This window comes from Anastrepha ludens, chromosome 2 (genome assembly GCF_028408465.1).
Source record: "Anastrepha ludens isolate Willacy chromosome 2, idAnaLude1.1, whole genome shotgun sequence".
NCBI lineage: Eukaryota > Metazoa > Arthropoda > Insecta > Diptera > Tephritidae > Anastrepha > Anastrepha ludens.
In genome coordinates this window covers 14541375-14685553 of record NC_071498.1, presented here as the reverse complement: position 1 = coordinate 14685553, position 144179 = coordinate 14541375, and the positions used below count along the sequence as shown (strand labels likewise).

At 37.6% G+C, this 144179-nt stretch overlaps 2 protein-coding genes across 2 annotated transcripts in view; one reads left to right on the top strand and one right to left on the bottom strand.

The window, feature by feature from the left end:
* Positions 1–29227: 29227 nt before the first annotated feature.
* LOC128855229 (fibroblast growth factor receptor 3-like) lies at positions 29228–97728 on the top strand. The gene is made up of 5 exons (XM_054089949.1): positions 29228–29282; positions 43357–43592; positions 43855–44065; positions 77106–77363; positions 97595–97728. The coding sequence occupies exons 1-5, from the start codon at positions 29228–29230 to the stop codon at positions 97726–97728; spliced, it is 894 nt and encodes a 297-aa protein (XP_053945924.1).
* Positions 97729–143068: 45340 nt separating this feature from the next.
* Positions 143069–144179, bottom strand: part of LOC128855200 (uncharacterized) — a 1251-nt gene continuing 140 nt past the window's right edge. The window contains exon 1 of the mRNA XM_054089917.1: positions 143069–144179. This exon is cut by the window's right edge and continues 140 nt beyond it. Coding sequence (XP_053945892.1) covers positions 143069–144179 — 1111 coding nt within the window.

The following is a 144179-nucleotide window of genomic DNA, read 5'->3' as shown; positions in this document are numbered from 1 at the left end:
CGCTTAAATTTTTTGAGCTATCGTTAGCTCGCTTTTACTTTCCGGAGTAGTTTTTTTTGGCGTCAAGAGTTATAGACTTAAGACTTCCATCAATTGTTTCTTGTGCGAAAGCTCACTCTATTTTGTAGAACCAGAGAATGGTCCATGACCATGACCATTAACATTATCTGGTGACCATGACTATGGCCTATTAACATTCTCTGGTGGAACAAGCCGACAGACGGTCCGTATACAGTGGTTAGTTACGCATTCCGGATAGGTGTGCGGCTGAGGGAGTGAATAAGTAAGAGCGGCTGGCCGCCAAAGTAGCTCAGCGAACTCATTTATGCCTTTGACTGCAGCTTTTGCTTGAAGAGGTCAGAATTTTATTTAATGGGTACGAAGGTGTAACTGTCTCGGTGTTCAAATGGTAGATGGATGACATACTGGAATTTTAAAATTCGCTTTGTTGTTAAATGGTGTAGATTTGGAAGCGGAATTTTAAAGTACTTCCTTTCAACAGTGACCATTTTAAAGTAGCGAAATTTTAATGACGCAAAATAACATTAAAAAAGACTGCGAAAGTTAAAAGGGAAGAAAAAGAGGAAGAATCATAGTGCGATTAGCTTCAAATGGGCACTCTCTTATTTGAAAGCGAACTTAGGGAAAAAAGAGTATGAAAAAGCTCAAACAGGAATTCGTTCGAACTTTTGCTGTTGAAGCAGCACTGCAAATATGAAGAGCTGCACAGAAATCTTAAATTGGCCAAGGCTATGTGTAATCAATTTTGTTTGTTTGTAAATTAGAAATGAAATGCAAAATTTCTGGCTTAGATTAGATTAGATTAGTTTTGTGAGGGGTTGGACAAGTCCAAACACTCAGTCAAGAGACCATTTTACTACACCCGAATAGATTTCAGTGGAAAGAATAGATATAGGAGAGATAAAATGTGGATGGTAAGACGGATAAATTAGTTTTAAGTCACTTATCCACAAATCTCTTGAATTCATTGTTGAATCTTAACAGATACGGAAGAGGAAGAGTATGAACTTTATCCATACTCAGTATATCGCAACCCAATATCCTAAGTCTGATTCTGAAAACGCCGTGCAGCTACAAAGAAAATACTCTGCAGTGTCGTCATTTTCAAGACAGGATAGGCATATCGGGCTATCGACGCCCCATTGGCAGCCGTATGCTGACAGACGTTGTGCCCTGTGATTACTCGCACCAGTACTATCAGGCCGTTTTGCTGAGTTTTAGGAGAAAGGTCACTATTTTCCTGTTGGGGTCTTTCGCAAAGCACTTGGCTACTCTACACGAGTTCAACCCAGACCGACGTCCCCTATGGGGAGACCTCATGAAGTCGTCAATCCATAGTTGAATCGATGCGGAATTGACACCTAGAAAGGTTTCGGGGCCTAATGGCATACTTGCAGAGGTTTCATTAGCCAGCTAATTAGCTAACTCTTCCCTGTAATACCCCAATGTATAGGCACCCAAATAAGACTAAATTTGTTGAGTTTTGCAACACTGTTCAGTTTTGTCTTACATTCGCCGACTAATTTCGAAGAGCAACGTGGGTTCGCAAGGCCTTTCAGTGCAGCTTGACTGTCACTACAAATTTCAATACTGCTACCCTGCAACTTTTTCTCAATTATTCAGTATGCCACGTTCAAGGTGGCATAGACTTCCGTAAAGTATAACATGGTCATGTGTCTTGTGGCAAGGAGTACCGAGTGTCTTCGTCTAAGTACCATCCAGCTCTGCTACCATCACTGATTTGGATCCGTCGGTGTAGAAAGTGTGCTGATATCCCGTTAATAGGTTCTCTGGACTAAACCATTCATCTCTATCTGGGATCAAAACATTATACTTCCTACCGAAGCTATCGATAAGCACCCGATTGTCCACTGGGATCGAGAACAGTGTGCACCGCTCCGACAACTGGTGGTATATCTGACAGTGACCAGATTCCGTTTAACTTGAGCCTGACGCCGCCTTCATCGCTTCCTCTCGAATTTGAAGATCTAGAGGTGGCAAGTTCAGAATGGCATTAAGGGCATCACCAGATGTCGTCCTCATAGCACCAGTAATACCCAAGCACACACTTCTCTGTAGTCTGTTTAGGGGTTTTACTCTGGAATTAAAAATTGTAGCCTTCCACCGTACTACTGAGACATATGTAATAATGAGTCTAATCAGGGTGATGTACAACCAGTGTACCAGGTTGACTTGCCAAAGGTTCACTTACACTGTCAGAAAACTTTTGGTCTGCTCGACATGCTTCTTCCAGGTAAGCTTACTATCTAGGATTACTCCTAAGTATTTAACCTCAGAAGACAATTGCAGTGTTTCTAATTTTAATGTGGGTAGTAACAGGCCTTCTATATTGCCTTTCCTAGTGAAAAGCACTAAGGTATTTTCTATAGGATTCACCGAAAGACAATGCAATTCGCACAAATTCCTTAGAAGTTCGATCTGGAGCCTCCCAAAATAATGCAGAAAGGGGTCCCTTTGAAAGGGGGTCTCCCTGGAAGATTAGATGGGATTGCTTTAGTGACCACATCCCTCAACGCACGGCTGCTGGAAATGCAAAGGCCTACCTCACACACCATAAAAAAAAATAAAAAATAAAAAAACATCTAGAAGCATTACATTTACCTATTGGTAGTTATAACGAGCTCTGAGCGCACTATCGTTATGACTAACTGCAAAAAAGGGTGTTCGAACAGATTTTGCCCTATTTGGGTCTAAAATTGTAGAGACATAAAATTGAAAGAAAATTGCACATCAGATAAATTTACAAAGGAAGAAGTAAATCACAGGTGAGGCAAACCCGTTTCCTCCTTTGCGTCTTGATATTGTTCCACAAATGAAGGGACCTACAGTTTCAAGCCGACTCCGAACGGCAAATATTTTTTATGAGGAGCTTTTCCATGGCAGAAAAATACTTCGTACCTATAGCATTATCAAAAGACCCGGAATGTCAACCGATGTACAGAGGTCAATTTTCTTACCAACCAACGGCTTTTCCATCTTAATCGCTAAGCTATGTATAGCAGTTTCAGTAAAATCTCCTGGCTGGTACGGTATTGTACAATAGGGAGAGGCGAGTCAATAAGATAAGCGTCTCTAATATTTTTGATCAATTGTTTTTCCATAGCTTTGAGCAGGAAAGAAGTTAAGATTATGGGTCGACAAGCTTTTGGGGTAGTGGTTCTTACCAGCTTTGGGAATAAAAGCTAATCTAGCTTTACTCCATCTCAGGTATTGCGGCTAATTCCGGGTTTATGCTCAAAATATTTGTCAAGACCGGTGCAAATATATTCACGCCATACTGAAGTAAACACCGCAGTATCTTATTAACACCTGGCAATTTAAATGGACTAAAAGTGGTGTGACGCCCACTCAGATTTGTTTGTATTGTCATTCTGAACCGAATGTTCCCGATGTCTTCTCTGTCCTCAACAACACTGCTATATTGCGGAAAATAAGTATCCAGCAAAAGCGTCGCATTTCCTGCAGACTCTCCATAGATACGAAACTATAGCAACGCATTAATAATTTGAAAACTGCACTATGAACTCACTTTGCTTTGAAACTAGTCACACAATTTTAGGGCTACGCCAACAGATTTTTAAATACTTTTATCGGTCCCATAGTTTATTAAACGCTTGTGGAAACGAAATTGTGAAATGTTTGAAGTGAAATTTTGCCGATTTTTTAAATTTCAATCATCAAACAAGTGTTATGCTGGATCTCTGATACAAGCTACACCAGTTTTATAAACAAATATACAAGTATTTAATAAGCGAACACGTTTGAAGTTAAACGAAAATTTCTTCTCAGAAAATATTAATGTCGCTTCAGTGCTAAATAGAAATATATCCAGGAATTGAAAAAATTTACACTTTAGGCGATGTCTCACATCCAATAAATGTTCATGATACCTTAACAAAAATAATGAATTTATCTAAAATTCATATGAGAAGTAGAATATGTAAAAATAGCTGTCACATACATAAGTATTTTTAAGAAAAATGAAATTCTACCTCCTCCTCCACGAGTGAAGAATTATGACAAAGTATTCGTACCTATTTCAGATGCAACTCAAGTCTCAGAGGAAAACTAAATATGAGACTGGAAGCGAAATATTCTCAACGTATCTTACATGCGACATACAACAAAAATAACTCTACTTTTTTTTCTTCTTGCGGGGGATGAGTATCGGATATATAGTCCTTTTGACTTTGCAACCTTCTGGCATTTTTATCAATGTTTCCTTTTTCAAAATTATACCAAGAATACATCAACATTTCATGTTGGGACGAGTGGGATATCGGCTTCCAGTACTTCAATGTTGAATTTTGTGGTCTGTAACAAATGTTAACTTTCTTTCTGCTGCTTAAAATTTCTTGAGGTGCTGTGCATTTAAGGCATTACCTGTGTTTTACTTATTTAATTTTGTATCAAGTATACGAGGAATTAATACGATTAAAGCAGCTCTCTATATGATTGAGTGAAACATAAGTACATATGTACACAAATAAAACGGTTTTCCGATTTTACAGTCAAATGGAAAAAATTTGCTTCATAGCTGCCTGGTTGAATATTTTAATGCGTGCGTACACAAACGTATTTTCTTTTGCATAATTTAATACCAAATTTTTTTTTCTTGTCCATAATTCTTTATTGTGCACACATTAAATGGTAGTTCTAGTTGATTAAGGCAACAATAATGCTTTATCAAAATTTCTAAACAGAATTACCAGCAGCTTTCGTATTCGTAATTTAATTTGAGCTGCAAAATATAGATAGAAAATCATGCTCTTAAGTTTAAATTTAGGCCGGTGAGGGCTTAGCTCAAAATTCACTGACATACCTGTACTTATACGTATACTTATCTGTGCACATACATACTTGCTATGTATTTGTATGTAAGTATTTAGTTACACCATCCTATGCCCAAACATTTGCTCGCAAAATCAAACAATGAAAATCTTTGGGTTACACGAGAATAGCAGATTTTATTTCATTTTGTATCTCCCTTGAAAACCTAATTTATTTTCAAATCAAAGACAAAAACCGCTTTGACAGCATTTCTCGCCTGAATCGCGGCATATTTCGCAGTCGCCGAGTCGCCGTGGCGTATGATTAATGTTTGAAGGCTGTTGGGTAGGACTTTGTTTTCTTAGCTTTCGGAATCAAGCGCTGACTTGCAATCATAAATCTATGTTAAGGTAGGTCGGTTTTAATAGAAGAAAAACTTGAATTCTCACACTGTAATGATAATTTAAAGAATATATGCAGATCGTCGTCTAAAAATGTAGGACGCATTAAAGTTCAGTTTTAGACTTAAATGTTGCGCGAAAGGTTGAAAGATTTTTCAGGTATTTAATTTCGGTTTATTGAACGCCTTTACGGATATTTAACCTTCATGTGCCCGGGATATAAAACTTACGTACCCGGTCGGCTTACTACATTTGTAGTAACTACGTAATTGCATGCAAAACCAATGTAATGTTAAGAAAAAAAGACTTGTATGGTGTTTTTTTTACTTGTACGTGTGTAATAACCTTTTTATTTAAAAATATTGAATTCAGGTGATAATTTTAATACAAAAAATGGTTTAATTTTCCGGAGTTGAACAGCATTTTCCCAAAATATATGTTTCGGCATGTGCATTACACACTGCTTTTTTGCACCAACTACAGATTTTCGGTGTTTTGTTACGACTTCATATTTCACAGTATTGACAAGGTACAGGATATTTTGGTTGTTTATAGTTGGAAATATCAGGTAAAATAGATGAATCATCATTAGATGTAGCAGAAAGGGATCGATCCAGTGCCATTTCGATAGCTTTACTTGTTTGATGGAATCCCAGCACCCGGGGAACTTGAGAGCGCTGTTCAATTGCTAGCATAAAAAGCTGCTTAGACAAGCTCCGCAAGAACTTTCGTCGCGCGTCTGTGCGACGGTTATATGGATTGTTTTCCGAGTAAATGGTGAATGAAACAAAAGCACTTATGTCCAGCATGTTATAAAACATGGCCAAGGGCCAACGCAATGTTTTGCGTTTCGTTGAATATGCAGAAAGAATTTTATCCATTGCGTCGACGCCTCCTTTGTTTGCATTGTAATCAAGGATGTATTGCGGCTTGTTTTTCCTCTCAGCTACAATTGAATTTGTCAAAGGTGTGCTGGCAAGTATTATAACTGATCTGCCTCGTTTTGGATCATAAAATACCAAAGAAAACTTTCCATCGAGAAACCCGAAAATGGAAGATTCTTCAGCACGATTGCGGTCAGCCTTCATTTCATATGGTACAAACGAACAGTACCAAGAATAGCAAGACCTTTGGACATTAAATATTTGCCTAAGTTTAGCGATGTAAAAAAATTGTCACAAATAATAGTCCTTCCGGTGTTTTCCCAATGGCATACTAACCTTTGCACAACACCTTCACCTACGTTATTTGCTCGACCAGCATTTGAGTTTTGTCCAGTATATATTTCCATGGGTGGATAGAACGACTTAGCATCGCATGCAAACCAAACCTTTATCCCATACTTGGCAGGCTTAGAGGGTATGTACTGAGTAAACCTAGTTCGACCGCGATAAGCAAATAATTGTTCATCCACAGACGGTTGGTAATATCTGCGCAGATTTGCGTTCATTTGTGTCCACAATTCAGATATTGGAGCAGCCTTATCGGCTTCTAGCCTAACTGCTCTTGTACGCTCGCTGTCAAATCTAATGAATCGAAAAATTCCTTTGAAGCGTGACTTAGGCATTACTGCTCGATAAAATCAAATGCATTCTTGGCTCCATAGCACATCCACATCTTCGTCATTTGATTTATTTACACCTGCTAGTAACACAAGACCTATAAATGCTCTTAGTTCAATTAAGGTTAATTTCTCCCAGATTATTTTATCTCCTTTTCGCGCTTTTTCATTCGTATCTACTAGAATTTGTTGAAGCATTGATGGCTGAAGTCAACTATAAAATACTATTTTGCTTACATTTTATATGGTTACTACAAATGTAGTAAGCCGGCCGCAAGATGATGTTTTTTTCAAGTAGGGTCTAGAGGTCAGGCAAATAATAGTTCGCGTATTATTATACTCTTAATTGACTTTGATTTGATAATCAGGAAGCTCCTAAAAAAATCGGGCATTGTTGTTTCGGAAAATTGTTTTTTATCTCACTTTTTTTCACAATTTACTACAAATGTAGTAAGCCGGGCACATGAAGGCTAAGAAAGCAGTATATAAAGCAGAGTATTCAGACGTTTATTTTCCATTGTTCTTCTTAGGTTACTTGTGAAAATTCTCAGCGTGGAGATTCAAGTATTACTGGCACTACTGATAAAATTCAGGACGTCTCTCCATTTACTAACTTGAAAAAAAAACATAATATGCTTAGGATTTTATTAAAAACTAATATATTTATTTTTTTCGTTCATTAATGATTTGGCGGCAAGTGAAAAATATATCCGGGAATCACACAAAATGGAAAAATTTTACTCTGGTCCTATGCTCCGCAACGGAGACGAAGGAATAATGATGATGATGGCATTAATTCGTAATTGCAACAATGGTGGTTTGTATATTTTGATGGAATATAAGATGACTAAATATTTTGACTCCAGATATGATATTTTTTGTTGGGCAATCAAATTATTGTTCAAAAAATCTAAATCCACATTTCTCTGTATCGAATTTTGCATTTTTTACTTTTGCGAAATAGCTGTGAAAAGCTTTAAAAAATTTAATTATGTTTCTCGAGCCTTGACTGTGGATGGAAAAGGTAAGTGTCAAGACTTAAAGTTGAGATATAAAATGCTATTCCACGGTACCCCTGAATTGCTTAAGCCTCAACGCCGCAACTAATTTTCTGATATTCTAATCTTCGTGTCATTTCCAAGTTTTTTTCTTACACAAAATTAATTCCAACAACTCTTTCATTGGGCAACAATTTGCGGATCATTGGCTGGCGACGGAATCATTCTAACGCTGAGTAAAAAACCTAGGCCCATTTAGTAAAATCTCAGAATCGTTTTTCATTCTTTAGAAGGTTAAAATGTTCCAGAAAATTATTTGTCAAAAAATCCATTAAGGGTCTCCTCAGGCATAATCTTCGTTAAAACATCTATAAGTCCACAGAAAATGAAAATGTGCAAAACTTTTTATGCTTAATTTTATTTGTAGGGGCGCTATCGGCAAAAGATGGGGTCTTTTGCCCAAAATTAAATACTTTTTGGATTTATAACGCAATTATAAAGCCAATTCTGCTTTAGGGAGTCCTTGACTGATAAAACTCGCTGGAAAGGATAACATCAGTTTAGAAACTGGCGAGGGTTCAAAGGTTTGCCCTTCATTGGGGTCAGTGGGGTGCTTCGGACCAAACCTATGCTAGCATTCAACGTTATGATGAATGTGACAACCGTGAACAATGCAGGAAAAACTGCTGCTGCACGGGCTACTAGCTATAAGCTAGACTTATGTTACGAACCCTCCAACATTCTTAACAACTGTGAGTTCATCGCCATGGTTGTACACCCTCGCTAGGTCCGAGCGGAGCTTTTTCCATTCATATTCCTTCAAGGAAAGAGTGGGCGGGGTGCCACATTTGGAAACAGGGCATGGTAAATATGTTAATGGATGGCTTGAAGTTGGACGGCAGAGTTGGGGGAGGGGAGTATTCTGCAAGGAGTACCCCGTCAAACTCAGATTTAGGCTTTCGGACCACTGTAGTGCTTTCCAAGCAGAAGTAGCCGAAATTAAGAAAGCTGTGTATTAGCTGCTCGCTTCTGTAATTAAAGTAAAGGAGGTAAATATCTACTTCGACAGCCAAGCGGCAATTAGAGCCTTAAGCTCGCTGTTTGTGCGTTCGAAAGTAGTCGGGGAATGCTTGACTTCCCTATCGATTGCATTGGAATACTTCGATATTAGGTTCATTTGGGTTCCCGGTCACAGCGGCATAGAGGGAAACTGCTGGGCCGATGAGTTGGCTAAACAGGGAACCCTTGAGACGGCTTCATCGCAATATGAGAGCATTGAAGTTCCTTTAAGAACCTGCGGTCTGCTACTTCAAAGATGGACCTCGCGCCAACTCAGCGAGCGCTGGGCTGGGGCGCAAACGTGCAATGTCGCGAGTAGGAGCGGGAACGCTCAAGAGAACTTCTATAGAACAAAGCTGCAGCTGTCGAATTTGGTAGATGTCCTCACCGGATACTGTCCGTTAGGTGTAAGTGAGGTTTGACATTGCATCAATACCTTTCTGCAGAAGATGTCTGGAGGACGAGGTGGAATCATCTCAACACTTTCTTCTCAGCTACTCTGCTCTCGTCGGGCCAAGGTTTAAACATCTGGGCTCCAAATTTTTCGCAACATCAGCGGATATTAAGTATCATAAAACTGGTGAAATTCATCAGGAGCTTGAAGCGGTTAACACAAACATAAATCGCCACTCGTTGATCGTCATCCTCAAATCCTTTCATCCAAGCCCTGGACTCTATTTGGTTCCTCCCCCTCCCCGTTCCCGTCCCTTCCCCCTGTCTGATATCACAACGGACAAATTTTAATTTTTTGCCCAAGTGGGGCCCTCGCAAGGGCAGCCGTTTAACTTAACCCAACCTAACCTATAAGAAACTCTAACAGCATTTTTTTAAATCCCTTGAAAGCATCAACTGATTAACTTCGAGGCTTAGGTGAAGATTTAAAAAAAAAAAAAAATTGAATTTAAATCCATTGGAATAATTTTATTGTAACCCTACTCTACTTAAATATAAGTTACGCCTTGATCTGATATAAATCCCAATGAAAATTTTTGATAATTATTTTTACTAATAAAAAATTATTATTTCTTAATTTTTTTGTTTTTTCCTCCTTCACTCCTCTCTGGAGCATAGGGCCTCGACAAGACGCATCTTGCGTTGGTTTCGTTAATCTGTTTGATTTCTGACAGGGTAGGTGATTAGCCTGCCTCTAAATATTATCATAATGACGGTATATAAACGGAAAAATCAATTTCAGTTAGGCACATCTTGGATTATCTATTACAGGACAAGTTCATCTGAATAGACTAAAATACTGCCAAATTTTTTAAGTTTCAAGAATATAACTACCTTAGAATTTTAGGCGAAGATTTGAAAATTGTCATCAGAAAGTTGTTTTGCGGAGCATCACAAACTTTCGCATTTTGTACCTCTAAAGCTTCGATGATAGCCAGTTGAAGTTCCAGATATGCTGAATAGAGATATAAATGTCTACTTATAGAATTTAACTTTCCTCATCTCCTCACTACTTTTCGTCTATTTTGAAATTAATAAAAGTCTTTTAGATCGGTGAAAGAAAGCTTTGATTTCCCCTATGGTTCCCAGTGAATTCTCTAAAGTTAATATATCATGGGCACAAATACTAGTATAGCTTAATATTCCATGCCAATGCCGGTGTGGAAAGATGTTGTTTTTATTAGTAAACCGAATAATTCTAATTTTTGTCGATAGAAACTATCAAAAAGTAGAGCGTACTTTTGGGTTCGCAACAGACGATATGTGCCGAGGCTACCTGCCAAAACGGTATCTTTTTTCAAATTTCTAAGCACCTCACTTTATTACGCATATTCATATTCATCTTCATATTCATATTCATATTCATATTCATATTCATATTCATATTCATATTCATATTCATATTCATATTCATATTCATATTCATCTTCATCTTCATATTCATATTCATATTCATATTCATATTCATATTCATATTCATATTCATATTCATATTCATATTCATATTCATATTCATATTCATATTCATATTCATATTCATATTCATCTTCATATTCATATTCATATTCATATTCATATTCATATTCATATTCATATTCATATTCGTATTCATATTCATATTCATATTCATATTCATATTCATATATATTGACTTTATTACGCATATTTAAAAATCGCCTTTCAAATAATTAAACTCTAAAATTATCTCAAGTTCCTAAAATTTTCACTACAGAATCCTGAGTACTTTCGTCTATTTTGATAGTTGAAAATCCATCCCACCTTAATGTATATGAGTGCACATTTTCTGACATTAATTTTTTGTTGAAGTTTTTCGTTAGTCTTTGATTTATTACCAACAAAATTGTCAAGCTGTAATAAATTTAACCCACTCATACACCTCTGAAATTTTTACTACAGCTAATATTTCTAGTCTACTGATATTTTTCTATAAAACAATCTTCAAGACTTTATTGTAACTTTATACCGCAAAAGTGAAATGGTGAATAATGGTGATGGGCAGAACTTAGGGAAAATTTAGTGTATTGATACTTAAAATTTTTTATGCCACTTTGAATGATTTTGCTGATACATGTGCGCACATAATTATGACTACCCAACTGCTTAGAGCGACGAAAAGATATGATTAAAGTCAAGCCATTTTAAAGCACCAGAAAGTAGCGTAACTTTAAGAACTTTTAGGAGAAAAGAATGAAAGAAGTGAAAAATATGTTTATAAGTCTTCACTATCTACGTTTACTTATGCATATTCTTCTATTTCCTGATTTTGATAGGTAGCTTCTTTTTTTGTTTTATTTGGGACAACTAGCAAGTACAGCACTCAGACAACATGAAGTTCATTGTACTACCCTCGGGTTCCCTTTTTAATATTTTCTTTAAATCTACTCGATCTAAGAAGAAATCTGAGTAGATCTTGTGGTGCCAAGCAGCCAAGGTGGTCGCTTCTTAACACATCAGTGCCAAAGACATCAAGCCTGATTCGAGCTAAGGCTGGGCAGACGCAAAGAAAATGGTCTGCCGTCTCATCATCCCCTCCAGATGCTGGGCAGAGTGCACTGTCTGAGATGCCTACCTTCGCCCACACTTACATTACACTTCAATACAGTTTTTTTAGAGATTTTTTTGCTTTCTTTTTTGGTTGGTAAAGCCAGTTGTGTGTCATATTTTTCCAAAATAAAATGGAGTGGAATGATATGAATGCCGAAATGAATGTCCTAATAATCTCAAGTGTTCAAATATCTAAATTTCTCACTCTTACAAGCGACAAGAAAAAATCTAATTTATTTTCACCCAAGTAATAAATAGCGCTTAAAGTCGTTTAAGAAGCGAAGGTAGGCAAACCGGCTTTCAATCGATTACATTTCCGCACGTACAAGTATGTGTTCCTACAAATTGTTTTTGCGTTTACAAAAGGGTGAACATATCCGAGTGAAATAATTGCTGCCTACAGAGAAACCGCAAAGCCAAAAAAAAGTTAACGCTGTTGGAAAGAAATTCCTGTATTTAGCAGGCAAGAGCTCATAGCTCAGTCATTTGAACTGCGGTTGATCGCCCCAAATGCTTTTTTTGGTTTCCCAATAAAACCTTCGTTTTTCACATGAAATTTTCTTGGATCTTTTTTTTCATTCTTTGCCCGGAGTAAAGCCAAGAGTTATGGCGAGTAAGCAATTACAATAAAAATGTGCACACGAATGCATTTGTGTTGGTCAGCTGCTACTTAACCCATTCGATCCCATTGTACTCGCTTGAGTACAGAAAACGCATCTTTTTCGAAACGACGTCAAAAGCCAACGCTTACAAATTTTTAAATGTACTCGCCACTTTATAATACAGAGCAATGTCGAAAAGGAATACACATGTTTCTCCTTCTTTTATTTGAGTCCCGTTATCCGTTATTCACTTGTCTTTCCGTGCACCTTTGCCATTTTTCTTCTTTTCATGGTTTAGTTTGCAATAAGCTCTCTGTTTGACAAAATCTAAGTTATCACGGAAAAAGTTCAGTGTTGTAATATTCATAATACATATAATTTGTATACTTTATACCAAAAAAACGAAAAAAGTTGTGGAAAAGTGCATTTCGGTAGGTTTAAATTCTAGTGTACTCGCATGGGTACAGTGGGAACATTCATATATATTTTGTGTGCATATTTCATGTAGATTTGGTAATGGATGTAAACAAATTTTACGGAAAGAGGTTTCATAACCTTTCTGCGGCCACCGACTATATTGAATCAAGCGACCGTAGTCACTTCGACTTCGCTATTATACCGCCAAATACCCACTGTGACACAGACGAGGAGGACATTGAAGAGGATAATATATTGCGTGATGATATTCCAACCTTGGAATCGTATTTTTCGATTCTTCTTTACGTCATATGACCTTCTTAGAATTTTGAAAGAACAAGGATTTAAGGCTACTGGGACTGTTCGTGAACGGCGGACCAAAAAATGTCCTCCGAAAACGAACAAAGAACTACAAAAGAAGCAACGGTCTCCCCGTTTGATTTTATGTAAGTTTATCATAATGATTTATTTGAATAGTTGTTTTGTATCAAATTTTGTAGGTTTTCTGACTCAGGAATACTTTTTGTGACGTGGAATGACAATAGCGTTGTGACAGGGGGAACAAACTTTGATAGAATTGCACCTTTACATACCGTCAAACGATGGTCAAGACAAGAGAGGCGCAAGGTGAATGCCCAGCAGCCGAAGTTGATAGCGGAATACAACTCAGGAATGGGAGGAGTTCACCTCCACGACCAAGCTTTGAATACTTACAATATAAAGTTTAGAGGAAAGAACCACCACCATGGCCTCTTTTCACCACAATGATAAACTCGTGCGTAGTAAACGCATGGAAGCTTTATAAAATGGCAAGTAAGAGTCAATGCGACTTGTTGCAATACCAACGTGAAATTGTGCGATTTTATTTACGCAATTATAATATCCGGGACATATCTTCAAAACGATCGACAACGGCATCAATAGCTGGTTCCTCATATAACCATTTTCCCAAAAGGATATCGAATCAGCTGAGGTGCAGGAAGTGTCACCAAAGAATTCGATGGATTTGCGAGTTATGCAATGTAGCCCTTTGCGTAGAGAGAATGTTTCAAAAACTTCCATACTGTTAACCGAACTAATAACCAAGGAAGTCTTTGAAAGTGTCTTTTTATTTAATACTCCATATTTTCATATACAGGCAATGTATATACATATTATCCCATTGTACTCGATTGGGTACAGCCCAAAAAATGCATTTCTTTGATTTTTTTTCGTGTTTTTTTTTTTTAAGGAGCTTAATTACACTATTTCAATAAACGTTTTATAAACGCATTTAAAAAAAAATTGTTTTATATAAGGTTGGGATTTAATGGGTTAATTGCAATTGCGGTGCTCGAAACCAATGGATAGAGCCGTTGGTCAGTTGGTTTTTCATTGCAATTGTTTTTATTACTGTAATTTCATTTGATTTTGCCAGCACGCCGACTTGACCAAAACGAATGCAGTCCATAAGAAATAAGTAAAGCACACTTTTGGCATACCAAAATGCAATAAAAAGCGAATTACAGAAGAATTACGCGAAGAGTTGTGAATAGCAGAGACTCAAAGACCGTAATTTTATTTGATTCTTGTTGCATTCGTGAGTGTGAAAGGCTCTTGTGATTGCTACTGTTAGTGCAGTAATTAAAACCTTTTTTTTTTGTGTGAAACTCGCTTTTATGCATAGAGCCTTTTAAGTAGGTGAGAATGCTTGCAGTAACAGTGTACAAAGTTTTCAATACACGAGTACATAGAACAACAAGGCGCGAATCTTTTATTTCAATGGCTTTCGTTTAACATAATGTAGCCACAGCCTCCATTATTGTGACACCGTCATTGTGTATGGATACAATTTTTCGTTATTGTTCTTAGTTTTGTTAATTAGTTTAAAGGCACTTGAAGGTAGAAGAATAATCCAGCCGCTTATGTTTGCTCACGACGTAGTCAGTGGTTCTGTAGACTGTTCTGAACTTTTTGTGCTGATTAGCTTAAATAAACCTAGCAAAGCCTCTGGTATTCAAAACCCATTTTATCTTCATGTGCATTCAGCGAATTAGCTCTCTCTTGCATCTTCAACATAACCAAAGCACTTTTGGAGTATAATATAATAAAATCTCAAAATAAAAAAAAAAAAACATAAAAAATAAAAATATTGAATAAATTTGTCAGTGGTGAGAGCCACAAATCGAGGTTAAAACTCAAATAACCAAACAGTAGTCGATTAAATTAATTTTAATTGCAAAAACAAAAAAAATTCATAATAAAAAGTGGAAAAATATGTACTACTTGAATGAAACTAAACACCACACAAAATATAGTTCATATCACAACAAAAACCAAGTAAAGCAAAGTATCGAATTAGTATAAAATTTGTGTAAATTTGACAAACTTCCATCAGAGTTTCTAACCTTTTTATTCAGAATTTCTAAAAAAATTTTATGTATGCAATTTTATAGGCCATTGAATTTTGTAATAATGATCTGCAAGTTTCAAGTAGCTTAAAAATCGCGCTGAGTTTTAATAATTTTTTCGGCTGCAGGAGGCTTTAAATAGCAAATGTGCACAAGCCTGTGACCGATACAAATTCTCAAAAATTGGTGTGATTTTTATATAGGTATATACTAGGTATGACTAGCTGAAAATTATGAATGAGAATAAAAATTAAAAAAATAATAATAATTAAGTACTTCAAAAACATGCCAGAAAAAATTAATTGAAAACTATGTTGTGCAGATTGGGATACACTACAATTAATTCATTAATCGGATTTTCATTCAACCACCTTGTGGTAAACGACATTCTTTGTTTTTTGGTCAGGCGAAAGAACAAATAAAGCGGATGGTTTGCCGACACGTGAGCATGCCACGTACAATTGACCATGGGAAAAACATGAATTTTCCAGATTGAGGCCACAAATAGTCAAGGATTGGCCCAGTGATTTGTTGATCGTTATGGCGAAGGCAAGACGAATCGGGAATTGAATTCGTTTAAACTCAAAGGGCATATCCGTTGGGATCATCGGAATCCTTGGAATAAGAACTTCCTCATCTTTAAATTTTCCTTTAAGTATCGACGCGTGAATCACATTGCTCATCAGTTTTCTTATCACCAAACGCGTTCCATTGCACAGTTTTGGTTGGTTTAAATTTCTAAGCATGATGACTTCCGAGCCAACCTTCAGTTGTAAATTGTGCGGTGGTAAACCAGGCACATCCAGAAGTTTAAAAATTCTGTTGGATAATTAGTGGCTTCTTCTTCGTATGTTACACAGTCGATAGATTTGAATGAATACAGAGTACCTAAGATTTGATTTTGAATTATAAAATTGAGGTCATCTACATCTTTAATTTTAGCCGCCAAAATTGCTCGTTCACTTAACCATTTAGTATTTTTGTGGTTAGCAATGCCGCTTGATTCGTCAACAGGAACACGGCCATTACCGATAGTCAGCAATTGCTACGAGAACTCATCAGCAGATAGATCGTTCAACAATGCAACTCTCATATTTACAGACAGTTGAAGTTTCTTTACATATCGCCACAGATTTGATGCTTTGAGGCAAGCGTATATTTCGTCGGCAGCAATAGATCTTGGAATGACTGGTAGTGTTTGTCGGAAATCGCCAGATAATAAAATCATTGCACCACCAAAACATCTCGAATCATTGCGCAGATCTTTTAATGTTCGGTCTAATGCTTCCAATGCGCGTTTGTGCGCCATTGTGCATTCGTACCATATGATGATTTTTGATGCTACTAAAACTTTGGTCATTGCGGAGTGTTTCGAAATGTTACATGTCGGTTGTTCAGTAGTTTGAAGGTTTAATGACAATTTTAACGCTGAGTGAGCCGTACGGCATCCGTCTAACAATGTGGCCGCTATTCGAGAAGAAGCAATAATGGCAATTTCACTTTACCACTTAGGCAGCACAAACCAGGCGTTTCACCAGCAAACTTCAATGCGCCACAATTCTGGCAAACAACGTCCATTGGACCAATGCAAACTAAACGATGTAAACTGTAGTCGATGGTGCAGTCATATAGAAACGCTGCTCGATTCAAATCAATACTTGAACCATTTCTTCTTGCACTTCGCAGATTATTCCCCTGTTCATCTGTATGCTTAGCTCGACGATTTCTCGTTTCTAACCTAGCCGTTTCACTGGCTGCCTCCCTTTGCTCTTTTGTTTGAGAAGCACGAATTAAGGCACTTCTTTGCTCCATACTAACGCGGCGCTCTTCTCGTGCACTTTCTCGTTCTTCATCAGACAATTGACTCATGATATTCCGTTGCCTAATTGCATTACGACTCCGCTGGGAAAGATTAGATCTTCTAGGACGTGGCATTGTTATTAATGGTATTACTAAATATGCACTCGCACAAAACCACATAAAACAACCAAATATACCAATAGCTTATCAAGAAAAATTATAGACAATAAAGACAATTTGCAAAAAGACATTTACACTATTGACAGGATTTGACAACAAATGTTTGACATGTAATAAACAAATGAGCATTTATTGAAATGATTAAATATTCATTACACATATCGAGTTTTCAGTGTTTTTAAGATGTATTCTGCTATTCAGGGCGGAGACAAATCCAACGAGTCAATAACCATGAAAATTGGTTCAGCAGATCTCTAGTTATAAGTGTTGTAACAAACCCGACTTTGTTTTATATATTATATATAGATAAAGGGTGGTTAAATTTTAATAGCCGATGTTGAATATGAACCACACCTAAACGTCAAGCTTTTGTCTGCATTTCATTTAACATTTTTCAATTTCAGACTAACTCAATTTAAACTATGGAATGATATACAATCGAACAATGCGTTAAAGTTATTCAGGCTTATTATGAAAACGGGCGTTCAAATCAAAATGCATATCGTGCACTTCGTGAAGAAAATCTTCTTCAGTGATGAGGCACATTTTCACCTCATTGGATTCGTCAATAAGCAGGATTGCCGCATTTGGGCGAATGATAATCCAAGAGTGATTGCCGGAGAACCAATGCACTCACAAAGAGTGACTGTTTGGTGGGGTTTATTGGCCGGCGGCATCATTGGGACATATTTTTTCCAAAATGAGGCCGGTCAGGCAGTTACTGTGAATAGTGTTCGCTATCGTGAGATGATAACGAACTTTTTGTGGCCCGAATTCGAAGATTTGGAGGGGGATGATATGTGGTTTCAACAGGATGGTGCCACTTGTCACACAGCTAACGAAACAATGGCTCTTTTGCGCGAAAAATTTGATGGCCCAACAATCTCACGTCGCGGTGAGGTCAATTGGCCGCCAAGCTCATGTGATTTGACACCGTTGGACTTCTTTCTTAGGGGTTATTTGAAAGAAAAGGTATACATCGATAGGCCAGCAACAATTCGAGAGCTAAAGAATGAGATAATTCGACACATTAACGGCATAGAACCTCAATTATGCCTCAGCGTCATCGCAAATTTGGACCATCGGTTGGAGGTGTGCCGCCGAGGCCGCGGCGGTCATTTGGCCGATATTTCGTTCCATGCGTAATTGAGCCATGCCAGTATTATCATAGTAAAGAGAAATGACAATAATTTCCTAAAAAATGTATTTTATTCAAAATCAACGCCGACCCTTGAAACTTAACCACCATTTATATAGATATATATATAGGAAAGATTTAGATACACCAATCATAACGTGGATTCTCAACATGCTGCAGAATAGGACATAATTTTTGAAACTGGGTCGAAAAGATTGTGCGTCAGGTCAGCCAAAGGATGCCCGTAAGCAGTTGTTTTATCACCACTCCTTTGACTAATAGTTATTCCCCTCCACCTTCTAGCCAAACGGTCGGCAGCTAGAACAGCCCCAAGACTTCCTAATCTATTTCATCCTGAGGAAAGCAGTCTTACGGGACATGTAAAAGTTCTGGGTTGAATCCTGAACTCTCCATGCCTGACGGTATATGAGAAGATGGAAAGAAAGCACGAGATCTCCAAGAATTTTATCAAGAAATTATCAACAACATATATTTTTTTGTTTATAAGGCACAATTTTAAATGTTATAGGTTGTACTTACTTTTTCGGCCCCCTTTTATTGTTTTCATTGAACTTTGCTAAATTACACCACCAATAGCTCTGATAGCTAGTGCTGTAAACATATTAATTTATAATTTGGCTTATAATTCAGTAAATAAATATTAATTATAAAAATTAAAATTGTTGTGACTGTTGTTTTTCTTTAAGGGCTTAAGGGTAGTCAGAATTTACAAAAAATCGGATGTGTTTTTTGCACTTTCTTAAAGTGTGATATCTTAAAACTATTGTGTGAAAACTTGAAGTGAATGCGACGAATACTTTTTGAGTTATTCAAAAATTAACAACGGCCCTCGGGCGCTCCGGAGCGTTCACAAAACTTTAAATGCGATTTTCTCAAAACTATGTTTTGTGAACTGGTGATCACTGTAACTTAAAAAACCGCTTGGTAGATTTCAATAAAGTTTACACTGCTTTTGAAAACGTGCCTGATCGAAGAATTTTTTTTCGATTTTTTTTTTAATACACAATTAATTGCCGGTTTTTCTCGAAAATCTGAAAATTATTTTCTGAGGCCGCAATATTGTTGATTTTGACAAAAAAAAGCTTCGATTAGGCACAAGATTATCTTTTAATAAAACTAATTTCTCTTGTCCGATTAATTTTAGATGAATCTCCAATGACTTATGATGATCCCCGCAAGGGACTTCTTTAAAAACGGGTTCGACACAAGCAGCCATAACTTTTACATGATGTATTAACGGTATTACGAAACATGATGTATTAACGGTATGTTTTTATTTGTGTACAATGAAGCAACGTAAAACAAACTGAGAGAGAATGAGACGAAAGCAGCATTAGGAGCGGGATAATTATAGGTTCATTATAATATTGCTATAAAGTTCATATTTTATTTGCTTCATTTTATTATTATTCATCCTCAATGTTTTCAATTTCAACAAATGATACGTGTGGCTTATGATAGCTAAAATATGATACAAATGCTTTGGTTTCGATGTTGTCAACACATCTTTGAAATACCGCGTCAATTGTTGTTTTTGATCCTGTTGTCGATTCAGTGCAATTGTTACACATTTTGACGTGATAACGTCTTATAATTCGATTTAACAGGCTGCACGCACGAAAAAATGTGTCGTTACCTTGCTCATTAGTGTTACCTTGCTCTTTAGTGTTACCTTGCTCATATGTAGTTACCTTGCTCATTGCATTGAATGAACTGCAAATTCTTTCACCATTCGAAAGCTACATCCTCCACGAGTAACATGGATTATATTTTATTTTGGAAATAGGGCTTGAGATATAGGTCAAAACGTGGACCCGGGTAACCTTCGGATGTGTATGTACAATATGGGTATCAAATGGAAGCTGTTGGTGAATGCTTTAGTTCAGAGTATTTCCATCCGCTCCGTGACTAGGGTCTCGAGATAGAGACCAAAACGTGGACCCTAGAATGTGTTTGTACAATATGGATATCAAATTGAAGCTGTTGGTGAATGCTTTAGTACAGAGTATTTTTCATGCCGCTCCGTGACTGGGGTCTAGAGATATAGGTCAAAACGTGGACCCGGGTAACCTTTGGTTGTGTATGTACAATATGGGTATCAAATGAAAGCTGTTGATAAGTGCTTTAATACGGGGTAATTTGTTATGTTATGTTATGTTATGTTATTTTATGTTATGTTAAGTTATGTTATGTTATGTTATGTTATGTTATGTTATGTTATGTTATGTTATGTTATGTTATGTTATGTTATGTTATGTTATGTTATGTTATGTTATGTTATGTTATGTTATGTTATGTTATGTTATGTTATGTTATGTTATGTTATGTTATGTTATGTTATGTTATGTTATGTTATGTTATGTTGTGTTATGTTATGTTATGTTATGTTATGTTATGTTATGTTATGTTATGTTATGTTATGTTATGTTATGTTATGTTATGTTATGTTATGTTATGTTATGTTATGTTATGTTATGTTATGTTATGTTATGTTATGTTATGTTATGTTATGTTATGTTATGTTATGTTATGTTATGTTATGTTATGTTATGTTATGTTATGTTATGTTATGTTATGTTATGTTATGTTATGTTATGTTATGTTATGTTATGTTATGTTATGTTATGTTATGTTATGTTATGTTATGTTATGTTATGTTATGTTATGTTATGTTATGTTAAAGTATATTATGTTACGTTAATGTTAACTCATTCTCTATATCCATACAAAATATCTATCAAACAAATAAAATTAAAATTTTCTTTTGAAAAATGCAACCATTCAATCAGTATTTTCTTATGACGTTATCACGTTAAACTATCGTCAGTAAACCGACTTTACAGACAACCTCTTTTTTTTTAAATTGAATAATATATTGAGAAAGGCAATTAAAGGAACCGCTGTGTCCAATGCAAAATTTACGTTAAAATCGCCACTTAAAATCATTGGAACTTTATTGTAATCTTTTCTAAGTATCCGCGATACTTCTGGTGTATACTTTATTAAATTTTCGTGAATGAATTCCGTGATGCTATTTATTGATTGATTCGGTGAAATATAAATTGCCACAACTAAAACTGTTTTTCCATTGCTCAATCTGGTTTCGCATGCACATATTTCTCCCACTTTAGAGAGCTGAACAGACAGTGATTCTAGTTGCTGTGCATTTAGATCTATCTGTGGAGTTACAATACGAGCACCGTCATTTTGAGTGTGGTATATTGCAACACCGCCTGCAACTGCGGTAAATATTTAAAAATGAAAATATTTAGGAATATAAAAATACGGACGCAATACAGCACACGCGGTTGCTATTATGAGCGTCATAATGCGTATATTACACAGACGTACTAACATACACACAAACATTCGCAGGACGCTTGGTCTAAGCAAGTATTAGGTAGTGTAGTATAGGTATACATAATGCCTTCTCGCTCACCGTGGCTCCGTAATACGCAGGCGCGCACACATACGTACTAGCATACATACAAACATACATACGTATGACGCTTGAACTAAACACCAAAGCAAGTAATAGGCGGTGTAGTATACATACTACAATACTCACTATACTAGCGTGGCTCAGCAGTACACAGCCACACACATATACGTATGTATATCAACATATAACGCTTCGTAGTGTCGCTTTTTCGTTTCATCGAGTCTCAAATCACTCCCAACGATTCTAAAGAAGTTTTCACTTCAAAAACTTATTGAAGTCGTCATTTTTTCGGGCCTCTGACTAACTCTAACCACTCTACGTTCACTCCCAGGAACCACTTGATTCAACTTAATTATGTGAATCACTAGAATGATTTAAACCATATGTATATCACTTCAACCTTCGAGAGATTAATGCAGAAGCTTAGCGTTCACTCCCCTCATACTTAAAATGAAGAGATTTATGTAATATAGTTCCAGTGTTTCATGATATTCAAAACTTACCTGTTTTCGCGAAATAATATTAAACTTTAAGATTATGAAAAAAATATTTTATTTGCATTTTTTTTATGGTAGTCCAAGGGTTTTTTTGTTTTTGTTTAAGGGGCATATAACAACAAAAACGTGACGACAAAAATTATTCTGCAAATTATTTGTACATTTTGAGCTATCTTTTGAGTATTTTTACGCCTTTTGAGCTATCCGGGAAGATATACTACTTAAATTAAAGAAATGTACCCAATGGCGGATTGTGGTCTCAATTAGTAGAGCGTAAAATTTCATAGAAAACAACAATCCTAAAATTTTTAAATTTTTAAAGCTTTCGTTCTTTTTTTTTGTTTTTATTCCAAATTATTCTTTTGTTACCTAAATTGTGGTCTGTTGCTTAAATTATGCCACGTAAAAATATATAAATATATATAGTATTTAGAGGCTATGTTTCGTTAAGTTAAACTACTTGCTGGGTTAATTCAATTATTTTTATAGTAGAATATTATACTTTTTTTGGATACCTAAAAAGACGTAACAGTTCTTACAATCATTTTCAGAATAGGTCCCATACGTTTTGTGTTGTTTTTTCGATGATGTGTGTGAAAAGTAGTTGTGCCGTTTGTCAGCTGATTTGGTGATCTAAAAAATTGTGGTCATCAAAACTCAAAGCTGAATTTTGCTCAGAGAAGATGAAAAGTGTTTTAGTGTTTTTGCCTCTGCTGTCTTTCAGCTTGTTTTTTTCCTATGTTCTTGTTTTTCTTTTATGACGAAAACCGCGTCTATTTCCTTGACTCTTTATGATTATGACTTATTAAGTCCATGACGACTTGTTATTGTCTCATTGGTATTAGATTCCAGCCTCCGTCTCTGAGAGTTCAACTTTATAATTAAATTAATTAAATCCAACCAAATCCAAATCCAATTAAATCCAATTAAGTTTTAGTCACCTCCGATTTGATGTCTAGAAGGTCGTGATTCGGCTATAGTTTCAAGGCATATAAAATCACTACTCAGTTAGCAAGTTGCTTGCACCATACCAAGGCTTTTTTGCAGGGAGAAACTGCTTTTTCTCACCTGTGATTTACTTCTTCCTTTGCAAGTTTATCTGATGTGTAATTTTCTTTCAATTTCATCTCGCTATGATTTTAGACCCAAATAGAGCAAAATCTGTTCTAACATCCTTTTCAGCAGTTAGTCATCACAAGCTCACTGCTCAGAGCTCGTTATTACTACCGATAAGAAAAAGTGATGGCTCTAGATGGTTTTTTTTTTGTTGTTTTTTTTTTCTTTTGTGGTGGGTGAGGTAGGGTTCAAAATGCCTTTGCACTTACAGCGGCCGTCGCCTATTGCGTCGAGTGGTGTGGTCTCTGAAGTAATCCCATGTCCTCTTCTAGGGAGACTCCCTTCCCAGGAGCACTTTCAGCATTACTTCGGGAGCGCCCAGATCGAGCTTCTAGGCCATACACGTGCAACATACGGGTTAAATTAACAGGAAATATACATTTAAATTTTTTTTATTTTGTAAGTTGTGACATATCTGTGTCTCAGTAAGCCAGAAATTTTGCATTTCTTACCTAATTTACAAAGAAATAAAATTGATTACAAATAGCCTTGGCCAAGCCTTGCAGGTTGTTGTTGTTGTTGAAGCAGTAAATTTCCCCTATCAGTGTAGTATAAATCACCAGTCGTCTTCGTCTAGCTCTTCTAACGGTAGGTCTAGGAAACTTGCTGTTTCGACAGGTTGGGTCCATAGGGAGAGGGGTGTTAGATGAGTGGGCTTGATGGGGCACTTGGAAAGGTGGTTAGTGTCGTGCGGGGTGCCTTCACATGCCGGACATATGTTTAGTATGTCGGGGTCGATTTTGGATAAGTAGGAGTTTAATCTGCTACAGTATCCAGAATGTAATTGTGCCAAGGTTACGCGGGACTCTCGGGGAAGTTGGAGCTCTTCGTCTGCTATTGGGGGTGGTTGGACTCCTATGACCGCGATCGGGGGTCGGGAGTTTAAAAAGGCGGAAGAGTCTCCTGATGAATGTCGTTGATTGTCTGTCTGTACACTATCCGATCCAATAGTTGTCGGTCTGTTTTGTCCTGGAGCTCGTCCGCGTATTTGAGGAAGTGCCTCCTAATGTGCCTGGGAGGTGGCTCAGGCTTAAGCGGATGTCTGCCTGGGTTGGACCTGCGGTAACACCCTAACAGGAACTGCTTGCTGTGCAGTTTTTTGTGCTCCTTTACAGAGAGCATATGCGCCTCGTTGCGTAGATGCTGAAGTGGGGACATCAGGAGACATCCTGTCGCAGTCCTAGTGGCAGTATTTTAACAAGTCTGTAGCTTCGTCCACTGCGAATCACCGGTCTCAGGCGACCAAACAGGCACAGCATAGTTTAAAACCGGTCACTCTATTCCCTTAAATGTCTTTGCAGGTATTCATATTTGTAGTGCTGCTTCAACGGAAAAACTTCGATCCAATTCGTGTTTGAAAATTTTCGTTATTTTTTTCCTAAGTTTTCTTCTAAATTAAAGCGTGCCCATTTAAAGCTAATGGGACTATGATTCTTCCTCAAATTGCCTTCCCTTCTAACTTTCGCAGTCTTTTTTAATGTTATTTTGCGTCATTAAAATTTTGCTGCTTTAAAATGTCGCTTCTTTAAAATGGTCACTGTTGAAAGGAAGTACTTTAAAATTCCGCTTCCAAATCTACACCATTTAACAATAAAGCGAATTCTTAAAATTTTTGTTTGACATCCCTCTACCATTTGAGCACCGAGGCAATTACACCTTCATAGCCATTAAATAAAATTCTGACCTCTTCAACCAAAAGCTGCAGTCAAACGCATAAATGAGTTCGCTGAGCCACTTTGGCGGCCAGCCACTTTTACTTATTCACTCCCTCAACCGCACACCTATCCGGAACGCGTAACTAACCACTGTATACGGACCGTCTGTCGGCTTGTTCCACTGACCTCTTTGACACTTGAAATATGGAAAACCAGCTGCAAACAGCAGGCAGTAACATGAATGGACATTTTCCTGTGGAAATATGCATGTGTATGTGTGGATAGCATGCACCTGTGTGCTGAAATCACAGCAAAATCGATTTTTCACGGTGCATCTAATTTTGAAGCAACAAGCGCTGAAAGCCTTGGAATATGCAATGAGGTAATTGCATGAGAGAACTGGTTTTGTACTACCTACTGGACAACAAGTTTGAAACTGGTATGAAGTAATGGTTAACTAAAGGAGTCATCGCAGCTAAGTAGGTGACAGGTATATATTTCTTTTACCTACAAGCACAAGTGGAACTTCTCAAGCATTAAGCCAATAGTCTAGCTCGGCGACTCCTGCCTCAGCTAGCTTACAGATTTTTTTAATAAGTATTTAGTGTAAAAAGCATTGAACACAAAATCATTTTAGAAAGCATTACCAAGTCCTGCAGGTCACAACAATTTCGCTGCCCTGCAACGCAGTCTTTTGCACGGTGATAGCGCGCGAACCAGTATTGTGCCCAAAGAAACCAGTTTCCCTTTAATTCAGAATTAGTTAGATTTACTGCATGACTTATCGCCTTCGCCCACGAAAATTGTTTGTGATTTAGTGTTTCGCGTGTATTTCCATGAATGCACGTAAAAGTGTTAAGTGTGGAATTTGCGCCTAATGGTATGCAACATTAATATCTAAGCCTTTCATGTTGCCCATGTTGGCAGTGCTACATTTGCAACATATGAAACCACTTTCCACAGATGCGCACACATACCTATACGTACACTTACTCATATACATACACACAACCACACACACACACACTAATGTATTTTGTATTTATTTTGTAGCCAATTGTAGGTGCACATTGTTTGGCTTATGAAGGTTTCCTTTTGTTATTGTTGTTTTTGGTTATGGCTTTGAAATCAGTGCACGCTGTAGCAAAACAAGAATATTCACACACATATGTACATATGCTTGTTTGTGTCAGTGTATATAGGTATGTATGTCGGCAACCACAGCTGATGTTGCATTCTTAACTGAATCCATTATTTATTCGACTACTTTGGTACGGCCGCAATGAACTGGACGTGCTTTAGCGTTTCAGGCGCGCACTTTACTGACTGGTGCATTTTGTGGAGTATCACCGTTGTTATCCGCTTATCTGAATGGCAAATTTTGAATATTTCCAGTACGTAAGTGGTTTTGAAAGACAGTCAAATAGCGTTGTTCAGTGAATTTTGTGAAGTCATTGAATAAATTTTGTGCATCAACATCCACGTGCACGCTCCCAAACACACACACAAATGCAAAGCGTGTAAATATGCACTTGTACGCATAGTTTACATAGTCAATTTATAGATAAATTTATTGAAATATTTTCACATTTTGTAATCGTGGCTCAAAAATTTCAATACTTGCTCCTAAATTTAGGTTGTGAACATTTTAAGGGTTTGTGATGGAAAATTGCTTTATTTTGCTGTGCTGATTTGGTTTCTGGTAATTTTTTTATTTTTATTTAAAAGTACTTCAATGATGCATGCAATATTTTAAAAATGTTGCTAAATATCAGGTCAGCCCATAAGTTCGTGCGTATTTTACCCATAGTTTCACTTTGGTACGATTTTTGAATACAAAAAATTATTCGCGGAATATAACGGAACTATTTATATTTTCTTTGATATATTGTGCATTCAACAAGTGACTTTAATAGCGGATAGAAGCACGTGTTGTTAAAAAATAGAATGGAGTCTTCGAACGCGTATAAGAGGCATATTTTGTATTTTTTTATAAAAGTGGTAAAAATGCAACAACTGCTGACTGCTGCTGCAGAAATAAACACTGTTCACGGAGAGGATACCGCGAGTGTAAGAATTGCGCAAAAGCGGTTTCCAAAACTCCGAAGCGGTAACTGCGACACGGAGGATGCCCTGCGCGCTGGTGGTCCTGAAGTCTTTAACTCCAACGCCTTGCTCGAACTCGTGGAAGCTGAGCCAAAGTTTCAGTCGATATGATAGCTCAGAGGTTAAATTCATCGCATAGAACAGTTCACAGGCACCTGGTTCAGTTGGGAAAGGTTTCAAAGTTGGGAAAATGGCTTAATGGGTTCCGCATAGACTTTCCGTCGCCAACCTTCAGCAGAGAGTGAAAGTGTGTTCTCACTCAGCTGCTGCAGCGGCTTGAAAATGAAAGTTTCTTGAACCGTATCGTTACTGGTGATGAAAAATGGATCCTTTGCAATAATCCTGCTCGCAAACGCCAATGGTTAGATAAAGATGAAACATCAGACCGACCTCTAGAGATGGCCTTCACCCCAAGAAGGCTCTCCTGGGTGGCGCGATGTGCGCTAATCACCATTTATTCTAATAAAAAATACGAAACGTTATGTTACAACAACGGCTTTATACTAAAAATCTGGAGCGTAGAAACACCATATTTTATGAAAAGAAAAGAAAATACTGAATAAAGCCACGTTATCAGGGATACAAAATGTTTTCATGGCATCCGGAATTAGAGGGGGAGACATTTGCCCAAACATAACAATGGTGATCCTGGTCTAAGTGGGTCTCCTTATAGTTTAGTGGTGAGCACTGAGTGGCTTAATGTATTTTTATGCCTTACGTCCTTGGCCTTTCGGTCAGTATGAAAGGTATTAAAGTAATTGGTCCGAAACTTTTCGCCTGACCTTAATCGTATTTTTCTGGTTCGGGAATGAAAACTACTCTAACTTTACGTCAAGGAACGACACACAGTGCGGCCGATTCCCGAAAAGCTGGCCAAAACTCAACAAATTAAGTAATTGATTCAAAATTTCTTACTCGGGGGTTGTCGGGGTCGCTGATTACGAATTTGATCTTAAAATTTTGAAAATCCACCCCCTTCCACCCCTATTGGCCACCCCCTCACGTGAAATTGCGTATATTCAAGAACATAATCAAGATGCATGTAAATTTATATGTTTTCGGGGTCGCTGATTAGCAAGTGGTAGCAACTGAATCTTGTTTTATTCAGTAACCATTACTTTTTTGAGTAACCTTTAATAGGTTTCAAAGCAGCATATGACGGCGCTGTATTACTATACAGTTTGAGAACTCAAAATTTATAAAAAAAATTGCAAAAAATGTATCTACGTATTGCTGCAGCTAAAAATTTTGCGTCGAGGTATTGATATGTACTAAAGATTTCTCGTATTTTACTAATCTTCCGAAGATGATTCCATTTGATTTTGTTCAATTTACTCCATTCCAAAATCTTTCAAATGTGTACAACTTTCACTATTCATCGACAGTAATACGATGCTCAAACGAAGGCCACGTTGCGACTGAAAATACAGAGGATACTTAGGGTACAGGACGTTGCTATGAACGGTTTTCACTACTCAAGGCATTACTGTAGCAAACCCAAAGACAAAAAAACTCTATCTAGAAACTTTTTTTTCGACTTTTGGCCAGCTTTTTGGGAATCGGCCGCACTGTGCGACAGTACAGCCAAGAACCAAAAAACAAAAAAAAAACGTTCAGTTTCTAACAAGTGGTTTAATCAGCTTATCTCTAACTCTTTAGCAATCTCAGATACCAATCATCTGGTCCGACAATTTGCAATCGCAAAACAAGCAAACATTTCACAAGTTCTTCAGTCATAACTCGCGTTTTTATATACCCATTAAGTGTAATGGCTCTTTCTATTGTGGAAACTGCATACATTTCTCCATCTACCAGGGATAGGGTTATCCATGTGAGTATTGGGGGCATATACATACGTATTTCTACGACATGGTGTATACTCCATTGAGCTTCAAAGGTAGTCAGTCAGAGTAGACGGGCACCTGCAACAGCCTACATAAGTAGGTGGATAAAATGGTTAAAGTGCCAGTCGGACACTCAACAAGTAGCACTAAAGCGCCGATCCGATACCATTATGAGACCTCCAACAGGCAGATATCCGCAGCCAGTCTACTTCTCCATTCAGATTGGTGAGATTTAGGTTGGCACACTACCCTAAGCTGTCGAAGAAAAGATCACCCAGTGACCTTAAGCGTCTAGCTTTCAAGCCCGGACATTTACAGAGAAAATGCTCAACAGACTCCTTCTCTGAAAGGTTGCCGCGTTTACCATTTTTGGGTGTTTGGCCGAGCTCCTCCTCCTATTTGTGGTGTGCGTCTTGATTTTTTTCCACAAATGGAGGGGCCTACAGTTTCAAGCCGACTCCGAAGGGCAGATATTTTTGTGAGGAGCTTTTTCATGGCAGAAATACACTCGCAGGTTTGCCATTGCCTGCCTAGGGGCGACCGCTATTAGAAAAATGTTTTTCTTAATTTTGGTGTTTCACTTTGGAACCAACGTTCTCCCTGTGAACCCCGAATGATAGTTACGCACTAACCCATTCGGCTACGGCGGCCGATCGCCTAGTGACCGGTAAAAGCATCTACGAGGATGGAAACAGAATGGCGTGGAGTCTACAGTACTATCTGCGATCTGCGTCTATTGTGCTGGGGCCAAAGTTTTTCGAAAAAGCACTAGAAGAATTGGAGCTCCGTCTGTCCTGGGCTTTTCTGAGAAGCAAGTTGTAGAATTTCCCTTTAAACTTTGTTAAAGGGATGTCGGTGACATGGGCAGAAGATCTCTGAGACTAATTCAGTCTTGGCAAGTGATCAAAAATCCTAGGTGGTCATCAGAGATTTCATTTCGCTCTATCTTCCTCTATCTTGAAATCCAGATCAGAGAAATGTCGCCTGCATACCCAAGGGATTTGATCTCCTCTTTACAGAAGTTGTTCAGTTTAGATCTGCAACATGTCGTCGTCAGTGCCAGTGCTGTGCCATTACCTGCAGGAACGCAAAAACTTTTGCCATGAAAAACTCTAGCGATATTCGGAATAATAATGGAAATAGAAAATAAATATGAATTGCATGATTTAGAAAAAGTTCTGCTCTAACTGCCTATTGGATTTTGGAGTCGTCATTAAAGACAGAGGTACCAGCATCGGTATAAATTTCCCTCTTTCCATACCTGCCTACTTAGAAAGATTGCCCTGGCACGATCCTCAGACTCCACTTCGCGGATGGAGAGATCTGTACAAAGCTCGGGTGCTGACTACCTAAAACTACTACCACGTCCTTTGAGAGATTGCGTCCCGAGGCCAACCTCATTTAACCTGGTTGCACCTTGAGCATAAATGGAAATAACGTGAAGTTAGATGGAAAGTAAGTGCAAAAGGACATTTAGGGCAGCACTGGAGCAAGTGTTATATGCTCCGGTGATGCCAATAAAAGTAGTCCTTTTCCCCCTCCCCACTTTACTGATACTACAGCTCCTCCGATGAGCTTCCTTGCACACCATGCGTACGTTAAAATTAGCATCACCAGTACGTTGTACAGCCAAAGCACGACCTGTAGATTGAGTCGCCATTTTTTCCGAACATACATAGATTTGTTACAAAGCACTTGTAACACAAAGGACCCTAGAGGTGTAAGTGAGATCTTTTTATAGATCAGCCAGCACTACCTAATCTAGATTTGCAGGTGTAGGAAGTTATGCTGGCCTTCCTTAACTGATTTTCAATGTGTAGCTTCCAATGGAGTTTGGAGTGAAGATCACTTTAAGATTCCTAACTTCCGATAAAAGCGGGAGAACATAGCCTCCTACTCAGTCAGTATAATTCACGTTAATCTTAGTCAGTATAGTTCGCATTAACGTGTTGGTTAATATTTTTGAGTGTAAAAAAGTCTTTAAAGTCTAAAACACCGAAAACTCCTAGCCAAAACACAATAAGTCGATGGTTGTTAAAATGAAATCAAACACCGCTTGCCTTTGGTTGGTCCCAAATTCAGTTTGTTACTAATATTTTGTATAGTCAAACCAGGTCGCACAATAAAGAGGAATTATTTATTCTATTTTTATAAACTTATATGACAGAGACATCAAATAAAGACAAGTGTTAAGGGAATTCAAATATATTTAATTTTTTCAAAATAATCCGTGCCAAAAAAACAAAGGAAAAGGTGTTTTCGAAATGTTCGTCTTTCACAATCCATGAAGATTGTCTTGGGACTTATTCCAAAAAATCGTGGACGGATTTCACAGTCCACACTTAACTAATAGACTAACGGTAGCCCAACTTTTTTTATTTCAAAGTATCAATTTGATTAAGGGTTCACTGTAGTTACCCAATGTATTATTAATTGGAGATTAAAACAACTGTAGGCTGTGTAATAATATAAGTCTCATAATTTCGTTTTATCCATCAAACCGACTCGAGTGGTCACATTCCTCAAGGATCATTTCTAAGTGGACAATGAGTCATGAACATCTGTAGGAAAGTGCAGAAAAATCTGGATATGATTGACATTTGGTGCTGTGCGAATGGGCTATCACCAAGCCCCATCAAAACAGGTATTGCCCTCTTCAGCAGAAGAAGGAAGCTTGACGAACTCGTGCGCCTATGCTAAAAAGAGTCACAATTAAGCTATCCTGTATCACTTTTTGTGGAAAGTGAATATCATGGATTAATCCTTTGGAAGTCAGACACAAACATCTAAAAGCACTGACAGCTTTCTGGCAGTGCAAAGGTGCCTTTGGAAAACGTGGGGTCTTTCTCCTAGCAAGGTCCTATGATAAGACCTATTATCACCTATGAATCAGTGGTCTGGATACTCTCTTTAGTGGGAGTCAGGAGGACCTTATCGAGACTACAACGCACTGTGGCCATCTGTTGCGTCGGAGCTATTCCTACTACTTCAGGCCCGGCATTAGATGCTCTGGTTGGTCTACCACCACTTGCTGTTTTCATCCGAGGACAGGCCTTGAAGGTCATCTAAAACTCAATGGAAATTGGTACGGCCCCTGTCCGGCATTGAACAACCGAGTAGGCGTGGACTTCGACCCAACGATGCTCGCCGTGCCCCTTGACTCCATGCCATCAAGAGTCGTGCTTGACAAGAGATACAGCGTGGTGCTGCCAGAGGCTCAACCGTGGTCAAACTCAGAAAATGAGCCCGCAAACACTGTTTTCGCATTTTCACGAATGACTCCAGGACCGAGCACGGTTCGCACTCTGGTGTGTACGTGGAATCAAGTGGGACAAAACTACACTTCGCCCTTGGAATGCATTCATCTGTGTTTCAGGCGGAGGTGTATACTGTTCAAGAGGCGATGAACTTTTTTGTGCATAACAGATGGAGAGGCAGACCTATATGTGTCTGTAGCGACAACAAAGCTGCGCTCATGGCCTTAGACATCCCTTCAATCACTTCAAGGGTAGTCGAGTACTGTACATTCATGTTAAACTAGGTCGGCAGATATAATATCCTGATGTTAATGTGGGTCTCGGGACACGTGGGTATCGTGGGTGACGAGATCTCTGACTCTTTAGCCAGAATGGGCACTGAGGTCAACCTCCTTGGCCCGGAGCCCGTTCTGCTACTCCCTTCTGCAGCCATCAAAGCCATGGTTAGCAAATGGGTAACTACAACCCCCAAACTTACTTAGCAGGCTGAGAGAGGATGCAGATGGGCAAAACTGATGTTACCTGGCATGTCCGATCGAATGTCGCAAATCCTCCTGTCATTAAGGGGTTATACGCAGTTATGACTTTCAAAAAAATCGATTTTTTTTATTGCATTTTTGTAATGTACATATATTCAAAAGTATACGCACGAAATTTGAAGTAGATCTAAGCAATACTTTCGGAGTTATACCTAAATATGTAGAGATGCCTCGGCACGTTTTAAGGTAGGTATTGAAACTTTAAACGTGTTTTTTTCAAGACGGCATTTTTCAAGTCGGTGTACACGATATCTCGAAAACGGCTTGTTTGATCGGTCAACCGTTTTAACTCAATCTTTAAAGATACATTTTCTAGTAATTAATCGTTCCTTTTGTAAATCTGATACCTATTTTCCATTTTATAATCAATTTACGGCCAAATTTTAACGTAAAAATCGAAATCATTTCTTTTAAAAGCTGCCATTTTGTGAAAATTCACTATTTTGATTAGCCGAACGATTAATTACTAGATAATCTAATATATTAACAAAATTTGTTAGGTTTTTTGATTTCAGATAATCCAATCCTGAGTTACGATGTACACCGTAAATCGTCTTTTTTTAAAGGAGGTTCCAGAAATCGCCTGCAGCGCGCTCTATAATCAACATTTTCATAAATAAAAAATTTTGTTACGTTCTTGAAGGATGCTTTTATAACCGCCAAAAATTTTCAAATTAAAATATTCTGAAGTTTCTTCAGGATAAATCCTTGACAACCCGTCTTTTATTTGCTTCATAACTGCGTATAACCCCTTAAGCAAACTGTAGGCAGCTGGTTGAACTTATGACGGGCCACTTTGTATGGGCAAAGCACATGGAAGAGATGGGCATCTCAGACAGTACACTCTGCCTAGCATGTGGAGGGAAGGATGAGACAGAGGACCACTTTCTGTGCATCTTCCCGGCCTTCGCTAAAATGTTAAGTAGCGACCACCCTTGCTTATGGAATCCGAGTGCAGTACAATGGACTTAATTGTGTCTGAGTGCTGTACTTGCCAGTCTGTCCCGACAAAAGAAAAGAGTAATGAAGGATTAAAATTTGTTAAGCGAACAAATTTAAAATTATTCAGCTATAGAAAGAGTTTATCAGCTGGATTGAGAGAGGCTAGTGTAAATTCGAAAATAATTTAATATGTTCTCACGAAAAAACGCCATGAGTTTCTTAATAATCCAGGTGGAAAGTTAAGAAAAGGAGGGGTAGAGTTCAAGTGAAGAAATTAGGAACTTCGAAAAATGACATTCAGCGTGTAATTTTTGTGATGAAGCCTCAATAATACCTAACTGTCGTAGAAAATTTATTGTAAAGCTTCTGCTAGGCATACATGCATACCCATGCAAATAAGCAGATAATGAGTTTCCATTTAAAATATTTGTTTAACTTCAACTTCAAAAAGAAACTTAAACTTGAGATACCAAACGAGATACCACGAAAAGCCTTTTAGTACCTTCAGATTAGCAAACGCTTTGAAGTTTATTTGAATTTACGCATTGAATCTGGTTGTATACTGAAAAGTAGTTAATATCCGATAGTTGCCTTGCGGCTCCTTCTGCGCTTATAAACTTTTTGATGAATTTCCAATATTATGCTTTTGTGCACTTATGCGTGTAAGTGTGTGCACAAGTAAGAACATTTTCTACATTTTACAGCTTATCCGATGAAATATGCAAATTTTCGGTTTAATTAAAATAATACGATCGACCTTCAAGTAGATTTTGTTATCATGATGTAATGGGATTTTACCTTTCAATTATGATAATACGATGGTTTCATGTGCACACATACATATGTACGAGCACACTCGTGTACATACCCTAGACAGACCCCCACATATACCTTAGTAGGGAAATTATCTGTGCACGAATTAAAGACAATAAATTATTAAAATTAGAGCAGTTATCAAAATTTTGTATTTTTCGTTTAGTTATTGATTTTCAAAGTAATATATTGGAAGGGAGATAGCACTTCAGATTACATTTATACGTTAAACAAAATTAAGGATAAAATACTCTTTATAAATTATTCATTCTTCAAAAATTATTATATAAACAAAGATTTCGATAACACTGTGCGACAATTTTGGGGTCATCAAAATCAAACCACACCGGACCTTTTTTTTCTGAAAATATACCTATTCAATAGCAAAACCCTCGCTGTGTTTTTAAAAGTTAGCTCGATTTTTTTTTTTATAGCGTTTTGAAGTTTTCTATTTTCATGAGATTTTGGAGTTTTACCTGTACGCTAAATTTGACTTATAAATCGACCTTTGTTTGATTTAATCAATTTATTTTGTCATAGCTTGATGCAGAAATTTCGTACATGTACAAATAAACTTATTTTGAGAAGAACATATATCTCAATACGCAATTTTGAATACCAAAATTTCGAAAAATTGTATGTTTTTACCATTTTTTACTGTAATTATGAAAATAATTAAAATTTCTCACTATTTCTTCTAGCAAAAATGTTGCAAAATGTACTAAAAAAGTCATTTATAAGATAAAACCATAAAACTGAACTTTAAGTTTGTTATTTTCTAAAAAAATAAATTTTTAACAAGATTTTTCTTCATAAAAATAATTTTTTTATACTCTGCTTTAAATTTTTTTTAAAATATCTAAAAACTCTGTAGGTAAAAATATTAAATAGATTAAGTAAAAAGAATATAGACTTGAATTCTTATAATTTTTATTTTTTTTTATTAAAATAAAGAATTTTTACGTACTAAAACCTTAGAGACGAGCTCTTTTCGACAATGATTGAATTTCAACATCATCATTATCAGAGTAATCAGATTCATCAGTAAAGAATTCCATGCCTGTCTCTTCTTCTTCTACCTCATATTCTTTTTCCTCCTGGTTACTCCATTTTCCTTCATTTTCTTCCTGGTCGTATTGAAAAATATGTTTACTCCACCATCATATTTCGGCTAGTATGGCACCTGGAGCTCATTTTCCTTGGTATCTTGACTCAAATGGCATCGCAGTTTGATGGTAGCGCTCTCCTTGCTCATCTGATTCTGTCGACAATTGTTGACTAAAATAGTCCAAATGTTGGTGAAGAAAATAGCAGAAAACGTTAATATTTGCAGGACAATTGTACATTTTTTATTTTCTTAATTCATAAAAAATTGACGTAAATGAAATTAATAAATTCAAATATGTTAACAAAAACCGTATTGTTCACAAAAAAATATTTCACATCAAATTAATCTCATGAAAATAGAAAACTTCAAAACGCAATAAAAAAAAAAATCGAGCTAACTTTTAAAAACCCAGCGAGGGTTTTGCTATTGAATAGGTAATATATATTTTCAGAAAAAAAGGTCCGGTGCGGTTTGATTTTTGATGTCGCACTGTGTAATTAATAAATTTTTCTTCTTGAATTTTAAGATGGCATCAATTCAACCAAAGATTTTAGCAAGGGCGTGCTGATAGTCTACATGTATTGTCACTTTAACTCTGTTGGGGTGTTAAATTTAAGTTCATTCTTAAAAAATCTAGTATATGTACCTATTAAATGAGACTTTTTTTCAATTTAAAACGTTTATTAACAACAACTAGCGACACATTTTTCCCATTTCTCAGGCAATTTGTGGATGCTGCGCCAAAAAAATTGGCCGTCTTAGGCCGCAAACCAATCATCGAGCCATTTTTTGGCTTCTTCGTGAGAATTGAAGCGCTGCTCGGAAAGTGCGTGGCCCATCGATGCAAACAAATAATATTCGGAAGGCGCCAAGTCTGGGGAGTAAGCCGCATGCACCAGAGGTTCCCAATCGCACGTCTCCACCAATTCCCGAGTCGCTCTTGTTCGATGTGGCGGTGCATTGTCATCAAGAAAAATTACTTTGTGACGCCGATTGGCATATTCTAGGCATTTTCGGTGTATAGTGCTGTTCAAATCGGCCAATTGTCGTTGGTAGCGTGCACCGTCAACTATTCCACCTGGTTTTAATAGCTCGTACCAATTCATACCACGCTGATCCAAGAAAACACACAGCATTGCCTTGCGACCGAAGCGATTTGGTTTGACCGTTGTTTTTGGCTTGTGACCGGGCGGATCGGGCGGACCATACGATCGTTTACGCTTTGGATTGGAGAAATACACCCATTTTTCATCACCCGTAACGATTTGATGCAAAAAAACTTCCTTGACGAACCGGGAGAGCAGCATTTCACAAGTAGTTTTTCGGTTCTCTTGCTGCCTTTCAGTCAATTCATGCCCATGTCTTTTAAACGTTAGGAAATGGTTTTTGGGTCACTCGCAACTGCTCTGCCATCATTCTTCCGCGCTAAAATCACCACTTCGGAATTCTTCAAACCACCTGAAGCACTGTGCTCTACTTAGAGCATGCCAGCGTTTGTTTTTTTCAAATCAGAAATCAACGATGTACGGAAATCGTAGTTTGAAGGCACGAAATTCGACATTTTTCAGAGGGACAAAAATGCAATGTTGTATGAAACGTAACAAACAATGAACTGAATATTGTTGACAGATGACAGACGAAAAAAAACAAAACATTTGGGAAGGTTTAAAAATACTCCTAGCGACATCTATGGACTAATAGCTGAAACTCTCATTTCATAGGTATCTACCGTGTTCCGAACTCCCCTCATAGTGTATGCATTCGCCCGAATGCCGCCCTTGCTTTGTTTAGCCCACAGATAGTGTTCCCCACAGATCGTCAATAGAATTCAAGTCCATACTTTTTGCTGGCCAGTTCACCAGAGGTATTTTTCTGTACCCTAAAAAGCTTTGGTAAAAGCATCCTCTTGTGGAATTGTGAGAGGATGCAGATGTCATTGGCGAAGTCCAGTCTGATGAAACTCCATATGATGGCTATTTTGTACAGGGTTAGTTGGTTCATGACGTCATCAGGGACGATGTCGAGGAAAAGAGCCTTACGCCACCGTTGGTAGTAACTCATATCGCCTTTTTGAAGCACTGCTAGTTCGGGGTTCTCGTAGAAAGCTTCGATGAGGCGGATTATATTGGCGGGAACTCCCTTTCTACTCAGTGCCAGCTATATTGCGTCTCGTTTGATAGTGTGGAACGCCTTCCTAAAGTCTACGGACAGCATGTAGAGCTCGGAGCGCCACTCAACTGATTGTTCTATTATAATCCGAAGTGTGTTGGTTGGTCAACACAGCATCGATGAGGGCGAAAACCATTTTTTTCTTCCCTTAGAAAGCGTTCGATATCTTTGAGCCTGCTTTGTATGATCGCGGCTACAGTTTTGTAGATGGTGTTAAGTAGGGTTATTCCCTGCCAGTTGCCGCAGCCACGCAGGTCGCTTTTCTTGGGCAGCTTTGCAATGTATCAGGACACGAATAGCACAATAAACCACATACAGCGGTGAAAAAAGAAATCTCACTGAGACATTTCAAACTCTCACTTCATTACACTGCCATGCATGTTGGTGGCAGACACCATAGTACTGCTATTTTTGTGTTCGCATCTATACATACATATAGAATATGAATGAAATAATACTCCGTTCACTCGTTTCAGCATAGAGTAGTTTGTTCTATGTTCACAATGCTGCCTGAGTCAATTAAGGTTAAGTTCTTATTGAAAAATTAAAAATAAAACAAAAAAATCAATACCTTTTAATCATTCACTGGATTAGCGATGGTGTAATATATTTTACCATCCTATCTTAAATATTTCCGGTTTAAAATAAAGTTTTGAACAGTTTAGTGAAGAGTTGCTTGATACCCGCAGTAACTCCAAGTTACTCATTCCCAATACTAAAAGGAACCAATCAAAGCTTCAATTTTTAAAGTTGGCTAATAAGAAAAGCAAACCTACTGCCCATCATCAAGGCGAAGTCACATATTCACACGTTTCTACGTTATGTACAGTTGTACGTACGTGCGAGCCTTTATTTATGCATCGAAACGAATGAAATGTGCTGATGATTTGCTAAAGTTAGCAATTCCTATGCAAAACTTTGCCCGCGATTTTCTCTTACATGCACCACTCATAGGTGCTGTCTGACTATGTAGATAGCACTTGTGACATATGTATGTAAGTACACCTAAGTTCGCAATAATAGCAGCGCAACATATTATAAAGTTTTTACTATTTATTTATTTTTTATTATTTTATTTTTCATATTTTTTTGATAAAAACACTTTATAGAAAAATCAAATGACTGAAAATTGTTCGAAATTAAGAAAAAACCAAGAAATTTCTTTATACATTAAATTATTAGGGTGGTGAAGTTTCAAGGGCCGGTGTTGATTTTGAATAAAATACAATTTTTTAAGAAATTATTGTCGTTTCTCTTTACTATGATAATATTGGTGTGGCTCAATTACGTACGGAACAAAATATCGGACAAATGGCCACCGCGGCCTTGGTGGCACACCTCCTTCCACCTCGCTGAGGCCGGTTCTATGCCGTTAATGTGCCGAATTATCTCATCCCTTAGCTCTTGAATTGTGGCTGACTTATCGACACACACATTTTCTTTCAAACAACCCCAAAGAAAGAAGTTCAACGGTGACGTTGGCGTTACGGTGTGGTTCACATTCAACATTTCAACAACCTTGAAATTGAACCGCCCTTTACAAAATTTTAATCAAAAGCTTTAGAAAAATTCTGGGTGTACAGTTATGTAGTCCTTTTATTTAAGTGTAACATTGTGACAGTTTAACGTAGCTCTAGACTCGCGTTGATTTTTTGGGTATTTTTTTACGGTGTTATACAACTTTTTCCTTGTAATGAATGTTCACAATTTTTTTTATACGCAGAAACTACACAAGACCGCAAAAAATACAAATATTGCCAAAACCCAAAGCAAATTTGGAGCCACTTCAAATTGGAGCTTTGTTATTGCCAAACTCAATGGGTTATAAAACTGCGTACTTTGAAAACTCTCTTTGGAAAGTTTGAAATTTGAAAAAAAAACTTTAGTTTTTGAAAAGAGAAGTTTGAAATTAAAAAAAATCTTTTTTGAGTTTTTCTTTAATTTTGTGGAAAATTTGAAATTTCAAAAATTTGTTATATCAAAATTCAATGGGTCATAAAATTACGTACTTTGAAATTTTTGTTTGGCAAGTTTGAAATTTAAAACAAAAAGCTTAAATTTAAAAAAAAATATTTATTTTCAAAACAAATTTAACTTTTGAAAAAAAAAAAATTTAAGTAAAAAAATTTTTAATTTTTGAAAAAAAAATTTAGTTTTTGAAAAGCAAAATTTTGAAATTTGTGAGAAGTTTGGAATTAAAAAAAAAAAAGATTTTAAATTTGAAAAAAAAAATTTTAATTTTTGAAAAAAAAAATTAAAAAAAGAACTTAGTTTTTAGAAAAAGAAATTTTGAAATTAAAAAAACATTTTTTTGAAGTATTTTCTTTCATTTTGTGAGAAGTTTGAAATAAAAAAAAAAAATTGGATTTTTTTTTAGTTTTATGCAAAGAAAAGTTTGTTGAAAAAGTTTGTTTTTATTTTTTTTTATTTTGTGCAAAAAACTAAATTTTTAAAAACTATTTGTTGAGTCTTTTTGCAATTTGAAGCAAAATTTGAAATTTTTGAAAAATATTTTTTCAGTTTTATTTTTAATTTGTGCAAACTTTGAAATTTTGTTTTTTTTTTAATTTTGTGCAAAGACTTGAATTTTCAAAATAATCTTTAGTATTTTTTCAGTTTTGTGCAAATTTTGAAATTTTTAAAAATAATAATATATTTCAGTTCCTTATTAAATTTTTTGCAATGTTTGAAATTTTGAGAAAATAGTTTTCGAAGTTTTTTTAATTTCGAAATTTGGAAAAAAAAATTTAATATTTTTCCGATTTTGTGCAAATTTTGAGATTTGAAAAAAGAAATTTTGAAATTAAAAAAAACATTTTTTGAATTGTTTTCAACTTTTTTCTTAATTTTGTGAGAAGTTTGAAATTTAAAAGAAAACTTTGGAATTTTTTTTTTTTTTAATTTTGTACAAAAATCAAAATTTTCAAAAAGTTTGTTTTTAATTTTTTGCAAAGATTTAAATTTTTAAAAACTATTTGCTGAGTTTTTTTCAATTTAGGCAAAATTTGAAATATTGAAAAATTTTTTTTTAGTTTTAATTTTAATTGTGCAAACTTTGAAATTTTGTTTGATTTTTTTTTTAATTTTATGCTAAGTTTAAAATTTTTATATATATCGTGTTTTAGCTTTTTTTAAATTATAAAAAATTGAAAAAAGTATTTTTTGGAATTTAATGAAAAGATTTAAATTTTCAAAAAAATCTTTAGTATTTTTTCAGTTTTGTGTCAATATTGAAATTTTTAAAAATAATTTCTCAGTTCCTTATTAAATTTTTTGCAATATTTGAATATTGAGAAAATTTGTTTTGAGGTCCTTTTAATTAAAAAAAACAAAGTTTTTAATATATTTTAAATTTTGTGCTAAGTTTGAAATTAAAAAATATATATATTTTTCGTCTTTATTTTCAATTCTGTGCAAATTTTGAAATTTATAAAAAATATTTTTTCAGTTTCTTATTCAATTTTGTGCCAAGTTTGAAAAAATATTTTTTGAGTCTTTTTTTAATGTTTTGCCAATTTTGAAATTTAAGAAATATATTTTTTTTTTAGTTTTTTGTTTTTTTTAATTTCGCAGTCTCCTGTGAGCAAAGTTTGAAAGTTAAAAAGAAAATATTTTTTGAGTTTTGTTTCTAATTTTTGTGCAGAGTTTGAAGTTTTGAAAAACTATTTTTTTAGTTTGTTTTTTAATTTCGCTGTTTTTTTCCATTTTGTGCGCAAAGAAAGTTTGAAGTTAAAAAAAATGTTTTTTGAGTTTCTTTCTAATTTTTGAGTAAAGTTTGAAATTAAAAAAAAAATTTTTTGAGTTTTTTTATTTTAATTTCGCAGTTTTTCTTTAATTTTGTGCACGGTTTTAATGTTTGAAAAAAAATATTTTTGAGTCTGCTTGAAATTTTCTGCAAAATTTATTTTTTATTTTTAATTTTAAATAAAGTCTAATATTTTTGGCTTTGTTTTCTACTGTAGTAAGTACTGTAGTAATTTTGTAGACAAGCGAAAAAAGTCGAATAAAAAGTAAATAAATATCGAAAACAGTGCACGAGGTCGCGCTGCTATTATTGTAAACACAGTTGTGAGTCTGCATATGTATAAGTATATATCTTTAAGCTTATGTACGATATATGCATCGCAGCATAGAGAATATCATCAAGACCAACTCGAAATGCCAACTGTCAGCGCCTATCAGTAGCTATTTTACTACTTTCGCTGCCGGCTGATTTACGTAAGCACAGTCTCTTACTTCCTCCCATCCACATGCTGATTATAAACGTATTAGTGTGTGGAGGTAGGTGGTTTGTTGGGTATAAAAGAGGCGACAGCGTTTATTAGTAGCTCTCTCGAGCCAACATACCAACAAAATGGCATACAAAGGCTGGTTGCGGCGGCCAAACGGAAGGAAGATATGAAAGTGGAAAAGGAAAGTAAAAGTAAAAGTGGAAAACAACTGGCAGCACATAAAAATAAAACAATTGAGTGCGGAAAGCGCCGCTGGGCAACAGCCAGCCGGCAAATGACATCGAAACTTTTCAACGACAATGTCGTCGCTATTTAGTTGTATTGGGTTGTAGGATTTTCCGTAGCGAAAATTATTCATTGAATTTTTGTTGATTTCATTTCTCTACTTTGATTGGTGTTGTTGCTTTGCTAGTTAATGGTTGTTGTTGTTGTGACAATTGTGAAATTCGTTTATGTCGTCGATGCTCATGCTTCTCCATACTCTGCTCTGTTGGGCCTTTTTGGCAAGTACGTACATGCATATGTAGTAGTGCATGAAAGTTATTGTAGCATACTTTAAGGCGTGCCCATTTGGTGTGAATATAAATAAAGATTTACATATAAAAACGATCTGCATTTGCTTGTTACCGAACAGCAAGAACAACAAAAATATCTCATATACATACACACACACACACACATGAATGCATAGCTGTCATTTGCGGTTTGTGCTTCGATTTTGCTTAAATTGTATTCTACTTTTCTTCCATTGCCTCGATTTTCATTGGCGCTTAATGGTATTCATTACAAGACAAAACAATAAAAGTCCAATATAGGCAAGGAGAAAGTCACTCCAACGAAAATTGCTAAGTTGGACACTGGCTTTCGGGCATAGACACGCACACGCACGCAAGCACACAGGCAAGGCATATTTTTTGTAATGACACTGCGCCACATTTTGCGCATAAAATTTTATTATCGCCCAACGCCATACACACGAGGCGTTGCCATCGTCAATGACATAATAAATAAACACCAAAGTTACTGGTGCATGAGCGAAGTTATGGTGACGACTTTTCGAAGGCGTTAAATGGAATTATATATTTATATTGCAGCATTTCCCCGCAGGCATTAGCATTTATTGCTAAATTCAGAAGAAACCAAAAGATTTCATTGCGCTTTGCTTCCCTAATATCACTAATAAAATTTCAAGTAGCCAATAATTTATGCCTACTTCAACTTCTCTCCCCTTTGTTGCAGCTCCTCAACCCAACTGGATGGACACCGATGAGTTGCTGCATAAAATTTTCACCAAAAAGCAGCAACATGAATACGCACATCGACAGCAACAGCAGAAGTCAGACGCAAAGCACAATAACAAAGCTTCCCCGGGGCCGGCGCCCTACTTTGAGAACTCCACACAAAGAAGTGTTGTTGTAGCTGTTGGACGTACTGCGAAATTGCACTGTCGAGTACGAAATTTGGGTGATCGCGCGGTAAGTTTACCATTGCCAACATAAAGTTTTTCATTTTCCTGTTAACGTTCCCGCTTCCCCGCCACCCTCCTCGCAATGCGGCATAAATGCAATTTTCTCATTTATTCCCGTTACACTCAACCTCAAGTCTAATTAACTTTTGACCGCCTTTGTTAACTTGTCTACCGACTGTCTTCCTCCTCTTTTGCTGTTGTTGCTAAAGTTGTTTGTGCTCTTTTGTTTTCATGTTTTCGCATGCGCAACGTATTTGTAATTACTGCAGGTTACTTGGATACGTCAACGTGACTTGCACATCCTGACAATCGGTGTGATGACCTACACAAATGACCAGCGCTTCGAGGCTTTACATTGCGATGACTCTGATGAGTGGCTGTTGAAAATTGCATCCGTGCAGCTGCGGGATACCGGAGTTTATGAGTGTCAAGTTTCTTCTGAACCGAAAATTAGTCAAGCCTTCAAGCTGCACGCTTTAGGTGAGCACTTATTTGAGCGGAAAGGTGGAATGTTGTATGTGTGTCAGATTTTGAAAAACAAAGAGAAGAAAAAAATGACTTTGTTGAGGTTAGTTGCATGAGACAAAAGACTTGCAATGATGGATTTCCGAGTTCATTTGACAAAATCATGACTTTCGCTTTACATTTTTCCTATTGCAAAATATCGAATTATTGAAGTGACGCTTTTGCGTTCTTAAGGTGATTTCGTTACTTCTTTATGATTTTGATGCTAATATTGCCTAAATAAATATTGTTTAGAAAATTAAAAAGAAAACAACTTTACACTCAGACATGCAGATGGCAATTCTTAACTTTAAGTGAACGTAAGCCTTTTTACATTATTTTATAACCTCATCGAACTTTTACTATCTGCAGTTGCGAGGATAACTGATTACGTGGTAGTTTCTGTAAATATCTGCAATGTTTTTCGAATACAATTTTTTTGTAATTTTTTTTTAATATTTTATCTCCCTTAACCAAAGTCTTATAAATCACACTTTCAAACTGTATGCAAAATTTAGAAAAAATTAACAAATCTTCATCTGAAATTTTAGTTTAACCTGGATACCAAAAATTTCGAAAAAAATCAACAAATTTGCATCAAAATTTTAGGTTTAATCTGGTTTTCTAAACAGCCTTCGAGTATACCATTTTTTAGCCACTTGAATTTTGGTATAACAAAGTGCAAGCTCCAGGCACCTAAAAACTTGCTTGGATTTGTAATATCTTTTTTTTCAGACGGCTTTTTGTATTGCATTTCATATGACAATTAATTTCTTGTGGAAGAAGATGCGCAAGACTATTTGCAAAAAACAAGTTGCAAAAACCAACTCCCATCCATATAAATTGCATTCGCTCCATGACACAAAAACAAACGCAAAAGCGGCCCGTCCATATAAAATAATTAACTTCTTTAACCCTTTTGATCCGAACGGGACCTATGTGTCCCAGTATATGTTCGAGGATGCCTAGCCTGGAAATTAACAGACTAAAATGGGTTTAGCTTATCCCATTTCGTAGTTTATGGTATTCTTAGCGGTATTTCCTTCCGTTATTTGATATTTAATGGTAAACACGTGCTCATAAGTTGAAAAAAGAACGCAAGTTTGGACGCGAATCCCGTAAGTGACACTATTTTTTGCAATTATACGTGGTTTTTGAGTAGAACCAACCAAAAGTATAGTAATTTATTGTGTTAGTGGTTTCGTTATATACTGAGGTAAGTATTCGTTCTTTTGTTTATTTTAAAAATCATTAGCATTTTCATTTTACTGGGATGTGTGTGTCCCACCAGTATTCATGGTGTCCCAGTCAGTATTGAACATTCTTGGAAATTTATTAAAATGTAGATACTGATATTAGTTTTCATTTATAAACTCACACTGTTTGTACAGACTCCTAATGCCTAAAAACCTTGATAAGGATGTCATTGCTAATATTTTGGAATCATCTAATGAGGATGACGACTTTTCAAACGGTAGCAATGATAATTATGGGCCTCTTATAGTGAGGTTTCATCTGCTGATGAAAGAGATATGGGTGATAGTAATGAGGAGGATGCAGAAAATATTTTGACAGTAACACGTTCTACAGCTGATTCGGCAAATATTGCCATTACGAGGGGTGCCTTTTATATTTCGGGATTTGGCAACCCTGGTGTTGCAATCTGGCAACTGACAGCTGTATCGCAAAGTTTGACATTTTTTTGGCTTTTACGTACTCAGAACGTTTTGAAATACCAGCGCTATTTGTGTTGTTTACAGTAACTTAAAAGATTCATCTCGGTCCAAAAATGGAATTAAATCGTGAACATTTTCGTGCTATTATTTTTTACAACTTTCGACGAGGATTAACTCAGCAACATTGCATGGATGAACTTAATTCATTTTTTGGCGATGAAGCTCCATCAGGGACCAGTGTTTATCGATGGTATGGTGAATTCAAGCGTGGTCGTTGTTCACTCCAAGACGAATTTCGTGAAGGTCGGCCAAAATCAATTGTTGTTCCGAAAACCATTGATGCTGTGCGCGAACTGATATTGAAAGATCGTCATGTGACCTATCGTGAGATTGAGACAATCTTAGGCATTAGTGGGACCAGCATACATTCAATATTGCAAAAACATTTGACTGTCAAAAAAATTTGTTCGCGTTGGATCCCACACAATTTGTCAATTGCTCAAAAAAAGGCTCGTGTCGATTGGTCGAAGGAAATGCTCAAAAAATACAATCGCGGGGCTTCGAAACACGTCTATGACATCGTGACAGGTGATGAATCATGGATTTACGCGTATGAGCCCGAAAGTAAACAGCAGTCTGACTGTATGGGTGTTTCAAGATGAGCCAAATCCAACAAAAGTTGTTCACGCACGAAGCACTTCCAAGCAAATGGTCGCCTGTTTTTTCGGAAAAACTGGACATGTCTGAACCGTACCACTAGAACAACGCAGAACAGTAAATTCTGAGTGGTACACAACCATTTGTTTGCCAGTTGTCTTCCAAGAAATTAGGAAAACCAATCGCCAAAGACGGATCACTCTTCACGACGACAATGCGAGCTCTCACACATCGACTCAAACAACTGCATTTTTGAGCACCCAAAACATTGAATTAATGGGACATCCGCCGTATAGTCCTGACTTGGCACCGAATGACTTCTTTTTATTCCCGTACGTAAAAAACAAACTGAGAGGTCGACGTTTTTCGACACCTGAAGAAGCGGTTGCGGCATTCAGAATGCATGTTTTGGAGGTACCTCATTCAGAGTGGCAAAAGTGCTTCGACAATTGGTTCAAACGCATGCAAAAGTGTATAGATCTTCATGAAGAATATTTTGAAAAACAATAAAGTGATTTTCGATTATTAAAATTTGTTTTTGTTCTCTAATCCCGACATATAAAAGGCATCCCTCGTATATGGTCTTCTCCCTGTGCGGAGTTTGTACCAACAAAAACAATAACTAGCTATCGACTTCCCGATATTGCTCATAGTTTTGAGAGGACGACAATCCTTACAATATATTTATGAAAGTTTTCCCTGAAAGCCTTTTTATGCGTATTACCCAGTGCACGAACGAACGTATTGAGATAATGCGAAACTCAAAACCAGCGTACAAAAATATAAAGCTAACAGATATTGGAGAAATTAAAATCGTTATTGGTTGCATGATAATTATGTCAAATAACCATTTGCCATCTGCAGGACACTATTGGTCAAAACGTAAGTCTATGGGAAACGATGCAGTAAAATGTGCTTTGCTCCACCTGAAAAGCCTGAGGGAGCATCTAAACTTTATTACGTGGAGGATATGGTTGAGTGCCTAAAGTCTCGATTTGCAAGTGCACGGAACGAAAGTGCTTACCAAAGTATCGAAGAAAGCATGACGAAATTCAAGGGACGCTCCTCTATGAAACAATACTTACCATGGAAGCCCACTAAATGTGGTATCAAAATGTGGCTCAGATGTGATGCTCTTACTAGCTATACTTACGATTTTAATATCTATAGTGGTAGAGAAGATGCAAATGTCGAAGGAACTCTAGGCGAGCGCGTGGTAAATCAGTTAGCGGCAACAATTCGAAAAACGGATGTGACTCTGTGTTTCGATCGTTTCTTCACAAGTATCAATCTTCCAGAGACTATAATTTACGCAGCGTTAGGAACTATTAAGTCGAATCGCAAACAATTGCCAGTCAGCAGCACAAAGCTAAACAGAGGTCAATGCGTTTCCCGAGAAAGCAATACTGATATGCTAAATGGCAAGATACCAAGGAAGTAGTAGTTGTAAGCAATTGTCACTCCTCTGAAATCTCCATAATAGAAAAGAAATTAAAAAATCTTCAAAAAGTTAACGTGGGCTGCCCCGAAATGATAAAATTTTACAGACAGATAATGGCGGGAGTTGACCGAGCTGATCAAATTGCAGGGCAATATGAGTTGGATCGGAAGTCTAGTAAATGGTGGATAAAAGTTTTTTACCGATTGTTAATGGTGTCAGTAGGAAATTGTTGGGTAATCAGTTCGCAACTTTGACGGAAACAAAAACCACTTACAGACCGGCGGAACACATGATTGCTGAAGGGAAGGAAAAAGCAGCTGTTCAACGCAGTGGCACGTCAGGAAGAAAAAGGAAGCTAGCCGCGGGTCACCTACCCATTCCAATTCCCAATCGAAGACGTTGCACAGGCTGTGCAGATAAAAAAAAAAGACAGGAGAATGAAAACGATTTGCGAAGAATGTCAGATTCCTTTCTGCAAAGATTGCTTCGCTCCGTACTATAAATAAAGACCAAACTTTTTTATGTTAAATATATTGGTTTTGTATTATTTTCTATTAAATTCTTTACCCAGACAATTAATTGAATTCCAAATAAAATTAGTTTCATATAAAACCAAAGTGCAATTATATATGAGGTACCGGATCATAAAATACTAATCGGGACATATAAGTCCCATTCAAAAACATTGACGGAACATATATGTCCCAGCCCCTCCCACCACCCCTTTTTATCCGATTCAAATCCTGAAGAGAAACGTAAAACAAGTTCCCTTTACCTCACCGGCTTTTAGGATCGAAAGGGATAAGAAATAAGAAAAAATTTTAGTCAGTACGCGAATTGGACCTAAAAATGAAAACAGGCATGAATTTCTGTATGCGACGCTGAAGAGCTAAATAATGGCTTATGAATCCCGCTCAAAGGAAGTTGGCAAAAATAATACTTTGGGGATGAAAAATCTATTATTTTCGCTTAAAATTTTAGCGAAAAATGTTTACAATTCTTTTTGTCCATAACAAAAATAGCCCTTTGTAGCAAATTAAAAAAAATGGAAGACTTCATTTAAACAGAATATTTAGAATTTTTCTGGTTAAGCAGTTTTTTTGTGGCGGTGGTGATGTAGGGTTTAACCTTCCTATACCCGCGTTAATTTTTGTAACACATATACCCGCGCACGGTCTCACAGACCGAAAGTTCAAACTACATAAAATATTAGTTTTTTCAAACAAAACTAAAAACAAATTATTATTTTTCAATCCCGTAGATGTAATAAAAAAATAAAACTACGCATTAAATTTGTATTCACTTATTTTATTGATTTTAAGTGATTAACAAAAAAGCCATCAAAATCGATAATTTTTTCTTAAGTACTACAAAAACAAAACAATAACATATTTTTTTATTCACATAAATAAAAATAAGTTTTAATAACTTAAAAACACTTCTTGGACAATACATAAATTATAAATTATATTAGTTTTTAGTCTTGAAATAAAAAATCATGGCATATCGCAATTCATGTAAAAATCTGCCTTAAAAAGAAAACTTACGCTTTTACCTCTTCAAAAAAAAACAAAAAATGCCTTTTCTAGCTTAAAAACTATTTATTTGCTATAAAAACGTCAAACTAAACTGGGACACACTGTAGTATTTTTGAAACGCGGCTACAACTTCTTCAAATAATTCCCTTATTGGAGCTAGTTTATCTACGGCAGTCCTTTCAGCTCACGTGAATTTATTGTCAAATCTTAGACAACGCATTAATAAATAAAATCGATTCCAGCTCATAGTTAATCGAAATATCTCCGAAGAGGAACCATCTGTTTTGAATAAATCTTTAGCATTCAAGCGACTATTTCTCCTTACTCCAGCAAAGATTTAAAGGCCTAAAAGGGCTTCGATTTCTATGTTGTCTGTATAGGTACAGTCGCTTTCTCTTGAAAAATTAGGTTTTATGAGATCAATATGTTCATTAGTATACTTAACAATACGATTTATAACAACTTCAGTAAAAAATAATCTCCAAACCTCGCCTATTTCCTTCAAGTATTTTGCTTCTTTTCTAGGCCCTGGCAGTTGAGTGACTATATTCCTAGCGAGACGTCTTACACGATTTGACGGAGCATCATTATTCCACCTAGTGTGACCATCTTTACCAAGATAAAATTCTCTATCATCTATCTCATTTAACTCCTCGTCGATTTCTTCATCATCTGCTTACTCGGTATCATAACTTTCTACATCTCCCGCAGCAAAGTCTTCAACGTCGCTGCCATTTTCATCCTCATAATCAGAAGTCGAATTTTTTCCTCCAAAAGTAGTCTGATGTGCTTTTCATTCATTATAATATTAAAAAGTACCTGCAAAATAGTAAAACGTAAAAAAATAAGAAAGAAACAAAAAACAAAATAACTGCTTTAACTTCACAAAAAATTACACATATACCCGCGTCGGTCTCACAGACCAATTTTTATAAAATTCACCAACACGCCTGCCTAGTGCAAACGCCAAATCAACACTAATATAGAGCTTGCAAGAAAACCGGAAGCTAGCAGTAAATTCAACTTTGTAGAGTTTCTGGAAAAACAAAAATTTACGTAAAATCATTTTATCGGTCTCACAGACCAACGCGAATTATATTTTGTTGAAAGAACAAATTTTATTCACTAGATATCTTTAGATATCGTGAGTTTCTTTATTAGTTTTAGAACTTAGACTAATTATATTTTGTTGAAAGAACAAATTTTATTCACTAGATATCTTTAGATATCGTGAGTTTCTTTATTAGTTTTAGAACTTGGACTTCTGTCCGGTTACAATTGAATCTTAAGACTGAATCTATAATTTGCTTTGGCATATGCAAATGCCCATTTCGTTTTTTTCATAAATTGTTGATCGAGCAACGGGAGCGACGGCGACGCTTCCGTTGTTTATGCTTTTGAAATTTGATCTTGGTTCAAGTACCTCTGCATGATTATTGTGCGACTTTAATTGGTTACATAACTTTGCTTTGGCATATGCAAATGCCCATTTCGTTTTTTTCATAAATTGTTGATCGAGCAACGGGAGCGACGGCGACGCTTCCGTTGTTTATGCTTTTGAAATTTGATATTGGTTCAAGTACCTCTGCATGATTATGCTGATATCGTCGTTATCAACATTTCCATGCATAAGCTTATTTGTTTGTCCAGCTTTGGCTTTTTGTACAATTATGTTATTTGTTTGTGCGACTTTAATTGGTTGCATAACTCCTCCCCCCTTTGATGAGGGATTCTCCAGGATTCCTCTTTTACATTTGTTATAGGAATATATTCCTATGAAGAGGAGTACAAGAGTAATTGATACTATGCCGAAACTGTTGGAAACTATTGTTTGTATTTTTATTTCTTTAATTGTTTTTGTGTTTTCTATTTCTTTTAATACGATTTCTTTAAACGTCTGCTTTTCGGTGAAGTTAAATGAGTTTTCCTCCTCTTCTTCATTGGCAAATGATTGTATATAAATTTCTTGGCTATTTTTGTAGTATGTTTCATCTATGAGGACTGTGCAATTTGTGAATTCTATGAGGAAGTTTCCTCTTAATATTTCGCTATTGGTGGTATTGTTGCAATTGTATTGAATTTCATTATCTTGTGCATTACTTATTAACAATGTACCTTCGTTTATTAATTTTGTCTTAAATTCTACATCTTCTATCATTTTACAATTTCTTTTAATTATACAGTTAGAGCTAAGCTTGAGTTCATTCATTGTTTTCTGTTCCTCGTATGTATAAGTTTTGTTCTCTATTTTTATTACTCTTTCGGGACTCATGTCGATTCTTTTGTTCTTCTGATTAGTTAGTGGGGTTATTAAGAATACTGTGGTAGTTATTATGTTAGTTGGTATTTTGATTGCTATGATTATATTAGTGTCATAGGTCATGACTCCCATGCGAATTAATTTAATTTTGTAAAAATCTATATTATAGAGTATAAACTCTTCGTTCGTTAGTATTGAGGGGTGAAAGAGGTTATATTTAGCTGACGCTATTGTGTCCAAGATGGTGTCTACTTTATCATGCAAAAATTTCAACTTCAACAGCTGATCATGATACATTATGTCTGTTCTGAGCATGGTATTATATGTCTCAATGTTGTTAAGAGTTTTGGTTATTTTTTCCCTGTCATCCAATATTACCTCTTTAAGTGTGTTAATAGAATTTTGTAAGTCGTTATTTATTTTTACTTGTTTGTTAATATTGTTAATTATGTTATTTTGGTTTTCTTGGTTATTAAGGAGATGATTCATAATGATTTCCCTATCGTCATCATCCATGAGACCGGTGAGCCACTTCTGAGTTTTTCCTATTGCGTTGATAAGGCCGCGTTTTTGTCTTGCTAGCGAATTTGGGGTTATGGATCTTATTTTGATTTTTATAGTTTCTATCTCTGTATCTAGCCTATGCCTATCTTTCTTAACCAGAATTTTCGTATTATTCTGGATTATGTTGGTTAATTCTAATATTTCTTTTGGACTTATTATATGTAGGACCATTTTGAATTCGCTAACCAGCTCCACCGTACTTTCCCCCAGCGATTTGAATCCGGTTTCAGCCTGGATCGGGGTTATGTTGATCATTGCCGTCGACAATGTTGGCAGCAGGCACATGATGAGGAGTGTCAACGTTATCTGAAAATTTTGTAGGTCTTTTAATGTTTGTTGTATGGATGTTTTGTAATTTTGTTTTCCTAAATTTGGGTTCTTCCTTGTGTCTTAAGTTTTTGTAATTTTTTATAAATCCTTCTGTTCTGGTTTCTATGTAAGTTTCCCTGTTATTGTTTGGCTTTGCTATTTTTTCAGCTTTTTGTGCTGACATTCTGTCATATAATTCTTTGTGATCGACTTTATGGTTTTGTACTTCGAACGGTGTAGATTTTGTGGTGGTGTGGTGTGTATTGTTGTAAAAGTATACAGCTCTGGCCATTTGTTCAATTATAGGTCTTTTCTCTTCTATAGAGTAACTGCGGGTATTGTGGTATACCCATTTTATTTTCGTCTATGAAATCGTTAAATTTTATTTGATTTGAATGAAAATTTATCAATAATATGCTACCGTTATTAAGTTCAAATAAACCTAGCTTTAAAAGCCTTAGAGCCGCGAGTTTCAGAAATATTTAAGAAAGTACTGCAAAAGACGGAAACAAGCCCTTGAAAAAATTGGCGGGTAATGTGGTATACCTTATTCTGGTAATGTGGTATACTATACCACATTACCCGCATATGATGCCTTTAATAATAAGTCAGTTACTTTTGATTGATAACTAAAATTTTATTGCGAAGCATTTAAAAAAGGAATATGAACTGAATTAAAACATATTGAACAAAAATATTTTAAGCTTCAATTGACAAAAAACGCAACAATAAGATTCATAGCACTTATAAGAGTATTACTTACAAGAATCGCAAAGAAAAATAGCACTTCGATTGGGAATACACTTTTCGTGGGCCCAAATTTGTTCGCATTGCAGACAAGAGGTCCAAGGCTTCATTATTATATCCTGCCCATAAATTTTGCCACAGTAGTTGCAAGACGATTCTTTTGTTGGTGGAACATCTGGAAACTCCTCTTCACTGTCACTTGAATGCGAGTCAACAAACGATTTGGTAGAAATATTTTTTTTATTAGAGGGTTTTGGGGATGGATTAATGTTGAAAGCAACAACAAATTACACTTATAAGGTAACAAATTACACTTATAAGGCGAAGTTGTTAAAACAGTTGCCTTTGTTTTCCGGCCTTTCCGATTAGGTGGTGGCTCTCGTAGCTTTGGTGGTGGAGATATTTCCCAGGGAGTAACGAGTCTTCGGCTTGTGCTTGCTTCTATAAACAAATTAAATAGCGTTCCTAAAATTTCCATAGATTTTATTTCGAAACTTACGAATTTCAGGCTCAATTTACATGGCTGATGCGCTTGGGGTTTCTTCTGTCGTTGAATTTATAGTTTCAACTGGATCCTCTGAGAAGACAATATATCTAGCAAGATTTTTTATATTTAAAACTGAATTGTACCTGATGATGATGAGTTCCCAGCTATAAAATCTGCATCTGTGAAAATATGTTTATCAAACGGACAAATTCCCGTTTCTTTAAAACCATTTATTGCAATTTGTCCAGTTTGAACCCTCAAATAAGCCTTAGTAAATAGTCCTGCGATATGAAAATGTGTAACTTTTCTGCCCTGTTCACGCATAAATCGTCTTATTTCGTCATTACAGTACTTCTTAAAAGGTCCTATAAAAGTCTGAGCCAACGGTTGAAGTTTGTGTGTTGAATGGGGCACAAAGAAAGTATAGTCACATTGTGTTCGCGAGCTAGATCAATAACTTCTATATTACGTGTGTGGCTATAATGCCCATCTAATATAAGAAGCAGAGGTTCAGACGGAGATGGTTTCGTTACGCTTAAAAAATGCCTGAACCATTTCGTGAAGATGGGAATCTGAACCCATCCAGACAAATGGCACGCCGAGCTTGAGCCAGGGGGAGCGTCTTTCATTAGAAGAGGGTTATGGTTTTTTCGTGGAAAGATGAAAAATGGTGGTACGAAACCACCTCCTGCGCTCATGCAAGTGATGACTGTAACAAGCGATCCTCGCTCAGCTGAAGTCATTGTTCCAATCTGTTTTTTCCTTTCCGAGCGATTATTTGTGCCTGTTGCGAAGGAACTACTGATATTCCGGTTTCGTCAACGTTCCAGATACGAGAAGGCGGAAAATTATGTTTTGCGTTTTCTTCTTCCAGCAATTTGAAAAATATATCAACATTTTCTCGAGAAAAACCACGTGCACGGTCGACGCTTGTTCCAGTTGGCTTTCGAAAACTCAGAACATTTCGGTGTCGGTTACAGAAGCCTTTTAGCCAATCCTTGCCAGTGCACTCTTTAATAACGGAGAACTTATTGGGAATGTTGTTTTTTGTGGCAATTTGATAACACAATGACCGCACGTCTGCGCGTGTTAGTCACCAGTACCTTGACTCCATTTCTAGTAAATATTTAACTAAGTCATTCTCAATTTCCGCTGTTAAAATTGGAGCCCGGCCAAGTTTAGTTGTCAACAGCTCCTCGATGGATTTCTCGCTTCTTGCCATGCGCTGCAGAGTGGTATGGGGGACACTAAATGTCTTGGAAGCCAAGAGAATACCCATTTCACCTTTTCTAACCGCTTGGATAGCTTTTTTCATATCCTCTGCTTTCCATTTTGGTATTTCACCTTTCTTCGGCATTTTTTTGATCGAGAGGGTAATATGGTACACTATACCACTTTAGCCGCCTTTACCTATCCCACAATAGCCGCATTAGAGTTTGAACAAATTAATTTTGAATAATTAAATATCGACCAAATATACAAAAATATTGCTTATATGCTTCACTAGTATTAAACTCACTTATTACTTCCCGATGGATAAATGCAGTTTAAAGCACAGGATTTTAATTTGCCAGAAATTTTCCACTGAGCACAAAAAAATGTCAACCACACCACCACGCGATTTTTTTACAACTGACTCATTGTATGCCTTGCAAAACACAAATCAAATCACGCGTTCTTAAGATTCTGAGAATGTCGAAATATCTAACTTGGTCCCGTTATTTCCACGACTTTAGTTCTCGAATAAAGCTGCTATACCACATTACCCGCCTATACCACAATACCCGCAGTTACCCTATTTAGTGTACGAATTTTCTCTGTCAATGTATTATTAAGTCTTTCGACATCGCTATTGCCAGTATGACTATTTGGCTTTGTTGAGTGGTATTCTATGCCTTCTTTTTCCAGGAATTCCCTGACGTTCAAGCTATTGAATTCGTTGTCGAAGACAAATTTCTGGACTTTCCCTTTAATGGACAAGAACTGTTGAATGTGTTCTACTATTGTGATACTATTTCTATCGGTCAGTGGCAAGCAAGTGGCGTGTTTTGAGAATTTATCAATGAATATTATGAAAGATTGTTTTGAATTCACATATGTGTCCACATGTATTATCTCGTTGCAGGTTTTTGGTGTTTCTGTTAGATGGAAGTTGTTTTTAATGGGTTTCCTATCATATTTCCCACCACTGCAAACGTCGCAATTATTTATTATTCTGTGGATATGTGTTTTTAGATTGGGATGGTAAATTTTAAGTTTAAGTTTCTGATAGGTAGCAACTATCCCGCAATGGCCACTCTCGTTTTTATGAAACAGAGCTATTTGGGTGTGCAACTCATCTTCAGACTCTATGTCTGTAGCGAACCTGGTACATTTTACGAACCTTACTTTTGGATTGGAAGTGTATTCCTTTGTTAATATTTTTTGAAATTGGTAAAATTCATGGTCGCTTGGGTGTGAGAAAACTCCTATCTTTCCTGCTGTTATTTCTCGTCTGAGGATGTTTACTGCTTGGTTGTTTTCCAAGTCTTTTTTGCTAATATAAATTCTCTTTCTGCCAAACACTTGTACTATGGTGTTGGGTTTCTTTTCTGTGAAAATTATTTGTGTTTTGAATCTGTTGACTGCCGTTTCTAGTATGGGCATGTTAAAACCCTGATCCTCTTCTTTAGAGTGAACCGTTTCAGTCAGGGATTTGTTGTCTTCTTCGTCTGTTGATTCGACCTCCATTAGGTTAATTTCGTCTTCTTTAATCCTACTCAAAAAATCAGCAATATTATTATTTTTTCCTTTTATGTATTCTATATGGAACTTGTACTCCCCTAGATTAATGAGCCATCTCTGCAGTCTTGGGCTTATATCTTTGCCCGTATATTTAGCCATCAGCCATTTTAAGGGTTGGTGATCGCTCTCGAGGTCGAATTCTCTACCATAAACATACGGTCGAAAGTACTTTACGGCCCACACTATGGCTAGAAGCTCTTTCTCTATAGTCGAGTAATTGCATTCATGTTGATTTAATGTTCGGGATGCATATGCGATTGGGTGGCTCTCTTGAGATAGCACTGCTCCCACCGCGAAATTACTGGCGTCTGTAGTGACAGTGAATTTCTTGGAAAAATTTGGGTATCGTAGGACTGGACTGTTTGTAACTAGTGTCTTCAACTTTTCGAATGCAGCTATATAGCTTGGGTCGTCAGTGTTGATCGTCTCGTTTTTCTTCAGATACCTTGACATGGGGAATGCTATTTTTGCATAATCCCTAACGAACTTTCTGTAAAATCCTGTCATTCCCAGGAATGATTTAATCTGTTTTGCCGTTTTGGGTAATTTTAAATTTTGTATAATATTTACTTTGTCTGGGTTCGGTCTAATACCGTGAGTGGTCAGGATGTGGCCAAGAAATTGTGTTTCTTTCTTAAGAAAGTCACACTTATCTACTTGAATTTTCAAATTTGCCTCCTTCAAGGTTCTAAATATTTTCCTTAGGGTGGTCATATGTTCCTGAAGGGAAGTGCTAAAAATTAATATGTCGTCCATGTAGACGACACAGTTGTCATTAATATGATCTTTCAAGACTTCATTCATGAGCCTCTGGAATGTCGATGGAGCATTTTTTAGTCCGAACGGCATTCTGACAAACTCATAGTGACCTGACGGTGTTGAAAATGCCGTTTTTGGTCTGTCTTCCTCTCTTACGAGAATTTGGTGAAAACCCTTCGCCAGATCGAGGGTTGTGAAATATTGGGATCTACCTAATTTATCCAATAGAGAGTTTAGATTAGGGATTGGAAATCTGTCATCGACCGTGAATTCGTTTAATTTACGGTAATCGATGACGATTCTGAACTTTTTTGACCCTGAATTATCTAGTTTTTTCTCGACGATCCATAAGGGACTGTTGTAGGGTGAGTTACTCTTTTTTATTATGTTCTGCTCAAGCATTTCCTTTATCTGTCTATTTATTTCTTTTTCATGTATTTGGGGATATCTATATATTTTAGAATATAAAGGCCTATCCACTGTGGTAATTATTTCGTGGGAAATCTGGTTTGTTGCTGACAAAACGTCCCCCTCTTGAAAAAATAAGTCGTCAGATTCCGCGAATAGGGTTTCGACGGCTCGACGTTCCTCGTCATTTAAATGAGCGAGGTTGAAGCGATCTCGTATTTCTTCTCTGTTCACGGGTTGCAGAGCACAAGCATTGTGCATTGCTTCTGGGTATTCGTAATCCAAAAAATAAAATTTTCTATCGAGTAATTGTACATATCGCTCTGTGTTGTTGATTTGAGCATTGAAGGCTTTTAAGAAATTTTGGCCTATTATTGCCGAGAAATTTTTGTTTGAGAAATCTATAAGTTTCCACTGTAGTGTCCCCGAGTAGGGTATCTCTTTTGGAAGTGGTGTTGTTACGGTGTATTTCACGACATTAATGCCGTTAAGAGTTTTATAAGAGCATGGTTTGGTGAGTTCTGTTTTGGGGTATTGAAATTCGAGAATTCTTGATTTTAAGATGCTTGTTGTCGCACCAGTGTCGACTAAGCATTTAATTTTTTCTTTTCCTATTGTCCACACTATTATGGGTAAGGTTGCTCTAGGCAAGGAATCAAAAAATTTACCTGTTCTTTCTCTTCTTCTTCTGCCTGATTTTCTTCTAAAGTCCCAATCTCCATGGGTATGGGATCATTCTTTTGAGTGTCAACGCTCATATGAGACATTCTTGTCTGTTTTGAGCTGTTACCCTTGTTGTTATAGTTAGGTTTAAAATTTGGGTTTTGGGTGGGTTGTGACCTGTTATACGACTGTTGGTTGACTTGGTCACTCTGAGGCGGGCCGGCGTTATTATTGGTGTTTGGCCGGCCACCCTGATTCTGTTTGGTATTGTTATTATTACTAGCAAACTGATTATTCTGGGTTGCGTTTTTATGAGTGGTGCTAGTGTTAGTGTTAGCCTGTTTGTTATAGGTATTGTTCGAATTTTTTCTATACCTCTGTAAAATAGCTCTGGGGTCGTCCAGTGCTTTAATATTTGAATATTTCGTTTGTAAAGCATGCATAGATATGCCCTGATCGACATGAATCCTGAATGGAGTGTCTATTTTATTCGTTAGCATGTTTAACAAATCTCTATCTACTTTATCATTTTCATACATGGCTGGTTTGGATTCGTCGAACATATATATTTTATTTATTTCGCACTTTGCTTTCTCAAACTCCTGGAACAAATCTCTTAAACTACTCACTTTGATGAATCTGCATCTATCGAATACGTCCTCGTAGGTCATCCTGGGTCGCATTTGCTCCATCAGTTTGGTCTTCATTTGGTCCCAGCTAGGCTCCATCCCCAATTGTCTGATGAAATTTGCTGCTGTTCCCGACACCTTTTCATTAGCGACGATGCTAGTGCCAAACTGGATCAGCAATGCGTTTCCCTGGCATAATGTCATGAGGAACTCCACAGATTTTATAAAAGCTAACACATCATGTTGGTCGTCGAGCTGCCTTAGCTGGCGAAACTGCTGGATGATATCTTTGTTTGACAGCCACTGGATTGGTTGTTGTTGTTGTTGATGTTGTTGCTCTTGATATTGTGGTTGTTGTTGTTGCTGCTGTTGTTGTTGCAGTTGTTGTTGTTGTTGTTGATTTTGTTGCCTTAATAGGTTCAACTCTCCTTCCTGTTGAAGCAATACTGCTCTTAATTTATCCATCTCTGCTTCCATTGTGGTTTAAATTAAAAATTTTCTCGCGGATTAACTTTGGTTAATTCTGAACGTATTTGTCCGATTTCGACTGCGCCAATTATATTTTGTTGAAAGAACAAATTTTATTCACTAGATATCTTTAGATATCGTGAGTTTCTTTATTAGTTTTAGAACTTAGACTAATTATATTTTGTTGAAAGAACAAATTTTATTCACTAGATATCTTTAGATATCGTGAGTTTCTTTATTAGTTTTAGAACTTGGACTTCTGTCCGGTTACAATTGAATCTTAAGACTGAATCTATAATTTGCTTTGGCATATGCAAATGCCCATTTCGTTTTTTTCATAAATTGTTGATCGAGCAACGGGAGCGACGGCGACGCTTCCGTTGTTTATGCTTTTGAAATTTGATATTGGTTCAAGTACCTCTGCATGATTATGCTGATCTCGTCGTTATCAACATTTCCATGCATAAGCTTATTTGTTTGTCCAGCTTTGGCTTTTTGTACAATTATGTTATTTGTTTGTGCGACTTTAATTGGTTGCATAACTCGCGCGGGCATAGGAAGGTTAAAAAGCATTCGCACTTACAACAACCATCGTCTACGGCGTATTGTCCATTAAATTTTAGTATAAAAAAGCTTTAAGTGACTGAAAAGATCCGTTGATTTATGAGATTTTTTTTAGTGACTGTGCTAAGCTTTTTCTTCCATAATAAAAATATTCCAGTCAAGGCGCATTCATTAAAAATGGTGACATTAGACCAACAACAATGTTTTGTACACTTGATTGTTAAAGCAAAGTATTGGGAAACTAGAAAACAAGTAATGAATTCGACTTGTTTCATTCTTAGCGGACAGGCACATGGATACGGCGAAAGAAAAAAAAACAAATCAGCTGATTTCCTATAAGTATATTCGCCTTTATTCGAGTATTTACATATATTTTTTCTATGAAATAAAAAGCGTGACAACTAAGCGAAAAAAAAAAATGTCAAAAATCAACAATATTTACTGCTTACCCAGAGAAATTTTCAAAATTGTAGCTTAAAAGTTAAAAGTTTCTATGAAATTTTGAAATATCTTGTACAAAGTTTGAGACTTTGCACTATTTGATTTTTGTTGTAGTATGAAAGCCATCACATAGACCTATTGGTCCTTAGTGGTACCAGATGGAGCTTAACCTTTACGCTTCTTCGTAGTTGACTTCTTTTAATGAGCCTTCATCCTTTGCGAATTTAAGTAAGCCCTGAAGCTTAAAAACCCCGAGAAACTTTATATTGTAGAGTTCCTAGGCATTTCATTCGAGTTCCAGCTAATGTTGGGCAAGAGCATAGGAGGCTTCTAGTGTTTCCCTCTTTTCTAGTTCATTGCAAAATCCACAGATATCGTTGCTTGTGATTCCTATCTTGTATGCATGTGCCGCTACCAAATTGTGGCCACTCAGTATACCTATGATAGTTCTGCTTTCTTTCCTAGGGCTAGTGCGAATCTGGCGTATTTCTCTGAATTCTATGCAGGCATGATTTTCACGGTTTTGCAAGGAACTAAGTTGTTCCGGCCTCGGTAGTTTAGCGTAAGTACACTACCCTGCTATCCCAGAGGTTGTGGAATCGAATCCCACGTAAACCGCGGTCCTCGTACTTTTCCAAACGTTCTATTAAAAAACATCATTCCCTAACCACAACAACCTTATCCTTCCAATCCTTACTCCCGCACAAAAGTCAGCGCATTACTTGCATTGTGGCTGCTAAAACAAGCAAAAAACAAAGAAAAAAAGACACAGTTACCCATTGCGGTAATAGCGCAGACACACGAAATTTAACGAAGGTCTCAACCATCTGAGCGATTCTTCTGCCGGAAATTTTTTACACACAGATGGCGCTCCAAGCAGTAAGAAGGCGTTGTTCCTAAGCAACGACAGGTGGGTATTCCCACCACCTAGAACTGGTAACGGCAGGCTATTCACCTACCCTGTGAGAAAACAAATAGATTAACGAAACCAACGCAAGACTGCCTCTTGCCGAGGCCCTATGCTTCCGAATGGAGTGAACAAGGAAAAAAAAGTTGCTCCACCTCCTGTCTATCCCTGTTTTCATGTCCTCAACGATGTCATTTTAAATCATCTTTAAGGGTTTTAATATGTCCTTTTCTTGTTCAAATGACATGGAAACTGCACTCTTGATAATCTAATCTGCAATTTTGTTTCGTTTTTATGTGCGGCTACCCAATAGATGTGCAGCGCAATAGATCTGCCTGCGGCCAGCCTCTCAATGGCTTTCCTGCTCTTAACAAAGTTCTGAGCAGAAATTTCATATGAGTTTATTGCCTTTATAGCCGCTTGACTATCAATGTATATAATTATTTCTGCAGTTATATGTTATTTCTGCAGCCTTTCCTCCTTTCTGCTTGAAAAATATTTCAATGGTCAGGGAGCCTAAATGACAGCTTCATGCCTAGCTCTGCGCAATAAATCTCTGCACTTACTCCGTCCAACATTTTCGAGAAGTCAGTAAATATATGAAGCGTATTCGAGCTAGGTTTCATGCCTTTTTTCAACCCCTCTATCCTACTGTTGTTCGGAATTTCTTCACCCAGCTGCATTTCGGAGTCATATAATCCGTATTGGCTCTACAACTCATGAGCTATGCCTGAATGTTTCATTAAGTCGTTGCGTTAAGTCTTACGGCAGATTTAGCTGACATTCTGCTGTAAGCCATCCTTTTTTAAAAAATAATGCGGTGTTTATAATTTGGCACGGTGCGTATATGAGAAGAAATAACCGGCTGTAAATTAATACTAGTTGGGGCAAGTATTAGTTAACCGATGCATAGATTCTTTGTTAGGTATTTAAAGTACTTTCTCTTTCAACTTTGGCGAGTGTCTTAATTGTTCTAAAAATGAAGGGTAGGACCTTAGGTTTTAAGTAACTTTGATTGGCAAAAGGGGTTTAATGAAAAACTTTTGCATTGTAAAACGCACTCAAAGGTTTACCATTACGTATAGAGGTGTGATGGCTTGAAAAAACTTTATTTTTTTTAACTCAATTTTTATATCCACAGTGGGTAACTAACAAGCAAATGAGGGGTATGCAAAAACTAACTCAAACACGGGAGCAAACCAAATTTTGATTTGTTACCGACGAAAAGTACGGCCGAGCAGTAAATATCATTCTCTTATTTTTGTATGTTGCCATTATTCTCATATTCGCATTCTTTCTCACTTGCACTTTATTTCTGTTATGTTATGAGCATCTCTCATTATTTGCATATATACATACAGTAAGCATAATTACAGTAACATACATTCTATTGCTATTTATTACATATTTACTAAATCTAACTGTAATATCAGGCCACTCTGACTAGCTATAAATATGTGTCACTTGGTGTAAATCGGGGTAGTCGTAAGAAATAAGAGAGAAATACAAAAAGTTTTAAAGCGTACGGACGCTGTTGGAAATTTGTGTTTGAATTTGAAACAATACGACTGCCGCGCTTGAAAAATACGCGCAACAATTCTTTCAAACTTTTTTTTGGTGATTCTTTAAAACTTTTTTGCCGTAATTCTTTAAAATTCTTTTGCCGTAAAATTAAATTTGATTTAACTAATTTTAATATTTGCTAAATGGTCAATATGGACAAAGAAACAACGGGGCAAAGTTGTCGAAAATGTGACGCAGCGGACAACGAGAGTATGGTCCAGTGTGACACCTGCGACGCCTGGTACCACTTCAACTGCGTTGGAGTACATAGCAATGTGGCTGACGAAAGCTGGAGCTGTGAAAGCTGCCAGAATCATGCATCAACCACGAACGCGCATCCAACCGCATCGTCATCGCCAACTACCAAGCAAGGTAACCGGCACGTGAATTTTCTCCCAACGTTTCCAACAATTGCGAAGATATCTAACTCAACAGTCAATCCGCTTCTAAAACCTGCGACTAATATAGCAAATTCTACAGTTACTACCGCTACTCCAGTATCAACGAACCTTTCGACCTGGGCTTCTTCGAACTGGAATTTGGAACCCAGTACATCAGTTCAGGGATCGCAACTGCCAAATAAATCAATTGAGTATAACCCAGGGCTACAACAATTCACAACGGGCAGCATCGCCACCTCTGCAAATGAGATCTCGTACAGTCAACCAAAAGTATTCTCGTCGGTGCAGCAAGTAGGTATACGAAATGGCCAAGGTATGCAGATGCCATTCAACTCCGAAATATATCGAAACCTTCAGCTTGAAAAGTTGGAAGAGCAGATGAAATTGCAACAACAATATTTGGACAACAAATATAAGATTCTTTCGCAGTATAACGACCTGCCCTCATCCAGCACTTCGATGGCCTCTTTTAGCAATGGGCCTACACCTGGGCAATTAGCAGCAAGGCAGGCCATACCTAAGCAGCTCCCAACCTTTAATGGCGACCCCGAAGAATGGCCGCTGTTTATTAGCAGTTTCGATAACAGCACTACGGTCGCGGGGTACACAGATGCGGAGAATTTAATTAGATTACAAGCGAGCCTTAAAGGCAAAGCACGGGAGATGGTAAAATGTAAATTGTTTTTGCCGTCCATGGTCCCTGAGATCATAAAAGCTCTTAGAATGTGCTTTGGCAGACCTGAACACATCCTTGAGCGCGCAATGAATAAAGCTCGTGCTATGCCTGCACTGAAGGATAAATTGGAGGGCCTTATTGAATTTGCACTCTGCGTCAGGAATATTTGTGCCACGATGGAGGGATGCCAAATGTACATGCATCTGCATAACCCACTGCTCGTCAAGGAGTTGGTTGACAAGCTCCCCAACAACCAAAAGCTGAACTGGGCGGTTCACCCGAAAGATGAAAAGACTCCGGTGGTGAAACAATTCAGCGACTGGTTGTACAATCTAGCCGAAGCAGCCAGTACTGTCGTCTCTTTAGCACCTGCTAAAAGTAGTGCTGCGGTTAACATGCATACTATCGACGTGAACACTCAGCATCCATCACCAGCTCGCAACATACCAAGGAGCAAGCAGTGTATAATTTGCAAGAGCAACGATCATAAGGTAATGCTATGCGACACTTTTAAAAAATTTACACTTCAGCGAAAATGGGAGGAAGTTAAGGCGAACAACCTCTGTCGCCAATGTTTGAATCCGCATAGACGGAAATGTTTTATGAATAAAGTATGTGGTGTAGATGGTTGCACTATAAAACATAATCCGTTACTACATAAAACAATCACGGTAATGAGCCAACAAAAACCCATCGCCGTAAGTACAAATACAAACGAATTTTTAGATGCGCAGATAAATACGCACAGTAGCAGCCACGAAGAAATGCAGCCACTCTTCAGAATCGTTCCGATTCGCATTTATTCTAAAAATAAAGTACTGAATATATTTGCATTTTTAGATGAAGGCTCTTCTGTGACGCTAATGGAAAAAAGAATATTTGATGAATTAGGCTTGAAAGGTGAACGAGACCCTCTGTGTTTGCGGTGGGCAGGTAACACGACGCGTGTTGAAGAAAATTCTGTGCGGGCGGCCATCGAAATTTCGAGTGTGACAAATTGGCAGAAATATACTCTCAAGAATATTCATACTGTTGTCGATCTCAATCTTCCGGCACAGTCAATCAATGCATCTGCGATGGAGCGGCTATATCCATATCTAGCGGGACTACCAATTGCATCATATAACAACGTAAAACCATCATTGCTTATCGGTGCGGACAACTGGAGGTTGGCAATTCCACTCAAAATTAGAGAGGGAACCTGGTTCCAGCCCATAGCGTCAAAAACCCGTTTAGGATGGGCGTTGCAGGGGTGCAATTCAAGACAGACTGCCGAATATCGACTAAATATACATACATGCGATTGTCAAAAAAGATACGATGAGCTGCACGAGACTGTAAAAGAATTCTTCACGTTAGAGTCATCCAAACCTACTCAGCTACTGTCGGAAGAAGATGCCAAAGCTGTGAGTATTGCGAATAACACTTGTAAAAAGGGCGATAACTTTTACGAAATTGGGCTACCGTGGCGTACCTCAAGTGTATTGCTACCCAATAACTATGTATATGCTTTACAACGGCTGATGTGTTTGCAGAGGAAGTTTGTTAAGGATCCTATGCTAAAATCTAATATTCAAATTCAAATCAATAATCTACTTTCCAAGGGGTACGCGAAAAAACTCTCCCCGATTGAGGCTGCTATTTCTAACGGTAAAACATGGTATTTGCCTATTTTCATTGTAAGCAATCCAAATAAGCCTGGAAAGCTTCGGATGGTGTGGGATGCTCCTGCAAAGGTGAACGGGGTGTCACTCAACGACTTATTACTGAGTGGCCCAGACTTGCTTAACCCACTCGTTAGTATTTTATTAGCTTTTAGAGTAGGCAGAGTGGCTATATGCGGTGATATAGCGGAGATGTTTCACCGTATCAATATACGGGACAGCGACATGCATGCTCAGCGATTTTTGTGGTGCGATGACGGTGATGATCCTCAGCAACGAAGTATTTATGTCATGCGAGCGTTGACCTTCGGATTGAATTGCGCTCCGTTTATTGCCCACTACATACGTGACAAAAACACTGACCATTTTGAAAATGAACTTCCTCGAGCCGTAGAAGCTGTAAAGAAGAACCATTACGTGGATGACTTTATTGACTGTGGAGATGATGAACAATCTGCGTTAGAATTGGCTCAACAAGTAAAAAAAATTCATGGCGTCGCTGGCTTCAATATACGTGGCTGGTCTTCACATTCCAAATTTGTCGTGGAGCAGCTCGAAGAAGATCCTATGTCAGATCAATCCGTCAAAGAATGGGGTTCAACCACGAAAGTCCTCGGTATGTTTTGGGACCCTTTAAGCGATAATTTTAAATATATTTGTAGATTTGCGAGACTTCGTCGCGATGTTATTAACGAATCGATCATACTAACGAAAAGAGAAGCACTCCAAGTTTTAATGTCGATCTTCGACCCTCTTGGATTTGTTTGCTGCTACACCGTAGGGTTAAAGATCTTGCTGCAAGATGTATGGCGATCTGGTCTCGCCTGGGACGACCCGCTCCAAGACAATCTTCTCGACAAATGGAACCAGTGGAACTCCATTATGCCATTAATAACAGCTGCCGAAATACCTCGATGTTATTCACTATCGCTGAAAGATGCTGAAGATGTTCAACTTCACACCTTTGTTGATGCCGGGGAAAGCGCGTATGCAGCCGTTTGCTACTTGCGTGTATCAAAGGGAAACGACGTCACGGTTAGTCTAGTGGCTGGCAAATCCAAAGTCGCACCGCTAAAGCCATTATCGATACCCAGACTAGAGTTGCAGGCGGCGGTAATTGGTGTGAGGCTGGCGAATATGGTAAGCAATACGCAACGTACTAACATAATGTCGAAATATTGGTGGACAGACTCAAAGACGGTGCTAAGATGGATGCGAATGGACCCTAAAAACTTCCACCAATTCGTGATGCATAGAATAGGCGAAATTCTAGAGGCATCAAACGTAAGCCAGTGGCGGTGGGTTCCCTCGAGAAATAATCCCGCTGATTTAGCTACAAAAACAACTACACGTCAGTGCTACCAATTGTGGTTTACCGGCCCAAATTTTTTAAGGTCGAGCGCAGAAGTTTGGCCGCAGTGCGAAGAGTTAAGCTTAGAGGAGTGCGACGATTCGGAAATTAAACATTATGTTCTACATATGAAAAAGGAACACATGAACAACCTGATGCTGAACGTGGAGCACTTTTCCAGCTGGAAACGTTTGTATCGAGCTGTGGCTACATTTTTATTTTACGTCGACCGATTACGCTCAGTTGTGCTAGCAAGGCAACGGAAAACATCCATCGACTTTGACATGATTCAGAAAGCTCAATGTCTTCTTATAAGGTATGCTCAGTCCATTGAATATTGTGAAGAGATCAGGTGCCTCAAACGCGGTAAGATATTGACAACTCTAGCAAACTCTTTACTCTAAACGTTTACTTAGACACAGATGGCATAATAAGATGCAAAAGTCGAGTTGAACACTTCAACAACCATGAAGATATTATAGTGATGCCTAATTCTCATCATGTCACCTTTTTAGTAGTGCGTTGGGCTCACGAAAATTTCCATCACCTGATGCATGAGTCTGTAATCAATCAAATTCGTGGTACATACTTTATAAATCGACTGAGGGTGTTGTATAAAAGAGTGCGCGCAGAGTGTCAAAAATGTAAAAACCATAGCTCCATTCCTCAGCCGCCACAAATGGCAGCGCTGCCGGCTGCAAGGATTGCCGCTTTCGAGAGGCCCTTCACGTATGTAGGTATCGACTATTTTGGCCCATTGCTTGTCATCGTGGGAAGAAGGCGAGAAAAGAGATGGGGCGTTCTATTTACATGTCTAACGCTTCGCGCTATACACATCGAAGTTGCCCACAGCTTAAATACCAGTTCCTGTATCATGGCGATACGCAACTTTATATCACGACGCGGCTATCCCAGGGAGATATTCTCGGACAACGGCACCAATTTCAAGGCATCTGAAAAAATAATTAGCGAGAGTCTGAAAAATATCGATTTGAATGGTATCGCCTCATCTTTCGACCGAGTAAAATGGAGATTTAATCCACCAAGCGCCCCCCATATGGGTGGTGCATGGGAAAGGCTTGTGAGATCAGTGAAAACTGTGCTTTATGAAATACTACCTTCAACAAGTTTCAGCGATGAAAGCTTGCGAAGTGCATTGAATGAAGTAGAATTTATCCTGAACGCCCGCCCGCTTACATTTGTTTCTTTGGAAAATGGTGACGACGAGGCTCTTACTCCCAACCACTTGCTGATTGGGTCATCGGATGGCTACAAGCCAATATGTAGCGACACCGTCAATCTGCGTCAATGTTGGCAATTGACCCAACAATTCGCTGACCGCTTTTGGCATCGATGGGTGAAGGAATATATACCGGTCATCTCTAGACGTACCAAGTGGTTCACAAAACAACGCCCAGTACGTATTGGCGATGTCGTGGTAATTGCAGACCAAGACCTGCCGAGGAACTGCTGGCCGAAAGGCAGAATTGTAGATGTGGTAAAAGCGAAGGATGGCCAAGTTCGGAGCGCTAGGGTAGAAACCAAATCAGGCATTCTTCATCGACCGATTGCAAAAGTAGCGGTGTTAGATGTCGGTACCTAGTAAAGGAAACATGTGTTGTCAGACTTGTTTACGGGCAAGGGAGTGTTACCGACGAAAAGTACGGCCGAGCAGTAAATATCATTCTCTTATTTTTGTATGTTGCCATTATTCTCATATTCGCATTCTTTCTCACTTGCACTTTATTTCTGTTATGTTATGAGCATCTCTCATTATTTGCATTTATACATACAGTAAGCATAATTACAGTATCATACATTCTATTGCTATTTATTACATAGAGTAACTGCGGGTATTGTGGTATACCCATTTTATTTTCGTCTATAAAATCGTTAAATTTTATTTGATTTGAATGAAAATTTATCAATAATATGCTACCGTTATTAAGTTCAAATAAACCTAGCTTCAAAAGCCTTAGAGCCGCGAGTTTCAGAAATATTTAAGAAAGTACTGCAAAAGACGGAAACAAGCCCTTGAAGAAATTGGCGGGTAATGTGGTATACCTTATTCTGGTAATGTGGTATAGTATACCACATTACCCGCATATGATGCTTTTAATAATAAGTCAGTTACTTTTGATTGATAACTAAAATTTTATTGCGAACCATTTAAAAAAGGAATATGAACTGAATTAAAACATATTGAACAAAAATATTTTAAGCTTCAATTGACAAAAAACGCAACAATAAAATTCATAGCACTTGTAAGAGTATTACTTACAATATTACTTACAAGAATCGCAAAGAAAAATAGCACTTCGATTGGGAATACACTTTTCGTAGCGTTCCTAAAATTTCCATAGATTTTATTTCGAAACTTACGAATTTCAGGCTCAATTTCCATGGCTGATGCGCTTGGGGTTTCTTCTGTCGTTGAATTTATAGTTTCAACTGGATCCTCTGAGAAGACAATATATCTAGCAAGATTTTTTATATTTAAAACTGAATTGTACCTGATGATGATGAGTTCCCAGCTATAAAATCTGCATCTGTGAAAATATGTTTATCAAACGGATAAATTCCCGTGGCTTTAAAACCATTTATTGCAATTTGTCCAGTTTGAACCCTCAAATAAGCCTTAGTAAATAGTCCTGCGATATCAAAATGTGTAACTTTTCTGCCCTGTTCACGCATAAATCGTCTTATTTCGTCATTATAGTACTTCTTAAAAGGTCCTATAAAAGCCTGATCCAACGGTTGAAGTTTGTGTGTTGAATGGGGCACAAAGAAAGTATAGTCACATTGTGTTCGCGAGCTAGATCAATAACTTCTATATTGCGTGTGTGGCTATAATGCCCATCTAATATAAGAAGCAGAGGTTCAGACGGAGATGGTTTCGTTACGCTTAAAAAATGCCTCAACCATTTCGTGAAGATGGGAATCTGAACCCATCCAGACAAATAGCACGCCGAGCTTGAGCCAGGGGGAGCGTCTTTCATTAGAAGAGGGTTATGGTTTTTTCGTGGAAAGATGAAAAATGGGGGTACGAAACCACCTCCTGCGCTCATGCAAGTGATGACTGTAACAAGCGATCCTCGCTCAGCTGAAGTCATTGTTCCAATCTGTTTTTTTCCTTTCCGAGCGATTATTTGTGCCTGTTGCGAAGGAACTACTGATATTCCGGTTTCGTCAACGTTCCAGATACGAGAAGGCGGAAAATTATGTTTTGCGTTTTCTTCTTCCAGCAATTTGAAAAATATATCAACATTTTCTCGAGAAAAACCACGTACACGGTCGACGCTTGTTCCAGTTGGCTTTCGAAAACTCAGAACATTTCGGTGTCGGTTACAGAAGCCTTTTAGCCAATCCTTGCCAGTGCACTCTTTAATAACGGAGAACTTATTGGGAATGTTGTTTTTTGTGGATTGTTGAAAACACAATGACCGCAGGTCTGCGCGTGTTAGTCCCCAGTACCTTGACTCCATTTCTAGTAAATATTCAACTAAGTCATTCTCAATTTCCGCTGTTAAAATCGGAGCCCGGCCAAGTTTAGTTGTCAACAGCTCCTCGATGGATTTCTCGCTTCTTGCCATGCGCTGCAGAGTGGTATGGGGGACACTAAATGTCTTGGAAGCCAAGAGAATACCCATTTCACCTTTTCTAACCGCTTGGATAGCTTTTTTCATATCCTCTGCTTTCCATTTTGGTATTTCACCTTTCTTCGGCATTTGTTTGATCGAGAGGGTAATATGGTACACTATACCACTTTAGCCGCCTTTACCTATCCCACAATAGCCGCATTAGAGTTAGAACAAATTAATTTTGAATAATTAAATATCGACCAAATATACAAAAATATTGCTTATATGCTTCACTAGTATTAAACTCACTTATTACTTCCCGATGGATAAATGCAGTTTAAAGCACAGGATTTTAATTTGCCAGAAATTTTCCACTGAGCACAAAAAAATGTCAACCACACGACCACGCGATTTTTTTACAACTGACTCACTGTATGCCTTGCGAAACACAAATCAAATCACGCTTTGTTAAGATTCTGAGAATGCCGAAATATCTAACTTGGTCCCGTTATTTCCACGTCTTTAGTTTTCGAATAAAGCTGGTATACCACATTACCCGCCTATACCACAATACCCGCAGTTACCCTATTTACTAAATCTAACTGTAATATCAGGCCACTCTGACTAGCTATAAATATGTGTCACTTGGTGTAAATCGGGGTAGTCGTAAGAAATAAGAGAGAAATACAAAAAGTTTTAAAGCGTACGGACGCTGTTGGAAATTTGTGTTTGAATTTGAAACAATACGACTGCCGCGCTTGAAAAATACGCGCAACACCGATGTTATATTTAACTAACTTTCATTAACTAATTGACTCGTCATTTACGGCTTTTACGCATATTTATTATAGATACTCAAAGGATTTAATGCTAATTAGTTAATTGTTTATTTAGGTATATTTGATCAGCTTTACTGAATGTGACCATATGGGATTATACCAAAAAAATTAAGCGTTTATTTAAAGTGTTTACTTTAAATTATGAAATTTTTTACTAGTGTGAAAAAATATTAGCTTTGTCAAAAAATGTATTGCTGCCTTATCTAAATAAGATCTGCCTTTCGTGCAATTGCCCCACAAACTGCGCTAGCTTTGTTTCCCCGATAAACTTTCCGATTCGCTAGGGTTGTTTGTCTGCTTCGACTGCCATTGAACGCTATTGTGATTGCGGAACTTTCTACTTTTTTTATACTGAAGTCGTTGCAACTGCAAGGGCGATTGTGCATTGGCACACATATCCATACAGATGTGCATATATATACGAGTATGTGCTCCAAGCGTATCCTATATGTGTCCCCTTTTTATTTAATTCAGTTTGCAGGACCACATCAACCAACTTTGTGTGTAGTAGTGTAAGAAAAAAGGGCCAAATAAAAAGCGCAATGCCAGTTGACAGTTATTGGATAGAAAATGAAGCGAAAAACGGCTGAGCAAGTGTAAACTACTAACGAATATTACACATAACAAAATAAGACAACAACATAGTCGGAGCGCTGGGGCAGAGTGGCGAATGATAAGGCAAAATTACATTGAGGACCCCTTTCATGTAGAGCTACATTTTTTTTATTTTTATTTTTTTAGTTTTATTTGTTATTTTTTTCCCCCCACTACAAGTTTCACTGCGGTTAAATCGCTTAGTTATTTGTTAGCGTGGCTCTGTGTCGGGCGCTACATTTGCGATTTTGTGATTTCAAAAGATTCGTTGCTTCACGAAAGTGAGGATAAATTTTGTGTTGCATTTGGAGAGCAAAGCAAAGCACATTTCACACTTTCCACATTGGTGGCATGCTTTGTTTGCAGGCGACGTTCGCAAATGCAGGATGACTCTTTGCTTGACCTTTCCTCTGCACTCTGCCACAATGGAAAATGCAATTTCTCCTCCAGTTTGTGCTTGCTTCGTGCATCTTAGGGGGGTGTCAGCAGAGCAGATTTCGCTCTGTTTTTTTAAATATTCTTTGCAAGGGGAATCCCATTATCAGAGCTTGGGCGAAGAGAATACGTATGCTGGTGTAGTGCAAAAAAAACATAGGAAGTGCACACAGACACGTTTGCCAAGCGGATGCATTAAATGGCTGCATTTCAACAGACTATATGGGAAAAGACAATGTATTGCATATTAAATTTCCAAAAGATAAACAAATGCGGTTGGAAGCTGAAAATACTACGGAAATTTAAAGACTATTTATGCCATTAACATTGTAATCTGTGGGGAAGAGGAGTGGTTTGAATTTTTAAAATATTAAAAATAAATACTGCGACTTTTCTGAGAGTGTAAATAAAGACAGAGTTTTTGCAGATGGATACAGAAACTTATGCAAAAAAAGTTGAACAATGTTAAATATTTTGGCTTAGTGTAAAAAAAAAAATTGCTTTGCCCGTTACAGGAAATGAATTGTAAAAAAAAAATTTTAGCTTAAAAAACTTTTATTACTTTGCAAAAAAAATTGAACTCAACAGGTGGCGCTCAAATCAAAATATTTAAATATAGTTCATATTCAGAGAGAACAGCTTTACCGGGAAAATCGTCCAGATACTTAAGGATATTATTATTTAGGTAGTTTATGTTAATTGAATAAAAGAGATGGCATTTAAAACTTTTCAAACACATTTTCGAGACATTCAATTAAAAAAAAAAAAATTGTTATTTATTTTATTTTTTAATCTATCGTTTTTTTGGTCAGACGTTCAAAAAGTTTTCTTCTTCTTCAAAAATTTGTCAGCCTCCAAAAAATGGTCTTCAAAAAAAAGGTATGTCGCTGGCGACACGACTTCCGGGACTCACAGGTGTTTGAAATCAAAAAGACAAAAAGTCTCTTGTTCAGTATGAATGTCGTTATCGTGTGAGCTGCGATATTAAAAAAAAAAACTTGAAAAAATGGTGGACGATCTAACATGAAAAACTTTTTTTGACTTTAAAAGTCCGAAAAAAAAATTAAAAAATTGTTCCCCACGAATCGTAGTTCATACAATAGCGACATCAATTCTGCGTCATTTAAATTTTATTTCATTAAAATCGGTTTAGTAGAACCGGCTAAATCTATGTTGCTTTTCCATGTGAAAACCTATTTTCGAGGGCTGACACCTTTTGCACGAACCTTGTGTGACCAAAAGAAATTTTTATTTTTTAACAATGAATAAAAAAATAAAATACTCAAAATAAAAATAAAAAATCTTTTTTCGTTTCTGTTTTACACGCCTTTAAAGAAACACACAAAAAACACCACAAGCAAATTGAGGCGAGGACCTTAATGTGAGTTCAAGGGTTGATTTATTTGTACTTAATTAAAGGGAGTGTCATTTAATAAAAAAATTTATAAAATTTAAGCCAAGCCCTGAAAGTTAAAAATGGCTGCTTGATAATAAGGTTGTTAGTAATAATAAATAAGTTGTTAATAATAAAGCGCTATAAATCAAAAACAGTGCCAGTCGTTTCGTTCTCGTGCTAACCGACAACATTTGGACACACCAAGGGAAGCTAAGTCCTTCTACTTTTCTACTGCTACCACCAGCTGGTACTGCAACGAATACTTTCAGAGTCGGATGGCATGGCCTAGCCAACGGAAAAAATCTATTATCGAACTTAAAAAACAAAATACAATAAAAAAGGTGCGTAGTACACATAACAGAAGTGAAACTTTCAAGGCAGACAAAGAAAGAGGGAGAGACCCGAGAGAGAATTAGAGAGAGAGAGAGAATAAGAGAGAGAGAGAGAGAGAGAGTGAGAAAGAATATATATCTAAATAAATTCACAACATTTGCAGGGAATACAAATAGACAAAATTTACAAAAAACAGAGACCGGTGTAGGTAAACGCCGGACACAAACCGTGGCGACAACGCGCACCACTCCGAGCGTTTATCACCCGTAGAAACGCAGCGATTCCGGAACCGCAGCAAAGGCTCAATTTACCGCAAGGCAATACTAATAAATCCGACGCCGGAATGGATAGCACTTTATAGTACGCACAAGCACTAGCCAGGAAACGGAAATAAGCGCCAAAAAGTAGGCACCAAAAAACGCCAAAAAATTGGGAGCAAAAAACGCACCAAACAGTAGGCACCAAGGAAATATAACGCCAAAAAGTAGGTACCAAAAAAATATTTCCTATAAGTGTGCACCAACAAACTAGCGCCAAAAAGTAGGCAGTGTTGTTTCTCACTAGAAATTAGCAACCTCAAGGAAAAACTCAGGAAAAATAGCCTAAAGTGTATCTAATATATAGCTCTCTCTCTCTCCTTTTCCTCTACGTTATATCTTTTCTCTCTTTCGCGGAAAGAAAATACCCAAGGCGTTGCATATCCTTCTTCTTTTTCTTTTATTAATGGTTTGTTGCTTGTTCTACTTGAAATATAAAATTCTTTAAAATCAGAAATTCAGTATAATAAATATAAAAACCAACAAAAAATAATAAAAAAAAATATTTTTATTATTCTTCAATTGATGCAGATGTGAAGCTCTCCTTTCATCATTTTGGAGGTCTTCCCGGTGACCGTCTTCCATTTAGTTTAGAATCCCTAGCAATCCTTATTACTCGATCACTGGGTGCGCTTTTTCTATGGTCATTCCAAGCTCGTCTTCTGGTCCTTGCAAGTTTAACAATGCCAGCAGCTTTCGTTTCCTCCCTTATTCCGTCATTTTGTATGCAATCTAGACAAGTTTTGCCTGCGATTTATCATAAATTTTGCATTTCCCTATTACGCAGAGTTTGTTTTGTTTTTTGCATTTTCAGTTAGCTTCTCTGCACGATACGTCAGAACAGGTCTTCATACAAATTTGTATATTGGGGTTTTACCTTCCATCCTTAAGTACTTATTCCTCCAAATCATGTACTCTGATACCTTGCCCCCTTGAACACATCTTTCTCGTACTCTCTTAATCAACATTATTAAGGAATAATTATTAAGAAATAATACTGCAGGAGCTAATAACTAAAATTAGAAATAAGCAGGCTCGAAATCCATTTTGCAGTTATGCTTCTCGGACCTTCTTGTTCAGAATTGTCAGTAGAATTCCTTAGTTGCCGATCGGTTATATTTTTTAATTACCAATTGAACCTCCCTAATGTGCACACATATAATCTTTGGATCGAAGATTATTCAACAGTAAAATACAATAACTTGCGGGTGGCGAAAATCCTCTGACACAACTCTTCGCGACGAAGCCGTCTGGGGAATGGATGTCGACATCTTCACTCTTCTCCTTCACGTCTCACTAGCATAGTTTCAGCTTTGCAAGCAGAACAGATACTATTAATAATTTAAGACGCGAAATTTACAAAATTACAAAAACATCAACCAAATTATTGTATATTAACGTTCCATTTATCAGATATTTTAGTAGTCAATTTTGCTCCAAATGGGCCTGATCAACCGCACAAATATTCTGTGATTTTTGTTTTTCTTTAATTGCAAATTATGTGGAATTTTTAAAGTGAAACTCTTTAGGCGTCGGTGGACGAGCGAGAATGGAGTGTAAAATTTCAAGGCCACGCAACGTTTTGGGCATTTTCGTTCCGCGAGAGTGAAAAGAGATATAACGTAGAGGAAAAGGAGAGAGAGAGCTATACCTCATATATATATCTTAGATACACTTTAGGCCATTTTTCCTGGCTTTTTCCGTTGGTTGCTAATTTCTACCGAGAAACTACACTGCCAACTTTTTGGGGTTTGTTTGTTGGTGCATACTTGTAGGAAATATATTTTTGGTGCCTACTTTTAAGCGTTATATTTTCTTGGTGCCTTCTGTTTGGGGCATTTTTTGGTCCCAATTTTGTTGGCGTTTTTTTTTTGTGCCTACTTTTTGGCGCTTATTTCCGTTTCCTGGCTAGTGCTTGTGCGTACTATAAAATGCTATCCATTCCGGCGTCGGATTTATTGGAATTGCCTTGCGGTAATTAGTGTCGTTGCTACGGCCCTGGAATCGCTGCGCTTGTACGGGTGATAAACGCTCGGAGTAGCATGCGTTGTTGCCACGGTTTGTGTCGGGCGCTTACCTACACCGGTCGACTCTTCTTCGTTTATTGTAAATTTTATCTATTTTTATTCTCTGCAAATGTTGTGAATTTATTTAGATATACATTCTTTCTCTCTCTCTCTCTCTTTCTCATTCTCTTTCAGGTCTCGCCCTCTTTCTTTGTCTGCCTTGAAAGTTTCACTGCTGTTATGTGTACTACGCTACACACACTTTTTATTTCATACCGTCATTAGAAGTACCTTTCAACTTACAGCAATGCTTTATTATAAAATAGTTTTACACATACAGCCTTATTTCTTAAATAAATGAAATTAAATTAATTACAATTCGCACCAAAAAAGCGCTGCGAACTCATTTGTCAAGCGTAACTGTAAAATATATTCAGCGTAAAACTAAACTAACTCATTTTTCATTTATTTATTTAGTACTTACATAACTTTTTCTCTTTAATATCATTGCTCATATGCCCTCTCTTCTCTTCTCACTTCATTTTATCTACTTACCAGTGGCCAAAGCAAAAATCCTAGCAAATCCAGAATTGGTCTTTCAAAGCGGCAGTGACATTAATCTTACCTGCATCGACCAAGAGGCGCCTTCACCACCTTCTTACATTTACTGGTACAAAGATGGTGAACTAATTAACTACTCGCAACGTGGTGGTATTAACGTACTGACAGAGCGTCTAACGAAAACCAGCAAATTACTAATCGCACGCGTCGTGCCCAGTGACTCCGGCAACTATACGTGTCTACCCAGCAATTCCAGTGAGTATTGAAAACAAAGCGTAAAGTGATACAGGTTTACTTCTGTAGCATTTTGCATACAAACGCACACGTATATATGTATGACCCTTCAATTTGCTGCACAGCGTGTATTTATGTATGTGTGTATGTACCTGTACATATACGCAGAAACACGCAAATAGGTTGAGAGCTTCTTTAATGAGAAGGAATGGGAAATAATTCGTACTTATACGCGTATAGCTTTGCACACTCATAGAGCAAAGTGTAGTTGGCTGTGGGTTTTCGATTGAATGTTGCTGCTTCCATAGTTAAGCGTACACATAAAGTGATAGAGATACTACTTATAAAAGAAATATAATTTGTATTATAATTATTCTGAATTTAAACACAGTTCTTTTGCCCCATAATTTATTTTCGTCAGATATCTTTATTGGATCTTAATTCACGGTATAAAATGCATTGATTTGCATTAAAATTGTACGGTGACTTAAAGCTGACATTTTCATTCAAAAAAAGTTCGTTTAAAAGTTTGTTATCGTCCACCCGTTTAGCCTATCAAACCATGACGCCACCGATTAAGTCCAAAAAGTCACCTGGCTTTATCACGGGGAAAGTCCTAAAACAGCTCCCACCAACTAGTCTAACTAAATTAACCTAAAATTGTGAATGCTACATGCAAATTGAAGCACATTCATATATACTGAAAAACTCCCGAGGTGGTCATGTTCAATAAGCCACAATTCACTCCAACTCATCTTATCAAAAGTAATAGAAAAAATTATTGCTAAATGGCTTATCAAAGTTATTGAGCGGAGGAATCTGATATCAACGCGTAATCCCCCAAAAACATTCAACAATCTATCAAGCCCACAGGCTGACTCAAGTTATAGAAAATGCCTTCGAAAAGAAAAAAGTGTACTCCGCTATGTTCCTAGATGTATCCAAGGCTTCTGATAAGGTATGTCATGATGGGCTTCTTAACAAAATTAAAAAGCTAAAGGGTTTTTTAATAGGAGGTGTTATTTTGATATTCCAAGAAAAACACCATTTTTTAATATAAATTATAGCATGTTTATTTTATTATAAAGATACCTTCCCGTTTTCTTTTTTTTTTGTCGGGAGAACTACCAAGCGCAGCACTCAGACATTAATTTAGTCCATTGTACTACACTTGGATTCCTTTTTAATTTTCTTTAAAGCTACCCAAACTCCGAAGAAATTTGAGTAGATCTTGATGTGCCAAGGAGCCAAAGTAGGCGCTCTTAACATATCAGTGCCAAAGACCTGTAACCTGATTCGAGCGAAGGCGGGGCAGATGCACAGGAAGTGGGCTGGGCAAACTACACTGTCTGAGATGCCCAATCTTTCCAGGTGCTTCGCCCACAGAAAGTGGCCCGTCATCAGTCCAACTAGCCGTCTGCACTCCCTTCTGCTTAACGACAGAAGGGTTTGTGACAGTCAATCGGACATGACAGGTAATATCAGTTTTGTCCATCTGCATCCTCTCTAAGCCCGCCAAGCTAGCTTGTGGGTTGTAGTTACCCATTTGCTAACCGTGACTTTGATGGATGCAGAAGGGAGATCTAAGGAGTCAGAGGTCTCGTTACCCACCATACCCACCAGTCCCGGGATCCATGTTAGCATCAGGGTATTATGTCTACCGACATAGTTCAGTCCCGATTTACAGGACTACCACTGGGTTTTGAGCGCAGCTTGGCTGTCGCTGCAGACACATATAGATCTGCCTCCCCATCGGTTTTCCACAACAAAGTTCATCGCTTCTTGAACAGCATACACCTCCGCTTGAAACACAGATGCATGCATTCCAAGATCAAAGTGCAGTTTTGGCCCGCTGGATTCCACGCAGAGCCCAGAGCCGCAGCCGTGCTCGGTCCTGAAGCCATCCGTGAAAATGCGAAAACAGTGTTTGCCGGGCTCATTCTCTGAGTTGACCCCAAAAGCCTCTGGCAGCACTACACTGTATTTTCTTTCAAGTACGACTCTTGATGGCATGGAGTCAAGGGGCATGCAGAGAATCGTGGGATCGAAGTACATGCCTTCTCTGTTTTCCAATGCCGGACAGGGGCCGTACCAGTTCCCATTGTGTTTCAGTCTGCAGATGGCCTTCAAGGTCGCTCCTTGGATGAAACCATCAAGTGGTGGTAAACCAATCAGAGCATCTAATGCCGGCCCTGAAGTAGTCGGAAAAGCTCCGGTGCAACAGATGGTCACAGTGCGTTGTAGTCTTGATAAGGTCCACTCGACTCCCACGAGAGAGAATCTACTCATCCAGATCACTGATACATAGGTGATAATAGGTCTTATCATAGCCGTGTAGATCCAAAGGACTTTGCCAGGAAAAAATACCTTTGCCAGAAAGCTGTCAGTGCTTTGGATGTTTGTGTTTCAACGTGTGATTTCCATAGAAGCTCACTATCGAGATATTTAATTTCCTTGAATAGCTAGATTGTGACTCCTTTTAGCTTAGGCAGAACGAGTCCATCAAGCTTCCTCCTTCTGATGAAGAGGACAATGCCAGTCTTGGTGGGATTTGCCGATAGCCCATTCGTACAGCACCAAGTGTCAATCATAACCATAGCTTTCTGCACTTTCCTGCAGATGTTCATAAGCGGAGGGCCTGCTACCAAACAGGCAACATCGTCCGCATATGCTTGTGCGTAGACTCCCGAATCGTTTAAAGTGGTAGGTAGAGGATCAAATACCATGCACCAGCACACCGCCTAGGGGGCAACCTCTGTTAACTCCTGATGACACCAGCAGATATTCCCCTGCTCGTACCGAGACAATTCCTTGGGCCAGCATCGAGCGAATCCAATTCACTAGCACCCGGTCTACGCCGTGCCTACTAGCAGAGCTACACATACTGTCAAAAGTGGCATTATCAAGCGCCCCTTCTATGTCTAAAAAGATGCCCATAGCGTAGTCCCCTCTGTCGATGACCAGATCTACCCTAGCAACAAGGTTTTGCAGTGCCAACTCGCAGGATTTTTCCCTTTGATAGGCATGCGGAAATGGAGACAGAAGGTGAGCCTTCAGCGACTTCTGACGTATGCGCAGTTCCACCAGTCGTTCGCGACTTTTCAGCATGAAAGATGTCATGCTGATGGGTCTAAAGCTTTTGGGGCTAGTGTAGTCGTTTCCTCCAACCTTTGGGATGAAGGCGACCCTCACCATCCTCCAAGAACGTGGTATGTAGGTCAGTGCCAGGCATGCAGAGAAGATTTTCTTCAAGGCAGCTTTCACGAACTCTGCGCCTTCCTTCAGCATGGCAGGATGGCATATCATCTAGTCCGGGTGACTTGTAGCCGACAAAAGATTTGATGGCAAATCAAATGGCGGCCTCATTCACCATAGATCTGGCAAAGTACCAGTCATGTCCAGAAGTTGTAGCAGCTCTGACAACCGCTTCTATCAATAAGGCAACAACCGGCTGACGCTTATCTGATTACCAGGAAAGTGGAATTCCATCAGCTTGCTGAGTGTCTCACTTTGCCGCTCCGTGAAGGAGCCATCCGATTTCCTAAGTGACCCCAGCTTTACAGTTGGGTCAATTGGCCGTTAACATCAGGTAAATGATCACCATGACCACGCTTACAGGACAATATCCTTTTCGTGAAATTTTCCATAACCGAACTGCAAAGTGGCTGCCCGTTGTCCTCAATAGCCTCACAAATTCCGTCTTTGAGGTCTTGGATCGACACCGGGCTGTTGGCGTAGACCTTCTCTTTTACGTGGCCCTAAAGAAAAAAGTCTCAAGGTGTTGAGTCACCAGATCTCGGTGGTCAATTATGACCACCTCTTCGAGAGATAACACGGTCCGGAAAGTTTTCCGTAAAAGATAAATGGTTTCGATGCTTGTGTGGCATATAGCGCCGTCTTGTGGAAAATAAACGTTGTCCAGATCAATACCATCCAATTCCGGCTATAAAAAATCGTTAATCATCTTTCGATAGCGCAATCCATTCACCTGTAACACCTATTATTGGAAAACCCTATAACAACTCAATATTACAATACTTCAAACTCCTATTTATTCGATCGCTTCTTTTGAATTAAATACGACGACACTTATTCTGACCTGAAACAAATTAAAGCTGGTGTTCCATATTTCCCTTCTCAGGTGGAAATACACAGATCGAACACAGTTAAAAGGTCGAAACGCAAAAAGCCGTACCACCTCATGCAGTAATCAGCTCTTCTGCAAGCCTCGCGCAAAGCATCATCATATTAATTGTAGTATACAATACAAAAACAAAGAAAATTGTTCGCTAGTTTATTTATATTATTACGACATATCATTAGACGAAATCGAAAAAGCGCTACTCTCCTCAAAGCATAACAAAGTACCTGGCCCTAACGAAATTCCTGGTGAGATTCAGCACACTAGACAGGGCTACATAATTTACTGGGAGCTTCAACTACACTGACGAGATACAGGACAAAACACAACTGCAACTAGTGGACCGGATAGTATATAGAAAGACGTCAAATGACATCCATCGGGAGACTCTTACCATATTTTTAACTTCCCGACTCCCGAATGTCATTAGTGAAGACCAACCCCCCACCTATTGCAGACAAAGAGCTTCAGACCTGCTAAATGTGATTCACTTACGAGTTGGTTATTCTGGTAGGTTAAACTCTTACTTATTGAGAATAGATCCCGACATACTCAATACAATTCCGGCATGTGAAGGCACACCGCATGATACTAACCACATATTCACCTTCTCAAATTCATTCACCCTCTCCCCCTGCACCCAATCTGTCCCAACATGTCGAGACAGCACTCTTTCGGGGCCCGCTTTTAGATGAGGTAGACGATGACGATCGGTAATTACACCGCACTGGTAGGGCCCAGTAAACTGCTACAACAACAACAACGAAGTTCCTGCAGAAATTTTAAAATTAATTGACGGAGAAAAATTTACAAATAATTTGCGTATTTTTAATCACTTAGGCGAAGACACGAAGTACTCCTATGCCACAGGACAGATGGCCACTGTATTATTTACGGCAGTCTATGCCACCTTGAATGCGGCATACTGGATAATTTTGAAAAAGTGGCGGGGTAGCAGTATTGGAATTTGTAGTGACAGTCAAGCTCCACTGAAAGCCTTACTAACCCACGCTGCTCTTCGAAATTAGTCGGTGAGTGTAAGACAAAACTGAACAGTGTTGCAAAACACAACAAAACAAACAATACACCACAGAATTTAAAAAAAATGTGAAAAACGCCAGGGATCTAACGCAATTTGGTTTCAGAAACGGTATGGGAACCCTTGAAGTGCTCTTATGTGTTCATGTTCTAGTCCAAAACTGCATGAATATGCAAAGAGATGCCTTGGTGTGTTTTCTAGACTTTGAAAGAGCTTTCGGTAAAGTGCAACATGATGAGCTCTTTGCCATCCTAGCACCACTCGACATTGATACAAAAAACTTACGACTTTTACGGAATCTTTTTTGAAACCAATTGACTGAAATCAACGTTGACAACAAAAATCGCAAGAATCTTCAGGTGTATATTATCACCTCCCCTTTTCAACATCTGTGACGAAAACATCTTTAAAGGAGCTCTTTCGGACTCATACGAAGTCATCAAACCTAAGGCAGTAAATAAAAAGAAAACTTGAATGGTTTGCAAACGTTACTAAATTAATTAACGTTACTGAAAATTAACATCAATAAAACGAAATTTATGCTAGTCAGTAGCAGTCACGCAGGCATTGGCGCCAATGAAACACTGATGGTTCACAACACACATAAAAAAAGTTTAAAATTTCAAATACCTTGGATTCTGGCGTTGAGAAAATTGGGACACATCACCCACATTTGGCCCACATTTTTTATGCTCACAAAGATCTTAAGCTGGCATGACTTCGATATGAAGGCTGGGTCTTAACTGAATTACTGGACGCTTTAGTTATAGGTGTCTTTTATTCAGTGAGAAATAAGTCTGCTAGGCTGTCGAATGCACAATGCCGTTTGATGGTTAAGCTGGTATAAACATTATTAAGTATTAGAATTTTGCTATACCATTGACATGGATTCTCGTAATTAACCATTTGCCTGCCGGCCGAGTTGATTTTGTTGCATACCCGTATCAAAATCTGATGCTTTTAAACTCTGCAAATTTTTCACTCTGTCTTCTGAAATATTCTAACAATTTTCATATTTTTGTTTGTAATAATTTGTAATACCAAGCAAATTGTATAGAGGGAACTACCATACAAACGGGAGATATAGGCCCTTATTATGAGCAACATTCGATCTTCGACTGTAGTCGAAAGTGCTGATCGAACGAGTTTTCATTTGGTATTATGGTACTCATTCGTTGAAGAATGGAACTATTGTGAATTGCGATCGCTCGACGTATTTACAATAGATAATTTTTTCTCAGCTGATACAGCAAATCAAAATAAAAGAAAAACCGATTGTGTTGAAATTCTTTGCTAACAACATTTTTAAAAGTAAAAAAAAGTATTTTTTGTGAAAATGAGTACAACGGGGTTGTGGTTCGACGATTCATCGGACGATGAAAGATTAGTGTAACTAGCTAGAAGTAGAAAACAGTTGAGGGGCGCATCCAACCCCCTAGAAATGGCTTCCACTGAGTAAGTTTAGAATTTTCAAAATATGTTGACGTACTTAATATTACAGAAATTTCCTTACAGATTTTTAAAGAACTTTAGATTATCTAAAGAGGCGTTTATGAACCTACTGTCCAGTACAGGGAACCAGTTGCAGCAGTGCACCCGAGCCAAATCCATTCCAAATATTTTAAAGCTAGCCACAGTTCTGCGATTTTGTGCTCAGGGATCGTACCAATTGAGTATTGGTTATGAAGGTATGCTAGGACTTGCTCAACCCACTGTCTGTTGTGCTATCGCAAATAGTAGATGTCCTGGAAAATTATATTTGCCAAAGATGGATACAATTTAGTAGTACAGAGGCTGATCTGCAACAAAGAAAAGCACATTTTTATAGCAAATACCGGATTCCAGGAACAATTGGCTGTGTTGATGGCACGCATGTTAAAATTGTCGCTCCCAGGAAAGAAGTTCAGCATTTGAATTACAACAGGAAGGGATTCTACAGCATTAATGCTATGATTGTAAGTAGACATTTGTATATATTTAAATATGAGTCATAAATTCTAAATGCGAATAATGTAAATTTTAGGTTTGTGATTATACAATGAAAATAACCTACAATATATAAATGCGAAAAATCTAGGAGCTACTCATGACTCCATGGCTTTCAAGATGTCGCCATTGAAAGCGCATTTAGAGGAGCAACATCTCAATGGCCGACGCAATACTTGGCTCCTCGGTATGTAATAAACACCAATTGAAACTCCGTTTTTAATAATTTTTGTCTGTCTCAGGCGATGCTGGATACGCTCTAAAACCTTATTTAATGACGCCGTTCAGAAACTCTGAGGAAGGGTCTCCACAAAGGGCATACAACAAACAACATGCTAAAGCGAGAAGTATCATTGAGAGAACAATTGGAGTCCGGAAAAATCGATTTAGATGTTTGTTGCAGGCAAGAGCTCTTCACTATTCTCCAAAAAAAGCAACACAAATTATTAATATGTGTGCAGCTTTGCACAACATTTGCTTGTTTTATAACGTTCAACTTCTGGATGATGAGACCCTCAACGATGATGCTGAAGATATTGAAGTGGAGTCAAATAACGGAGAAGCAGAAAACATAAGAAATGAAACTCTTAGAATATTATGGGAAAATCTAAAAAGTATTAAATAGAAACCTTTACGCCACAGTTTCCGTTTTATTTTTGTTATAAATTTTATTTCTATAGACATCACAAAAAAAAAACCATTATTAACCTTAATCCATTTTGCTGCCGTTCTAACTGGTGGTCGCAAGCAATTCAGCTCCGTTGTAAATTCCTCCCATTTTTTTTGCTGTTTGAACTTTGGTGCAAGTCCCTTTAGCGAATTGTGGATTTTCTTCTAGCAACCAGCCTTTCTAATTGCTGTTTGGTACTCACGACTTTCGACCTGCATAAAATTAACAAAATTAGTATATATTTATTATCTGGTTGCTATAAAGCCATAAATAATCGCAAACAACTAACATTTTAACAAGTTTTCCCACAATACGCTACACAATCGAAAGCAAAATTGCATTCGACTCTAAATTTGGTATACAACGAAAATTTCGACAGGGTTGCACCGCTCATAATACCAAATTGACATTCGATTTTCGATCTTCGACAACCAACGAATATCGAAGATCGAATCCAACTCATAATAGGGGCCATAGTATTTTTTTTAGATAAGCAAAGGGTTAATTATACTTCGTTTAATATCTTGGAAAAATAACTATGTAACACATGGGCTGAAAAGTCCCAAACCTAACATATATATGTCACTAGTTTTATTGCATTCATCTCTTTTTCAGTTTTTACTAATCTTAGAAATATAGCTGTTAAAATTTCATGTTATTCCATTCATTAGTTTGTGAGTTAACTTAGTTATTGTGCTAAGAGTGACGCGACTTTTGTGGTTTTCAAAACAATATATAAAAAAGAAATTCGTGTTTTGATATTACAGTGCTTCTTGATAGGCAAAAATACCGTTCAAGAGAAGCTATGGCTTGAGAAGTGTTGTGGGGACTCCGCTCCATTAGAAACAACAATAAAACGATGCTTTGCTGACTTCAAACATGATAGTAGAGACGCCGATGATGCACATCACAGTGGGCGTCCAAATGAAGTGGTAACAACAGAAAACATTAAAAACATCCACAAACTCGTTTTGAATGGGAAGGGTCTGTTCAAAGTGGGTGCCGCGTTTGCTCACTGTTGATCGAACACAGGAACGTGTTGATGAATGATTTTGAGCAATGGATGAAGCGAACTTTGAATTGCTCCCACATCCTCAGCGACTCTCATCGACTACTGGCTATTCGCAGACCTATAAAAATGCTTGCCGGTAAGAAATTTTGTGCGAATAAAGCGGTTATCCCAGGAATTGAGGCCTATTTTAAGGCAAAAGGCAAATCGTTCTACAAAAGTGGTTTTGAAATGTTAGAGTAGCGTTGGAATGATTGCCATGTTCTTAATGTTTATCTTACTTTGATGAGTAAATCTAATTTTGAACAAAAAAAAAACGTGTTTTCTTTGTTAGGCCGGTACTTTTCAGCCCGTGTGTTATTCTCCTAATTAATTTATTTTATGACAGCTGATGGTTAGAACTCTAGCTTTTTAGTTTTCGTGACAGGGGTTCAGCGCTGTCAAAGGTTGATGATTTATCTGCAGTGCTTCAGCGGCACTGGTTTATGTTCCGTTGAGTTAAAATTGCGTAAAGTTATGTAACTTTAGAGTAATTACAGATTTAAAAAAGTTCAAAATCAATTAAGAAACTTCAACTTTTTGAAACTTGCCAACATCGGGTAGCGAAAACTGTTGAAATTATTAAAAGCTGCCGAGTGAGCTAAAGACTGCCTTTAGTAGGCACTGTAGCTAAGTAAAAGTGGCATGTGTACTCACTCTCACTTTTCTACAGCAATGAAATGCAACTGCTTCAAATATCCACACACACACACACACACACGCACAAGATTAACAAAAAGAAATACGCTTTGACAGAGAGCGATGATAAACTAAAAAAGTTGCTTCTTCAGCTGCACTTGGCAAAGCACCTCAGCAGCATTGCCATGGAGTTTTGAAGCTCCTGCCTTTGCTTTACAGAGCAATTACCATTTTTTAGGCAACAGTATCGTCAACTCATGACCAGCTTGCCATGAAATGCTGCTGCACTGTTCGTCAAAAACTAAAACAACAGTACTGCTGTCCAGCATTGTGCCAAATCCGTGTCTGTGTATCCCCATTTTTGCTACACACTTTTCTCTTCTTGCCTACTCACACTCCGCTGCGTAGTCTATGATTTCAATCTGACAAAATAAGCTGCAGTTTTTAGTCGTAAGTGAGATTTAAAGTAGTGCAATGAACGCACATATCCATACGCTTTTATAGCGAACGCATAAATCGGTGTAGAAGCGTATGTACATACATACATGCATTACTCGTTTGCTGGAAGAATGCCATAACTCAATCAAGCGTAAATTTGAGAAAACTGGCTTTTTTCGTTTTAGTTTTCGTTTAGTTTTTTATGCATCTCTAAGTAAAAGTAAGGACACATTTTCCGATAATGTTAATGGGAATGGAGGAGTGGACTGTTGTTTGTGCGTGCTTATTAAACTTTTCTTCTTTTTCTGGTTTATGATTTTCTTCCACCAAACGAGCGATGTGTATTAGTGAGCGGAGCGAAAGCACTCGAATGCTTTGTAAGTGTAAGTAATTCAGCTTAATGCCTTCGCATATTTGTTGTTGCGCCGAAACTGCATTTCATGCCTAAAAAGCTGTGTGTAGCTGATAGAGCTGGTAGAGCGCTGGAGCAAAGCCACGCGCAAGTGGTCCGCAGCGCAACCTTGAACGCATTTGTGGTAAGGGCGTGATTGTCTGTTTCTTACTCTTCTTCTTCCTTGCTATGCTTTAATGCGGTAATTGTTTGACGAAGATGCGCTTTTCATTCTACGCAATGTTGTCTTAGGGATAAGTTTAATTTAAGTTTGGATAAGCAGGGAAATTTTCTCACTTCTTCTTCTTGTCCCGCACGTACTTCGTTCATTCAGGTTGTGTTTTAAGGTTTCAAGGCAGGCGCATGTATTGAAAGTTTGGCTTGAAATATTTTATATACGTATATGCATACATATTTATGTAATATACATCAGGGTGGAGTGATTTTTGTTCTTTTTTGCAATTGTGTTTGACAGACTTGCAGAAAGCGGCTTGCACAAAAATGCAAATTAAATCTTCAAAATAATACCCATCGCCAACGACACATTTTTCCCATCTCTCAGGCAATTTGTGGATGCCGCGCCAAAAAAATTGGCCGTCTTTGGTCACAAACCAATCATCGAGCCATTTTTTGGCTTCTTCGTGAGAATTGAAGCGCTGCTCGGAAAGTGTCTGGCCCATCGATGCAAACAAACGATAATCGGAAAGCGCCAAGTTTGGTGAGTCAGCCGCGTGCAGCAGCGCTTCCCAATCGTACGTCTCCACCAATTCCCGGGTCGCTCTTGTTCGATGTGGCGGTGCATTGTCATCAAGAAAAATTACTTTGTGACGCCGATCGGCATATTCTTGGCGTTTTCAGTGTGTAGCGCTGTTCATATCGGTCAATTGTCGTTGGTAGCGTGCACCGTCAACTGTTTCCCCTGGTTTTAATAGCTCGTACCAAATCATACCACGCTGATCCCAGAAAACTCACAGCATTGCCTTGCGACCGAAGCGATTTGGTTTGGCCGTTGTTTTTGGCTTGTAGCCGTGCGGACCATACGATCGTTTACGCTGGGGATTGGAAAAATACACCCATTTTTCATCATCCTTAACGATTCGATGCAAAAAAGACTTCCTTTTGAACCGGGAGGGCAGCATTTCACAAGTGGTTTCACGATGTCCGCAAATCGTAGTTTGAAGGCACGGAATTCTACATTTTTAAGAGCGACAATAATGCATTATTGTATGAAACGTAACAAGCAATGAACTGGATAGTGTTGACAGATGACAGACGAAAAAAACAAGACATTTGGGAAGGTTTAAAAATACCCCTAGCGACATCTATGGACTAATAGCTGAAAGTCGCATTTATAGCTATATACCTGGAAAGTGTAGACAAAATATTTGCCCAGACCAAAATTACATTTTGAAATAAAAGGGAAATATCCACTTTCGAATTTTCTAGATATATTCAAAACGCTTTCATCTCCTACAAAAGTAATTTATTTACTTATTTATTTATTAATATTTTGCCTATGAACACAAACTTCATACAGCCTAAATAGAAAGAGAATTAGAAAAACTGTCAAACCAGAATTATATACCTAAAAAAAATATAAAGCAATCAAATATATACTTTTCGGCTATCTAAGTGTAGTTAGATAGAACCCAAAATTGAATAAAATTCACTTACGGCTTGAACAAGAAGAAAATTTCGCGAATACTCTGTATACATTAAGGGGACCCAGTGGTCTAGAAATTTTCAAAAAATCGGTTTTTTTGTTTTTCGATATTTCGAAAGTATAGTATCTTAAGAATAAACTGTGAAATTCCCATGCAGAAATTCCAAATATTAAAGCTTCTACATCCCACTAACTTGGTACAGAGTGGTCCGCGCGCTCCTGTACCTCAAACTTTGAACTCATTTGTCTCGAAACGACTTTTTTCAACCGAATCGTCTGAAGTTTTAATATCTTGTTCACAACATTAATGACTATCATCCGTACTAGAATCATATTATTATTTCAATTATTTCATATTTTTTTATTAAAAACTGAAAATAAAAAACCGATTTTTGAAAACCGCGCCATTTTGTCAAAGTTTGTTTTGTTCCTTTATTCTAGTAGCGGGTCATAGCTACAATCATACTGACTAAAATTTTTTTTTTTTTTTGGTTTTTGTAGTGCAGATAAATAGAAGAGCCAAGATGGATAACACCATTCAGGTCCAATTTTTCGGGACGGTCAACTTTAGCGTCATTTTGAAAATTATTAAAATTAAAAAAATAATTTTTTTCATTTTTGTATGTAAAAGAAGTTAAAAAAAAGACTCAAAAATTTAAATATCGTTTTTATTTTTTTTTTACTGTATATACCCTGAATTTTCGAGCTGTAGACCACACGGACCTCTTAAGCACCATAAAAAGTTAAAAAGCTATGAAAATTAAACTGTGATACAGTCTGTATCAGAAGAAAAGAACCGTTTTTTTTCTTATAACTTCAAAATATATTTCGTTCTGCTTTGCTTTTTGCTACATAATAGTCCCACTCAAGGCCTACGACGCAAGTGTTAACTCAGGTTAGTGCCGTTCGAAACTTTCCCAGAAGCGCAATCAAACAAAATTGAGTGAGAAGTATACGAAGCGTTTTGAGGCGGTATATTTATGCACGCATTCGAAAGGGCCGAAATTATCTTATTGTCGGCTGCAAAAGTAATTAAAAAATCAAAAAGGTTTGTTGTGATTTGGAATCAACAGTATAAAGGGTACACAAATATTGATGACTTTACCGAGCGCGGCTTGAAGCGAGTGACGAAAAAAAAGCGGGATAAAGTGATCGTCCAACTTTCTAAACGGGACACTTCTTTGCGACTACGCCAATTACGATCAGTTCTTGTTGAAAAGGGCATAGATGTGAGTATCAACACCATCAAACGTCGACTGAAGAAGGCGAAAACAGAAGAACACATTGAGAAACAACAAAACAGGAAAATGGGGTCACAGTAATGGCTTAGCCTTCGCAGTCCCCAGACGCCAACCCCATTGAAAGTGCATGGGGAACTATGAGAACGCATCTTGCCGGAAGGCTAGTCCACGATTTAAAGCAACTCGTGCGCCAAGTTCGCAAAATCTAGTCCTGTTTGTCGACGAGCTACGCAGAAAAGCTTCAAAGTTTGCCGAGAAGATGTCAGGCAACACTCGACAACGGTGAAGACTACAGGGCTTGTTGAGTAATTGCGACCCGTAGTTTTGTATATACATACTTTCGTGTATATTGAACTTAATTATTTCGGAAAGAAATGAGCAGTCAATACTGCCATTGGTGATGCGATATGCAAATGAAAACGAGAAAACTAATCTTCTTACTTTCAAAGGCTTTAAGTTAATCAAAAGCAAACCAGACTTATTGGTAAGAATTGGCTCAATACAGCTCAATGAATGTATAGGGTGATTTTTTAAGAGCTATAAGAAGGTTTTTCAAAAACAACACACGTAAAATTCAGAAAAATTCATGAATTTTTTATTTAAATCGATAGTACAGTCCATATAATTTAATGTTTGAAGATTATTTCGCGCAAATGTTGACCGCGACTGCGCTTCAAATGGTCCATCCGCTTAGTCAAATTTTGGCATACTCTTTCCAATGTTTCGGCCGGTATCTCACATCTAAATGCTTTAATGCTGTCTTCCAATGCGTTAATGTAAGGAAGCTTGTCTGAATAGACATGATTTTTAACATATCCTCACAAAAAATAATCTAAAGGCGTTATATCGCACGATCTGGGTAGCCAATTGACAGGTCTCGAACGTGAAATAAAATGTTCACCGACCTCGCCTCTCAACAAGTCCATTTTTACGCGTGCTGTGTGGCATGTGGCACCGTCTTGCTGAAACCACATGTCATGCAAGTCAAGCTCTTGCATTTTGGGCAAAAAAAAGTTGGATATCATTTCACGGTAGCGCTCACCATTCACAGTTACGTAACGATTCGCAGCATCTTTGAAGAGATACGGTGATACCTCCAGCCCATAAACCGCACCAAACTGTGACCTTTTCTGGATACATTGGTAGCTCTTGCAATTCTTCAGGCAGATCTTCATTCCAAAATCGACAATTCTGCTTATTTACGTACCCATTGATCCGAAAATGAGCTTCGTCGCTGAACACAATTTTTCGATAAAAAAGTGTATCTTAAGCTTTCTTAACAGAACATGCATTTTTATAATAAAATTCAACGATTTGCAAGCGTTGTTCGTTTGCAATACGATTCATAGTTAAATTATAGACCAAACTGAAGATATTTGACAGTGAAACAAAACACGAAACGTACGTCAGCTGTTCAAACCAACTGTTTAAAAAGATAATAGCTAAAAAATCACCCGTTAGTTTTGATTAATATACGAAGATTTTTAATAAGGACGTTTACCCTTGTCTTACTCTAGTGTTAACTCTGAAGGACTCGGATTTATTATCTTGTATCATCACTTTTGATGAGGTTTTAAATTTATGAAATGCTATTGATACTATCGAACCAATGTTGTGCTCAAAATATTTTTCCATGGACTCTTTGAGAAAAATATTTTACTCTTACAATTTACGTCATTATATTGTTCCACAAATGGAACTTTCCAGGAAAATAATACTTGGAAATTTTTATCAATAAATGCGGGTTTTCATTGCTATTCCACTACGAGAAAAAAAGGAAAGGAAAATAAAAGAAATCCACACATTATCGCCCCACCCTAACGTACATTATTACATCAGTTTAAGATTTAAATAAACATTCAAGTGGTGTGGCTAACAAAAGTTTGGCTCAAATTCAGGATTTATGTGTAAGTTATGCAAAAAAAGCAACAAAAAAAAAATTCACTTTAAGTTGGAACTTTAAGTAATGAACATTAAGAATCGATGGCAGCTGTTCTGAAGTATATACAGTTTTAATTTGAAAATTTTTGCAACACGCGTCTGAAAAAAAAACAACACAGAGAATATCAGAAGCTAGAAATTAATTCAAAAAGGAAAGTGAAACTTTCTTTTCACGAACCAGCAGCTGTCTACAGAAGATATGCAAGTTACTCGTTAGTTGTATGTACAGTGGCGAGCATAAACGAGTGCTTTATGCTTGTTTTTAGTATCTTTAGAATTGTTTGCTATTTTTTATACATATCTACTTGTAGTTCATTCCATTTAACCCTACAGTAGTCGCGCCCCTGAAACTGACGTAATTGGTCGCGCGGTCTATATATGTAATCCATTTTAAAATTAAAAATACAAAAGATAAATATTTAATTCTTCCATTGCTTTTGATTTAAGTATTCTTGTTATTGTTTAATTTATTAATATTAATCAAAAATAACATAAACAAACTTTCTGTTCTTACATAAAATAAATAAAACCCAAAACTTCATTTTTTAACAAAAAATTAAGATACTTCACAAAAGTATAAAATATATATAAAATAACCAGAAGATAATTGAGATGTTTTAATTGTTTTCGAAACATGACGAACATACAGTCTTGGAATGATCACGACAAATGAATTTATTGCAAGCGTTACACACTTTACGGGTGCTTTTGTTACGGGCCCTTCCACAATCGTAGCAACGACCGACGTAGTTATTGTGCGTTGGACCTTGATGAGTTACAACTTGTGGAAGATCCAAGAAGTCTTTTATCTTAAATGTCAGTGTTCTAGGTAGCGTGGTAAGTGTTAATCTTTGGTGAGCCAGTGGTTTCATCCAAGACAAGGCTAAGTCTATGAGAAAATCACGCCTTTTGACAGATTCATAGTTACTGTTTGCAGTGTAAATGCATAATGCGTTGAGAGCACTGAGGTTTACAAGATTATTGAACTTAGTCAACGGCCACCTTCTCGAATTCCTAGATACGTCATAAAGAGAACACATCTTGTCAACCAGATCAACTCCATTTTTAGTGCGATTATAGTATGTTATTATTTCCGGCTTTCGTTGATCTCCGGTGTCAGAATCAATCGCTGCATCGTAGACATGGCTATTACCACTTTGTTGGCTTTTGGTACTTAAGAAACCAGGAGTATATAGGACAGTGAAATCCAAATTTTAAGGAGCATATTGGATTGCTTCTAGCTATTCTAAATTCCCGGGGAACTTCTCTTTTATCTTTTCGAACGGTAGCAACCATTGTAATTCCATTATCAAATAATTGCTTTGCAATTTTCAGAGAGGAAAACCAATTGTCCATTGTAAGATTGGTATGTCTATTCAAAATTGGTTGCACCATTCTCATCACGATATCAAATCTCTCGTTGCTTAACCGAAATGGACCTTCGGGTTGTTGGCCGGCGTAAATTTCTAAGTTATAGGTGTATGGGTAATGAACATCTACAAGTGCAAAAACTTTCAGTCCATACTTAGCAGGTTTATTTGGAATATACTGCCGAAAAGAACAACGCCCTCTGAAGGACAAGAGTTGTTCGTCCAAAGTCATTTCAGCAGAGTAGCATACATATGCAAATATTATCAGAAAAGTTCCACAAAATTGTAAAATGAAAAAGTATGCCAAAAGTCCACTTTTCTTTACAAAGTATAACTAGCTATTAGCATAAAACCTAATTTAAAATACTTACGTAATGGGTCGCGCGGCATACATACGTAGACCATGAATTTCACGAACCTCTAGCGACACTACTGCATGCGACAATTAACAGCGGAACACTGAGAGGGACTCTCTATTTGTTAGTTACAAGTAGCAAAAATCTCCAATGAAATCGATGCATGATTTTCAAGAAATTTAAAATTTAATAATGGTGGATTACATATGTAGACCGCGCGACTACTGCAGGGTTAACCAAAATCATATGAATAAGACTTTCAATTCTAATACAAAATTAAGAATTGCTGACTTTTTCTTCATTCATTAGTTCGGTTTCATTAAAATTATAAATTTTTTAATCTCAAGCCTTACACAATTTTCGGGTACGCAGTAATATGGCTATCCAAAATTTATTCCATATGAAAACTAAACTCTTGATTGCTCAAAAAAATTAAAAATATAAATTGCATTTTCTATGCCCCAAAAATTAAAAAAAATATAATACGATTTTTCAGTTTAAAAACTGCACTAAAATTCAATGGAAATGAAACTTCATGCACGAAAATTTTCAAAAAAATAAATCCAATACAGATAAAAATTTGGATGGAAATTAGTGGAATGTTTTACCAAGTTTGTGCAAGTATTAGAACCTCTTAAGGAATTAAAAACAGTCTCTTCAGATCTAATAATTTGTTGGAGGTGAAAAAATAGTAACATAAAGGGCCTGGCACTCGAAGTGTAACCAACTTCAGACCGCTCGCGCAGCTAATGCACGGGCATCAGCCGTCTGTTAGTTGGCTAAATGATAGTCCAGAGTATTGTTTACAAGCGCGTGGAAGCCTTTTGCCCAGAGTAAACGCGAAAAAACAATCTCAGTAATGGATTTCAAACGTAATAATCTGATTGCATTATATTATATTTGGCTGGAAAATAACAATCAGCGATTGTTCGTGAGCTCAAGCACCTTAGAGTAAATAAAGTGTTTGCTTATCGCTACATTACTCGTTACAATGATGCTGGTAGTATCGCGAAACGTCATGGAGTGGGTCACCAAAAGACTGCATGTCACACCCAAAACGCAACAAGTGAAACTTGAGCGAGCGAAGGAGTTGCTTCACTTGTTAATCATGGGGGTGGATCGGTAATGGTATGTGGTTGTATGTCCGCTGCTGGTACTGGAAGTTTGTGCTTCATTGACGGGAATATGGACCACAAACAATACCTAAAAATTATGAAAGAAAATATGGTCCAAAGCGCTGACAAGTTGGGAATTAAGGACAATTTCTAATATAGTCAGGACAACGATCCCAAGCATAAGGCACCTGATGTCCGTCTATGGCATATGTACAACTGCCCTAAAGCACTTGAAACCTCCAGACATCAATGTAATTGAATATCTGTGGGCTGATTTGAAAAACAAACCCTAAAATCTTATTATTAGACACAAGAAAGACCGAGACGATGCTATTAAAGAAGAGTGGGGGAAAATATACCTTTTAACATGAAAGAAGCTCGTCGAATTTATGCCAAGAAGACTGAATGCTGTTGGAAAAAATAAAGGATTGGATCGAAGTCCATGACTTCTCTGTTGTCCAATGCCGAACAGGGGCCGTACCAGTTTCCATTGTGTTTCAGCCTGCAGATGGCCCTCAAGGCCTCTCCTTGGATCAAAGCATCAAGTGGTGGTAAACCAATCAGAGCATCTAGTGCTGGGCCTGAAGTAGTCGCAAAAGCTCCGGTGCAACAGATGGGCACAGTGCGTGGTAGTCTGGTCCATGGACCTTGCTAGGAGAAAGACCCCACGTTTTCCCAAAGACACCTTTGCACTGCCAGAAGGCTGTCAGTGCCTTGGATGTTTTTGTTTCAACAAGTGACTTCTTTGGATAGTTGGATTGTGAATCCTTTTAGCTTAGGCAGAACGAGACCATCAAGCTTCATCCTTCAGGTAAAGAGAACAAAACCAGTTTTGATGGGGTTTGCCGGTAGACCATTTGCACAGAAACAAGTATCAATCATATCCAGTGTTTTCTGTACTTTTCTACAGATGTTCATAAGCGAAGAGTCCGTCATCAAACAGGCAACGTCTTCCGCTACCATTTAAGGTGGTAAGATGGTGGTGGATCACCATGCATCAGAGCAATGGAGACAGCACACCACCTTGGGGTAGCCTCTATTAACCCCGGACGACACCAGCAGATCCTCCTCCGCCCGCGCCATGACGATTCTTTGGGCTAGCATTGGACAAATCCAATTCACTAGTACTCGGTCTGCACCATATCTGCTGGCAGAGCTGCACATGCTGTCGAAAGTGGCATTATCAAAAGCCCCCTCTATATCCAAAAATATACCCATAGCGTCGTCCCTTCTATCGATGGCCTGCTCTACCATAGCCACAAGGTTTTGCAGTGCCGACTCGCAGGATTTTCCACTTTGATTGGCATGCTGAAATGGAGAGAGTGGGTGAACCTTCAACGACTTCTGACGCATATGCAGCTCCACTAGCCGTTCGAGACTTTTCAGCATGAAAAAGTTCATGCAGATAGGTCGAAAGCTTTTGGGGCTGGTGTAGTCATTTCTCGCAACCTTAGGGATGAAAGCGACTCTCACCATCCTTCACGAGCGTGGTATATAAGCCAGTGGCAAGCATGCAGTGAAGATTTTCTACTTCCTTCCGCATGGCGGGATAAATGCCATCTGGTCCGGGGGACTTGTAGCCGCCAAAAGATTCGATGGCAAATCGAATGGCGGCTTCATTCACCACAGATCTGTCAACGTATCAGTCACACCGAGAAGGTGTAGCAGCTTTGATAGCAGCCTCTTTCGTTGAAGGCTGTTGCCGGCCAATGCTAATCTGATTTCCTGGAGAGTGAGAGTCCGTTAGCAAGCTGAATATCGCACTTTGTTTCTCCATGAAGGAGCTATCAGATTTGGCGGTTGGATCCCTTTTCTTGATCCTAACCAATTTTGCTGAGTTACTCAGAGATTCAATACCGCCGCAGAATTCCCTAAAAGAAGCCCTTTACTACTACATACTCGAAAGTTTTCTGAAACCTTTGATTAAAGGTAGGAAATATTTAAATATCTTTTTTGTTTTTTTTTAATTTTGAAAAAGTTTATTACTTGTATTTAAGTATATGGTTTTTGTAAGCAAATGAACTACATTTTGTTTTGAGAAATTTTAATATTAAATCAGAAACAAATAAATTGTCAAAATTAGTTAATAAGTCCCTGTGCTACAGTTTTCTAACGCAATGCATATCTCTTGTGCTTCTAGACCAATGTCTATAGATTTTAAAATTTATTATATTTAGTGTTTCAATAACCCATAATTCTTTATTTTATTTGCAGATTCCGATAGCGTCTACGTGCACGTAATTAAAAGTGAACACCCTGCAGCTATGCAACACGAGCGTGCTATCGCCCTACAACGACCGCACCTGTTCCTCTCTTTGCTCATAGTAATAAGTTTACAAGTCAGATGAAACGAAATTCGGTAGCAAGCTAGTGTAATTAAATATTAATTATTTATAGATGTATATATTCTGTTTAATACCAGATAAAGTACATAGAATTAGAAAAGCAACAACACTTTTGTATTTACAAATACTCAAAACTATTTGTACATAATAAAAGCGTGCCATGCGGTAACCTACCTGGCTGCCGCTCTACCCGATGGATATACAACTAGTTAAGTTTATCCATTGTTTCTTAGAAGGCTCCTTCTCTCACATATAAGCATGTTCGAGATATATTTACGACTTAGACCTATGGTCATTGACCTTTGGCCAAATTTATCTGGTTACTTTACAAATGGATAGCACCTGCCGCCAAAAGTAGTTCGACTTTCCAGCTCAATTACGGCGCAATTTTCTTTGGTGTACCAGGAACCCATCTATTTCAAATCATTTTACATTCAATAAATGGTAAATATTGCATCGCGGCGAAATCTTTAAGTCAAAGGAAGACTTTCTCTATTGTAAACAGTTCAGACGTTACAATGTTCAAGTATTTAGATGGAGGCTCAGGTTTTGCAACTGAACCACCAGCCCTATAATTTAGCTTCGCGTAGAGCTGGATAGTACACGCACAAGATATTAATATTAAAATATTTTATGTTAGGTTTTCCATAGCTATCGATCAGCTTGACATGCTCGGTTTTTTTTTGCTGTAGATTACTGAGAAAAAGCTGCTTAGCTCAGTTACGTTTATTTACAGAATGAGGAGGTAAAAGTGACAAATCCAATTAATTTCTTCAATGTGTGTTTTTATATTTCAACTTAAAGTTTTTAAAATTGTGTCTACAAATAAGATAGATATACATATTATATAACTGGTTTTCCAAATCGGAAAAAACTTATTGCTTTCCCAGCTTGTGGGCATAGGAAGCCATACAGTTTTATTGAATGGCATTTGGAGATACAGGCAATTTAGTGAACTCACTTCTTTCGGAACTTACACAAATTAATTACATCTCGAACACTCACTTAACATTCGCATTCACGAGAAAATTTCACACAAATATGTTAGGCCACATTTCTTGTACATTAGTGTTATATAATAATACTCTTATAGTCGAAGTGCATTTATATAAATATAATTAATAAAAAAATTAGATTTAAGTTTTTGTTCTTTTCAGCACAGGATCAAAACATATAACTAAAAACGTTTGATTGGCCGCAAATTATGAAATGTGAACACCTGCCGCATTGTTTTCTACAAAATAGACTTTTATTGGGTATGAGAATAAGTTTCCGTCCTTTCTTAGCCAAAGTTACGAATTATTTAAGCAATTAAATGATACATAAAATTATGTGAAGTATGTGCCATTCTCAAGGTGTTCGAAGGAGTGATCGACTATCACATTCGAGAGCACTTTGAAATCAGACCGTCTCCAGCTCAGCAAGCTTACCTGAAAGGGAAATCTACCGAGACAGCCTTATATGAGGTAGTAGGGACTGAAGAGAAATCTCTGGAGCGACAACAATTCACTCTAACTGCCTTTATAGACATAAAGGGCGTCTTTAATAATGTTACGGCTGAGTCAATTGTCACTGCTCTAAATACGCCACGGGCAGTAAGACCTATCTATCTATCTCGTCCCTACTGGGAGGTAGGGAAATAAATGCTGTGGCAGGGGGGGCTAGAATCACTAGGTTCGTACATAGAGGTACACCGCAGGACGGTGTCCTCTCGCCTCTCCTTTGGCTAGTAGCTATGGATGAAGCTTTAACTCACTTAAACATGGGAGGGATAAAGGTGGTAGCATATGCCGAAGACTTGGTTCTAATGGTCTCAGGACCCGTCCCATCAGTAATGACTGAAATTTTGGAGGGTCCGCTGGCTACACTTAGTAATTGGGCTGCCAATTGCCGTCTCAGAGTTAACTCTGACAAAACGGAGTTGATGCTATTCACCAGAAAATACAAGCCTCCACCTTCTAAGCTTCCAAGACTAAACAACCAGTGTCTTACTCTCTCATCAGAAGTTAAGTATCTTGGTGTAATACCCAAGCTCCACTAAAAGCTGCACATAGAAAATCGAGTTAAGCCAGTATAACCTTCTACGCCTGTAAATCTATGTTCGTCAAACAAAGGGGTCTCAAATCACGTGTCGTACTTTGAATGTACAACTTAGTGGTTCTGCCAATTTTGACATATGGTTGCTTAGTTTGGTGGGGAGCTCTTCAGAAGGGCTACAACATCACTAAACTAGAGACAGTTCACTGCATGTATGGGCATCAATGGTGCTTGTAGAACATGTCCCCTGCTGCCCTCAACGTCATTCTGCACTTACTTCCCGTGGATCTGCAAGTTAAATCCATTGCTACTCAGAGCGCTGTTAGGTTGAAGGAGCTCGGCCTTTGGAGACAATTTCCTGTAGGGCATAGTAGCCTCTTGAAGCAGATCTCCCCTTCCTTCTCTGTTCTTCGCATTGTTCTCTCCATCCGCAAACTGTGCTTTGAGGGTTGTGATAGGGCTATCTTTCCGAGCAGGCAAGATTGGAAAGAGGAGAGATTCGGCACGGATATAGGTACCTCTATTTTCACTGACGGAACCAAGATGGACTCTGGAGTGGGAGGTTTTCTCTAAATCAGCCAATATTTCGGTTTCCTTTAAACTGCCGGAAACGTGCAGCGTTTTTCAAGCCGAGGTCTTCGCAATCCTGCAATCATGCAAAATGCTTAGGGATCGCTGTTAGGAGGGAGACATAAATATTTTTTCCGAGAGTTAAGCGGCGATCAAGTCCTTGTCGTCGCCATATTGCAGCTCTCTTCTCGTAAACTCCTGTAAGGAGGAACTCAAACGTCTCGAACGTGTAGGAAATATTTCCCTTATCTGAGTTCCTGGGCACAGGAATATAGAGGAAAATGAAATTGCCGATGAGCTTGCCAGGAAGGGGTCGACAGAACCGGTTTTAGCTGTCCCTTTCTCAGACATCAATGTCCCCTTGACCATTGTTAAAGGGCAACTGTACAATTTCTTTCTCAAAAAAGCGCAAGACAGATGGAGGTCTGTCTCATCGTGTGATATTTCAAAAACCCCATCGCCTCAATAGGATATAAACAGAAGGTTCAAGGTGATGGAAATCTCCCGGCATTCAATTTCCAAACACTTTCCGGTGTTTACTGGTGATGGAAATTCCCCACCCTTCAATTTCCAAACTCATTGCGGTGTTCACTGGTCACTGGGTGATCGGTACTCATGCGGATAAACTTAGAATTCCGCAGAACTCTATTGCAGAAGCTGTGGGGATCCTGGAGAGAAGCGGACTTTTAAGAACTTTCTCTGCAAATATCCGGCTCTGGTGGCTAGGCGCTTGAGATTCCTTAGCATGCCCTTTGGGGATGGCTTAAAGAAATTCTTAAGCCTACATCCCTTTTCTCTCATCCACTACATCAACAGCACTGGATGGCTGTAGACGGTTTTCTCTTCCCTAAATTTTTTCGCACATTATGGTATCAAAATGGCACGTAAGTGCTACTTGTAGTATAACTGCCGTATTTTTGCCATCTAACCTACCTACCTACCATGTGCCATTGGAAGCTGCAACTTTACTCCATCTTTCAGGCAGCATACGGATGCCTCTGAGGAAAAATTCGAGTTATTTTGATTCGATCCATTCGTTGAACCTGTTTTGATGCTCTTATAAGAAGTGAACTGATAAGAGCTGACTGCATTGATGGGAACAGATGGTAATCTGAAGTTGCAATGTCTGCGGAATACGGCGGAAGGGGCAAGATTTCCGAATTCAGTACCTCTAAAATTTCTGGACCGATTTAGCAACGTGTGGCCTGGAGTTGTCATACAGCAAAATTAGTTGGTCATCCCATTCCCCATCCCGGAATGCATTACGCATTAGCTGCAGTTGGTAACGATCATCAGTGATGGTGTCAGATGGTTTAAGGAGTTCATAATACATGACACCCTTCTGATTCCACCAGATAAACAACATAATATTTGCAGCATGAATACTTTTTATCGCTATCGATGGACCTTGTTCACTTGGCAAGCTGAAACATTTTCGACGTTTAGGGTTATCATAGTAGATCTATTTTTCATCGCCAGTGATGATGCGATGCAGAAAACCTTTTCTTTTCTGCCGTTCAAGAATAATCTTACACGTCACTAAACGCATCCCGATATCCCCCTCTCCTTCAATTGATGTGGCACCCAATTACCTGGTTACTGCTTTCTGTACCATTCCCATTGCTGTGCAAATGTTTACCGACAGTTGACCTGTCAACATCCCACTCTTTAGACACCTCATCAAGGGCTCGTATTCATCCAATATTTGCTGTAGTTGAGTATCTTCGAATTTTTTCGGCACCTCTTCACGATCTTTATCACTCACATCGTAATTGCCACTTTGGAAGCGTTGAAACTACTCTTTACAAGATGTATTTGACGGAGCGTCATTACCGTGAATATTGATCCATATGCGATACGTTTCAGCTGCACTTTTCTTTAAAAGGTAATTGTCAAGCATGGCTTCCCGCGAATGCTGTTCTTTTGGGATGAACGTAGACATTTTTGACGTCAGATAAAAAAGGATCTTTACGCTTTGGAAAGGATCTTTGACGAGTGTGGAAACTTATTCCCATGCCGAATGTTTGAGAAACTTTTGATGAGAAAGTACAGAAACTGAAACAAATTTATTTCATTTATTTTTTACATATTTTTGTAATAAAAAATATAAAACTGTAGGAGAAAATATAATTTTAAATCTTGCGGCTGCTCATTCATTTCGAAGATGTGTTTTCAATTTTAAACTGCGGCATTGCTGCTTATATTTCACACCAGCGCCACCCAAGTCGTTAATAAAAAGGTGCCAGGCAACAAATAAAAATATTAAGTAAAATTAGTTTCTTAGAATTAAGTTATTGACATGTTTATAACAATTTAACAAATAATAAAATTAATATTAACAACAAAAATTACGAGCTAAGTATTTATAAAAATTTGTACATTACCTAGAATAAGCATTGGTTAAAACTAATATACATAACTTTTTGCGATTCAAAATAAAATTTAATGACATTATTTGTATTTGAGAATCAATGAGAACCTTGTTATTTTTATTTGGTTTTTTTTTTGACTGGATACTTATCAAAACTCCATCCGCTTGGCTATGCTTGGGCTATACTTTATTTTTTTATGTATAAGCCAATTTTCTTTTAGAAATATCCAATCGAATGGAATATAAATTCGTACCAATTTCTATGTAATATCTCCTCTAATTTCTAATATCTTCACCGCTGATGAGAACAGTGACGAGCTAATCACAGTCAGGGCCAAGCAAGAATGTCCCTGAGAGTGTTCTTTCTCTGCTGTTGTGGTGCTTGGTCATAAACTCTCTACTAGCGGAGATGCAGGAACTCGGTTCTCATGCCCAAGCATATGCGGAGGACGTCTGTGCGCTAACATCGGATAAATCCTTAAGGAGGCTTTGCACGAAAGTGCAGAGGATTCTTGACAAAATCGATGACTGGTGCATTAGACAAGGTCTTTCCGTTAATCCGAACAAAACAACCATAGTCTTGTTTACGAGAAAACGGAAATTGGATGGACTCAGGCTTCCAACACTGAAAGGTGTGACGATGAAGTTAAATATCTAGGAGAAATCTTGGATAAGAACCTAACTTGGGAGACACACTTTTCACTGAAGGTGAATCGGGCATTGAAGATTTTTCAGCAATGCCGTAGAGCCTTTGGCAAAACCTGGGGTCTGAAACCTGCTGTGGTCCTATGGATATACACAGCACTTATCAGACCAATCATGACTTACGCTTCTGTGGTCTGGTGGCGACGGAGCATGGTTAAGTACACAATCCGGGAACTATACAGGCTGCAAAGATGTGTATGTTTACGCATTGCGGGTGCCATTAGTACAACCTCCGGCAAGGTTCTACATGATATGCTTGATTTGCTCTCCGTGGGTCTTAAGATACAACAGAAAAAAATAAAAACTTTGTGTAGACTCCATAAATATGGTTTCTGACACGAAGACAGAACTTCAGCACACAGAGAAATCTTTAAGTTGCTGTCTCAGCAGTATCCACTGTTTTTGGTACCAAAGGACGACCTGATAGCTATAGTTTCATTTGGAAAGAAATTTGATGTCAGAGCAATCCAGAATGTATTCAGGGAGGTTTAACGGATATTTTTTTTACCGATGCGTCTCGGAATGAAACAGGGTCTGCAGCGGGACGGTACTTAAACGATAGTAATAAGTATCACTATGCTATGGGGGAAATGGCAACTGAAAATAGCTGAATGGATAATTGAGAGGGGATGGAGCGGAAAACAAATTCGAGTTTTCTGTGACAGTCAGGATGCACTGAAAGCCCTGGAGAACTCGAAGCAAACCTCAAAGATTGTTAAAGAATGTAAGAAGAAGCTTAATTCTGTCGCAAGACAAAACAGGCTGGTACATATATGGGTTCCAGATTACTCCGGTGTTCAAGAAAACGAAATTGCCGATGAATTGGCCAACCGTGGATCAGCGGTGCCCCCACAGGAGCCAGAGCCAATAATCGGAATCAGTTCCGCAGGAATCATGAACTGGATCAGCGATTATGTATGTAATTTACATAAAGAGCGATGGTCCGGTCTAGAACGCCGCAGAACTGCAAAGTTCTTTGTGACAAGTCCGCGCAGAAAACTGTCGAATTTTCCACTAAAACTTGGAAGGAAAAACGTTCGGTTGATGGTCGGTATTATTACAGAACACAACCCATGGGGTCAGCACATGACCAGCATTGGAATCATTTAGGACCCAATGTGCCTGTCTTGCTCTCTGTGAGTGTCCTGCCTGTGCTAGAGCAAGGCTACGGGAACTCAGTTCTGATGTCGAGAGAATGCATCATATTCGTTCTATAAAACTGGAGAATATTTAAAGTTTTACCAAAAATCTGCAAAATTCTTACAGTACTAACTATCTCTGTCTCTGTTCTTTTCTAGACCTTTCCCTGATTCTCAGCATGCCACCTATTGATCTTATGGCGGAAAACCTGGCGGCGAAATCCGCGAGGAGGCTAGTGGCTGCTGGAGTATTCAGCTGTAGAACCTTCGGTCACAGCTCAATAGGAAAGTGGAGCTCAGGTTGCACGGACTACATGACTCCGTACTATAATTGGGAGAGAAGGTTTCGCCCCACAATTGAAGAGGAGGGATGGCACAAAGGCATGCAGCCTGGGCATAGAATTTTTCACATCTATACAGACAGCTCAACAACTTTAGACGGAGTGGAAGCGGGTATTTACTGCTCAAAACTAGGGATAAGGCAGCCTATCAAGCTGCCAGACCACAGCAGTATTTTCCAAGCGGAAGTTTTTGCTGTGGGGAAGGCCGCGAAGCTAGCCTACACTAGAACAAAAAAGAACTCAACAATTAATATATACGTGGATAGTCAAGCAGCAATAAAAGCAGTAAGCTCATATTGTATTAAGTCCAAAAATATTCGACGGAGCAGGGAGGCCATAGAAAGGCTAGCCGCAAACAGTAGGTTGCATATCTATTGGGTACAATGGTCACAAAGGCATTATGGGGAACGAAATAGTAGATGAGCTGGGAAAAAGTGCTATTAGACTACCTTTTAAGCAAGAGAACGACATACCAAAACCGTTAAATAGAGTATACAATGAAATGGACGACTACATGAAAAAGCAAGTGGAAGCTAGGTGGACTAATCAGAACTGTCATAGGTATGCTGACAGGTCATAATCTATTGGCTGCACATGCGTACAAGACAGGGATTGCTAACACGGACAAATGCAGAAAATGCAGAGAGGATGTTGAGGAAACTTTAGAACACCTTCTGTGCGTTTTTCCAGCACTATTAAAAACGCGACTAAGATGCCTGGGAGTCCCACTGTTTGAGGGTCTGGAGGATGTCTCAAAAGCGGGCCTCCCAGCTCTGCTTAGACTCACCAAAAGCGTTGACATCCTACATGATGTCTACTTTAGGTATTCATAGAGGTCGGTCTCCATCTGGTATCGCTAGGGACCAAAAGGTCAATGCGTGGCTTATTGCCAACCAGGCTAACCTAACCTAACCTTTTCTTGGTACTTTTCCCCTTTTCCTCCCTGACTATCTACCCTCTTTCCAGAGCTCTAAATACAATGGGCTTTTTAGCCTGAAATCTCTTGGTGCTCCTTGGATCGACCTATTCAAATTTCAATTTCAATTTCTAATATCTACTCAATGCACAGTAAGAAATAAAGCATCCGCTCCATTGCATCCGTAATTAGGTATTGATTTTATTTATAGAAAATGTGTTCGAACTCATATCAGAAATGCAATATATGACCGAAAGCTCAGCAAGTCTGAATTATTTATCAACCAGTTGTGTAGGATTATACATAAACAAGTTGCATTCTGTGTATTTCTAAAGCACACCCACACACACACATGCGCACAAGTACACAAATGTGAATTTCATTCCCTTAACATATACTGTTACCACATAACGGACGATTGCAGCACTACCACTAAGTGTAGCATGCCCTCAATGTGTTTGTCTCCTTTCTTGCCCTTGGTACTATCTTTCGATTACCGTCAAGTGTTGTATAATTTGTAACTAATTGATGCCAGGGCATGTGAGTGGGCATGCGAGTGGGCGTGCTGCAGCTGTCGAATTGTGGAGCGTGAGAAATGAGATCCCAAGGTATATGCATAAATATACGTATTTATGCGGCAAGTGTAATTTGTGCACACGATTGCATAAAGGAGTTCTTGAGTGCCAAGGCATATGAAGGTGTATTCGTACGAGTGTGGAGTGCAAAGATATAAAATGCAAATTGCATTCAACCGCAATTGCTGCAAATTGAAATCACATTTCTACATGAACAAAAGAAATTCAAATTGCTACCCACAGTATATATGTATACTCCTGTACATATATATGCATTAAGATAATATGCTTTGCATTAATTAACACAAACTATGCTGAAAGCATCATTTGCAAGTATGCGTGTGTGTGTGTGTGAGTGGGTACGTCAATGAATGCACTCATACGTCGATATTTTGCAATTCCTTATTGGAGTTTTAGCATTAATTAACTGTCGATTTTCCTTTCAACCGAAGTAAGTGGTTGTATTGAAAGGATAGCTTTCATTAGATATTCTATTTTGTGTTTTACACAAAACTAATTTATCTCCTAAGGATATTTAATAAAGTAATGTGTGTTGCAGGCACTCCAACCTTTACTGCTCTTCATATCTTTGCCACAAATTTCACTCAATGCTACCGTCGCTTGAGTTCTCTATAAAAGCTATTTATTTTTTATCAAACTTCAAATTTAAAATTTTTTATGGTTTAGTTTCCGAAAGTGCTGTATAAGCCATGAGTAAACATTAGCAACTAACTGTTTATGCCCAACGTCAATCAGTTGAGTTTCGATGTTAATTTGTATTTCACAATCGCTACTCAGCCGCCGTAGCCGAATCGATTGGTGCGTGACTACCATTCGGAGTTCAGAGAGAACGTAGGTTCGAATCTCGGTGTAACACCAAAATGAAGAAAAAGTTTTTTACAATAGCGGTCGCCCCTCGGCAGGCAATGGTAAACCTCCGAGTGCATTTCTGTCATGAAAAAGCTTCTCGGAAAAAACATCTGCCGATTGGAGTTCGCTTGAAACTGTTAGTGCCTCCATGCTTGGAACAACATCAAGACGCACGCCACAAATAGGAGGAGGAGCTCGGCCAAACATTCAAAAAAGGTGTACGCGCCAATTATAAGGCGTTTTTCAAAGGTGCGCTTCAACTTCTTTCCGATAGGGAGGGAACGACGCAATATTTCTTATTTTTCGCTTGTCATTTGTAAACTTCATTAGTATATGATAAACGATTATTTTTGGCCGCAATTGAATGGTATGGACTTATACGACATGTGGTTTCAACAGGACGAGGCCACAAGCCACACAGCACACGCTACAATTGATTTGTTGAAGAGTAAGTTCGATGAGCGCATTATTTTCAGAAATGGACCGGTCGAATGGCCGCCGCGCTCGTGTGATTTGACGCCTCTAGACTATTTTCTTTGGGGTTATATGAAGTCATTGGTCTACAGTAACTAGCCGGCAACGATTTGTGAGCTCAGAGCCAATATTGAACGCGAAATTGCTGGAATTTCGACCGATTTATGCAAAAGAGTGGTCGAAAATTGGGTTCAACAATTGGACTTCGTAAAACGTGCACGCAGTGGTCATGCAAAAGAAATCGAATTTCATACTTAAATTTATATGTTCAAACTCGATAATAAAAAAAAAATTTGTTAAAAAAGTTAAACCGTTTGTGTTTTATTCAAAAAAAAAGTTGAAGCGCTCTTACTGAAAAACGCTTTATATACCTGTAATCACTTATTGAGAACTTATATCCTGTGTGATAAAAAGGAAAGGCTTCAATGCTATAAAAACTCTCGAGTACGCCATGCAGGTTGGGTTTGATAATAAATAAGTGTCCACGAGAAGGGCCCGTTTGGACGACGAATCCAAAAATTCGGAAGAAGGAAAGTAACCAAACGAGGGAAGTAGGAAAAAGAGGATTTGGATAGGACTATTCTTTTTTTTCCTTGTTCAGTCCGCTCGGGAGCACAAGGTTCAACAAGACTCAGTCTTGCGTTGGTTTCGTTAATCTGTTTTGATTTCTGACAGGGTAGGGGATTAGCCTGCCGCTACCATTCCTAAGTAGTGGGAATACCCAACAGTCGTTGCTTAGGAACAACGCCTTCTTACTGCTTGGAGCGCTATCTGTGTTTCACATTTTTGTGGCAGAAAGATCGCATAGATGGGTGAGGACTTCGCTAAAATTTCGAGTGTCTGCGCTATTACCGCGGTCCCCCGCTTCCTCTTGCTGGCGCCATTGATGCAATGTGTAACTGTGCGTTTTCCTTTGTTGTTGCTTATTTTAGCAGCCACAATGCAAATAATGCGCTGACTATTGTGCGGGAGTATGGACGTGAAGGATGGAAAGGATAAGTTTTTGGGTTCTAAGCAATGAGTTTTTTGTTTTGTTTTAGAAACGGGCAAGAAGGTAAATTTGGAAAAGTGAGAGGACCGCGCTTTACGTGGGATTCGCACGCACAACCTCTGGGATGGCAGGCTAGTACACTTACGCTAGACTACCGAGGATTGGAGGATAGCTAATTACATTTGGGCTAACCGCTTGAAGCTGCTGATCAAATTCACCAGGTGTGTGATTATTTGTGAATGTAGCAAAAACTGAGAGCCCAGATGTCTGAGAGGCACAGTAGCCGAAAAGAAGATGCTGAGATAATTCTACCTCGTGGTAAAGGCACCCACCAAATTCGAGAGCTGCAGCTTTGTTAACCTTAAAAGCTACTTTGCCGCCATGAACAACTGAACATTTTTGAAATCTGAACAAATATTTGAAATGCCCGAAATAAAATGGGTATGACTAAAATTTGTTTGAGTAGATATATAAGATAGAGTTGACATCAATATTAACTGTTCAAAACTTCAAGGTCCGAGGTGTCCTTCAAGAGCTACAAGATGTTGCGTATATGCATTGCGCAATGGTGGTACATATTTAAAAACAAGTTTATTTCTTTTTCAAATGCCGTTAATTTATATTCTATGTATGATAATTACACATTACATTTGCTGCATTTACAGCTTGGAAACCCAGTGGTGCATACTCTACATCTGCCTCTTGTTCCCCATTCCGGCCAATGATTATAACCATCGAGTCGTAGTGATTTTGGTGGGTCTTAAACATAAGCTCTTTTATAGGGATTTGATTCAGAGCCTGTAGAAGCAGCTGGTGATTTTGGGGAAGATGGTGCAATTCCTGAATTTATTGTCAAAAGGAGTGATGATGGACGACCTCTCTGGCCTTGGCGGCAGCTGTAGTTTGACTTGCGTTAAAAAGTTCGGCAGCAACATCCAATTGAAAATTTATAAGCGGCATATACTTTGATTCGCCGTCTGTATGTGCAATATCTCTGCGGTACAACAACCAACTGTTTACTAAACTCGAATTTATGCACCAATATACTATGCGCATGTACCATTTATTTGAGCGGTGGTTGATTTTGTACAATTCAAGCAGCATATCTACAAGTTCACCCCCTCTCATGAACATTGAACTATACCTGGACGAGGTATAGTTATAAATTTCTTCTCTATGCGGCACCATCTGTTGCATCCAGCCATGGGATTCTTGCCTACATAATTTTAAACCAGTTGTACGCTCAAATTATCATACCAACGGCAAGCAACCAAGTCGTGCGTTGCTTCATATTTGAAATCGCTTGATCCACGTCCTCGCTTTTGAAGGATTTTCTCACTGCTTATATCACAATTTTCCAATCGGTTGCTTCGAATTGTACCAACGGCCAGTATGCCAGTATCAAGCTTATTGAAGCAAACCAATTGTCAAAAAACAGTTTGAAATTTTGGCTTACGGGCAAATTGGATGATAAAAATAGGACGATACCTAATGATATTCCCAGACCATAAGTCTTGCACGTTCCTTCTCCAATGTACAGACTAAAATCATATATAATCCCGGATACACCAGCTCTCGTAAACATTTTGAAACCCCACTTGTGGGGCTTCAATGGCAGATGCTGCTTCAAATTATGTTGACCTCAAAAAGAATTTTATTCGGAAACGTATTAAATATGTTCACAAATAATAAGTTTCCTTTATATGCAATCATTTGCTCATCTACACTTTGGTATTTTTCCTGTGAAATATCATTGAATTGTTTTTTTATGATGTCCAACATAGGCCGAACTTTGCACAACTTGTCATAGTTAGGCGTTCCTTTCTGGGGCTGTTTAAAATTACCATTCAAATGGAAAGTTTATTTTACTTTCTCAAATCTGTTTCTTGTCAGTGCATTTACAACGGCCGCTAATTTGAAATTGGATGCCCACGCCATTCGATAGGTTGGTATTTTCACACCAGCAAGATAAAGAAGTATGCCAACAAACCTTTTCATTTCAGGCACAGTACATTTCAATTGTATTCCCTTTGATTGCATGGCATATAAATTCGTTTCCTCACATATTTTAAAAATATTCTATGGGTTTTTCACCGCATTCCTGCATAATTTACTTTTTCAGGTGGTCTCACATTCCATAAACTCAGCACTACTCCACTTCAAACTATTGAAATCAATTTTTTCCATTACCTCCTGTGCAATGATTTCATTTTCATTCAAATCCTCAACATCTTTGCTTCCAATAATTTGGCCAATCAAACCAGCTTTTACATTTTCAGCTCTGTTATCTAAATTTTTCAATGTTTCCTCTATAATTTCCCCCATATTTTGATATTCTTCTAATTCAATTTCATCGACTAATGTTGCATATACGCAACACGCAAATAACAAAATTATTACAGACAAACTAAATAATATTTTCATGTAGGGTTTTTTTCTAAATACTCTCTTACCTTTCTATAATTATGTAGTAATGTTGATTTCAAGATGAAATAATTATTTTTATAATTTTTTTCCACTTTTTTAGAACACCGTTTTTTCGCAAAATCAATTTTTCAACTTCTCGCTCACAAATATAGCTACAGACTGGAAGTGTGTACAGCTGACTGCCAAACAACTTGCTGTTTGCTTTTTCGAATGGAGCATGTAATTGGTAGCCCCGGCGATGATGCACCGCATAGCATACTAAAAAAAATAAATGCCATAAATTATAATGAAAAAAAAAACATTTCCACAATATTTCTGTTTTGTATTATCATTTGAAGCTCTCAAGCTCTTAAAAAACACCTGATATCTGTTTTCAATTAAATGAAAAGGAATTGTTAATGATTAAAACACTTCATTGGTATTGCATGTACCTCATGTTTTTCATTTTAAGACAGGTCAAACTGATAACTCTTATCTAGAATATGCATAAATTATGAGGACAACACCTCTCCACTCTGAACACTTACCTACAATCGCATACCAGTGTTGGAGACTTGAAAATATTTACTGCTGTACCTGAGCGCATCACTTCATTAAACCTAAAATAGCTGCAAAAAGCTTTCGGTGACATTCCTTACGATCTCAATAACTTTTCTCATAGTATTTTATAACTCATAATTAAATTCGCTTCCGCGCGCGAGTCACTAAAATTGCGCTTATCCGGCCGTTACTCATACGCCACGTACGCCACCTCAGCTATTAGCGAAGTCGCTACCAAACAACCGCACACCAAAGCTTAATTTTGATGAAAGGTAAAACTTTTGTTGTTGTGTGTGCCTCATTGTTGTTGTTGTGTCATTGCTGCTGCTACTACTGTCGACAATAACACTTACACAAATCCCAATTACCGGCCATCGTAATTTAATGAAATATTTTTAATTTAATACCCAGTTATATAGCCCGTCCTCAATCCGCCATCAGCCGCTTGTAATCCCTCATTGAATGACGACGTTTACACGCAAGCCATTGCTGAGACAAAGCCGTGTAGCGTAGCCATGGCAATAAAGCGACGACAGTGCGGCCTATAAATAGCGACTAATCGTCCGGCGCTTCCGGCATTTCCAGCTGCCAAAATAGGCGTGTGGTTGTGTGAAAGTGACGCTATTGAGCAATAAATGCCACAGTTTTGGGCACAACGGCTACTTGCCCTCGCTGGCCAACCGCCCCGACATGCCAACATAGAATTATGTTTTGCTGCTTTATGGTGTCCTAATAAAAGCGTAGAGGCAACTCGTCCAATCTCACTGCTGAACTTTATGAGCACGCCGGGATTTTAAAGTATTTTTTAGGTCGTAAAAACAGGATTTGCCGCCGAAATGTTTGGAGCTAAAGCAGATGAGAGGTATGCTTCAATATATATGTACGCACAAAAATTTTCAAATATATGTATGGGTGATGGTCGTATGAAGGAATTAAATAGGAAAAAGAAATTAAATGGATTTAAAAGTGTGTACATAAATACCAAAAGCCTGCACGAAACTATATTAAAGTGGCTAAAAATAAACTTGATTGGGAATTTGATGGAATATAAGCTACAATATTTAAGTGAGAGTAAATAAAAAAAAATTATTTTGTACGTACACTTGTGGTCATTTATATAAGGCACTTGTACAATGGAGGTTGTACGGAATTCCAAGCTTCATTTCTCTCTATTTTTCTATGCCCTATAAGCCAGATAAGAAAAATGTTTCCTGTGCATATGATACGTTTGACTTCCTCGTTACAAGAGTTGACCAGAGGAAAGATGCCACATGGCAACGACAGGGCCTTGAACGCAGCTTGACTAACGAAAAAGATATTTATGCCTCCCTAAGAAATTTACATGCCTGTAAAATCGAGAGACCTCTATTTGAAAAACACTACTAGTTTTCGGCAGCTTAAAGGAGACTGAATTATTGGCTGATCTAGAGAAAACACCCGTCCCGTTGAAGCCGTCGCGGGGTAACGAGAGGTAACTATGTTCGTACAGACTCTTCTCTCCTTCTAATTCTGCCTGCGTGGAAAGATAGCCCTAGCATTTGAGAGCTATGCCCCTATTTGCGAATAGAGACATCTGTACTACCAAATTTCTACTATCATTGTCTTATAAGACGTTTGCCTCTAGACGCCAACCTCCTTGAACCTAACAGCGTTCTGGGCGGCAATTGATTGAACTTGAAAATCAACAGGGAGTAAGTGCAAAATGGCGTTAAGGGCGGCAGTAGGGCACTTCAATTTTATAAAAAAATAGTTCATTATATAAAAAAATTCTTATAAACCAAAGTTCCAAAATTCATAAAAAATGTTTTTATGTTCGCATACAAATTTTCAACTCCTTAATCAGGGTCTTTAGAAAGTTTCGGGGTATGCACTTTTTAGCCCATTCACCTTAAGTACGAAAATTTATAAATTTGAAGTCACTTAAGAATTACGTTAATTTTTGACTATTTTTTTTACATACCAAGGAATTTTTTTCCATATAAGTTACATGTTTGGAAAATTTAATCAGTTTAGTTTTTTGTAAATTCTAATCAAAAAGTGGAAAGTTTTAATGATTTTAATTAAATCTTTATATTTTTTTAAATTTGAGTTCTTCAAGAAATTATGAACTTTTTGTACAAAAATTTTTGTTTTACGGTGAACTATATTTTAATCGAAAATTAACAAAAAATTTATTATAACATAAAACTTATTTCGAATATTGTAAGAAGTTGAAGAAACTTAATTATCTGGCCACAAATGTACATAAATATGGTTAGAATGACTAAAGTGGATGGCTGGCGGTATTTTAGATGTCCTGGTAGGGGCCGTTCCAATTTAGACATACAATTTTCATTTTGTAACTTATTAAATTAAATAAATTGATATTTTTACCTGGATTTTGCAAGTCATTTTTTCGCCCACTAAATTTTTTCGAGACCAAATCTTTTTTCAAATGACATGCCTCAGTTAACAAATTAATTTATTATTATTATTATTTATAGGAGATATTTACAATATAACCCCAACTAATTAACACACAAGTGATGTTTAAAAGGCAAGCATTCCTGAAATAAGTCAGCTCATTTTTTTGATCTTTGTCGCTTATTGGCCCATCTCTTAATAAAAATTATAAAACTTTGTGAGAAAAAATCAATTTTCCTGATGTTCTTTTCTTAGCCTCAAAGGAAAAATGTTTTATATTGAAATCTACGAAAATGTGTAATTACTGTTGAAGACAAGTAACTAAATTTTTTAGTCCTACAGTTTTACAATTTTTTTTTTCTCAAAAAACTTTTTTTTTAAATTTTTTTTTCAAAACAGTTTATAAACTTTTTACTGTTTGAGACAAGTAACTAAATTTTTTAGTCCTACAGTTTTACAATTTTTTTTTCTCAAAAAAATTTTTTTTTTATAATTTTTTTTTTTCAAAAAAGTTTATAAATTTTTTACTATTTGAGACAAGTAACTTAATTTGTTAGTCCTACAGTTTTACAATTTTTTTTTTTTTTAATTTACAAATTTTTTTTTCCAAAAACTTTTTTTTTTATTTTTTTTTTTCAAAAACTTTATTTGTCAAAAAAGTGTATAAATGTTTTACTGTTTGAGACAAGTAATTTAATTTTTTAGTTCAACACTTTTACAATTTTTTTTTTTTTACTTTACAAATGTTTTCTTTCTAAACACTTTTTTTTTTTTTAAACTATTTTTTCAAAAACTTTATCAAAATTTTTTATTTTTTTTTATCTATAAATTTTTTACTGCTTGAGACAAGTAACACAATTTTTTAGTCCAAAACGTTAACAATTTTTTTTTAATTTAGAATTTTTTTTTGTACCAAAAACCATTTTTTTTAACTTTTTTTTAAAAACTTTTTGATTATGATTTTATGATTTTTTTACTTTTTCAAATGGTAAGTAATTTCATTTTCAGTATCTTGCTTTAAATGCTAAATTGTTTTATAACCGTTTAAATCACGCCAAATTCCACAAAGGTAGTGGTGTAATTTTGTTAATCATCATTATTTACGATTGCATTGTCCAACTTCGCAATAGTTTTGTGTATCTGCTTCATTCTCTACCGGCAACTTGACGATGTGTCAAAATTCTCAACCAGATTTCATATCGACTACATTTCTGGACTGGCCTGGAATAGTCATTTCCATTTTTTCTAAATATTTCGTTACATGTTAATTACCTAAAAGTTTTTTTTTTTTTTTTAACGGAATTACTTTATTTGCAATCTATCTTAGAATACAGAATACATAGAATTCTTATGCATATTTTATGTTATTAGATGCCTAAAAGTTAAACACAAGAAACTAAAAATAACTACAGTTGTGTTCAAAATAATTCGAGTGGCCTCAACTTAAAACAAAAAAAAAACAAAAATGTATTAAAAACAAAAAAAAAAATATTTTCATTTAGCGCCAAAGCAAGAAGCGCAAAGCAGACACATCACCCGAAATTCTGCCATCTTTACCAATCTCCCAAACCGCACATCAAAACGAAATAAAATCTTTGCATGTAAATTCGGCACCAAAGGAACGTCGACCACCACCAATAATGATAACAGGTGTGGTCAATTATCAGAAATTGTATAATGATATTAAAAACCAAGTAGAAAATGATTTTTCTATCAAACTTGAAAACAATAACGTTCACAAACTCAATCTAACTAACAGCTTGGATTATCGAAAAGTAACGTCGTTTTTAACTACGGCAAATATGCCGTGGTACTCCTATGAAAATAAGCAAACAAGAGAAATTAAAGTTATAGTAAAGAACCTACATCACACATGTGACCCAGTATCTATAATATCAGATCTTAAAGAACAGGGGTTTGAAATAACAAATGCAATAAATAAACTAAAGTGGAAAACCAAAGAACCATTAAACATGTTTATACTATCCTTTAAATGTGAGGAGGATATTAAAAAAATTTACGAAATTACAAAAATCTTGGGTTCGATTGTCAAAATTGAGCCTCTTAAGCCATCTAGAATGATACCCCAATGCAAAACTTGCCAATCTTACGGCCACACAAAGAACTATTGTTGCAAACCACCTCGATGTGTAAAATGTGCAGGCAAACATGCTACTGTTAGTTGCACGAAACCAGATACACAAATGCCCAAGTGCTGTAATTGTGGGGAGGAACATCCGGCAAACTACAGAGGATGCCTGGTAGCAAAGGAACTACAAAAGGTAAGAGACAATAAGACAAAAATAGCTCCAACTAATTCAGCTAACCGTGGAAATGCTTTTGTTAAATACACTGAAAATAGACGCAGCACTGAAGTCCAAACAGCACAAACTAAAACATATGCAGATATTGCAAGAGAAAATATACCCAAATCTCGAAACAGTGGAAACAATAGTAATGATTCACTTTCCCAAATTCTTTCGCTCCTAAACCAGCAAGAAACTTTTTATAAATCTCTGGAAAAACGTCTGGATCGACTCGAAAAGCTCGCAAATAAAAATTTATAAGGATGGAGAAATCTCTTCGAATTATGACATGGAATGCGAACGGTTTAACAAAACATTTGAACGAATTAGAACTAGTTCTTCAAATAGAAAAAGTAGATGTGTGTCTTATATCAGAAACTCACTTAACAACCCATACATATGCAAAGATGAAAAATTACAGCACTTATTATACAAATCACCCTTTAAACAACGCCAGAGGAGGAAGTGCAATTCTGGTTAAAAATAGTATACGACATATTGAAAAAGAAAAAGTTTGCATTGAAGAATTTCAATCCACTAGCATAGCAATAAATGTCGAAACGAACGAAATATGCTTAACTGCGGTATATAGTCCTCCACGACATAATATCAAATCAGAGCAGTATAAACAACTACTTCAAAAGCATATGGGGAGACTCATAATCGGAGGAGATTTCAATGCAAAACACGTTCATTGGGGCTCGAGACTCACAACAACTAAAGGTCGTGAACTTTATAAAGCTGCAAGAGAAACTGGCTGTGAATTTATCTCCACCGGCAAACCTACTTATTGGCCAACAGACCAAAATAAAACTCCAGATCTAATTGACTTCTTCATTGTAAGAAAAATTTGCAAAAAATCCTTGCTAGTATATGAGGGAACAGACCTAAATTCAGATCATTCACCTGTATATTTAAAACTAAGTGAAGGCATTGAACTTAAACAACAAGCACCTACTCTGACCAACAAGTTTACTGATTGGGAGTATTTCAAATATACGCTTAATCAAAACGTTCAAAAACAAAATACACTCTCGTCACATAATGAAATTGATGAAGAAGTATTATTGCTTACCCAACAAATCCAAAATGCCGCATGGTATAGCACACCAACTCAAACAGCAAAACAACCTGGACTTCGTTATCCAAATGAAATATATTCCCTTATCGCCGAAAAAAGAAAGTTAAGAAAAAAGTGGCAACGAACCCGACAACCATCGCTAAAAACTTTGTTAAATAAAATGACTCAACATTTAAGAGAAGAAATTAATAAACTAAAAAACGTATCCTTCAATCACTATGTACAGGAACTAACAGCGGAAAAAAGTACTGAGTACTCCCTATGGAAATCTACAAAATACCTTAAAAGACCAACTATACAAAACCCTCCAATTAAAAAACCCAATGGCTTGTGGGCTAAGAGCGATATTGAAAAAACGGAAGTCTTTGCTGATCACTTAGAAAAAACATTTAAGCCTCATGAAGCACATCATGCACCATTGCTTACAGATATTCATCAAGCTGAAAACCAGTTCTGTTTGTCTTCGCCTGCAGAGATAAAGCGTGAAATAAAACTCCTGAAACCTAAAAAAGCACCCGGCTTCGATCTTATCACCGCTGAAACCTTAAATAATATTCCGCAAAAAACATTGATTAGGCTAACAAAAATTATAAATGCATGCCTTAAGCTAAAATATGTGCCAACGTACTGGAAAATTTCAGAGGTAATAATGATACCAAAACCTGGCAAAAGTCCTCACGAAGTGTCATCATACCGTCCAATCTCCTTGCTACCTATAATGTCCAAACTACTCGAAAAAATAATTCTGCAGCGGTTAAAGCCTTTGATTGAAAACAAACGCCTTATTCCTACGCACCAGTTCGGATTTCGAGCAAAGCACTCAACAATCGAGCAAGTGCATAGGATCACAAATGTGATAGAAGAAGCAATTGAAAAGAAAAAAGTGTGCTCTTCCATATTTCTCGATGTTGCTCAGGCCTTCGACAAAGTATGGCATGACGGACTACTCCATAAAATTAAAATCTTGCTTCCAAAGGAGTTTTCGGACCTATTTACTTCATATCTAAATAACAGATATTTCAGGATCAAGTGCGATAGCTCTTATTCAAGCCTAAAGCGAATTAAAGCCGGGGTTCCACAAGGCAGTATCCTTGGCCCTATACTTTACGTGCTTTTCACATCTGACCTACCGGTCTCTGAGACTAGCACTATAGCTACCTTTGCTGACGATACGTGCATTTTAGCAATTGGAGATGATGAGACACAGTCCTCTCGCAAACTTCAAGAAGATGTTAACAAAATCACCGAATGGACTACAAAGTGGCGTATAAAACTTAATGAAGCCAAGTCACTTCATGTGGATTTTACAAACAAAAAAATTCAATATAATCCTGTATATATTTCTGGCACGAAAATTCCTTACTCCAATACGGCGAAGTACTTAGGGATGACGCTTGATGCCAAACTATGCTGGAAAGAGCACGTTAAAATAAAACACGTGGAATTAATCCTCAAAATGCAAAAATTAAACTGGCTTACTGGAAGGAGGTCTCCTCTTTCCATACAAAATAAACTTTTAATTTATAAACAAGTATTTAAACCTGTGTGGACTTATGGTATACAACTATGGGGCTGTGCCAAACAAACTCATATCGAAAAAATACAACGATTTCAAAACAAGTTCTTAAAGAACGCAGTAAACGCGCCATGGTATGTGAGGAACACTGATTTACATCGTGACCTAAAGATGTCATTAGTATCAGAAGTTGTCAAACATTACGCTGTAGCTCATGCCGAAAGACTCGAAAAACATACTAACCCGGAGGCTCGCCGACTTGCCAATTTAGATGACCAATGCCGGAGACTTAAACGAAAAAAACCAAATGATCTTGTTCCAGAAATTTTGATGACTGACAAATATATGTAAATTTCTGTCAGCTGTCTTCCAGTTATATACGTGTTTCCTGTAAATACTGTTGAATTTAATAAAATAATATTACTTGATAGTTGTGAACTAGGTGTAATAGAATGAAATGTATTTAAATATTTATAACGTTTCAATAAAAAAAAAAAAAAAAATTTAGTAATTCTTTTTTTTATTAAAAAAAAAATATTTATATTTAATAATTTTTTTTTATTAAACAAAATATTTGTATTTAGTAATTTTTTTTTATTTAGTAATTTTTTTATTATCACAAATCATTTTTTAAATGCACTGTCTACATACATATAAGGTTTTTTATTAGGAAACCAAAAAAATAAATACATATTTGAAATCCTCAAACTCTCCCGTTTAATTAAAAAACTCAATAGTTCACTATTCAGACTTATAGGAGTATAACACAAAATTCGTGTTAGTTAATATTTAGCTTTCAGCAGGATTTACTTCCATGCTTTCAGGACTGTGTACCATAGATCTCTTTTTTATATCTGCCTATGGATTTTTTAGCAAGTCGTTAACTCCCTTTACCCAAAACCACTCCTTAAGAAATTTAGTTGTTCGTTTTGGGTCGTTATCTTGCTGGAACAACCATTTCATTGGCATATTCTATTCAGCGTCTAACAGCATTGCATTTCATAGAATTCCTACTTACACCTACTGATCCATTGCTTCTTTTATCAAGTGGATTGGTTCGACGTCACTATAAGAAAAACTTCGCCATACCATCATTTTCGCACCGCCATTTTTGACTGTCTCTTGATCGTCTATTGGGAATTATATTTAGCATTTCGTGAACAACGGACATAATGCCTAGATCCAGTACTTCCAAATAGAACAACCTTAGTTTTGGTCGTCAATCAAGTATTTCTCCCTTTTTACTGCCTCGCTCACTAGCAAATCTTCTAAGGAAAATTACCGAAAAACATTTGCCGGATGTAGGCCTCACAAACGCCATTCTATCTATAACAAACAAAATGTATGCCTTCTGAAGTTGTATGCCTCCCAACGTGCATTCTTTTTCGCTAATTCTAAGGTTTTTTTTTATTAAAAGTGACTTTTGAGGTTTTGTCAAATACGCCAAATTTCCACAGTCTTCATCGGACGCTCTTCTGCTTTATTCTATTCTACTTTCTGCCTTAAATAAAAAATAATAATAATAATTTTCTTCTGTTAGCGGTATTTGGCCGAGCTCCTCTTCTTATTTGGGGTGTGCGTCTTAAGCCGACTTTGAACGGCAAATGATTTTTATGAGGAGCTTTTCATGGTAGAAGAACACTCGGAGATTTGCCATTGCCTGTCGAGGGTCGATCACTATACGAACAAACCTTTTTTTATTATTTGATGATCTGCCTTAAATATTCTTCTAATTTTTTCCATAGCCTGAAACCCATCACGCTAATAAAAAAGTTCTTTACGACCCGTTACTTTTCATATTCTTCCGGACAACTTTGCGTTCTACGGATCCTAGCTTGCCAAGCATTAAAGAGTTCGCGTAATGCAAGTCTACTAAGCCTAACTTTGCTACAGATATTCCATAAACTTGACTTTTCCACGCATATTATAGAATTTCCATCTTATCACTTTCAGTTATTTCTTACAACTTAAAATTTTTATTAAGACAGCTTCTGCTATTGACTAACACGAATCGTAAGGCCTCTTTTATCCTCAGTTTATACTTAGTTTGCTATTTTTAGCCAATTTATTTGGCGTCAACTAATAGAAACTTAGGCATTAAAAATTAAATAAATGCGCTTCAAAGCATTTCATCGCCGACAAGAGTAGAGCAAAGTAAAATAAGTAGTGACTTTGGATTTTAGTAATTAAAACCAATTAAACATTTCGAACAACTTTTTGTACGAATTATTCTCATTTGAGTTGCTTGCAGCTATCTAACCTGGGTAACCTATCTCTATAGGGCACGTACGTTTGTGTATAGGAAAGTTCGATATATGCGGATATAAAGTTTCCAATAGTTGGCGGAAGTCTGTAATCATACGCAGTAGTGTCAAAGTGAATATCCGTTTCCGTTAGAAACTGCTGCCACTTTGAATGTGTTTATTTTTTTTGTCTCAATATTTTTTCTATTTTATGGCTATCTTCATATGACTTTCTGTTAATTAAAGTTAAAATTTCACTATCAAACTAGGCTGTATTCTCACTTAGTGTGTAAGGAGTACTTTTTGCAGGAATAGTTGACTGAATAGTTAGCACTGCGGCTAGGTAAACTGTGATTAAAGCTTTCGTGATGCATTCATCTTATATGGTTTAAGGCCACGTAAGCCATAATTTTAAGATTATTGTACTGGGCATAAAATAGGCAGTAAAAAAACCAAAACAAAATCTGTAAAAACGACTACCCATGCCTGGATGAAAGTGAAGGTATTTTTAAAGAGAGCAAATCATCAGGTTTCTATTAAAGAATTGAATATATTGCTAGAATTAGAGTTTACCAATAAGGGCATGCTGAAGTGGTATAAAAAAGCTGGTAATACCGCACAACAGAAAATCTTGTACTGTTTTTTCTTCGTTTTTGGTATTTCAAAGGACCATATTTCCACGGTAGTATAAATCCGAGCGGTTAAATTGTCAATGACTTTGAGCAACGACATCGGTTGAATTCACTTTTTTCATTGCAGTTTATTCGCATATTCCAACATTTGAATTCCTTGCGAAACATACGAAATGGATGCTGCATCGAATCAAATCGAAAAACGTAGAATGACGTTCACGAGAAAGATTTTTGCTTCATTTTTAACTGACTATACAAAGTTGAAAACTTGATGCGTTTCGTAGCAGAAAATACAGTAGGTTTCCGCGGAATTTCAGCAACTATGTAGGTACAGCCAAATATGCTGGGATTTACGTAAAATCAAAGGCTGGCAGTCAGGTCAATACCAAACTTTACCATCAAAGTAAAGGAAGTAAAGCGGATTAACTGCGCGAGAAACGTCAGTCGAAAAATTGTTGAGGAAAGCAGAACATCGACCAATTGAACGTTTGAAGGTTTATCGAGCGTGGTAGTTTTTTATAGTCTATTTTAAGAGGCGCAAAACATAATTAGCAAAAAATAATTTTTTGTGAAAAAATGTTAATTTTTAAAATTTTTATTTTTTTTCTTATTTTAATTTTTTGAATTTTTTTTTATTTTAGTTTTTTGAATTTTTTTGTTTTTCGGCAAAACAGATAGTGTTAATCAGTATAATAACGCAATATATGAATAATACTCCTTTAAATTTTCATTGAAAAATATTGAAAACTGAGCAACTAACAGTAAATCTTTGGAGTCAACAGGAAAAAAATAGTTTTACGGTGTAGAGCATAATCCTTGTAATCAGCTGAAATAAATTTAATTATAAAACACTTCTTAAAAGAGACATTTCATGCTTATTTATTTTTATGAAACCATTTTGAGGTTCTTATGAAGCGTAGGAAGGGCCTAATCCCCACGCCAGACAGTTCTGTAAGAGAATTGAAAAAGTGTTTACCTAGACAACCTGCCCTGATTTTAGCTAAGGCTGGACAATTTCAAAGGAAGTGCTCAACTTTTTCTTCCTCTTCTTCATCACTACAACTCCTACAATATTCATTCATGGGAGAATACTCCTAGTCTCAAGGAATGCCCGCCCAATAGCCAATGACCGGTGATACAAGCCACGATCTTCGATGAACCATCTGAATAGAAATTTAATTCCTACCTTCTCCATCGCCTTGGTGTCTGCCACTCCCTTCTTGCCGGTATATTTGTCTTGAAGAGCTTGTCGAGGAATAGAATAGCCTATTTCTTGTTTGTGACTGTTCAGAGTATGCAAAATAAAGGCGTGGCCAGACCACCGTTCTTTCCATAGCGCCATACTTTTGAGTCTTATCGCCGAGGCGGCGGCCACTTTTTTCCCTACGAGATTTAGTGCAGGTAAATTGATTAGCACTTCTAGGGCTTTGTTTGGAGTAGTCCTTAAAGCACCAGAGATGCATAAAAGCGCTGTTCTTTGGACCTTACTCATGATTTTAGCGTAACTCGTCTTTAGAGCAGATGATCACCACACAAGTATTCCATATATTAGCTAATGAGTAACACGAAGTGTTAACCCCCAATTAATACTGACCGCTCTTTTGCAAGTATAATGCAACGTTGGCCTTTCTTACTCTTTCCTCAATATTCGGTTTCCATGTGAGTTTCCTATCTAATATGAGTTTGGAGAATGTCAAGCAACAACACCCTTAAAAACTACCGGGGAGATTATAGGAAGCCTATTTTTCCTTGCAAAGAGAATTATTTCAGTTTTTGCGGGATTTATAGAGAGTCCTCTAGAGTCCCATAGGGGACAATTTTTGCTAAAAAACGGTAATAAATAAATAAATAAATAAAACAGTAATAAATTAACTCTGAATTTAGTAATTATTAAAAAAAACTCTTTTCTTAAAGAGCTGCCATACTTTGCATGTTCGAATTTTTTCATACCGAAGACAAAGCCTAACACCGTCAATAAAGAAATTTCTAAAATTCCGTGGTATTTGTATTTTTTAGTTACGTGAAATTTGCACTTCGTTATATATTACTAAAACTAATATACTGAAATTAATCGGATCTATATTTTATAAATAAAAAATTATAAAAAATAAAAACAATATATATATGTAGAGTAGAATGGGGTAAGTTAGGTATGGGGGCACAATAGGTAGGTGGGGTTTTCGTCGCACTGTTTTTGAAGAGGTCACTCGTCTTATGTGAAATGAATACGTGGTGGGGAACAACGTTCGCGACTGTCATTTCGGCCGTCACCATTGATTAGTTATCCTAGTTCTGGCGTCGTTTAGTTTTTTGTGAGCTTTTCTCCGACATAGCATTTTTTTTATTCTACGGTGCAGTGCATTTAATGTATGTAAATATTTGTCAGGTGAGTTTTATTTTACGTAGAAAATATTGCTGATCACGAATAATGTGTTAGTTTTTTGATATTTTTGTTTTTAAAAAAAATATCGACACTAACATGAAACATGTACTTGGGGGCACCATAGGTCAGCCGTCTGGGGGCATTATAGGTCACTACTTTTAATTGAATAAAATAAATTTTAATTGTTTTTGCAGCAAAATGGTGCATAATTATGTGCGAAAAACGCCGAAACGAAGTGAAGAGGACGTAAAAAACGCAATCGCGGCAGTCCGAGATGGCGCTTGTGTTCGATCAGCCTCTAAACAATTTAAAATTCCGTTCGAAGCATTACGTGCTCACGTGATGATTTAAAGAAAAATTCCTAACTTTTATAACATGTGCAGTGTTCATACTCTATAAATAAAAGTTAAAACGTTAATTTCCAAGCCATGTACATTGTTCTTTTCCCCTCACATATAGTGACCTATCGTGCCCCCCGATTTTGAAAATATCAGAAAAAAGTACCTTTGTCTTATTGAATGCAGCTTCCAAAATATTTAGCCAAACATAAGTCAGTATAACCAAAATGTTAGCAGATAAGTAACCTTTCAAAATCTTGCTTATTTTTCAAAATCAATGCAAAAACACCGTAGCAAGAGCTCTCCAAAAAATGACCTATCTTACCCCATTCTACTCTATACATAAAAAATTAATTAAAGTCGAAACTTTTTATTGCATTGCTAAAGGGTTTTCCAATAACAGGTGTTATTTTGAATAGCCAACTATTTGGTAGATGCCACTTTGGAAGCTGTAATTTTTTGATATTTGACAAGTAAAAACTACGCCATTAATAAAAACGAAACGATTCACGCTTAAACAACGCATTGAAATTTCTAAAAATTCACTATAAAAATGGTGAAAATTTGACTGAGACGGTTCGTAAAACTCGAACATTTTTGGGTCATCGTAAAGCACCTTATCGGACCGCAATACAGAAATTGTTAAAAAAATTTGAGCTGTTGGGACAAGTTAGTGATGTGGAGAACAAAATCCGTGCACGTCGCTCAAGAACAACCGAAATTTTGCTGTTGTAGCCGAAGGTTTGTCCATTCCTCGTCGTTCGTTAGAATGAAGCATTCCACAAACGTCATTTATTAGGTCAAAGATTTAGGTCTTAAGACTTATAAAGTTCAGATAACAGAAGAACTCAAACCGGCCGATCATCAACAACGTCGTGTCTTTGCTGACCGGGTCGTTGAAATGCATGAAAATGATGCGGAATTCCATCGAAAAATCATCTTGAGTAACGAGGCCCATTTCCATCTCGGTGGCTTCGTCAACAAGCAAAATTGTCGGATGTGGGGCTCAGAAAATCCAAGAGTTATTGTTGAAAAACCTCTCTCTCTTCAAGGTGTGACTGTTTGGTGCGGTTTATGGTCCGGCAGAGTCATTGGACCTTACTTTTTCGAAAATGAAGCTGGAGCAACAGTTACGGTGAAGGGATTGCGCTATCGAGAAATGATTTACGATTTTTTATGGCCGAAATTGGATGGCATTGATGTGGACAATATTTATTTTCAACAAGACGGCGCTACGTGCCACACAAGCAAAGAAACCATTGATCTTTTACGGAAATAACACCTATTATTGTAAAACCCTTAATAGTTATATTCTTATTTCAATTATTTCGTATTTTTTGATAAAAAAAACTGAAAAAAACCAATTTTTAGAGTGTCAAATTCAAAACCGCGTCATTTTGTAAAAGTTTTTGTTATTTTTTCTAGCACGGGACAGGGACATAGCTTCAGGCGCTGCTATTATTGTGAAGCTCTCAGTGAACTGTTTTCTCTTAAAATACCAGGAAATTGTGCACACAAATCTCAAATAAATCGAGCCATCTAAGTTACACCAGTGATTTTGTATCCCTATTTTCCAGCTATCAAACTCCTTTTTCATTAATTCGCTTTTTAAACGATTCAAGGCAATTTCGCAATACAATCATCGAAATTAAGTAAGAAGCTTCGTTGAATCTGTGTCTCTCCACAGCCATTTGCACTGATTACGTTTGAAAATATGGCGATTGCCTCGCACGAATTTTTAAAATTGCCCCATATTTTTCATGATGCTTTGATGTTTTTGTAGCAGTTCATTAAAACCGCAACTAGCAACAATAACAATTGCACCGTTGATCAACACACACATGCACACTCATTCACATATCTGCATATGTATCCAAGGTATATAAGATAAGCTCGCATGTTATGCTATATCGAATTTGCATTTTTTGCTGAATTTCCAATGGCTATCGTCATCATCATTAGCAATGTTGCTTTTTGCTTTCCGTCGAAGCCACAAATTAACTAAAACAGCCTGACAACCGCCGTTTGTTTGTTTGTTTGTTTATCATTGATTATTCTGTGGCATCAAACGTGATTGCCTAAGCCGCAGCTGAGCGGGTGTTCCATGAAAACAATTATTGGTTTTATGTGTTAACACACTCGACTACAGTGGCCGATGCATATTACGTACACGGTGCACAATAGGCCGTACATTTTTGCTGCTCGATTCTGTATCACTAAGAAGTTCAATAGTGTCACTTTAGGACTATTTGCTCTGCTGGCGGTGCGCACTTCAACTCGTTTTGCTGACAACTTAGTAAGTTCTCAATATCAAAGCTTCTTATTTTCTTCTTTAATGTAATTATTTAAAATTATGACATGCCGGGAGCTTTTGAGATAGACCTTGTACACATTTAAGCTTTTCAAGCTCAAGTTTTCTGCCACATAACCTCACATTTACGTTTCCCAATTTTAGTGCACAAAAAATTTACTTTTAAAGAATTTCCTTCTGATCTCCGTGCACGTCCTCTTTAAGATTTCACAATACCAAATCATTTGTATATGGAACTGTCACACTTTTCTTGAATTTAAACAGTTTTCTCCTCTTAAATTGAAACAATTTTCTCTTCTGCAAATAAACCCTCCATTATCAGATAATACATTCGTCCGTCACATAGTAATCACTTAACCTTTTGGTCCACATTTATAATTCCCAAAGACTCAAAATTAAAGAATCTTCAAAATGTTTCTTACTAAGCGATCCTAAAGGATGGTATAGGGGTTAAATTTGATTCTCACTTAAGATTTTGCGATTCACCAACATTTTTTGAGCAAAACTTACATTCAATTAATGTCACGAAGATTGAATTGAATTCATCTTCTTCTTCTGGGTTGGCGCGATAGCCACTTACGCGATTACAGCCGAGTTTAACAAACCGCGCCAGTCGATTGTTTCTTGCGCTAATCTGCGTGTCATACCAAGTGAAGCCAATTTCTTCGTGAGTATCGCGGGTAACGAGACTTCTGACTCCTTAGCTAAGATGGGCTCTGAGGCCAACTTCTTTGGCCTCCGTTTGGCACTCCCTTCTGCGGCCATCACAGCCACGGTTAGCAAATGGGTAACTACCACCCACAAGTGAGCTTGGCAGGCTGAGAGAGGCTGCAGATGGACTAAATTGATGTTACCTGTCATGTCCGATCGACTGTCGCAAACCCTTCTGTCATTAAACAGAGGGGAGTTCAGGCGGGTGGTTGGACTGATGATGGGCCACTTTCTGTGGCCGAAGCACATGGAAAGGTTGGGCATCTCAGACAGTGTACTCTGCCCAGATTGTGAAGAGGAGGATGAGACGGCGGACCACTTCCTGTTCGTCTGCCCCGCCTTCGCTCGAATCAGGTTTGAGGTCTTTCGCACTGATGTGTTAAGAAGCGACCATCTTAGCTCCTTATCACCACAAGATCTAATTCATGTCTGAGTGCTGCACTTAGTAGTTGTTCAGACAAAAAAACAACAAAACAAAAAAATAAGAAGCTTTTCGTTACCTGATTTTTTCAACGCAGAGGAGGCCTTCCTCTGCCGCTGCCAGCTGGTACCGCATCGAATACTTTCAGAGCCGGAGCGTTTGTATCCATTCTGCCGCCAATGTATGCCCATGAAGCCGCTGGATTTTTATTCGCTGCGCTATGCCTATGTCGCCGTACAGCTCATTGTTCCATCACCTACGTTAATAGCCGTCACCAACGTGCAAAGCTCCAAAAAAATTCCACAGAATCTTTCTCTTAAGTGTCCTCTTGGAGTGTCCAAGGAACTCCTCATCGTCCAGGCTTCTGTGCAAAATTGAATTGATTTCATGAAATAAACTTAAGTTCAACTTTAGTTCGAGCATTTTCCGCAGCTCACTTAAAGGATAACATTTTTCACGCAACAAAAACATTTTGTTTCCCCGAGCGTACTTAACTAACTTGGCTGCCACTGCACAATCGATTAAGATGGATTATTAGTAAACATTTTTTTTAATTTACGATAGAATATTAACTGGAACAAGAATACTAAAGATGGCGCCTTCCATAAACCGTCACTTAATTTTTGGTGAAAGTGACAACTGAGTGACGTCAGAACAGAAAATAAACAAATTTTTGTGTGCAAGGGTATGAACGAGCAGATGCAGCGTACGATTTATTCTATACTCTAGGCTCTCCTCCCGCTTTCACTTACTCTTGCTTTTCATCTTTTAACAGTTTGTTTATTTTTTGCACTGACGTCACGGCTCTTGGGAAGGCTTAATCTTCTTCTTTGTCATTCTTGATTAACTAAGAATTAAAACAAGCCTTAATTTACTTATTTAAAATTTTAAATACACGAGAACTACCGTTTGTTCCTTTCTATGGTGTCACATTTGTCTCATAAGGTAAGGAGAAGGATTTGAATTACTTCGCATAAAGTTGAGTTCCATTTATATGACGATTTGAGTAAACTCAGTGGTTTCTTCCAGTGCAATGTGCGTCCAGTTTGAAATTAGTAATACATCGATTGCTGGAAAACATATTTACGTCTAAATGGTCTTTTCGAATCAAAAGGGTCCCTATATGTTGGTCACCCTGTTAAGTGTGGTAAAAATGTAATAAAAGTTTATTCGCATTCCAAAGTAATGCGGGAAATGTAATGTATTTATTTTTCAACATTTCAAATCGTCAAAAAGCAAAACAAAAACCTGACCACAAATGAATTTAGTCATTTGTTATGCAACTGAATTTTTTAGTAATTATGGAGATACTTCTATATACTTTTCTTTTACTCAAAACTTTTTTATCATAATCAACTGAACTCGCTGCCGCTGTGTGTGCGTATAACGCAATGTTGTTTCTATTTTATACAAACAAACTCGTATGGCAATTAGATATGTACGGTAGTTAGTCTTTCCCCTAGACACCCCTTTTTTTGTGTTGTTCGAGTATGTCATCTGAGAGAGGAGAGAGGGGAATGAGTATATGTGTGTGTACGTACAAACCTCAAAGGATCTCTGGGTGTGCGCTTGTTGCGGCTATTAATTAAAATTTTTGTAGTGTACCCTTTCAATTTTCCGGTATCTGAACATATTTTGTGAATTTTAAATAATAAAAAAATATAACAATTCTGTTTAATTAAATTTTATGTTAGCTTCTCTGTAAAACTACCTTCATGCAATTACTAAGATGGACAGATATGATTCAAGTTTGTTGAGTTGCCTTTTTGAGGATACGTTTTTAAAACTTAGTTTTATCCGCCTTTTTTATGTATACCAACAATACCTGAAGTACTGCAAAATACTAAGTACAACTCTAGACATCAATCTGCTCTGGAATGGCAACACGATAAAGCTTATAAAGGCGCTTTGGGGTTAGGTTAGGGGTTTTGTGGCAGTCGGCTAAGAATAGCCAAATTACTTACCCAATGTAGATCCCCTATGTACCACGGGAATGTCAGTGTTTATTCATCATGGAACCATTTGGACGCTCTTAAGAAACGTGGGCAAAAAGTAAGGTGAATTTATTTGTCAAACTTCGCGGGATTAAAATTTCGCTCTAGTTATTTTTTTTTTCATGAGTTGGCAGCACTGTTAATAACATCTGGGCCAACTTTCATGTGAATGTCATTATCAGTAATATATTTACGCTTGTTGATAAATAGTGTGATGATAGTGCTCAAAAATCGTCGGTTGACTGTTAAAGACCTTACTGATATGATCGGAATATCAGAAGGATCTGTGAAAACCATTTTCAAAGACCATTTGGGCCTACAAAAAGTCAAATCTCGTTTAGTACCGAAAACTCTAAATTTCTTGGCAAAAAGTCGTCGCGTTGATGTGTGTGAAACAATGCTTTCAGACTATCAGGACAAGCTCAAATGCATCATTACGGGAGATGAGACTTGAATTTATGCTTACGATCCTGAAACTACCGACCAATCAAGCGAATATCGTGCTAAGGGCGAGGCCAGACCGAAAAGAGCACGTCAAAGTCATAATGATTTTTTTCGATTTTCGTGGTGTGGTGCACTATGAATTCCTTCCACCTGGCCAAACTGTTAATAAGGAATATTATTTGAGCGTTATGTGTCGTTTACGTGAAGCAATTCGTCTAAAAAGACCAGAATTATGGGCCAACAACTCTTGGTTTTTGCATCACGATAATGCACCGTCTCACACTGCGCTCGTTCTTCATGACCATTTCGTCAAAATTCCACGCATATCGTTCCGCAACCACCGTATTCGCCTGATTTGGCTCCGTGTGACTTCTGGCTATTCCCAAAACTCAAGAGACCACTCCGGGGAACGCGTTTCGAGTCGATTGAGGAGATAAAAGCTGAATCGAAGAAGGTGCTGGTGGCTATACCGGAAATGGACTATTTGGCATGTTTCGGGGAGTGGAAAAATCGTTGGCATAAGTGTATTTAATCGGGGGATTATTTTGAAGGGGATGAAATTGATTTATAAGAATAAATAAAGATTTTTCATTTTACAACCAAATTCACCTTACTTTTTGCCCACAGTTGTAGGTTTTATAGGTTTCTTATAACACCGGATAGTTCCATAAGAAAGTCAAACGAGTATTTCCTCAACAATCTTGCTCTACTCCTAGCTAAGGCTGGACAATTAAAGAGGAAGTGTTCTACTGTTTCTTCGTCTTGCTCGCCTCTACAACTTCTTTAGTATCCATAAGAAAATACTCCTAACCTAGAAGAGTGGTGCTTACAGCCTAAGACCGGTGGTACAAGCCACAACCTTCGAGATGATCTCTTATGAGAGGCTGAAAAATTATTCTGACCTTTTTTCATATATTTGAGGACAAATTGCAACACACCACACAACGGCGGTGGCAACACAAGTACTTCCTTCTCTCCTTGGCCAATTGGTCTCCTGGAGCATATTATATTTCATTATTAATTTGCAAGTTTCCTTGGATTCCTATACCAATATTGTCTTTGTTTTCAAGCAGTGGAAGTTTAGTACACTTTTTGGCTAGCTCACCGGTCTTGCAATTTTCCTCAAGATCACTATGTGCCACACATTCCTGCGCATCCTTTGATCTTAGTATAACTGCCACCATTGATTTGATGGCAGCCTGGCCATCCAAGAAGATATTTATCGTAGTTTTTGTTATGGCGTGTGTGTTTTATGGTACGCAGTTGCCCCCTCTATGGTCAAGACTTCTGCCTGGTAGATACTATAGTAGTCCGGAGGTCGAACAGATAATTCTAGTTCTAATTATTTTGAAAAACTCCATAGCCTACTTTAGTTTCTAGCTTGGAACCATCCGTGTAAAAAAATAATTTTCCCTTTTCTCTGATCTTTGAATTAATTTGCCACTCTCTTGTTGATGGGATGTTAGTTTTGAAGGGCCTGTCGAAGGTGGGTTTAGGGAAAGAGTAGTCGATTTCTTGATTATAACTACTCATTGCATTTAGTATAGAAGCGTGGCCGAACCGCCGGGTCTTCCATAGACCCGTGCTATTAAGTCCTACCAGATCTGGAGTAGACAAGCTAGGGGTAGTCCGTAAAGCGCCGGTGATGCATAGAAACTCAGTTCCTTGGAGCTTTACAGTTTAATATTGTATAATTTGCCTTTTGGGATGATGGCCACCACACAAGTTTTCCATATAGCAAAATAGGCTGAACTACCGAAGTGTCAAGCCAGGTGGTAATCCCTTTTTAATTCCGTTCACTCTTTTGCATGTGTGCAGCGCAATATTGGTCCATTTCCCCTGTCTAATATGAATTCTAAGTATTTAACATTCGCCATCAAAGGAATCTCAACATCTTTGAAAACTAGCGGGGAGACTGAAGATAGTCTATGCCCCCTTGTGCCGCCTCCAAACGGCAGAGAGTTACGCACCTACCCATTTGACTACGGTGACCGCTATGAAATGTCTACTGAGTCAATAACTACAAAACTGTCTCAAAGGGTTTTGGTTTTTGTTTCAAGTTTTATCTCTATTACAACATTCAACTAGATATGAGAGCGCTTACAAATATAAGCATCACGGGATGTACTTGTAAATTACTGAAGTCATATAATAGGAAAATAATACGTTTGTTCTTACTTCAACTTATATCCTCGTATAAATAAGGAAGGAAGGAGCTCTCTACTAGAGTTCTAAGTATCTGGGTATCGAGCAGTGTGAGTAGTTCCATACTCATTCGAATTTTGTTCATTCTCCAATGCTTCGAATGTTTGTTCGAAATTTTCGTGCTTTTTAACCATTTCAGCAGCTAAAGAAAATTTTTTGGTTTTATTCCTCAGCATTTCTCTTGTGTATGAATATTTTTTCAAACTTAAAAAATGGGCTTACGAAAAAATCAAAATAAGAATTGCTCAAATTACTCGAAAAAAATCGATACATTCGAGATCAAGGTTGAGAATTTTCGAGTACTGAGAACTGAGACGTGCGAGTACTCATTGCTCACACACCCGAGCTGTTCGAAAATACGCGAAAAAATGATAGCTGAAAACAACACTTCGACTCCTTTACCCCACTAATATGCATATAGACAAAGTGTTGTCTTATCCCCTCTGCTGTGGTTACTAGTCGCTAACAACATCCTTACTAAATTCAACCGAAAGGCAATTAAAGTAGTGGTTTCAGGAATGTCTCCAACCACAATCAGTGAGATTATGGAAGGAGCTCTGGTATTACTTAGCAATTGGGCCAAGAACTGTGGTTTAAGTGTAAACCCGAGAAAAACTGAACTGATGCTATTCACCAAGAAAACAAGGTACCAAACTTTAAATTCCCAAAACTAAACGGCGTCAGTCTCACGCTAACCCAACAGGCAAAATACCCAGGTGTTATCCTAGACCCCAAACTCAGCTGGAAGTCTAACGTAGAGTAGAGGGTAAATAAAGCGAATATAGCACCTTACACGTGTAAGAGAATGTTGGAAAAAAATGGGATATCCAACGGCCAATAAGGCTAATACTAACATATGCGGCACTAGTTTGGTGGCCTGCAACAGAAAGGAAATACAACAAAACTAAGCCGAACAAGATACAAAGAACTGCGTGTATCTTAAATACAGGAGCGTTTAGCACCAGTCCTACTAAAGCACTCAATGTACTAACTTATCTATTACCGTTAGACCTGCATATAAAAATAATCGCTACTTGCAGCGCGGTGTGACTCGGAGACATAGGAAGCTGGACAACAAGGTAGTACGCTCACAGTAAGATCCTCCTACCGGGACTATCGCTGCTCAAAAACAGATCAGACTACATAGTCCCTTACCTTACTAAATGGATCTGACTTGGAAACAAAAAAAACAAAAACAAACATCATCACACGAGACAGTGGTAGTAAAACGATGCTGGTCACTAATTAGAAGTATTTCAGTGGAAATATTCAACCACTTCAACAACAACAACAACATTAACAACACAACAGTAGGCAAACTTGTTGTTACTGATTAACCCTTTGGGGGCGGAGCCGCTCGACGGGCGAGCTTCACTGAGGACGAGAGATATTGGAGTGCACAATAAAGAAAATAACTTTACTTGACGAAGTAAAGCCATCATTTTCCCTCTTATCAGGTACTAATTAATATTCCTCAGAACTGTCACTATCTAACGTATTATCTCTAGATCGCTTAGCCATCGTGCGTAAGATAAAATATAATTATAAAAAGCCTGCTGGCTGTGAAATTCGTTCTGACTCTACCGTCGTCTCACATCGTAAGTTTACATTATAAGGAAGATACGACTTCATCGGGAATGGCCCCTAATGACTTTGAATGAAAACGTGACTCGACACGCGTGCGGAACGGTAAAAGGGTTTGGGCGGCTATATGCCGGCACTCATCCCCAAAGGGCTAAATGTCGCAGAATTTTTAATGAAATTATCTAGTACGAGGGGTGCCTTTTATATGTCGGGATTTTGCAACCCTGGTGTTGCAATCTGGCAACTGACAGCTGTATCGCAAAGTTTGACATTTTTTGGCTTTTACGTACTCAGAACGTTTTGAAATACCAGCGCTATTTGTGTTGTTCACAGAAACTTAAGATTCATCTCGGTCCAAAAATGAAATTAAATCGTGAACATTTTCGTGCGATTTTTTTTTACAACTTTCGACGTAGATTAACTCAGCAACATTGCATGGATGAACTTAATTCATTATTTGGCGATGAAGCTCCATCAAGGACCAATGTTTATCGATGGTATGGTGAATTCAATCATGGTCGTAGTTCACCCCAAGACGAATTTCGTGAAGGTCGCTCAAAATCAGTTGTTGTTCCGAAAACCAATTATGCTGTGCGCGAACTGATATTGAAAGATCGTCATGTGACCTATCGTGAGATTGAGACAATCTTAGGCATTAGTGGGACCAGCATACATTCAATATTGCTTAAACATTTGACTTTCAAAACAATTTGTTCGCGTTGGATCCCACACAATTTGTCAATCGCTCAAAAAAAGGCTCGTGTCGTTTGGTCGAAGGAAATGCTCAAAAAATACGATCGCGGGGCTTCGAAACACGTCTATGACATCGGGACAGGTGATGAATCATGCATTTACGCGTATGAGCCCGAAAGTTAACAGCAGTCGACTGTATGGGTGTTTCAAGATGAGCCAAATCCAACAAAAGTTGTTCGCGCACGAAGCACTTCCAAGCAAATGGTCGCCTGTTTTTTCGGAAAAACTGGACATGTCAGAACCGTACCACTAGAACAACGCAGAACAGTAAATTCTGAGTGGTACACAACCATTTGTTTGCCAGTTGTCTTCCAAGAAATCAGGAAAACCAATCGCCAAAGACGGATCACTCTTCACCAGGACAATGCGAGCTCTCACACATCGACTCAAACAACTGCATTTTTGAGCACCCAAAACATCGAATTAATGGGTCATCCGCCGTATAGTCCTGACTTGGCCCCGAATGACTTCTTTTTATTCCCGTACGTTAAAAAAAAACTGAGAGGTCAACGTTTTTCGACACCTGAAGAAGCGGTTGCGGCATTCAGAATGCATGTTTTGGAGGTACCTCATTCAGAGTGGCAAAAGTGCTTCGACAATTGGTTCAAACGCATGCAAAAGTGTATAGATCTTCATGGAGAATATTTTGAAAAACAATAAAGTGATTTTCAATAATTAGAATTTGTTTTTGTTCTCTAATCCCGACATATAAAAGGGCCCCCTCGTATTTGCTGATATTCCACTCATATGGATGTCTGCACATCAAGTCATTGAGTGCTAAGTTGAAAAATTGGTGAGGAAAGTTACGCCTAGACATAGTAGGATTACCAGTAACCACATTTAAGCCAGGTATATGGTAAATAATTACATTACTCTCACCCATTGATACTGCAAAGCTTACTTAGACCTACTCGGATAAAATAAGCAGGTTTGTGGTGATGGATTTATTAAAATTGTAAACCTACTTTTTACAAGGACTTTTTCAGCCCGTCTTCTGAAACCATGAGAATTGCAGTAAACTCACCAGACTTTTGTTATGGCTGCAGATGCAAAGAAGAGTAGAACAATGTGGAATACCTTATCTGCCACTATCCGGCAATAAGTAGGAGAAAAGTGGGCATGCCAGACAAGACTTTTGGGACATTACAGATGAAGATAAGAGTATCGCCGAAGTTCACTAAATCAATGAAGTAGTTTGATGGCGAGTAAGCTTCGTAGCAACGGTGAACAGACCTTCAGCATAACATTTACTATATATTTCATAAAAAAAACTTATCGTATACTGCATTTCATACTTTAATTTCGGTCGTAAAACCCCGCTTTGTTGTTATGCCAGCTCTTCAGATTCCCTGCTCATAGTGCGCGGGGAAAACAATGTTTCATATACACATACACAAAAGCTGCTCTGCAGTTGTATGTAAATATGTTTACCTACATTCAAATAGTATTCACGTGATTTATGCACAACTTAATTAAATTCAAATTAAAGACAAACAACTACAATGAAAACCTCATTTTAATGCCGGCTCACAGGCTAATTGAATATTGTCTAAATTAGTGAATTTTGTGGCAAATTGCAACATTTTTGTTGAAAGTAAAACTAACCCAATTATGCTGGTGCCACCGATTGGCAGTTGAATTTAGCTCTGTTTTTATGTTAATACTTCATGCAATGGCGTGTTTATTGTTTTTCGCGTGCAAAATCATTTGTGAAATTCCAAGAGACTCCAAAGCAGCAAATGGAACCAATTCGCAACTGTTTTGTGGCATCATTGGCACATGTCAGTGTTTTTATGTCACACTGTAGAAATGTATGTCACTTGTTGCTGTTGTTTTTGTCGTCAAGCGTCACTCATCGCTTTCATTTTGCTGGCGCTTAAATTGGCGCCATAATAAGCACCTTTATTTTCGTAGCGGTGCACAAATACATACACAAATGCATAACTGTATGCACATGTACAGGGTGACCGGGAAAGTCGTGCTAGGTAATGAAGGAAACTTAACCGTTTTCGGGATACTCGATTTTAAATATTGTATTATTTTTGAAAAATATTTTTGTACGTCCACTTTTTTAATGTTAGTTAGAAGCTCCATTTTTCTGTTTTTAGTTAGTAGCTGTGGCAATAACAAGAATTGGCAATTAAGGCTGAGTCACGCCCTAATTGCTATTATGAATTTACCATTTTTCACTAAGTGTTTCCAACTTCACATCATTCAAAATGAATGCAGTTCATACAAATTTTTCTTTCAGTGATGCGAAGTGGGGAACGTTAATTGAAAAATCTTGAATTCAAAATGTAACAGGTGGCGCTAAAGTAATCCTCCTATCAGAAAATGCTATAAATTTTGCGATTGGCCCCTAATGTCAGTTCTGTTTTGACATTTGTGTAGTAAACACATGCGAAATACACGTTAATAAACAATGTTACGCTACACTGCTCCAGAACGCGGAATATTGCTGACTATTTATTTGACCAATAATCGGTCGGTGACTTTGGCACAACGTGAATTTCGTCGCAGATATCCTCGCCGTCCAACGCCTACTGGTGAAACACTGCGACGTTTAGCCGCTCGCCTCGAAGAGACTGGCCCAACACGAGATGCTTAATCACCACCAAGAGGAAGATGATTTTTCATCAAAAATAATCATGAGTGGTGAGGCCCATTTCCATTTTAGCGGGTGCGTAAATAAGCAAAATTTACGCTTCTGGGGCACTGAAAATCCGCGTGTAACCCACGAAGAGCCATTACACCTGCTCAAGGTCACTGTATGGTGTGCTGTTTTCGCTAGAGGAGTCATCGGACCTTTTTTCTTCGAAGACGTCGCGGGCCAAATGGTTACTGTGAATGGTGAGCTATACAGAGCAATGATCAACGAGTTCTTTTTGCCGCAACTTAATGAATTGGGATTGGAAAACATGTGGTTCCAACAAGACGGTGCAACGGCACACTGTACGTGCCACAACCGATATGCTGAAGGATGCATTTCCCGGGCACCTAATCTCCCGTTTTGGCGATTTGCACTGGCCAGCAAGATCGCCTGATTTGACCGCACCAGACTTCTTTTTGTGGGGCTTTTTGAAGTCGCGGGTTTATGTCAACAAGCCTCAGACACTTGCAGCTCTTAAAGACAATATCCGTCAAGAATATGAGACCTATCGCCGGAAGTTTTAGCCAAAGTGATGGAAAATGCCATAAAAAGGGCTCAAATGGCAATCAACTGTGGCGACGGCCATTTACATGACATCATATTCTTGATGTAAAAAAAGTTAGAAGACCAAATAAAAATAATCCACATGAAGAATCAAAGTTTTTCATTTTTTTTTTAAATTACAGCCAAAAAACATCGCAAGGTTACTTTTGCGCCACCTTGTACTAACGGGTGGTTAAGTTTCACGGGTCGGTGTTTATTTTGAATACAATGCAATTTTTTATTAATTATTGTAATTTTTCTTTATTATGATAGTACTAGTACGGCCCAATTACGCAAATTTTCGATGACGCTGAGGCATAATTGAATCATCTCATCCTTTAGCTCTTGAATTGTTGCTGGCTTATCGACGTACACTTTTTCTTTCAAATAACCCCAAAGAAAAAAGTCCAACGGTGTCAAATCACATGATCTTAGCGGCCAATTGACATCGCCGCGACGTGAGATTATTCGGCAGTCAAATTTTTCGCGCAAAAGAGCCATTGTTTCGTTAGCTGTGTGACAAGTGGCACCGTCCTGTTGAAACCACATATCTTTCACTTCCATATCTTCCCATTCGGGCCATAAAATGTTCGTAAGCATCTCACGATAGCAAACACTATTTACAGTAACTGCCTGACCGGCCTCATTTTGGTAAAAATATGGCCCAATGACCGCAGCCGGCCCATAAACCGCACCAAAAAGTCACTCTTTGTGGCTGAATTGATTTTTCGACAATCGCTCTTGGATTATCATTCTCCCAAATGCGGCAATTCTGCTTATTGACGAATCCACTGAGGTGAAAATGTACCTAATCACGGAAGATGATTTTCTTCGAAAATTGGTCATTCACTGTTGCCATTTCCTGCCACCATTCTGACCATTGACGACGCTTGAAATAGTCAAGAGGTTTTAGTTCTTAAGTCAATTGCACCTTGTAAGCGTGTAAATGCAGGTCTTTATGCATAATGTTCATCAACGACGAGCGTGAGAGATGCAATTATTGGGCACGACGACGAGTTGAGGCGGACGGCTCGTCAACCATACTATCGCGACCAGCAGCAATATTTTTTGCAATACGAGCATACACTGGTGTTTTCACATCTGCTACAGACCCGGGTTGCTCAAACTTTAGCACAATTTTTCTGATTGTACGTACATTTGGACGATTAAATTGACCGAAAAATCACGAAGTGCGCAATATGAATTTTGATTTGAACGCCAATTTTCATAATAAGCCTGAATAGCTTTAGCGCGTTGCTTGATTGTGTGTCTGTCCATGATTTAAATTGAGTTGATCTGGAATTGCAAAACGTCATGCAGAAAAAAACTTGACGTTTAGGTGTGGTTTACATTCAACATCGGCCCTTGAAATTTAACCACCCTTCAGAATGAAAACACAGACCAGCGATCTTGTCACTCAACCCAATGTAAATATGAAATTTTATAATATTACCAATTTATAACATAATCGGTTGAAAGAACAAAATCGGAAAAAAATAGTTGTTCCCATCAAAAGTCGCCCTTCACCACTTATAATAATATATAAATTATATAATTACAATATTTTGAATATTAAATTTGTAACCATTTTACGTCAATAAAGTTTCAAATTTCGAAAAAAAACCGCACGAACTTATTCATAGTCCTATTATAAATTATATAATTACAAAAAAAAAAAACCTTTGCCATAAATAACTTTAACACATTTTGTGGAACTTTTTGGTCCATAAAACATTTCGATTCATTCCATAAAAACCCAGTCCCATCAAATTGATGTAGAACTTAAAACGCGCACCCTTTAAAATGTTAGTTATTTGCTATTGAATTTGATGCATGACAAAGAGTGATTTGCATAACTTTGTGATTGAGTGTCAGAATGATAGTCATGGCCTGCAGCTACACACACACACCATCATAATTGTCATAACTATAATCATCCTGTCAATTATCACCCTGAACACCAGCTTTACGCGCCAGTTCCGTTCACGTTCCGTTCGCTGCATGCGTGCGCCAGCTGGTGACATGTGGCGACAGTGATAGACACAACGTCAGTTGGGCCAACGGCAACGCTAACAACACGTTTCATCGTCTGTTGTCACTTTTATTGATATTCCTTTGGCGCGTTGCTTGTTCATTATTATTATTCGTTGTTCCTGGCAATTTTCTATGATTGCGCCACATTGTTTTATTGCCGTTGCCATATTTGATTTTGTTATTCCTGTTTATCATCGTGTTGCTATTGCAATGAATGCCTGCATTTCCCCACACTAACTAGAATTTTATGCAATAAAACTTCGGGATTTCACTGTGGCTCTAATAAGAGTTTGATAGGGGAGTTCACCTGTGTAATAAAATAAAATAAAAATTTCGATAATTTGCGTGTAAAAGAAATTCATCAAAAATCACTTGAAATAATGAAGTAAAATAATACGTGATTGCATTTCCAAAACTTGATTCTTGTGGTCTTTCACCTGCTTTTATGTTAGCTAATCTTTCTTGCTCTCGTTAGACGATTCGCTTAGGAGTTTAGTAGTGCGGCTTCTGTTTCCTTTGCAGTTATTTCATATTTTCAAACCAACAAATGTACACTGTTGACATTAATCACTGGAACGCAATATACATATATTTTTTATTCCTTTTACTCCCTAGGGAAGCATAGGGCCACAGACGTAGGCATGCATTTTATGGTATTCTTCCTCTCACAATCACCAATAAGGGGCCTATATTTTTACTTTATTAGAAAAAATTATATAAATAAAGACATTTCGGAAAGCTGGTTTCATTGACCCCCTTAGATTGCGTAAGCCTGTTGCACGTCTCTAAGACGTACGTCATCTTTTCAGTACAAAAAATAGTTTTACCGAAGCAGAGTTAAGCGCCTCCTTATCAACAACACCCCTCTCTGATCTGTATAATGTGACTTTGCCTTGGCTTTTGTAGAGTCAAAGGAATTGTATGACTCAGATTGTAAAGCAACCACTGACTCTTTGCTGATAATGTATCTTTGGATCTTTGTTCTGAACAATAATAATATCTTGAGCGAAACTCAGTTTTTCAGCTGAAGCAAGAAAATTTGAACGCTGTGCCTCAAGCATTTTTTTATTAGAAAATAATTCGTTCTGAATAATAGCCGAAATGGATCATAAATAGTTTTTGAAGTATTTCATGACCGTCAGCACCTGGAGGGTAATTAATATTTAAAAATATGAAAACTAGGTTGTAAAATGCACAGAAAATGTACAGAGTTGCCCATATTCGTCGGACCTATCACTATCTTTTGACAGAGACGTCAGATTGCTTAATGACATACGGCGTTGGAAGCATCAGTCCAAGCTGATTTTTACCATGGAACAGTAGACGCCACGCGAGCGCTCCCAAATTGTTGAAATTTACATTCAACAAAAGAAGTCAAAAGAAGAAGAAGAAAAACAAAATCATCATGTCCGATGAGGCTCATTTCTTATTGAATGGGACGGTAAACAAGCAAAATTGCCGTATTTACGCCACTTACGAAAACGATTATTGGGCCGTTGGTCAAGCTGTTACCGTCAATCAGGAGAGTTATCGCGATATGATAACCACTTTTGTGATGCCAATTATTCCTCGAAAGCGTATGAGGCAGTTCTGGTGGCGCACACACAGCTCGCATCACAATCGATTTTTTGAAGAAATTGTTTCCTCGACGTTTGATGTCGAAAAATAGCGATTTTGACTGGCCACCGCGTTCGCCCGATTTAAGGTTTATCAAAGGTTTATAATAATAAGCCAAAGACCATAGAAGAGCTCAAGAACAACATCCGTGAGGAAATAGCCGCTATTCTAGCCGAAATGTTAGCTAAAACTATGGAAAATGTTGCATAACGGGCACAATACGCCGTGCAGACTCAAGGTGGCCATTTGAGAGATATCATATTCAAAGTGATGTCAACAAATCTAAATACCAAATAAAAATATTATTATCGTCAACATCAAAAAAATTGTGATTTTCTTTGATTTAAAAAAAACCTATGGGTCCGTCGAATATGGGCAACCCAGTATCTACCAGTTAAAGTTCCCTCAAATTCAATATGCGTATGCGTGTTTGAACAGATAGAAAATTATAAAGAAAACTATATTTTTATAGACCGTTGCACTTAAATCGCAATTAGTTCGTGCTAATTTTAATAGAAGACTCGACTAAGGCCCGAAAAAATGATGATCCTGAATAATTTTTTTTTTGCTAGTCAATTGCTTTATTTTGCAAAAATAAAAACATAGCATTAAGACATCATGTTTCGACTTGACTTTAGCGAAATTTCAAAAAAAAGTTAGTAATGAATTATGGTAAAAGATATCGCGGTTTGTGTGGAGTCCGTTTCTCCAGAAGTCCCTTGCCGTGAGGATCACAAATCTTTGAAAATTCATCTAAAATCAATCGGACAGAAGAAATTAGTTTTATTAATAGATAATCTTGTTGCAGGCAAAAGCAACAATGGCTCAAAATACGAGGCTTCCGAAATTATAATAAACAACACTTTAAGTTCACTGTATTTTATTTCTTGTTCATGAAATATTTTATAAGTATATGAATTTAAAGTTTATGAAATTAATAATGTTTAACAAGTTGTTTAAATTGCGTTAACTTAGAAGTGAAGTTTTTATATATTGTCGCGCCTCGTACGCGTCTGAATTTCCGTAAGCAACTGGACTTTTAAAGCACGCTTCGGTCAATTCAACGGCGTTTACAGTTCAGGCATAGTTGCATTTTTTGGTAAATATTACAAAAGAATTTTTTAGTATGAAGCGATAATTCAGGTTTAGTACATAAATATTTGAATACAGTTTTCGTCTAATTAGTACAAAAAACTATTTTAATATGGGATTGTATTATTAATCGGTAACATCCTCCCCCCCGTGATTCGCATCACTGGTGAGAGAATCACTACCAACGTCGAGCACTGCAATTTTAGACGCTGGTCTCCGTAAAATTCCTGTCGACGTCTTGACTAAAACAGATCTAACTTGACCATCTGGGGCTGTATTTGCTTCTGTTACGATACCCTGTTTCCAATGGCCTCGGCTCTCGTTGTCGTCGCAAACTATAACGATGTCACCTATAGCTATCGGCTTCACCCTCTTAAACCATTTCGTACGCCGGGTCAAGGTAGGGAGATACTCCAGTATCCACCTCTTCCAGAAAGTCTGCTTCAGCTGCTGCGCTATGTGCCACTGCTTGCGAAAACATATTTTCTCTGACAGCGCAGGAGTTTGTACATCATTCGCGCAGCCTAGCAAAAAATGATTGGGTGACAGAGGCTCGGCGTCGGTACTCTCTACCGGTACATGTGTTAATGGACGCGAATTTATTAAATTTTCTGCTTCAATCAGAAGACTTTGCAGGGTCTCCAACTGTGGCGCTCGTTCCTTCAGCTTGAACATCAAAACTCGTTTTACGCTTCTCACCATTCTTTCCCATATGCCCCCGGCAGATGGGTTGGCGGGTGCATTGAAAACCCACTCTACACCTCGAAGATCACACTCTGATTGCATACCGCTTTGAACATTTACCCAATCTTCTTTGCTCGCGCCGACAAAATTTGTCCCCATGTCGCTACGGAGCCGTACCGGTACACCTCTTCTGTTTATAAAGTTACGGCAGACAATTATGGCAGCATTTGTTGATAGGTCCTTAGCTAGTTCCAGGTGAATGGCTCTAATAGTTAGACATGTGAAGAGTGCAACCCAACGTTTTTCTTGACGACGGCCTATGGCTACTAAGACAGGCCCAAAGTAGTCAACGCCTGAATATGTGAACGGACGAACGAACGGCGTAACTCGATCGCTAGGTACTTGGCCCATAAGTGGTGATTCGGGAATAGCGGATAAATTTTTACATTTCTGGCATTTAGCTTTAATTGACCTCAATAATCGGCGCGCACTAGGAATCCAAAACTTTCGACGTATGGCGCACAACGCTGACTCAAAGTTGTGGTGATGAAAA

Excerpts from the sequence above, each read along its gene's own strand:
- LOC128855229 (XM_054089949.1), top strand. The coding sequence starts at position 29,228 with ATGAGACCTCCAACAGGCAGATATCCGCAGCCAGTCTACTTCTCCATT. Across the intron at positions 43,593-43,854 it reads GAAATTTGGGTGATCGCGCG|GTTACTTGGATACGTCAACG; the intron begins GTAAGTTTACCA and ends TAATTACTGCAG. Across the intron at positions 77,364-97,594 it reads GTGTCTACCCAGCAATTCCA|ATTCCGATAGCGTCTACGTG; the intron begins GTGAGTATTGAA and ends TTTTATTTGCAG.